The 140,024-nt window shown below is 47.6% G+C and overlaps 9 protein-coding genes, 4 long non-coding RNA genes and 1 pseudogene across 20 annotated transcripts; 10 read left to right on the top strand and 4 right to left on the bottom strand.

Annotated features, from left to right (window-relative positions):
• Positions 1–41,024: 41,024 nt before the first annotated feature.
• Positions 41,025–43,358, top strand: LOC117851468 (probable peroxygenase 4). Its single transcript, XM_034733292.2, has 6 exons — positions 41,025–41,286; positions 41,419–41,532; positions 42,337–42,422; positions 42,526–42,620; positions 42,736–42,861; positions 43,094–43,358. Exons 1-6 carry the CDS (start codon positions 41,040–41,042, stop codon positions 43,242–43,244), a joined length of 819 nt encoding a protein of 272 aa, XP_034589183.1. The 5' UTR covers positions 41,025–41,039; the 3' UTR covers positions 43,245–43,358.
• Positions 43,359–44,684: 1,326 nt separating this feature from the next.
• Positions 44,685–46,609, top strand: LOC140222409 (uncharacterized). Its single transcript, XR_011897935.1, has 2 exons — positions 44,685–45,154; positions 45,366–46,609. It is a non-coding gene; the product is annotated as an uncharacterized lncRNA (long non-coding RNA).
• A 1,442-nt stretch (positions 46,610–48,051) lies between these two features.
• LOC117851375 (plasmodesmata-located protein 6) lies at positions 48,052–51,772 on the top strand. The gene is made up of 3 exons (XM_034733181.2): positions 48,052–49,030; positions 51,038–51,139; positions 51,264–51,772. The coding sequence occupies exons 1-3, from the start codon at positions 48,169–48,171 to the stop codon at positions 51,272–51,274; spliced, it is 975 nt and encodes a 324-aa protein (XP_034589072.1). The 5' UTR covers positions 48,052–48,168; the 3' UTR covers positions 51,275–51,772.
• Positions 51,773–58,577: 6,805 nt separating this feature from the next.
• Positions 58,578–73,367, top strand: LOC117853409 (uncharacterized; annotated as a pseudogene).
• Positions 73,368–73,886: 519 nt separating this feature from the next.
• Positions 73,887–74,901, top strand: LOC117853193 (16.0 kDa heat shock protein, peroxisomal). Its single transcript, XM_034735571.2, has one exon. The coding sequence runs from the start codon at positions 74,221–74,223 to the stop codon at positions 74,662–74,664; it is 444 nt and encodes a 147-aa protein (XP_034591462.1). The 5' UTR covers positions 73,887–74,220; the 3' UTR covers positions 74,665–74,901.
• A 1,308-nt stretch (positions 74,902–76,209) lies between these two features.
• On the bottom strand, positions 76,210–77,855 carry LOC117853888 (cytosolic sulfotransferase 5). The gene has a single exon (XM_034736167.2). It carries the CDS (start codon positions 77,800–77,802, stop codon positions 76,753–76,755), a length of 1,050 nt encoding a protein of 349 aa, XP_034592058.1. The 5' UTR covers positions 77,803–77,855; the 3' UTR covers positions 76,210–76,752.
• An 8,005-nt stretch (positions 77,856–85,860) lies between these two features.
• LOC117852041 (E3 ubiquitin-protein ligase APD2) lies at positions 85,861–89,547 on the top strand. Of its 2 annotated transcripts, none has more exons than XM_034733960.2 (5): positions 85,861–86,942; positions 88,065–88,097; positions 88,186–88,255; positions 88,357–88,648; positions 88,992–89,547. In XM_034733960.2, the coding sequence occupies exons 3-5, from the start codon at positions 88,192–88,194 to the stop codon at positions 89,068–89,070; spliced, it is 435 nt and encodes a 144-aa protein (XP_034589851.1). In that variant the 5' UTR covers positions 85,861–86,942; positions 88,065–88,097; positions 88,186–88,191; the 3' UTR covers positions 89,071–89,547. The 2 variants fall into 2 exon arrangements, with proteins under 2 accessions (XP_034589851.1, XP_034589850.1); XM_034733959.2 differs by having other exon boundaries at positions 85,861–86,965.
• Positions 89,548–91,773: 2,226 nt separating this feature from the next.
• On the top strand, positions 91,774–95,535 carry LOC117852426 (NF-X1-type zinc finger protein NFXL1). The gene has a single exon (XM_034734524.2). The coding sequence runs from the start codon at positions 91,823–91,825 to the stop codon at positions 95,228–95,230; it is 3,408 nt and encodes a 1,135-aa protein (XP_034590415.1). The 5' UTR covers positions 91,774–91,822; the 3' UTR covers positions 95,231–95,535.
• A 6,757-nt stretch (positions 95,536–102,292) lies between these two features.
• LOC117852745 (uncharacterized) lies at positions 102,293–103,288 on the bottom strand. Its single transcript, XR_004639911.2, has 2 exons — positions 103,148–103,288; positions 102,293–103,060 (listed from the first exon to the last, which is right to left on the bottom strand). It is a non-coding gene; the product is annotated as an uncharacterized lncRNA (long non-coding RNA).
• Positions 102,918–104,429, top strand: LOC117852744 (uncharacterized). The gene is made up of 2 exons (XR_004639910.2): positions 102,918–103,054; positions 103,139–104,429. It is a non-coding gene; the product is annotated as an uncharacterized lncRNA (long non-coding RNA).
• Positions 104,430–108,442: 4,013 nt separating this feature from the next.
• Positions 108,443–114,370, top strand: LOC117852743 (microtubule-associated protein 70-3). Its single transcript, XM_034734978.2, has 11 exons — positions 108,443–108,811; positions 108,928–109,013; positions 110,784–110,849; positions 110,931–111,101; positions 111,293–111,463; positions 111,573–111,728; positions 111,844–111,990; positions 112,160–112,231; positions 112,412–112,978; positions 113,333–113,514; positions 113,970–114,370. The coding sequence occupies exons 1-11, from the start codon at positions 108,649–108,651 to the stop codon at positions 114,007–114,009; spliced, it is 1,821 nt and encodes a 606-aa protein (XP_034590869.1). The 5' UTR covers positions 108,443–108,648; the 3' UTR covers positions 114,010–114,370.
• Positions 114,371–117,698: 3,328 nt separating this feature from the next.
• On the top strand, positions 117,699–123,079 carry LOC117852833 (uncharacterized). Its single transcript, XR_011898014.1, has 7 exons — positions 117,699–118,039; positions 118,152–118,399; positions 119,684–120,439; positions 120,545–121,520; positions 121,662–121,847; positions 122,149–122,380; positions 122,492–123,079. It is a non-coding gene; the product is annotated as an uncharacterized lncRNA (long non-coding RNA).
• LOC117852831 (MACPF domain-containing protein At1g14780) lies at positions 119,590–123,992 on the bottom strand. Its single transcript, XM_034735113.2, has 8 exons — positions 123,359–123,992; positions 122,583–122,824; positions 121,627–121,828; positions 121,423–121,506; positions 121,084–121,267; positions 120,679–120,848; positions 120,522–120,586; positions 119,590–120,408 (listed from the first exon to the last, which is right to left on the bottom strand). The coding sequence occupies exons 1-8, from the start codon at positions 123,668–123,670 to the stop codon at positions 119,784–119,786; spliced, it is 1,884 nt and encodes a 627-aa protein (XP_034591004.1). The 5' UTR covers positions 123,671–123,992; the 3' UTR covers positions 119,590–119,783.
• A 3,923-nt stretch (positions 123,993–127,915) lies between these two features.
• LOC117854253 (tRNA threonylcarbamoyladenosine dehydratase) lies at positions 127,916–132,318 on the bottom strand. 7 transcript variants are annotated; one of them, XM_072293115.1, is made up of 11 exons: positions 132,153–132,318; positions 132,017–132,081; positions 131,788–131,872; positions 131,175–131,346; positions 130,260–130,472; positions 129,768–129,902; positions 129,514–129,645; positions 129,105–129,320; positions 128,790–128,914; positions 128,415–128,472; positions 127,916–128,330 (listed from the first exon to the last, which is right to left on the bottom strand). In XM_072293115.1, the coding sequence occupies exons 1-11, from the start codon at positions 132,245–132,247 to the stop codon at positions 128,220–128,222; spliced, it is 1,407 nt and encodes a 468-aa protein (XP_072149216.1). In that variant the 5' UTR covers positions 132,248–132,318; the 3' UTR covers positions 127,916–128,219. The 7 variants fall into 7 exon arrangements, with proteins under 7 accessions (XP_072149216.1, XP_072149217.1, XP_034592445.1 ...); XM_072293116.1 differs by having other exon boundaries at positions 132,023–132,081; XM_034736554.2 differs by having other exon boundaries at positions 131,199–131,346; positions 132,153–132,317.
• Between the last annotated feature and the right edge of the window lie 7,706 nt (positions 132,319–140,024).

Raw genomic sequence — 140,024 nt, 5'->3', positions numbered from 1 at the left:
GGCTTACCCCTTACAGCACAACGACATGATTCCATCTGGGTTATAGTGGACCGTCTGACTAAGACAACACATTTCCTTCCTATTCGTACCACCTACACAGTCAAGCAGTATGCAGAGTTGTACCTCGACCGTATAGTTTCCCTACATGGTGTACCCAAGACTATCGTCTCTGATCGAGGAGTTCAGTTTGTGGCACGTTTTTGGGAGCAGCTACAAGCATCTATGGGCACCAAGCTCATCCGAAGCTCGACCTATCATCCTCAAACCGATGGCCAAACCGAGAGAGTCAACCAGATTCTTGAAGACATGTTAAGAGCCTGTGTTATCCACTATGATAAAAACTGGGACAAGTGTCTGCCCTTAGCAGAATTCTCCTACAATAACAGCTACCAGGCCAGTTTGAAGATGGCACCGTTTGAAGTCCTGTATGGCCGAAGATGCAGGACACCCTTGAAATGGTCCCAACCAGGGGAAAGACAGGTCTATGGCCCTGACTTAGTGGCAGAAGCCGAAGAGCAAGTGAAGATAATTCAGGCGAATCTCAAGGCGGCCCAATCTCGACAGAAGAGTTACTCCGACCAGCAGAGAAGACCCCTGCAGTTTGACCTTGGTGATCATGTGTACCTTCGAGTCTCCCCGACCAAAGGAGTGCAACGGTTTGGAATAAAAGGCAAGTTAGCTCCCCGCTATGTTGGCCCTTATGAGATTGTGGAGATATGTGGACCCGTTGCTTACCGGATCCAACTCCCAGAACAGCTATCGGCCATACATGATGTTTTTCATGTGTCTCAACTGAAGAAATGTGTCCGAGTTCCAGCAGAGATCTTAGAGCAAGGACAGCTTCAGGTAGAGCCCGACCTGACCTACGCCGAGTACCCAGATCGAGTTCTTGACCAAAAGGAAAGGCACACCCGACGCCAAGTGGTAAGGATGTACAAGATCCTCTGGAGAAACCACACCGAGGATGAAGCAACATGGGAAACGGACGAATATCTGAACAAGCGTTTCCCCGGTTTTCTATCCCCTCAAGGAGGTAAGGACAGCACACCCCCTTGATCTCTGAATCTCGGGACGAGATTCTTTTTAAGAGGGGTAGGCTGTAACGACCGACCCCTAAACCTTCCCGAGTTAGTCTTGATCAAAGCCCGTGATCCTAGCCATCTGTCTTGCTTGACCGCACCTAAGTGCTCAGCTATCCGCCTGGTCCCGACCCCTGAGATCCGACCCCTTCCCGCTTCGCTTCTCTCCCGACCCCGGCGAGCGCAGCCCACCGTCGGATTCTGCTAATCTTCCTCACCCGTCCGATCTATCCACCGGTGGACCCGCGAGATCTTTTGCAGATCCCCGCGACAGCCGCACTCGAGTTGCATGGATGCCTCAGAGTCTTCCTACCGCGTGGCTCGTCTTCTCCGACGCCTGCCGCTCAGTTTTGTCTCTGGCAAGCAACCAAGTGGGTTCCCGCGCCCCCTTTCCCCAATGGCAGCGGAAGCCCTCTGCACCCCTTTCTGCAGAGCCTCGCCTCCCGCGCTCATCATCACGCCAACCGATCCCGGTCGCCCGTCTTTTCCGTCCTTTCAGCCACAGTCGCGCCGCCCGGTCGCCGCTACACGACGATTCCTCCACCGCCAACCCCGACCGCGGCCGCGACAGTCCCTTTCCCCCGCTCTGTCAGAAGCCGCCCGACAATCTGTTGTTCCGCGCTCTCCCCCGCGCCCGCGTCCGCCTGTCTTCTCACCTGTGCGCCCTCGATTCTAGCGCCGTTAAGCCGGTCGTTTCTATCAAATCTCCCGCACGGCGACGCCCGCTTTCCGCCAAATCTCAACCACCAGTCTACCCGCTCCTACGCCGCCCTGACGGCAGAACGCAATGATCGCTGGCGTCACCCCTGGAGTTCTGCACCACCGCCCTTTTTGCTCAATCGCCGTCCCGGCAGAGCACTCCATTGCCTCTCCCCGGCCTTCGCGCCGCTCCCCTTCTCTCTCTCCGCGCTGTTTCCTTTCCTCCGCTCCAGCAGCTATAAAAGGAATGCCCCCGTCGCCGGAGTTCCCTCCGTCCTTGTTGCCTTCAGCCTTCTCTAGCTCCCTGCTCAAGCTCCTAGCGCCACCCACCCAGTTCTTGAGGAGCTCTTCCCTCAGTTCTCTCTCAGTTTTCTCCAAGTCACCCAGCAGCTTGCTCCTCCGTGCTGCGTGAAAGCTCTCTTGTGATCCGCAAGAAGCAGCGCCGCCGCCGGAGCATCTCCGGTCTTAGCTTCTGTTCAAACCGTAGTCCCTCCGCCCAAAGTCTGCCTCTTTCCGACCCCAAGCTTTCCTTTCAGGAAGAAGGTGAGTTGCCGACCCCAGTCCGCCTCGCCCGATCCCTCCTATCCGCCCGACCCCGGTTCCGTCTCGCCCGACCCTATCTGTTCCGCCGACCCTTGTCCGTCTCGCCCGAGGGCTTGGCTGTGATCTTTTTCTTCAACTCGAGGGTGTATGTGTAAAACTTGGGAACCCTTCAGCGCTTGCATCTAAGGACCCCCAGTTTATCACATCCTCTAGTTCAAGGATCAGACCACTAGTTCCTTTCCTACCCTTACCTCTTGATCATCATCAGCTCTTGAACCACCATAACCTCCTGCTCTTTGTCGCAAGTTTCTGGGCTCAGGCGAGCCAGTGTTGCTGTTGACTTAACCGTCTATGCTAACCCTTGCATTGCATTCGTGTAGAGCTGCACCTCGCTGACGGCTTCTACGAGCTTCACCCGGCGCCAGAAGAAGAAGCTGTAGCCGAGCTCCTGTCCTCCGAAGCCGAAGTCGCCCCCGAAGTCGAGCAGTTCCCGTCCTCCTTGCTTGAAGGCAAGCCCCGGTTGCATGACAATCCTACGTGTTTTGCCAGACTTGCGCATGCCTTCTGTAACATGCTTGTGCATTTACATATAGGAGTTGTGTGAAACCCTAGATGCATGACTTAGTTATCCCAGTGATCTGAGCACTAGCTGTTGGACCGAGTAGCTGCATTGCTTAACTAGGAGACGGTAAAAGTCGAGTGATTTCCGGTCACTCGCGAGTTGTAGGAGTTGCATGTTTACTCTCCTGTTATAACTATAAGGACGATGGACGGGGCAGGGTTTTGGTAACTTTTTGGTGGTCGGATGGTTGCCCCGTCTGTCTATGAAATCTTGCTAAGGCCCGACAGTGGTGGTGTTCGTGATCAAGTGTTTGAAAGTACTAGCCTCATACTTAGTATGGGATGAGGAAGCCTAGTACCGGATTGAACCTAGACGTGAGCGGTCGCCCCATTGTTCTTGGAACGGAGTTTCCCCTACTGATTGTCGCACGTGGTGGCAAGCGTGGTCACAGAACGGCATAGGCCGGGTCTGTGGAACCATGCACCAAAGGAAATGGGCCCGACACGGGTTAGGGGATCGATGGGGAAGGCCGACACAGGAAGCGACCTCCGGGTGCGCGGATGTCGTGAGGCTAGGTTCACCATGCATGGTTAAAGAACTCGAATCGATTCGTCTGCCTCTCACAGTTTGAGATTGCTTGATCGCTATGTCACCCTGAGTAAATGAGGAATCTGATGATGGCAATGTTTGTTGTTATATCTACACATCTTGCTTGGTTCTATGTTTGCTTAGAATAGGATGCACAACCTAGACTGGTAAATGAACCTAGAACCGGAGCTAAAACTTGAAAATAGGGTTACTTAGTGCTTTTGGCAAGCAAACCCCTCAGCCAAACAGCTTGCATGTCTAGAAGGAGGAGTAGCCCTTACTCCTATCGGTTAAGTCTTGTTGAGCTTAGTAGCTCAGCCTTGTTGTGGCTCCTGTTTTTCAGGTGAAGTTGCTACGTCCGACCCCTCTCTGGTTGGTGCTTGGCCGCCCCAGCTCCCGCCAGGCTGGACGGTCGAGTGGGACCCCTCCTCGGACGGCGAGGAGAGGAGCCAGTGATGTCCTGGTTGGCCTCACCAGGGATGTCCGACCCCGACGAAGTCTTCCGCTAGTGTTTTCTCTGTTGTTCCTTGAAAACTTGTAAAAACTCCGATGTTGGATTTTATGGCCGAACTAAATGGGTAAAAACTTGTTCAACTCAGTGGACTTGTTGTATTCTCTGTAACCGCTCACCTTTGTGTGGGTTTGCTGAACTCGATCCTGTTTAAGTGGTTAAATCGGATGAAATCCGACGGCACTTCGTATTAACTCGGTTTAGGCAGGAGTGTCGCATGTTAGGTGGCTTAACCCTGTTTAATCAAGCTAATCCAAGGTGGTTCCACCATAAAAGATGTACAAGATCCTCTGGAGAAACCACACCGAAGATGAAGCAACATGGGAAACGGACGAGTATCTGAACAAGCGCTTCCCAGGTTTTCTATCTCATCAAGGAGGTAAGAACAGCACACCCCCTTGATCCCTGAATCTCGGGACGAGATTCTTTTTAAGAGGGGTAGGCTGTGACGACCGACCCCTAATTTTCCGAGTTAATCTTAATAGGAGCCCTGGATCATAGTCATCTGTCTTGTTTTACCGCGCCTGAGTGCTCAGCCTTCAGCCAGATCCCGACCCCTGAGACCCGACCCCTCCCCACTTCGCTCCGATCCTGACCCCGGCGAGCTCAGCCCACCGTCGGATCCTTCTAAGTCTTCCTCAAACGTCCGTTCTATCCGCCCGGTGGACCCGCGAGATCTTTTCCCCCAGATCCTTCGCGACAGGCGCACTCGAGTTGCATGCCCGCTTCAGAGTCTCCCTGCCGCGTGGCTCATCTTCTCCGACGCCGCCGCTCAGTTTTTTCTCTGGCTAGCGACCGAGTGGATTCTCGCGCCCCCTTCCCCAATGGCAGCGGAAGCCCCTCTGCAACCTTTCTGCAGAGCCTCGCCTCCTGCGCCCATTATCACGCCGCCAGATCCCGGCCCCAGAGCCCGATGTTGCCCGTCTTTTCCGTCACTTTGACCATAGTCGCGCCGCCTGGTCTCTGCTACACGACGATTCCTCCATCGCCAACCCTGACCACGGCAGCGACAGCTCCTTTCCCCGCCCTGTCAGAAGCCGTCCGACAATCTGTTGCTCCGCGCTCGCCCGCGCGCCCGCGGCTGCCTGTCTTCTCACCTGTGCGCCCTCGATTCTAGCGCCGTTAAACCGGTCGCTTCTATCAAATCTTCCGCACGGCGACGTCCGCCTCCGCCAAATCTCAACCACCGGCATAACCGCTCCTGCGCCGCCCTGACGGCAGAGCCCAATGACCGCTGGCGTCACCCCCGGAGTCCTGCACCACCGCCCTCTTCGCTCAATCGCCGCCACGGCAGAGCACTCCATTGTTTCTCCCCGACCTTCGCGCCACTCCCGTTCTCTCTCTCCCGCGCCGCTTCCTTTCTCCGTTCCAGCAGCTATAAAAGGAATGCACCAGCCGCCGGAGTTCCCTCCGCCATTGTTGCCTTCAGCCACTCTCTCGCTCCCTGCTCAAGCTCCTAGCGCCACACACCAAGTTCTTGAGGAACTCTTCTCTCAGCTTCCCCCTCAGTTTTCTCCAAGTCACCCAGCCGCTTGCTCCTCCGTGCTGCGTAAAAGCTTACTTGTGATCCGCAAGAAGCATCGCCGCCGTCGGAGCACTGCCAGTCTTAGCCGTTGTTCAAAGCTTTAGTCCCTCCACCCAAGTCTGCCTCTCCCCGACCCCAAGCTTTCCTTTCAGGAAGAAGGTGAGTTGCCGACCCCAGTCCGCTTCGCCCGACCCCTCCTATCCGCCCGACCCCGGTTCCGTCTCGCCCGACCCTATCTGTTCCGCCGACCCTTATCCACCCCGCCCGAGGGTTAGACTATGATCTTTTTCTTCAACTCAAGGGTGTATGTGTAAAATTTAGGAACCTTTCAGGGCTGCGTCTGAGGATTTCCTAGTATATCACATCCTCTAGTTCAAGGATCAGATCATAAGTTCCTTTCTGACCCTTGCCTCTTGATCATCACCAGCTCTCTTGAACCTCCCTACCCTCCTGCTCCTTGTCGCGAGTTTCTGGGCTCAGGCGAGCCAGTGTTGCTGTTGAAATAACCGTCTATGCTAACTTTTGCATTGCATTCGTGTAGAGCTGCACCTCGCCGACGGCTTCTACGAGCTACACCCGATGCCAGAAGACGAAGCTGTAGCTGAGCTCCTGCCCGCTGAAGCCGAAGTCGCCCCCGAAGTCGAGCAGTTTCCTTCCTCTTTGCTCGAAGGCAAGCCTCGGTTGCAAGAAAACCCTGCGTGTTTTACCAAACTTGCGCATGCCTTCTGTAACATGCTTGTGCATTTACGTATAGGAGTTGTTTGAAACCATAGATGCATGACTTAGTTATCCCCATGATCTGAGCACTAGCTGTTGGACCGAGTAGATGCATTGCTTAACTAGGAGATGGTAAAAGCCGAGTGATTCCCTGTCACTCGCGAGTTGTAGGAGTTGGATGTCTACCCTTTCTGTTACAACTATAAGGACGATGGACGGGGCAGAGTTTTGGTAACTCTTTGGTGGACGGATGGTTGCCCCATCTGTCTATGAAAACCGCTAAGGCCCGACAGTGGTGGTGTTCATGATCAAGTGTTTGAAGGTACTAGCCTCATACTTAGTATGGGATGAGGAAGCCTAGTACCGGATTGAACCTAGACGTGAGCGGTCGCCCCATTGTTCTTGGAACGGAGTTTCCCCTGCTGGTTGTCGCACGTGGTGGCAAGCGTGGTCACAGGACGGCAGAGGCCGGGTCTGTGGAACCTTGCACCAAAGGAAATGGGCCCGACACGGGTTAGGGGATTGATGGGGAAGGCCAACACAGGAAGCGACCTCCGGGTGCGCGGATGTCGTGAGGCTAGGTTCACCATGCATGGTTAAAGAACTCGAATCGATTCGTCTGCCTCTCACAGTTTGAGATTGCTTGATCGCTATGTCACCCTGAGTAAATGAGGAATCTGATGATGACATGTTTGTTGATTTATCTACACATCTTGTTTGGTTCTATGATTGCTTAGAATAGGTTGAAAAACCTAGACCGGCTAATGAACTTAGAACCGGAGCTAAAACTTGAAAATAAGGTGTTACTTAGTGCTTTTGGCAAACAAACCCCTCAGCCAAAAAGCCCTGCATGTCTAGAAGGAGGAGTAGTTTACTCCTATCGGTTAAGTCTTGTTGAGCTTAGTAGCTCAGCCTTGTTGTGGCTCCTGTTTTTCAGGTGAAGTTGCTGCTCCCGACCCCTCTCTTGCTGGCGCTTGGCCGCCCCAGCTCCCGCCGGGCTGGACGGTCGAGTGGGATCCCTCCTCGGACGGCGAGGAGAGGAATCAGTGATGTTCCAACTGGCCTCACCAGAACATCTGACCCCGACGATTGCTTCCGCTAGTGTTTACCTCTGTTGTTTCTTTTGAACCCTGTAAAACTCTGATGTTGGTTTTTATGGCCGAACTAAATGGGTAAATTTGCCTAACTCAGTGGACTCGTTGTATTCTCTGGAACCACTCACCTTCGTGTGAGGTTGCTAACTCGATCCTGTTCAAGTGGTTAATCGGATGAAATCCGACGGCACTTCGTGTTAACTTGGTTTAGGCAGGAGTGTCGCATGTTAGGCGGCTTAACCCTGTTTAATCAAGCTAATCAGAAGTGGATCCGCCACACTCCCGGCCGACCCCAGCAGTCGGGAAGGTGGATTGCCCGACCCCCACCAGCAGCAGCGCCCCGTTTTCCCGGCTTCCAACCACAGGCGCCCCGGCCGACCCCACCCGCACCACCGCGTCCTGCAGCTGGTAACCGCTGTTTCACCTGCGGCAATGAAGGACATTTCGCCAAGGAATGCCCCAGAAATCAGGGCCCGTGCCCCGGGCAGAGCAATGCAGCGCCCCACCAAGGGAAGAGGCCCAAGGTGCAAGTTCGCCAAGGGCGACTGAATTTTACCCACGCAGCAGAGCTTCCCGAAGGTGCGCCGATATTGACGGGTACCTTTCTGATTCACAATTTTTCAGCTTGGGTTTTGTTTGATTCGGGAGCTTCACATATCTTTATCGGGATAAAGACCCATGACAAGTGTGGGTTACAAGAATGCCAAACCAAAGGGTCCTATAGAATATCCACCCCGGGTGGAGTGATCACCTCTAATAGGATAAGTGTCAATGTGCCTATTTAGCTAGGCCAAAACCTTTTTAAGGAGAATCTTATCATCCTTGACCTGGAAGGAATAGATATCATCCTCGGGATGGATTGGATGACCAGACACCAAGTGGTCCTAGATGCAGCTGCCCGAACTCTCCACATCAACTCACCCTTCCATGGCAGCTCTATCCTATCCTTGAAGTCTCCTATGTCCGCGCTCCCTTGTGCGTACCCTCTATCAGAAGCCCGGCTAGAAAGCCTCCCTGTCGTCTGTAAGTACCCTGACGTGTTCCCAGAAGACTTACTTGGCATGCCACCTGATAAAGACGTGGAGTTTTCCATAGAGTTGATCCCCGGCACCGCACCGATATCCAAGAGACCCTATCGGATGCCACCTGCTGAGTTGGACGAGTTGAAGACCCAGTTGCATGATCTGTTGGAAAAAGGCTTCATCCGACCCAGCACGTCACCTTGGGGTTGCCCCGCCCTGTTTGTGAAGAAGAAGGATGGGAGTCTCCGCATGTGTGTGGACTACCGACCTCTCAATGCGGTGACCGTAAAGAACAAGTACCCACTTCCACGCATTGATGTCTTGTTTGATCAGTTAGCTGGAGCAAAGGTGTTCTCCAAGATCAATCTTCGTTCGGGTTATCACCAAATCAAGATCCGACCCTGCGACATACCCAAGACAGCCTTCTCTACAAGATATGGACTATACGAGTATCTGGTCATGTCCTTTGGACTCACCAATGCACCCGCCTATTTCATGTACCTCATGAACTCGGTGTTCATGCCCGAACTGGACAAGTTTGTGGTGGTGTTCATTGATGATATCCTCGTGTACTCGAAGAGCGAAGAAGAACATGCTGATCATCTCCATGTAGTTCTCCAACGACTGAGAGATCACCAACTCTATGCCAAGTTCTCCAAGTGTGAGTTCTGGTTAGATAATGTCATGTTTTTGGGACACACTATATCCAAGGATGGTATAGCCGTCGACCCCAGTAAGGTACAGGAAGTTATGGAATGGAAGCCTCCTGCCTCCGTGCACCAGATCAGAAGTTTCCTTGGACTGGCAGGCTACTATCGGCGCTTCATACCGGAATTCTCTAAGATAGCTAAGCCGATGATGGAGCTGTTGAAGAAAGAGGTCAGGTTCGCGTGGAGCGACAAGTGTGAAGAAGCTTTCAAGGCCCTGAAGCACTTGTTGACCACCGCCCCAGTTTTGGCTCAGCCCGACCCTTCTAGGCCGTTCGACGTGTACTGTGACGCCTCTGGCACTGGACTTGGGTGTGTTCTTATGTAAGACAACCGAGTCATTGCCTATGCCTCAGGGGCATTACGACCTCACGAGCTGAATTACCCGACCCATGATCTTGAGTTGGCAGCAGTGATTCACGCCTTAAAGATATGGAGACAGTATCTGATGGGCACCCACTGCAATATCTACACCGACCACAAGAGCCTCAAGTACATATTCACTCAAGCCGACCTCAACATGCGCCAGAGAAGATGGTTAGAATTGATAAAAGACTATGACTTGGAAGTTCACTATCATCCCGGCAAGGCCAATGTGGTGGCCGACGCTCTTAGTCACAAGAACTGTTGCAATTGCTTGTCGGCAACAACTTTCACCGAGACTCTGTGTCATGAGATGGGGAAACTTAGTTTGGAAATTGTTCCCCATGGAACCCTCGGTCACATCACCCTTGACTCAGTTTTGGAAGACCAAATACGGTCAGCACAAGTGGAGGATGAGGAAATAAAGCGGATCATCAGGAAGATCTCATTGAAGGATGAAGGGTATAAGCATTTTCAACAGGATAAGGTTGGGAAGGTGTATTATGGAAACCGATTGGTTGTACCAGCCAACCCCGACATTAAGAAGCAGATCTTAGATGAAGCTCATCTCTCCAAGTTCTCAATCCATCCTGGCAGCAATAAGATGTACCATGATCTCCGCCAAACCTTTTGGTGGAGTGGAATGAAGTCGGAAATTGCCCGTTATGTTTCAGAATGTGATACCTGTCGACGTGTCAAAGCCAGCCATCTAAAGGTAGTAGGTACCCTGCAGCCCCTACCTATTCCCTCTTGGAAATGGGAGGACATCAGCATGGACTTCATAGTTGGACTGCCCCTTACATTGCAGCGGCATGACTCCATCTGGGTTATAGTGGACCGCCTGACTAAGACCGCCCACTTCCTTCCTGTCCGCACCATCCACACAGTCAAGCAGTATGCAGAGTTGTACCTCGACCGCATAGTTTCCCTACACGGTGTACCCAAGACCATCATCTCTGATCGAGGAGTTCAGTTTGTGGCACGCTTTTGGGAACAGCTACAAGCATCCATGGGCACTAAGCTCATCCGTAGCTCGACCTATCATCCTCAAATCGATGGTCAAACCGAAAGAGTCAACCAGATCCTTGAAGACATGTTGAGAGCTTGTGTCATCCATTATGACAAGAATTGGGACAAGTGCTTGCCCTTGGCAGAGTTCTCCTACAACAACAGCTACCAGACCAGTTTGAAGATGGCACCGTTTGAAGCCTTGTATGGCCGGAGATGTCGGACCCCCTTGAACTGGTCCCAAGCAGGAGAAAGACAGATCTATGGCCCTGACTTAGTGGTAGAAGCCGAAGCACAAGTAAAGGTGATTCAAGCAAATCTCAAGACCGCCCAATCTCGACAGAAGAGTTACTCTGACAGGCGAAGAAGGCCCCTACAGTTCGACATTGATGATCATGTGTATCTTTGAGTCTCCCCGACGAAAGGTGTGCAACAGTTTGGAGTGAAAGGAAAGTTGGCTCCCCGCTACATTGGCCCTTATGAGATTGTGGAGATCTGTGGACCCGTGGCTTACCAGATCCAACTCCCAGAACAGCTATCGGCCATACACGATGTTTTCCATGTGTCTCAACTGAAGAAGTGTGTCCAAGTTCCAACCGAGATCTTAGAGCCAGAGCAGCTTCAGGTAGAGCCCGACCTAACCTACGCCGAGTACCCAGACCGAGTTCTTGACCAGAAAGAGAGGCATACCCGGCGCCAAATGGTCAAAATGTACAAGATCCTCTGGAGAAACCACACGGAGGATGAAGCAACATGGGAAAAAGACGAGTATCTGAACAAGCACTTTCCAGGTTTTCTGTCTTGTCAAGGAGGTAAGAACAGCACACCCTACTTTGATACCTGAATCTCGGGACGAGATTCTTTTTAAGAGGGGTAGGCTGTGACGACCGGCCCAAATCTTCCAAGTTAATCTTAATCCGAGCCCCTGATCAACTGTCTTAGCTTTCCAAGCCTAAGTGTTCAACCTCCCGACCGATCCCGACCCCTGAGACCCGACCCCTCCCCGCTTGTCTCCAGTTCCGACCCCGCCAACCCCATCTTACCGTCGGATCCTTCTAAGTCTTTCCCAAAAACGTCCGTTCTATCTGACCGGTGGACCCATGAGATCTTTTTTCCCCAGTTTTTCCGCGACAGGCGCACTCGAGTTGCATGCCCGCTTCAGAGTTTCCCAGCCGCGTGGCTCAACTTCTCCGACGCCCGCCGCTCCACCTCGTCTCTGGCCCGCGACCGAATGGATTCTCGCGCCCCCTTCCCCAATTGCAGCGGAAGCCTCTCTGCAACCTTTCTGCAACGCCTTGCCTCCCGCACCCATCATCACATCGCCAGATCCCGGCCGCAGAGCCCGATGTCGCCCGTCTTTTCCGTCACTTCGACACAGTCGCGCCGCCTGGTCTTCGCTACCCGACGATTCCTCCTCCGCCAACCCTGACCATAGCAGCGACACCTCCTTTCCCCGCCCTGTCAGAAGCCGCCCGACAATCTGTTGCTCCGCGCTCGCCCGCGCGCCCGCGGCTGCCTGTCTTCTCACCTGTGCGCCCTCGATTCTAGCGCCGTTAACCCAGTCACTTCCATCAACTCTACCGCATGACGACGCCCGCCTCCACCAAATCTCAACCACCGGCATACCGCTCCTGCGCCGCCCTGACGCCAGAGCCCAATGACCGCTGGCGTCATCCCCGAAGTCCTGCTCCACCGCCCTCGTCGCTCAATCGCCGCCCAGGCAGAGCACTCCATTGCTTCTTCCCCGGCCTTCGCGCCGCTCCCCTTCTCACTCCCGCGCCGTTTCCCTTCTCTCTCCCCGCCGCTATAAAAGGGAATGCGCGAGCCCCGCCGGAGTTCCCTTCGCCATTGCTGCCTTTCCGCCATTTCTCTTGCTCCCTGCTCGAGCTCCCAGCGCCACACACTAAGTTCCTGAGGAACTCTCCTCTCCGCTCCACACCGTTTCCCCAAGCCAGCCAGCCGCTTGCTCCTCCGTGCTGCGTAAGAGCTTACTTGTGATCCACAAGAAGCACCGCCGCCGCCGGAGCATTGCCGGACCTAGCCGCTGTTCAAAGCCTTAGCACCTCTGCCCAAGTCTGCTTCTTCCAAACCCCAAGCGTTCCTTGTAAGAAGAAGGTACGCTGCCGACCCCTGGTCCACCTCGTCTGACCCCTATCAGCTTCGCCCGACCCCTCTTATCCGCCCAACCCCGGTTTCGTCTCGCCCGACCCTGTCTGTTCCGCCGACCCTTCTCCGCCTCGCCCGGGGGCTCGGCTGAATCTTTTTCTTCTAACCAAGGGTGTATGTGTAAAACTTGGGGACCCTTCAGCGTTGAGTCTGAGGATCCCTAGCACACCAAACCCGCTAGTTTAAGGGTCAGATCATAAGTTCTTTCCCTCCAACCCTTACATCCTGATCTCCATCAGCTCCCTTGAACCTTCCCACCCTCCTGCTTTTTGTCGCGAGTTTCTGGGCTCAGACGTGCAAGTGTTGCTGTTGAAATAACCGTCTATGTTAACTAATGCATTGCATTCGTGTAGAGCTGCGCCTCGCCGACAGCTTCTACGAGCTGCACCCGGCGCCAGAAGACGACGGTGTAGCTGAGCTCCTGCCATCTGAAGCCGAAGCCACCCCAGAAGTCGAGCAGTTCTCTTCCTCCTTGCTTGAAGGCAAGCCCCGGTTGCATGAAACCCCTGTGTTCTCCAAACTTGCGCATGCCTTCCTTAAACATGCTTGTGCATTTACGTATAGGAGTTGGATGGAACCCTAGATGCACGAGTTAGCTTCCATGATCTGAACACTAGTTGTTGGACCGAGTAGATGCCTTGCTTAAATAGGAAAAATGGTAAAAGCCGAGTGGTTTCCTATCACTCGCGAGTTGTAGGAGTTGGATGTCTACCCTTCTGTTACAACTGTAAGGATGATGGACGGGGCAGGGTTGAGGTAACTCTTTGGTGGACGGATGGTCGCCCCGTCTGTCTATGAAACTTGCTAAGGCCCGACAGTGGTGGTGTTCATGATCAAGTGTTTGAAGGTACTAATCTCATACCTAGTATGGGATGGGGAAGCCTAGTACCGGATTGAACTAGGGCGTGGCTTATACCCCTGCTGTCCCTGGAACAAGATTCCCATGGTGCATCTAGTGGGTGCAAGTGCGGTCACAGTACGGTAGAGACCGGGACTGTGGAGCATTGCATGCCAAGGGAAGTTTGGACCTGACACGTGCCTGGGAATTGATGGGGACGGCCGACACAGGAAGCGGCCCTTGTGGTGCACGGATGTCGTGAGATTAGGTTCGCCATGCATGGTTAAGAAACTCGAATCGATTCGTCTGCCTCTCACAGTTTGAGACTGCTTGATCGCTATGTCACCCTGAGTAAATGAGGAATCTGATAATGACATGGTCTTGTTGATGTTATATACCTTTTGGTTGGTTCTATGATTGCTAGAATAGGTTGCAAAAACTTAGACTGGATAATGAACTTAGAACCGGAGCTAAAACTTGAAAATAGGGTTTTACTTAGTGCCTTTGGCAAACAAACCCCTCCGCCAAAAAGCCTTGCATGTCTAGAAGTGTGGAGTAGCTTTACTCCTGTCGGTTAAGTCTTGTTGAGCTTAGTAGCTCAGCCTTGTTGTGGCTCCTGTTTTTCAGGTGAAGTTGCTGCTCCCGACCCTTCTCCCGCTGGCACTTGGCCGCCCCAGCTCCCTCCAGGTTGGACGGTCGAGTGGGATCCCTCCTCAGACGGCGAGGAGAGGGATCAGTGATGTCCCGGCTAGCCTCACCAGGGACGTCCAACCCCGACGTTTTGCTTCCGCTAGTGGTTTTACCTTCTGTGTCTTTCTTGAAAACCTTGTAAAACTCTAATGTTTATTTCATAATCAAACTAAGTGGTTAAGTTGTTAACTCGGTGGACTTGTTGTATTCTCTGGAACCGCTCACCTTCGTGTGGGTCTGCTAAAATGGTCCTGTTCAAGTGGTTAAATCGGAGGAAATCCGACAGCACTTCGTGTTTACTCGGCTTAGGCATGGGCGTCGCGTATTAGGCGGCTAAATCATGTTTAACCAAGTAGATCCGAAGTGGATCCGCCACACTCCCCCTCCTGTGCGGCCCGATTGGCCCCCGTTTGGAATCTCAGCATACGGCCTTACACTGGAAGACACCTAGGAGTCAGCTGCCCTTCAGCTCCTCACTCAATTCTGTCAGCTGCACCCGCTGGAGGTCACCCTAGACCCCATCGGCCTATTCCCTGCCAGGAACCGGTTGGACCCGGCGTGGCTCGACCGCGTCAGCAATATCGAGGTGTTGGCCACCTCCTACTCAATGGTCACCATCTCCACCAATATCCGGTGCATGTCAGCCCTATATCGGCTGGTTGAGCTCCAAGGACGAGCCATGACTATTCTTGCTCGGATCGCCGCGGATACCCTAGGACATCTCCAGGCCGCCAGAAGAGACATGGTGGGCCGAACATATCAGCTCATCCAACGAGGCATTCAAGTCCACGACATGCAGGACCGAATCTCTGAGCTTGAGGGAGAAGTAGCTGACTTGGTGGATGGCATGATCGAGCTATCAGAGGAAAAGATGGAAGTAGAAATGGAGCTGGCAGTTGCTAATGCTCATCTGGACGAGCATCACGCCGAGCTCGATGACATGCATGCCCTCCAGATGCAGCTGGAAGCTTAGGAAGACCCTGAGGAGGTTGAGGAAGCGTCCAGCATGGACATTGAAGAGGACGACACCCCTCTCCCACTCACAGTGTTCCCTTGTAGATGGAGAGTTGCAGGAAACCCATTCTTTTGTTGTACTCCTCGGCAGCTTAAATTTTGGATAGTCCTGTAATAGGTTAGCCTTGAGTCGAGTACTCCTTGTGTTTTAGAACACCTTTGTAAAAAGATCCTAGTGAAACCAGATCCTGAGTCTGACTTTTGACTCTTTACAAAATGTTGGAATGCTAAACCATGTGAGTTTGTGCTGTGACCACACACGCCGTTTTCTGTGGGTCTGTTCAAGTTTGGCCGACCTCGGGTCGCGAGATCGGATGCACCCGACCCCTCGAGGCAGTTCTCCGCCTCGCCCGACCCCTTTTGTGTGGATCATTTTGCCGACCCTTTTCTCGGGATGCTCGCCTAGCCCGACCCCTTCGCTTAAGTTCAGATGTAAGGGAATTCCTGGAGTCTGGGTATGGTTCGCTCGAAGTCGTGTACAGGGCTAAGATAAATGCTAACTAAGATTTCAATGGGAAAAGTGTATCTTCCTTATGAGGCCGAGTGTTGCATTATCAGCAAGAGTTGCATTGGAGAATTTAACTTGTGCGTTCCCATCTGTTGGAGTACTTCTAAGATTGTGAATCTAATGGAATGTTAACTCTTGCAGATGGCGCATCGCACCAGATCTGGCTCCGTGCCCGGCAGTAGCGAGCAAAGACAGGATCTTCCCCCACCCCCACCCCCGTCTCCACTAGAGGCAATCTTAGCGGCTCAGACCGAGCTGCTGAGACATCTGGTACAAAGGCAACAACAACAGCAGCCCCATGGTGGAAGGGCTCAGCAACAACCTCATGTTGCTCGTTATGAAGACTTCTTGGGGACGCAGCCCCCATTGTTCCAGAAGACCCAAGACCCACTCGATGCAGACGCCTGGGTTCGCACCATCGAATCCAAGTTCGAGCTTCTCACCGCCCAGTGCCCCGACTACAATAAGGCCCGGTTTGCAGCCCAGCAGTTACATGGTTCCGCCCGGCTATGGTGGGATCACTACCACGCCATGTTGCCAGCAGACCATGTCATCAACTGGAACGAGTTCAAGACCGCGTTCAGAGCGCACCACATTCCGGAGGGTCTCCTGGAGCGCAAGCTCAATGAATTCCTAGCTCTTACCCAGGGAAACCGAGATGTGTTACACTACGCTCAGGCCTTCAACGATCTGTGTCGCTATGCCGGATATCACGCGGACACCGACGAGAAGAAGCAGGACAGATTCCGCAGAGGGCTAAGCTTGGAGCTCAGAGAAAGGTTAACCCGATAAGGGTGGATACGTACAATGAGTTGGTTAACCTAGCCATCTCACAAGAGGACTGCATGAAGGCTCTGGCAGCCGAGAGGAAAAGGAAAGCCCCACTGCCAACGCCCAGCCCACCTGCGCAGCGTTTCAGAATGGTTCCACCCCAGGCGCCCAGCCGACCCCAGCAGTCGGGAAGGTGGATTGCCCGACCCCCGCCAGCAGCAGCGCCCCGTTTTCTTGGTTTCCAACCACAGGCGCCCCGGCCAACCCTGCCGCCACCCCCACGCCCTGCAACGGGTAACCGCTGTTTTGCCTGCGGCGATGTGGGTCATTTCGCCAAGGACTGCCCTAGAAATCAGAGCCCGCGCCCAAGGCAGGGCAGTGCAACGCTCAACAAGGGGAAGAGGCCCAAGGTGCAAGTTCGCCAGGGTCGACTGAACTTCACCCACGCAGCAGAGCTTCCTGAAGGTGCGCCGATAATGACGGGTACCTTTCTGATTCACAGTTTTTCAGCTTTAGTTTTGTTTGACTCAGGAGCTTCACATAGTTTTATCGGGAGAAAGACCCGTGACAAGTGTGGGTTACAAGAATGCCAAACCAGAGGGTCTTTTAGAATATCCACCCCGGGTGGAATAATCACATCTGATAGGATGAGTGTCAATGTGCCTATTCAGCTAGGCCAAAACTTTTTTAAGGAAAATCTTATCATCCTTGAAGTGGAAGGAATAGATATCATCCTTGGAATGGATTGGATGACCAGACACCAAGCGGTTCTAGACCCAGCCGCCCGAACCCTCCACATCAACTCGCCCTTTCATGGCAGTTCTACCCTGTCCTTGAAACCTCCTAAGTCTGCACTTCCCTGTGCGTACCCTCTATCGCAAGCCCGGCTAGAAAGCCTCCCTGTTGTCTCTGAGTACCCTGATGTGTTCCTAGAGGACTTGCCCGGCATGCCGCCTGATAGAGACGTGGAGGTTGCCATAGAGTTGATCCCCAGCACCGCCCCCATCTCCAAAAGACCCTATCGGATGCCACCAGCTGAGCTGGCCGAGTTGAAGACCCAGTTGAATGATCTGTTGGAAAAAGGTTTCATCCAACCCAGTGCATCACCCTGGGGTTGCCCGGCCCTGTTTGTGAAGAAGAAGGATGGTAGTCTACGCATGTGTGTAGACTACCGACCTCTCAATGCGGTCACTATCAAGAACAAGTACCTACTCCCCCGCATTGATGTCTTGTTTGATCAGTTAGCTGGAGCTAGAGTGTTCTCCAAAATCGATCTTCATTCTGGTTATCACCAAATCAAGATCCGACCATGTGACATCCCTAAGACTGCCTTTTCCACAAGATATGGACTCTATGAGTACCTGGTCATGTCTTTTGGACTCACCAATGCACCCGCATACTTCATGTACCTCATGAACTCGGTGTTCATGCCCGAGTTGGACAAGCTTGTAGTGGTGTTCATTGATGACATCCTGGTGTACTTGAAGAGAAAAGAAGAACATGCCAATCATCTTCGCGTAGTTCTCCAACAGCTGAGAGACCATTAACTCTATGCCAAGTTCTCCAAATATGAATTCTGGTTAGATACTGTCAAGTTTTTGGGACACACTATCTCTAAGAATGGCGTAGCCATCGACCCCAGCAAGGTACAGGAAGTCATGGACTGGAAGCCTCCTGCCTCAGTGCACCAGATCCGAAGTTTCCTTGGACTGGCAGGCTACTATCGGCGTTTCATACCGGACTTCTCCAAGATAGCTAAGCCGATGACAGAGTTGCTGAAGAAAGAGGTCAGATTTGTGTGGAGCGACAAATGTGAAGAAGCCTTCAAAACCTTAAAGCGCTTGCTGACCACAACCCCAGTTTTGGCCCAACCCGACCCCTCTAGGTTGTTTGACGTGTACTGTGACGCCTCTGGCACTGGACTTGGGTGTGTTCTTATGCAAGACAACCGAGTCATTGCCTATGCCTCACGGGCGTTACAACCTCACGAGCTGAACTACCCAACCCATGATCTTGAGTTGGCAGCAGTGATTCATGCCTTAAAGATATGGAGGCATTATCTGATGGGCACCTGCTGTAACATCTACACCGACCACAAGAGCCTCAAGTATATCTTCACCCAAGCCGACCTAAACATGCGCCAAAGAAGAAGGTTAGAGTTGATAAAAGACTATGATTTGGAAGTACACTATCACCCCGGCAAGGCCAATGTGGTGGCCAATGCTCTTAGCCGCAAGCCCTGTTGCAACTGCTTGTTGGCAACAACCTCCACTGAGACTTTGTGTCATGAGATGGGAAAACTCAGTTTGGAAATTGTTTCCCATGGAACCCTCGGCCACATCGCCCTTGACTCTGTTTTGGAAGACCAAATAAGGTCAGCACAAGTGGAGGATGAGAAAGTAAAGCGGATCACCAAGAAGATTTCCTTGAAAGATGAAGGATATAAGCAGTTTCGACAGGATGAAACTGGAAGCGTATATTACGGAAACCGACTGGTTGTACCAGCCGACCCCAACTTGAGGAAGCAGATCCTAGATGAAGCTCACCTCTCCAAGTTCTCAATCCACCCAGGCAGCAATAAGATGTACCATGATCTACGCCAAACTTTCTGGTGGAGCGGAATGAAACAGGAAATTGCCCGGTATGTTTCAGAGTGTGACACCTGCCAACGCGTTAAGGCCAGTCATCTAAAGGTAGCAGGTACTTTACAGCCCCTACCTATTCCCTCTTGGAAATGGGAAGACGTCAGCATGGATTTTATTGTTGGACTGCCCCTTTCATCGCAGCGACATGATTCCATTTGGGTTATAGTGGACCGTCTGACCAAGACCGCCCACTTCCTTCCTGTCCACACCACCCACACGGTCAAGCAGTATGCAGAGTTGTACCTCGACCGCATAGTTTCCCTACACGGTGTGCCTAAGACCATCATCTCTGATCGAGGAATTCAGTTTGTAGCACGCTTTTGGGAACAGCTACAAGCATTCATGGACACCAAACTCATCCATCGCTGAACCTATCATCCTCAAACCGACGGTCAAACCGAAAGAGTCAATCAGATTCTTGAAGACATGTTAAGAGCTTGTGTCATCCACTATGACAGAAACTGGGACAAGTGCCTGCTATTGGCGGAGTTCTCCTACAACAATAGCTACCAAGCCAGTTTGAAGATGGCGCCGTTTGATGCATTGTACGGACGGAGATGCCGGACACCATTGAACTGGTCCCAAGAGGGCGAGAGACAAGTTTATGGCCCTGACTTAGTGATAGAGGCCGAAGAGCAAGTCAAGGTAATCCAAGCAAATCTCAAGGCTGCCCAATCTCGACAGAAGAGTTACTCCGACAGGCGAAGAAGGCCCCAACAGTTTGACATTGGTGATCATGTGTATCTTCGAGTTTCCCCAACCAAAGGAGTGCAACGGTTTGGAGTGAAAGGGAAATTGGCTCCCCATTACATTGGCCCATATGAGGTGGTGGAAATTTGTGGACCCGTTGCCTATCGGATCCAACTCCCAGAACAGCTATCGGCCATACATGATGTTTTCCATGTGTCTCAACTGAAGAAATGTGTCCAAGTCCCAACCGAGATCTTAGAACAGGAGCAGCTTCAAATCGAGCCTGACCTAACCTATGCAGAGTACCCGGCCAAGGTCCTTGACCAGAAGGAGAGGCGCACCCGACGCCAAGTGGTCAAAATGTATAAGATCCTCTGGAGAAACCACACGGAGGATGAAGCAACGTGGGAAACAGAAGAGTACTTGAACAAGCACTTCCCCGGTTTTCTTTCCAGCCAAGGAGGTAAGGGTTACACACCCCCACCGGTTACTTCTACATCCGAATCTCGGGACGAGATTCTTCTTAAGGGGGGTAGGCTGTAACGGCCTCGGATAAAAATCCTTCGCGTTAATCTTAATCCGAGTCCCTGATCACCTGTCTCAGTTTACCAAGCCTGTTTGCTCAACCTCCAGATCTCCCGACCCCTTCGATCCGACCTCTCGCCGTGTTTTCCCCAATTCCGACCCCGCCAACCCCCAACCCACCGTCGGATCTTTCTAAGTCATCCCACAACGTCGCCCTTCAATTTGAGCCATGGACCACCGAGACTGACTGGTGGGCCCACGAGATCTTTCCCCCAGATCTCCCGCGACAGGCGCACTTGAGTTGCATGCCCGCTTCAGAGTTCGCCAGCCGCGTGGCTCAACTCCTTCGACGCCCGCTGCTCCGCCTCGTCGCCGGCCACGACCGGATGGATTCTCGCGCCCCCTTCCCCAATCGCGGCAGAAGCTCCTCTGCTACCCTTTCTGCAGCACCTCGCCGCCGGCGCCCATCATCACATCGCCAGATCCCGGCTGCATAGCCCGATGCTGCCCATCTTTTCTGTCACCTCTCCACAGTCGCGCCGCCCTGGTCCTCGCTACGCGACGATTCCTCCTCCGCCAACCCAGACCGCAGCAGCGACAGCTCCTTTTCCGCCTTGTCAGAAGCTCCGCCCCGACAATCTGTTGCTCCGCGCTCGCCCGTGCGACCGCAGCCGCCTGTCTTCTCACCTGTGCGCCCTCGTTTCTAGCGCCGTTTTCCCTATCACTTCCATCAGATCCACCGCACGACGACGCCCGCCTCCGCCAAATCTCAACCACCGGCAAACCCGCGCCTGTGCCGCCCTGACATCGGTGCCCAATGACCGCCGGTGTCATCCCTGAAGTCCTGCTCCACCGCCCTCGTCGCTCAATCGCCGCCCCGGCAGAGCACTCCATCGCTTCTTCCCCGGCCTTCGCGCCGCTCCCCCTTCTCGCTTCCGCGCCGCTATAAAATGGGATGCCGGAGCCCCGCAGGAGTTCCCCTTTTGCCATCGCTGCCCTCTCTCTTACTCAATGTTCGTGCTCACAGCGCCACCACCTAAGTCTGAGGAGCTCTCCTGTCTGCGCAAACACCACCTTTCCCAATCCACCAGCCACTGGTTTCAGTGCTACACAAGAGCTTGCTTGTGATCCATAAGAAGCACCGCCGCCGCCGGCATACCACCGGACATCCTCGCCGCTGTCCCAAGCCGTAGTCTTTCCACCCAAGCCTGTTCTTTCTCGACCCCAAGCCTCATCTGTAAGACGAAGGTAAGCTACCGACCCTTGTTCGCCTCGTTCGACCCCTCCTATCCGCCCGACCCCGGTTCCATCTCGCCCGACCCTATCTGTTCTGCCGACCCTTCTCCGCCTCGCCTGAGGGCTCGGCTGTATCTTTTTCCTTGAACTGAGGGTGTAGGTATAAAACTTGGGGACTTTTCCGCGTTACGTCTGAGGACCCCTAGCACATCTATCCCTCTAGATTAAGGGTCAGATCTTAAGTTCCTCCCTGTCCGACCCTTATATCTTGATCTCCATCAACTCCATCGAACCTTCCCACCCTCCTGTAACTTGCTGCAAGTTTCTGGGCTCAAACTTGCAAGTGTTGCTGTTGAAATAACTGTCTAAATGCTAACCAATGCATTGCATTCGTGTAGAGCTACGTCTCACCGACGGCTTCTACGAGCTGCACCCGGCGCCAGAAGACGAAGGTGTAGCTGAGCTCCTACCTCCAGAAGCCGAAGCCGCCCAAGCAGAAGAGCAGTTTCCCTCCTCCTGGCTTGAAGGCAAGCCCCGGATGCATGAATTTTTCCCTATGTTTTACCAAACTTGCGCATGCCTTCTTTAATGTGCTGGTGCATTTACATATAGGAGTTGTTTGGAACCATAGATGCATAACTTAGATTCCTTGATCTGATCACTAGCTGTTGGACCGAGTAGATGCCTTGCTTAATTAGGAAACGGTAAAAGCCGAGTGATTTCCTGTCACTCGCGAGTTGTAGGAGATGGTTATTTTCCCTTCTGTTACAACTATAAAGACGATGGATGAGGCAGGGTTTTGGGTAACTTGTTGGTGGTTGGTTGATCGCCCCGTCTATCTATGAAACTTGCTAAGGCCCGACAGTGGTGGTGTTTGTGATCAAGTGTTTGAAAGTACTAATCTCATACCTAGTATGGGATGGGGAAGCTTAGTACCTGATTAACTAGGGCGTGGCTTATACCCCTGCTGTCCCTGGAACGAGGTTCCCATGGTGCATCATGTGGGTGCAAGTGCGGTCATAGTACGGTAGAGGCCGGGACTGTGGCGCATTGCATGCCAAGGGAAGTTTGGACCTGACACGCGCCTGGGAATTGATGGGGACGGCCGACACAGGATGCGACCCTTGTGGTGCGCGGATGTCGTGAGATTAGGTTCGCCATGCATGGTTAAGAAACTCGAATCGATTCATCTGCCTCTCACAGTTTGAGACTGCTTGGTCGCTATGTCACCCTGAGTAATAAAGGAATCTGATGATGACATGGTTTGTGATGATATGTATATACCCTTGGTTGGTTCTATATTTGCTTAGAATAAGTTGCTAACTTAGACTGGATAATGAACTTAGAATCGGAGCTAAAACTTGAAAGTAGGGATACGCCTAGCGCTTTTGGCAAACAAACCCCTCAGCCAAAAAGCCTTGCATGTCTAGAAGTGGTGGAGTAGCATACCCCCTGTCGGTTAAGTCTTGTTGAGCTTAGTAGCTCAGCCTTGTTGTGGCTCTTCTTTTTCAGGTGAAGATGCTGCCTCTGAGCCTCCCTCTACTGGCACTTGGCCGCCCCAACTCCCTCCGGGTTGGACAGTTGAGTGGGATCCCTCCTCGGACGGCGAGGAGAGGGATCACTGATGTCCCGGTTGGCCTCACCAGGGATGTCCGACCCCGACGAGTTAGCTTCCGCTAGTTGTTTTACCTTCTGTTGTTTTTCTTCTGAACTTGTAAACTCTGATGTTGTTTTATGGTCAAACTAAATGGTTAATTTGTTAACTCGGTGGACTTATTGTATTCTCTGGAACCGCTCACCTTCGTGTGGGTTTGCTATTCGGTCCTGTTCAAGTGGTTAAATCGGATGAAATCCGACGGCACTTCGTGTTTACTTGGTTTAGGCATGAGTGCCGCGTATTAGGCGGCTTAGTCATGTTTAACCAAGCAAATCCGAAGTGGATCCGCCACACCCACCCCGGCCTCCTCTGTCCCTGCGCCCCGGCCGCCCGCCCGGTGTCACATCTCCAGTAGTTAAGAGCCAAATTAAGAGAAATTAAGAAATAAATAAAAAAATTGAAATGGTTAAGCATTAATGTAAAGTCTCTTAAAAGCCTAATTAGAGTGTTTAAGGGTTTGAACTTAGCACATAGATTTCAAATCTTGTCCTTGATTAAGTGCAAACTCACTCAAGCACAGCGAACATCACAATTAGAGGCCAAATTGAACCAAACCAAGTCAATACAAAGGCTAAATATGAAAAATACCCAAACCAGATTTGAATGGTAGCAAACATCTCAAAAACCCCAAAAGACCAAATTGAATCGGAAGTTCAAACACTTAATTTGGTCAAAATGCATTAAAAAGGCTTAAATTGGGGGCAGTTAATAAATTCAAATTTTGTATAACAACTTCACTTTTTCACAATACAAAAGTTGTAGAAATTTTCAAAATAAACAACTTTTCTTATTTAAACTTTTGCTAGTTTTTAGTGGAACACCTTCAAAATTCGAGTCAAAGATCAGCCAAATTCAAATTCATTTAGTGCAAAAACTAGGGGCCTTTGCGTGTTTAAACTGTAGACCTAGGGGCTAGACTGTAAGTTTGCCGCAGTTTATCTTTCTATATCGGCAGAATATATGTTTAACTTTGAAAATTCACCAAAACTCGTAGAAAATTCAGAAAATTGTCAAACCAATTTTGCTAGACTTAGTATAAAGAGTAGTCTTTAATAAAAATACCTTCGGCACATGTCACTGTTAGAGTTAATGTTATGAGTTTTAATTCTTGTTTAAGCTATTAAATCATAACAAATCATAGAAAAATGCTAAAAAGTTAAATCCAACTCTCAAGTGTTTTTTCAGAGAGTAGAAGCTTGGAAAAATGATTTGGAGCCCAGCTCAGATGTTTTATTTCTCTGTTTAGTTTTGCCATGGAAATCTAAGCTTGTTTTTGCCTTTTTGCATAATAATTAAACTAGAAATGATAAAAATATGAAACCTTTTTGGATAAGTCAGTGGTATAATGTCATTTGTGGGAAAAATATGGAATCGACCATAAATAGAAGAAAGGACCACTTTCCTGTTTAAGGGAAGTATAAATAGGGTAAATGTATAGAAAAAGATACCCTTCGCTAAAAATTGTGAAAAATTCATCAAAGGCTTTGTACCACCCCTATAACTCACTCTTAAAAGTTAATAACCAGTTTCATGAAGGTTGATGTTTTAAAAATGTTTAAGTATATGCTATCTTAAGGTATTAAAGGTAATATTGGAAGAGGTACAAAAGAACATTCAGAAATAGGATAACTTTCCGATCTGAAGTTGAATAAAGTAAGTGCTTATATGTATACAATCGCCATCAAAATTGTAACAACTCTGCCTTAATTAGGTGTACTTAAACCTAAACCAGTTGTTAGTCGGTAAGCAAAAGAGGTAAAATGTCCTTTTGACCCTAAAAAGCTCGTTTTGGAGTTAAAATTAAAACTTGAGTTTTTATATACAAACTTAAATCTTTTGCCCAAATAAGAGTTGTAAAACTTTTATTTTCAAACAAATTTTGTTAAAAGCACTTTGGCTTTCGGAGTGCCCCCCCCCCAAAGTCAATAGTGTGCGCTGCCTGACCTTGCCTCAACGCCAGCACGCCCAGGCATGTTCGCAACCGCTGTTAAGTGGTTAAATCGGATGAAATCCGACGGCTCGTCGAGTTAACTTGATTAAGGCATGAGGATCGCGTGTTAAGCGACTTAACCGTGCTTTAGTTGAGTTAATCCGAGGTGTTCTGCCATAGCTGGTACCAGAGCTGGTTTAACAGGATCGAGAAAACAATGGGTCCTAAAACACGTTCTTTTGAATAAAATTTGCAAGAAAAATGTTAAAAAATCCCGTACGATCGTTAAGGATGACTTTAGTACAAGAGTCTCTAGGGGATTTTAGGTGGCTATTACTTATTGGTTATTTTGTGAACCTCCAGCACTTTTCCACGTGTATCATACGTGTGCCGAGTTCCGCATCACGAGTATGCGAGGGTTGATAGGGAGTTTCATTCAAAGGACCCTATCATCGCGGTTGTTTCGCCCACGTTTATCATACGTGCGCAGGTTTCGTATGTTAATTCATGCGAAGGGTTGTATGGTTCGATTCCAACGAGCCTATCATCACGGTCGTTCGCCCACGTCTATTATACGTGCGCAGATTCCGCATCTTGAGTATGCGAAGGGTTATATGGTTCCATTCAAAGGGGACCTATTTCCACGGTTGTTATGCTATCCATGCAGCGTTAAACGCATGGGTGCCATTTCTATAGTGAACGGTAATGCTTGGGGACGCTTTTGTGGGTGCTTGCACGAAAGGTTTAGGTGGCTGTGTTTTCTACAGGTACACTAATTGCGTTCGCTTAAGGAAACTGTGTTTTGGTTCTATCTCATGTGTTTTGGTTCTTGGTTCCAGATGACCGCCCCCGGACATGTTCTGTACGGCGCCAATGGCACCTCCCACTCGACGTGCTTACACTTCGAAGGTTTTCCCGCTATTCTGTGGGACACCTTGAGGTGGTTCGGGTATCAGTCTCCACCTTTGTATGCGGGACGGATGTACCTGGAGCACGGCGTCCAGAGGTGCAACGTGCAGGCAGTGGTACCTCCACCCCCTGTGCGGCCCGAGTGGCCCCCGCTTGGAATCTCAACTTACGGTCATGCACTGGAAGATACATGGGAGTCAGCTGCTCTACAACTCCTCACTCAGTTCTATCAGCTGCACCCACTGGAGGTCACCCTGGACCCAATCGGCCTGTTCCCTGCCAGTGATCGACTAGACCCGGCGTGGCTTGATCATGTCAACAAGCTAGCATGCGTGCACATGGGCACAGAGTCAAAATCGGCTTCATTGGATTGATCGGCAAGAAGAGGCAAGGATGATATAAAAGAAAGGCCAGCACGTATGGATAAAAATGATTAGAATATACAACATGGATTCTGGTGCACTTTGCATGCCATACGTGGGAGGCTTCTAGAATAATTATGCATGCGGCCGATCTGTGCATGTACGGGAGGTTGTTTCATAGAATAAAATATTTTAGATATAGAGTTGGGTTAGTTAGAGATAGAGTTTTTTATTAGAAAAGATTGTGTACATGACTTGCCTTGTGCGTGGTTAGATGCCAATTATGTAACGTCCGCCCTATAAATATAAAGGGACGTGGCCATTGTAAAGAATAATCACACGATCAATAATACAACATATTTACCTTACCTTTCGGCTTCACGCCATTGCCCTAGGAGTAGGAGTAATGTAGATTCTCGACGAGTTCCTTCTAGCAAGCTGGGCTGCATCGACCTCGATCTCCGGCGAGCTGCAAGTTCCATCACTAGTTGTTCTAGGCTTTAACCACCGGGCGCATCGCTGTGGTTTCGTCTAGTTTCATCTACCAGTTATCGAGTATCTTGGATCTTTGACTTACGGCGCATCGCTTCTGTCTCGATCTACGGTATTCACCAGTTATCCCGCCTTGATTAAGCTTGCATCGGCTGATATTTATCTGTTCTTTCGTCTTGCCGTTCAGTTTGCTTTAATGAGCTTTAGATCGGTTCATCATAGACGATAGATCATTTAATAGCCTGTTGCATCTTAATCTTGGTTACCCCTTCGAGTGTTGTTGGGAGTAAGTTCCATTGTGATTGGATTCATCAGCTGGCGGGGTTCAGATTAACGTCCTGCTAAATATTTATAGACTGCAACTACCGGGCGCATCGCTGTGGTTTCACCTAAAAATATTGGTGGTGATGTTAGTTTAGATCTCATCGGCTTGTGGCTCTAGCTATGGTGGAGCAACAACTCAACAGCATCGTGTTTCCTATCGGCCGTATGGCTGATGGTTATTGTAAATTATATTAAATCGGCCCGATCGGCCGACTCCATCGAACTTCGAGAGAATTATCTCCACCTTGTCAGTTGAATGGTCAAACTGACTGGCACGCCCGCGCACACCATGCGCGCTAATTTGGATTCTGCACTGGAGTTAAGCAGATCTCCCAGGTCCTCATGTGGTGATGCAGGGTCCACCACCTTCAGGATTTTGCGTCAACACATTTTGGCACGCTCGGTGGGGGAGATGGAAGATTTTTTAGCCAATGCAATATTTTTCAGCCCATGGAATTGCTAACGTTGGCTGGCCATATAAATAGCTAATGTAGTTTTTTTGTTATCGGCCAGTTCAAAGGAAAGCATGCATCAGCTGGCCGATGGAAAGAGCCGATGGAAAAAAAAATTCCAAAGAAAACAAGTATCGACAGGTATGATGATGAGGAGGAGGAAGATGAGGAGGATGATGAAGAGGAGGAAGAGCTGGTTTCATCCCTTCGGTCGGGTGCGCTCGTAATCCGGGAGGTGTGCCCGCAAACGGCCGCGAGGGATGAGGCGGAGGGATCGTCTGCCCGGGGCTCGGTTCCGCAAGGCTCCGGGGCCACGCCCCAGGGGTCGGCGCGGGGCGCCTCCCAGGAGCCGGCAGGGGACGCCTCCCTGGAGCCGGCGCGGAGCGCTCCCCGGAGGTCATCGGAGCCCACCTCTGACACTGCCCAGGAGCCGGCGTGGGGCGCTCCCCCGGAGTCAGTGCGGAGCGCTCCCCGGAGGTCCGCGGAGCCCGCCCCCGCCGTCGCGCCTGAGACTCAAGGGCAGCGGAGCGGAGACAAGCGGCCGCTGCCGGATGCCTCGGGGTCGGCGTCCGGCTCCGAGGCAAAGCGTGCGCGTCGTCCTTGCTCCGGAGGAACGTAAGATGGACTTCCTCGTGAACCTCGCTTTTTCCCTCCGTTTTGCGTTCGTCTCCGCTAACACTTGTTCGTTGTTTCGCAAAGCCACCCCCCGTGGTCTCGTCCTGCAGCTGGCGCCCAAGAAGGCGCTGCGGGTGTCGTCCTCCTTTGCGGGGCGGACCACGGTCCCGCCCGCGGCGAGCGGCGGGGTCCCTGGTGAGGTCGCGGATCCCGCCGCGGAGGCGGCCCTGTGACGACGACCGGCGGAGCAGTGGTGGCGGCGGTCACGGGAGGGGGTGGGGACCCCGTTCCGCCTTCCGCTTCCCCGGTCGACCCTACGGTGCAGAGCATCGTTCCCCAGGGTCCTCAGGCCGGGGAGGTGATTGACCTCGACACCGATGAGGCGGAGGAGATGGCGGCGACGGGAGGCGGGGCGGATGTCCCCGCAGCCGCGACGGGGTCGGCGGCGGCAGCAACAGAGGAGGGAGTGTCCGCCTCCGCGGCCGCGGTGGAGGAGGAGGCGGTGACGGACACGGGGACCTCCACCCCGGGGGTCCCGGCGGAGGTGGCACCGGCGGCGGAGGCGGGGGAGCCCGCTTGAGGGGCTCCGGCGGGGGTGGAGGAGTCTGCCTCGGCGATTGCCGCGGAGGGCGAGGTGAATGTAGGGCTACTTGTCCCGTAGCCCGCATCGGAGGCGACGGGGCCGTCGAGCGAGTCTGCGGCGACCCCGACAGCAACGGGTGTGCAGGCGCCGAGGCCATCGGCGGACCCAGCGGCTGCCGGGTCAACTCCCGCTTTGGCGTTAGCCACTTCCGTTCCCAGGGCGTGGAGGGGGTCTGTCTTGCGCTGGTCGTCCCGTGAGGACCCGCCAAGGCACCTCTTCACCCTGGATGACGCCGCGGAGTAGCGCAAGTGGCAAGCGGTGTAGGGTGGCCTTGCCAATGCCCGCGCGGCTCTGTCCTTGGTGATGGGACCATTGGACAACGTCGTCCTCCCTGGTAGCCAGGTACGTCGCCCTTCCTGTCGGTGATCGTCCCTTTCCTGTTGTCTTGCCTCTGATGGTGTATTGTTTTGCAGGCTCTCCAAGAGTGCAGTCGGGGGAAATCTGATTTCCTCCGGCTGGAGCGGGGGCTCTGGGAGCGCTTCAACTTGGAGAGGGAGCGAACCAGGGAGCTATCCATGCAGGTTGCTGCCGCCCAGGGGGTCATCAGCGACCTGCAAAGGCGCGAGCAAGCGGTGCAGGAGTAGGCGCGGCGGTCGGAAGCCAAGCTTCAAGCCGTCGTCGACAAGGCCCGCCTTGACCGCGAGGAGTTCCAGGCTGCCGCCGAAAAGGCCCGCCATGACGCCGAGGAGCTCGCACAGCTGAAGGGGGATCATGAAGCCCTTCAGAAGACCGTTGAGCGCATCCGGCGCGAGCGGCAAAAGGCTTGGCAGGACCGGGACACCGAGAAGGTCCGGAAGGAGGAGGCCGAGAAGGCGGCAGCTGACCTTGGGGCGGAGGTCGGCCAGCTTCAAGCGCACGCGCGGGAGCTTCAGGCCTCTGTGGCCCGGGAGCGCCAGTTGAAGGCCCAGTCCGAGGGTAAGACTCTGCTCATTTCTTTTGTCTTTGTGATGTTGCGGTGATTTTTGATTTAGCGGGTCTTCCGGGTGGTTCTTGCAGACGAAATCGCCAGGCTAAGAGACCTGCTCGACACGGAGCGTGGCGAGCACGGCACCCTGCAGGATGCGGTCCGCGTCGTCTACGACGGCCTTGGCGTGGTTCCGGAGGAGGGGTCGAGCTCTCTGCCGGCTCGTGTCCTCGGGATGCGACGCCGGAGCCGCGAGATTGCCGTGGATGTGCTTCACACCGGCGTGCGGCGAGCCTTCGGGGTCTTCGGCTCCCATTATTCCGGCATCAACTTCGCCGGGATGAGCGGAGGATACACCGCCGGTTACTCTGAGGCCAAGCTGGACGAGATTGATGCGGCGGTGTTCACCCCGGCGAAGGCCTTGGCGAAGCTCCTGGAGGATGAGGCCATCCCTCCCGAAGATTCCACGTTGAGCTAACTGTACCGGGCTAGCGCCCAAATTGTAAATACATCAGTTTCAAACTTATTTTGTCATGGCCATAGAGGCCTTTTCTATAACTTTGCCGTGCAAAAGTTTCCGATCCCATTTCTTGTCCTTTTGGACTTGAAAGTTTAGAGTGCGTTGTCGGGCATGTCAGTAAGCTTTGATGAGCGAAGGCACCGTAGCCGCTGGGGCGTAGGTTTTTTCGCAGTCCGATCAATCTTGCCTGAACACCGTTCGCGCACTCTCTCCTTTTTGTGCCCAAAAGTTTAGAAAGAGGGGCTCGGTTCGAAAGAAAAAATGTTTTTTCAGATGGTGCCAAGTGGCTTGGGCCGGAGCCCCTGATAGCCCCCGAGGGGTATGCGGCCCTAGAGCGAAGCCAGGGTCGGATATCCCTGAGCTCGACGGGAAAAGCCTGAACAGAGACGGCTTGGAATTTCTTTTTTCCGAAAAAAGAAAACTTCGAATTTGCAGACAAGTCTGTATAGAACTTGGAAATGAAAACTAGGGGTAAAAACGCCTTAGCTGTTCTATGTTCCAGGCGTTGCTAAAGATCTGCCCGTCGGGAGTCGCTAGCTTGTAAGTGCCTGGCCGTAATACTTGCGCGACGATGAAAGGACCTTCCCACGGGGGGTTAGCTTGTGCCGACCCCTGTTGTCCTGGACGAGTCGGAGCACCAGGTCGCCGACGTTGAGGGCTCGGCCTTGTACCTTGCGGCTGTGGTAACGCCGTAGGGCCTGCTGATACTTAGCCGAGTGTAGCAAGGCTACATCTCGTGCTTCGTCGAGTTGATCCTGTGCGTCTTCGAGCGATGCCTGGTTCCCTTGTTCGTCGTACGCCTTGACCCTCGGCGATCCGTATTCCAGATCGGTGGGCAGGATGGCCTCGAACCCGTAAATCATGAAGAACGGGGTGAAGCCAGTCGTCCGGCTAGGAGTCGTCCTCAGACTCCAAAGGACTGCGGGAAGCTCGGTGACCCATCGTCCGCCAAACTTTTTGAGGCGGTCGAAGATTCGTGGCTTGAGACCCTGGAGTATCATGCCATTGGCTCGCTCGACCTGCCCATTCGTGCGGGGGTGTGCCACGGCCGATCAGTCTACTCGGATGTGGTGGTCGTCGCAGAACTGGAGGAATTTCTTCCCGGTGAACTGCGTGCCATTGTCGGTGATGATGGAATTGGGGATTCCGAAGCGGTGGATGATGTCAGTGAAGAACTGTACCGCCTGCTCGGACTTGATCTGCGCCACCAGTCTTGCTTCGATCCACTTAGAGAACTTGTCGACGGCGACAAGTAGGTGGGTGAAGCCCCCGGGCGCTCTCTTGAAGGGCCCAACGAGATCCAGCCCCCAGACCGCGAACGGCCACGTGATGGGGATGGTCTGGAGGGCTTGCGTGGGTAGGTGAGTTTGGCGTGCAAAGAACTGGCACCCCTCACAGGTACGGACTACTTGGGTAGCGTCGACAACTGCCGTCGGCCAGTAGAAGCCTTGCCGGAAGGCGTTGCCGACGAGGGTCCTTGGCGCAGCGTGGTGGCCGCAGGCTCCAGCGTGGATGTCCTGGATCAGTGCCTTTCCCTGCTCGACCGGGATGCAGCGCTGGAGGATGCCGGTATGGCTTCTCTTGTAGAGCTCCTGATCGATGATGGTGAAGGATTTGGCACGGCGTGCGATTCTACAGGCTTCCGTCTTGTTCGCTGGGAGCGCGTCACGGACGAGGTAATCGAGGTACGGGGCTCTCCAGTCGGCTGGGGGGTCGGGTCCCGCCGCGGGGTCTGCCGCGATTTCCATGACCATGGGGCCGGAGGGGTCGGCTTCCGGGGCTGAATCGGGGGAAGCGGTGCCGACCCCGTCGGTGCTGGCGTCAAGGCCTGGGACGGGTGGCGCGCTGCCGACCTCCCCCAGGTCGGGGTCCGACCCTGAGGGCGGGGGTGCTTCGCCGACCCTCGCCGGCTCTGGATGACGGATTGAAGGCTTGAACTGGTCGCTGACGAAAACGCTGTCGGGGGCGGGCATTCGGCCGGACGCTGCCTTCGCCAGCTCGTCGGTGGCTTCATTGAAGCGCCTTGCGACGTGGTTGAGCTCCAGCTCGTCGAACTTGTCTTCAAGCTTGCGAACCTCGTTGCAGTAGGCTGCCATCTTGGGGTCGTGGCAGCTCCACTCCTTCATTACTTGCTCGATGACTAGCTGGGAGTCCCCCCGGATGTCTAGCCGACGGATGCCCAGCTCGATGGTGATGCGCAGCCCGTTGAGGAGGGCCTCGTACTCAGCGACATTGTTGGATGCAGGAAAGTGGAGGCGGATCATGTACCTGATGCACACGCCTAGAGGTGAGACGAAGACGAGACCCGCTCCGGCACGGGCCCTCATCAACGATCCATCGAAGTACATCGTCCAGTACTCCTGCTTCTCCGGCGCTGATGGCGTCTGGATCTCTGTCCACTCTGCTACGAAATCGGCGAGTACCTGGGACTTGATGGCGGTGTGGGGAGCATAGGTGATGCCCTGGTCCATGAGCTCGAGCGCCCACTTCGCGATCCGTCCCGTGGCGTCCTGGTTTCGGATTACCTCGCCTAGCGGGAACGACGAAACAACCGTCACCGGGTGGGAGGTGAAGTAGTGGCGCAGCTTCCTCTTCGTGATGAGGACGGCGTAGATGAGCTTCTGGATCTGTGGGTAACGCGTCTTGGACTCGGACAAGACCTCGCTGATAAAATACACCGGGCGTTGCACCTTGAGAGCATGTACCTCCTCTTCTCGTTCCACCACCAGGGCTGCGCTAACCACCTGGGTGGTCACCGCGATGTAGAGCAGGAGGGGCTCGTTGTCGGCCGGCGGGACCAGGATCGGGGCCTTCGTCAGGAGGTCCTTGAGCCGGTCAAGTGCCTCTTGGGCCTCGCCGGTCCATTCGAAGTGGTCAGTCTTCTTCAGGAGTCGATAGAGAGGAAGCCCCCACTCGCCAAGGCGCGAGATGAAGCGGCTCAGGGCCGCTAAGCATCCCGTGATGCGCTGGACTCCCTTTATGTTCCGGATTGGCCCCATGTCGCTGATGGCCGCTATCTTCTCTGGATTGGCTTCGATGCCGCGCACGGAGACGATGAAGCCTAACAGGATGCCCCTTGGAACTCCGAACACACATTTTTCGGGATTGAGCTTAATACGCTTATCCCTCAGCCTTTCGAAGGCTAGCTCGAGATCGGGGACGAGCTGGTCGCCCCTCTTGGATTTGACTACGATATTGTCAACGTAAGCCTCAACGGTCCGCCCGATGAGGTCCCCGAAACACTTCAGCATGCATCGCTAAAACGTAGCCCCCACGTTTTTGAGGCCGAATGGCATCTTAACGTAGCAGTAGGGGCCGAAGGGGTGATGAAAGAGGTAGCGAGCTGGTCGGACTCTTTTCATCGCGATCTGATGGTAGCCGGAATACGCGTCAAGGAAGCTAAGGGTTTCGCACCCGGCGGTTGAGTCGACTATTTGATCTATGCGTGGCAAAGGAAACGGATCCTTCGGACACGCCTTGTTTAGACCGGTATAATCAACACACATCCTCCATTTCCCATTCTTTTTTCGTACAAGAACAGGGTTAGCTAGCCACTCGGGGTGGTACACTTCCTTGATGAATCTGGCTGTCAAAAGCTTCTGGAGCTCCTCGCCGATGGCCTTGCGCCTCTCCTCGTCGAAGCGGCGCAGTCCTTGCTTCACTGGCTTGGAGCCAGCCTTGATGTTCAAGGAGTGCTCGGCGACTTCTCTCGGAATGCTGGGCATGTCCAAGGGCTTCCACGCGAGGACGTCGCTGTTTGCGCGGAGGAAGTCGACGAGCGCGCTTTCCTATTTGGGGGATAGGGTAGCGCTGATCCGCACGGCCCTGCCGTCGGAGCTGCTGGGATTGAGGAGGACCTCCTTGATGCCTTCGGCGGGCTCAAAGGAGGTGGCCGACTGCTTGGAGTCGGGCTGGTCCTCGACGCCGTCCGTGAGCTGGACCGCCGGATTGCCCGTGATGGCGATGGTTGCGGCGTACTCACAGCATTCCACGTCGCACTCATACGCCTTCTGGAAAGACGTGCCAACGGTTATGACCCCGTTGGGCCCCGGCAGCTTGAGCTTGAGGTAGGTGTAGTTGGGGATGGCCATGAACTTCGCGTAGCATGGCCGCGCCAACATGGCATGGTAGGTTCCACGAAACCCTACCACCTTGAAGGTAAGGACCTCCATCCTGTAGTTGGAGGGGGTCCCAAAGGTGATGGGCAAGTCGATTTGCCCGAGAGGCATCGCCTGTTTTCCCGGTACGACACCGTGGAACGGTGCCTTGCTGGGACGGAGGCGGGAGCGGTCAATCCCCATGGCGTCGAGGGTCTTGGGGTAGAGGATGTTGAGGCTGCTGCCTCCATCCATGAGGACCTTGGTGAGGCGCGTCGTGCCGACGATGGGGTCGACGACGAGGGGGTAGCGTCCTGGATGCCGGACGCGTCCAGGGTGGTCAGACCGATCGAAGGTGATGGCCGGTCCCGACCAGTCGAGGAAGGTCGGTGTTGCCGGCTCGGCCGCGTAGACCTCTCGGCGCTCCAGCTTCTGCTGGCGCTTGGAGTCGTACGCCGCCGAGCCGCCGAAGATCATGAAGCAGCCGTCCACCTTGGGAAAGCCATCTTCCTTCTCTTTGTCACCCTTCTTCTCCTCATCGGGCTTCCGCTTCCGGTCGCCCTTTACTGGATGGCCTACAAAGTACCTCTTCATGAGGTTGCAGTCTTTGTAGGCGTGCTTCGCGGGGAACTCGTGGTTCCGGCACGGTCCCTCAAGCAGCTTGTCAAAGAAGCTAGGAGTGCCCTCGGGGGGCGGCTGCCCTCGCTTGCGCTCGACAGCAGCCACGAGGGGAGCCTCGCGCCGCTGTTTGCCCTTTTTCTTCTGCTGGCAGTTGGAGGTGCCTTCGTCAACATCCTCCTCCCGCTTCGCCTTGCCTTTGGAGCGGTCGAAGATTGCTCCAACAGCCTCTTCGCCCGAGGTGCAGCTAGTGGCAATGTTGAGGAGCTCCTCCGTGGTTCGCGGGCCTCGGTGCCCTAGCTAGTGGACGAGGGGCCGGCAGGAGGTTCCTGCTAGGAAAGCCACTATGACATCGGCGTCCGCGACGTTGGAGAGCTCAGTGCGCTTCCTGGAGAAGCGCTGGATGTAATCCCGGACGGACTCGTCCGCTCCCTGGCGACAGCTCCGGAGATCCCCGGAGTTGCCGGGGCGCGTGTACGTGCCCTGGAAGTTTCCTATGAAAAACTCCTTCAGGTCGTTCCAGCAGCAGATCCGTCCCGAAGGGATATGTTCCAGCCAAGCTCCTGTTGAGTCGGCCAGGAAGAGTGGTAGGTTGCGGATGATGAATAGGTCATCGTCCGTCCCGCCGGCTTGACATGCAAGCCGGTAGTCACTGAGCCAAACCCCAGGGTTCGTCTCCCCTGAGTATTTGGCTACATTTGTTGGTTGCCTCAAGCGCGGCGGAAAAGGCGCATTCAGGATGCGCGCAGAGAAGGCCCGGGGCCCAGCTGGGCCGGCGCTCGCGCTGCGGTCTTCCCCGCTGTCGTAGTGCCCGCCGCGGTGAACGTGGTAGCCACGATCTACCCCGTCCTCCCTGTCCGCGCGGGAGCGCCTCCGCGCGTTCAGGGTGTCGCGGGCGTCGCGGACGGGGCCGACGCGCTGATGAACGGATCGAGCCCCGCCTCCCACGGGTGGTGGTGTCCGCCGGGCGGACGCGGCCTGGTTTGCCCTAGGAGGGGGCTGGTGGACAGACTCCCCCCGTCTCTTCGGGGGCGCATCGGGCGTCGCCCTGCTGGCATTCTGCCCGCGTCGCCGGGACGCGGAACTTTCCGCCTGCTGGACGGCGGCGCATTCAAGCAAGTCGCGCATCTCTTGGCGTGCCCGTCGCTCCTCGGACGTCGCCGGCTCGGGGAGTTGCCGCAGCAAGGCCGCCGCAGCCGCGACATTTTGGCTAGCGCGGGCGAAGAACTGTGGACGCTCTTCGTCCGCGCAAATGCGCTACTGGACATCGCGCACCCGCTGTCGTGCTCCGCCTTCATGACGGGGACGCTCGACCTCTTGGCGGGACGTTGCGCGCGCCTCCGGCTGCTGAGAGCGCTCCGGGGCCCTTGGTAGGGCTCCGATCGTAGCCGCGGCGCGCGGGAGGGAGTCCTCTGTCTCCCCTCGGCGCCGCTGTCGTTGGACGCCTCGGAGTGCACATCGGCCATGAAGCACTCACGCGAGGGGCGGGGGCTCCCGTTGCTGGAGCCGACGTCGGAGATCGTCCTCGCCACGCCTGCGAGCTCGTTGCTCGCGGGCGACACGGACATGGACCGCATCAGGAGGCGACCGTAAGTCTCCGTGGCGTTGCGTAGCCCGAAGAGCCGACCACCTAGGAAGGATCCTCCGGTGCTCGCCCGGCCGCTCGCCGCTGTCCCGGCGGCGGGGCCAAGGATGGCGGGACGAGCGGACAAGACGAGGATAGGGATCAGCTCGATCCCTTCCCCGGTGGCGAGGAAGTCCAGGCTCCCGAAGCGGATCAGGGAGCCCGGAGTGAAGCTCATATCGTGATTGGCCATCTAAAGCCGGAGATGTACGCGCAAAGGTCCCCTACCTGGTGCGCCAACTGTCGTTGTCAAGATTTGCGGATCAAGACTTAGACTAGTAAATTTCTTTTATGCGCGTAAGGCTTCAGATGGTGGCGTGGGAGATACGGGGTTAGACTAGTTCGAGCAAAAGAGGCCCTACGTCCAGTATCGAGGATGCTCGTGTTGCCCACGCGGGGTTCTGTAGTAGGGGTTACAGGTGGGCGAGAGAGGGAACTGATCCCAGGTCTCTTGTGTGCTTGTGCTCTAAGGGAATGTAAGAATGTGCTGTTGGCTTGAGGAAAAAAGTCTAAGCCCCCCCTCTCTAGCCCCCGACGCTCCTTTTATATCGTAAGGAGACCGCCGGGGTTACAGGTGAGACGGGTGTGGAAGACAGTAAAGAGTTAAACATAGCTGGGTAAAAAATACAACACGAAGGGAGGAACCAAGTTCCTAGGTTCCCGGCGTCCTCGCCGGCCTTCGACGTCTGCCGACGCGTATGCTGGAGGAGGGTGGCGGTGCGCCAACTGTCGTTGCGCCCTGTCGATGACCTCCTCGGTGGCTGTAGCCGCCGGGTCATGATGAGGGCGTTTCATCGCGACTCGGGTGTCCGTTGGGGGAGGCGGCGGATCCCGCCGTCCTGCTGATGGCTCGCGGAGAGCGGACGTCACATCTCTGCTGCCGGGCACGCAGGGCACGAGAACGGGCGAGACTTCCCTCTGCTCCAGGTGGCGCAGGCCATGAGTGCCTTGCGGCGAATGGAGGGGGGCCGCAGATACTGTAGCTTGTACAGTGCGGCCATGCATGGGTACTTGCAGCAGGTTGCATGAGGAGCGCGGTCATCCTTCTTCCTGACAGACCTGCGGTGCATTTATGGCGAGATCGACAAGGGGACCCACGAGATCGTTATCCTGATCCTCCAGTCCGCGCCCAAGGGGAATATCCGTCTCGTGGACCCGAGTGAGTCCGACGCCCGCGTCCAGGGTCGGGCAAGGTGGAACCTTGCGGCGAGGGGTCGGGCGCTCCCGACCCCGGGACCGCGGTCGGGCGAGGCGGAACCTTGCGGCGAGAGGTCGGGCACTCCCGACCCTGGGACCGCGGTCGGGCGAGGCGGAGTCCCTCCATCGAGAGGTCGGGGTTGTCCGACCCCGGGGCCCTGGGTCGGGCGAGACGGAGTGGAGTGTTCTCTGCCTTCAATGGGTCGGACGTAATCGTAATTACCGCAGGTGGGCCTAGGCCTTTATGACTGTCGCTTTGAGCGGCATTGGGAGGTCGTTAATATTTCCCCCCAACAGTACGGCATCGTCCAGAACCATGGGGCATTGTATCCAAAGGAAGTGGGCCCTGGCCATGTGCCTGGGGATTGATGGGGACGGCTGACATGTGTGGACTTAGTGTGGTACGCATGTGTCGTGAGTTTAGGTTCACCTTGCTTAATAAACTTGATTTGAATCGTCTGCCTCTCACAGTTTGGGACTGCTTGATCACTCTGCACATAGTAAGAAGTGGAACAAAGGATGATGATTAATACGATGCTTGATTAATTTTTCTTGTTCACATGCTTGCTTAGAATAAGCGCTTACTTAGAATGGATGATAACCTAGAATTTGTTGCTGAAACTTGAATGTAAGGATCCACTTTAGACGCTTTTGGTAAAAACAAGCCCCTCAACCAAAAAGCCTTGCATGTCTAGAAGTCAGTGGATTAGATACTACCTGATGAGTAAGTCTTGTTGAGTATTAGTATACTCAGCCTTGCTTGTGGCTATGTTTTCAGGTAATGTCGATTTTGAAGAAATGGTAGCCAATTTGATTTGGCCGACCCAACTTCCTCCAGGTTGGACGGTCGAGTGGAACCCATCCCCAGTCGGCGAGGATCATTGATGTCATGGCAGGCTTCACCATGGCATTATTGTATCGATGCTAGACTTCTGGTTTAATTTCCGCTACTTGAACTCTGAAAACTCTACCTTTATGCATTTTGAACTATTGTGTTGTAATAATTGAAGTTGGGACCTGTATTAATCTATCTGGATTGTTTAATCTCTGTACTCACCTTCGTGTGAGTATGGTTTATTTCGATTTGAGATAATTTTTAACTTGATTAAAGTGCTGCTCGCATATGAGGTGAAGTTGAATACACTTTAGCCGGGTTAATTTGGGTGGTTCTGCCACAATATGTGTACACAATCACCATCAAAATAAAATCTATGTTTTCTTTCCAACCAAGCGTGTTTTGTGAAAAAAAATATTTATAAATTTGTCTAGTAATTAAAAGGCTAAATCAAATAAACATCAAGAGATTAACAAACAAATCAAAGTGTTGAGATGCAAAAACATCACAAATTTAGCTAAGTGTGAAAACACCCCTAAAGGGTGCTCATTTGGGGCAGAAAATAAAAGTAGATTTTACATAAGAACTCAAGTTTTGGCCAATATAAAAATGGTAGATCTCTTCAAATTGAACAAGTTCTATAATTAGCACTTTTCCTGATTTTGAGTGGAAGGTGCTCAAAAACTGGGTTAAAGTTTGGTCAAATTCAAATCAAATTCAGAAACAGCTTTGATCCGCGTTCTACATAAGTTCACACAATTTTATCTCCAAATCCAGCAAGTATTTCAACTATTGGCCTTTGTAGAATTTGGAGCTCATAGTTTGGTCTCAAACTTTTGTATATGAAGTTTTCCTCGTGCAGTTCAAATTTTGAGAGGAAAACCGGTGCAACGGATCCACCCTCGCACGACACCTGGAATGCCATGTGCGCCAGAGCGCGATCACCACCGCGCGGCGAACTCACCGGAGCCACGTGGCGCCATGGCCCTGGCTCCGCTGTTTTGCCCAATCGCTGGCCACGCTGTGACAGCACAAGGTGCAGCTCTGGCTAACCCGCACGCGCCCGATCCTTCCCCCTGGCACGCCATATCCAGGCCGGCAAACCGCCGCCCGCGTGCCACGCCGTGCGCCGGTGCACGCCGGCCAACCCCGCGCATCTGCTGCCTGCCCACCACTGCCAGTCCACCGCCGGTCGCGCCAATGAGCAGAAGGACGCGCCTGGACGTCGCCTCCTTATCTCTCCCCTTTGCCGGCTATAAAAGCCCCTGCCCCTGCCCGCTGGCCACCCACACCTGAAGCTCCACCACTCGCCTTTGACACCGCCTAGTCGAGCCCCTACCTCCGAGCACCACCGTCGCCACCCAAGCCCTTCAGCACCTCGCCCAACCCTCGCTGCACCTTCCCCGCCCCACAGCCGGCCTCCGCCGCTGCCGCCCTCACCGGAGTCCGAGCTGGAGCGCCGCGCCCGAGCTGCACCTTGTTGTTGCATGCAGGGGCGCGTAGGTCGAGCGCCATCGGAACGATTTGGCATTTGGCGTGACCTACATGCAGCAAGGACTTTTGGTTTCAGCATCAAAGGCATGCAGGAGCAACCTATATGGCTATGTCACTATGTGTTGTAACTTGACATTTGAATCTTTATTCTGTTTTGTCGTGTGCGATGGCTGATGGCTTTATTCCATGATCCATGCATTTTGCGCGTGGGCATTTGTATAATATGACCAGCGACTATAGTGATTGGCGCCTGACCTTCGCAGTACTACGTTTGTACACTCTCCAACTGACGGGATTAGCCGTACGTACTTTTCCCATATCTCTGATGGCACGCGCGGTTGTTGTCATCGTGAATTCGTGACTCCAGTCAGCACTCAGCAGAGAACGATTTCTCAATGCAAAGTCGTAACATATAACTTTGAGTTTGGTAGCAAGTACAATATTAATTGTAGCATCATTCATACCTAAGGTGCTCAATTTTAGTGGCTAATAATAGCAAAAATCGGTCCATTACTTCTATCACCTCTCATCTTACACTAATACTTATGTTACTTATTATATGTTGTACGTCAATAAGCAGACATGACGATGCAAGATCATTTTACCCCCTAGTTTGTGTTTTTTTATATCCAGTCACCAGTTTTCCTGCTCCAAGGTTGTTAACCGGCTAGTAGAATTACACGTCGACTAAAAGAAAAATAAGATGCAGATACATTCTCCCGTCTTCCTCCAATCCTGACTTGGTTCTAGTTTCTGCCAAGCGCCCACAAGGACCACCACAAAACCGATAGGCACACATGTGGCTTCAACTTGTTCCGTCTTAGTTTTGTATATCCTCTTTCACAACAATTATTCCGAATTCGAAATGTCTGCATCAATCATAAACGAGCCAAGGACTAGTACCTACTACGAGGATGGCCTCTGCTCCATTGCTAGTTCTTCTGGGAGCTACTTAAGCAGAGCCATGGAATGCTATACCTTCTGTGAGGTGCACTCCCACAGTCACACATCTGGAGAAGAAGGAATAAGTGGTGGTAAACTGGTGATGGCGGGTCGGCAACGATTGCCGGCAGCAGCAGTGTCTGCTCTCCTGCTTCTGTGGATATTCAGCTGTAAGTTCTACAATAACTATGTGATTCTATATATATTTAATTTTCTTGTTTGTTCTAGAAGAACTAGGGGGCAAAATACTGCATAACGGTTTTCAGTTTTTCTCATTTGCAATTTTTATTGTGTTATGTAAGGTGATCATGTGGAGGCAAGCATTGATTTTGCAAACATGACTGCACTGGAAAAGCATGTTGAATTTTTTGACCGGGATAAGGATGGCATTATTACAGCTTCGGAGATCTTTGAAGGTGACTGGTTAAAGTACTAGCCATTTATGGATATACAAAAAAATTTAAAAAGCTTGTGCTAGTTAAATTTGAAAGATGAAGAGGACTCAATTTAGTGCTTAAATCATACGTACATGATATCGATTATGACCTTCGTGTTTTTCTATCATATATTTTTCTAGCGGCTCCTAGTTTCCTATAGCTTCTGTGTTGATTTTCTTTTGCTGTCAGGTTTTTCTTGTCGTAATTAAAAGTGACAAGGTATTTTGCATTATCACTTGGCACAAAATTAGCATATATTAACTAACTATACTTTCCACTACCCCCCAAAAAAAACCAATTCGTTTTTCACATACATTCCTACGCCATTCTTCTTATCCACGTTTGGTCCTTGTCATGGAAAGTTTTCTATCAAAATTGTTGATGAGCAAGTGTATTTATTGACACAAATGTTCCAATTAAACACAAAATCAGATAAAGCATACCCTCTTCATGCCATATGTAGCTACTTGTAGGTCTATTCCAAGTCAAATATTTTTAATCTTTGACTATAAATAGAAAAAAAGATTATAAAGATTGATAACATAAAATTGATGTTAGCATATTCATCATGAAACAAACAACTATCATAACGAATAACTTTTTCTATCTGAAATAAATTGTTTTTAGAGATATTGTTGGTCAAGATAAAATTATTTAACTTAATTAGTACAAACCTAAATAAATTAGTTATGTTCTGAGATAGAGGGAATATGTTGTTAACAGTGTAATTACTGTGTAAATTTTTTTTTGTCATACTTTGAGAACTCGCAACTTGGGCTGCAGGATATGTTGCAATTGGATGTGATGCTGCATTTGCCAGAGCTTCAGCTGCATCCATTAGTGCCGGTGTTGGTCCTATTACAAGCCCTGTAAAGCCCCCTTCTCTCTCTCATGTGAACGAATGAGTTTGATATGTTGATTCACACATAAGAAACTAACTTTTTTTCCTCTGACGTTTTCAATTCAATGCAGGTTGAAGCACCACTGCCTCACTTATCAATATACATAGAGTATATCCATAGAGCAATGCATGGAAGTGATACAGGAGCATATGATGCTAAAGGAAGGTAACTCAGATATACCTGTAAATGGCACCTATACATATATTTGTTAAATTTTATGTTTTCTTCAATTTTGTTGAAATCCACCTGCATGCTAAACATACGAAACGTCTGTACGTAGGTTTGTTCCAGAAAAATTTGAAGAAATTTTCACGAAGCATGCAAAGGTCAGACCAGATGCGTTAACATCCATGGAGATTGAGGAGATGATTCTAGCAAATCGTGATCCATTAGACCCTCAGTCATGGTAATTTTTTAATATACATTGATTATTAATTACTGTTGTGTTGCAGTAAATTCCTGAGTATTTTTTACTAGAAAGAAACAGTAGGGTCTTCATCTAACACCACTCTCATACAAAGGGGTGATATAGCTAGATTTGATAGATGGCTGGCTCCTTTATTTATATGTCACTTAGCAAAAGTGAAAACGTCAAGATTTTCTCAATTTATCTAAAATTTCTTTCCCTATAAAAACAGGGGTGCACCTGAAGGGGAATGGGGACTAATATACAAGCTTGCAAGTGATAAGCAAGGATTTCTTCACAAGGATAGTGCAAGAGGTATATACGATGGCAGTGTTTTCTACATGTTGGAGGAACAGAGGACATCTTCACGAAGTGATATGTGATGAAGTTCAGCATTCAGACACAACACATTATATATGAAAAGTATGCAAAATCCAATAATGTGTACTAGAACGTTATACACAATTTTTAATAGTATTTGAAACAAAATTCGTTCACTGTGCAACGTTAGTTATGTGATGAAGTTCAGCTAGTTATGTGAAGTCTTCCAACTCATAGTTCATAATACACAATGGCTGCGAGGCTCTGCAAGACGATTGTTTAACTTGAGGCTGCACTATGTCCGTGTGAAAGGGCGGGATCGCCGATGGAGGAGCCGCGCGGCCACACCATGATGCTTCTCAGAAGATGTATGATACAGAGCAGTGACCAAAAAAATCTTTCTTTGTTCAGACTTGAGACACACGTTGTGAGCGTCACTAATCACTACATATACACTCACTACCTTGCTTGTTTCCTATTTGTAGCCTGGAACATGAGTTAGTTTGACTTAGGTCCTGTTTGGGAGGAGGGGGGCTAAAATTTAGTCTGGGGCTAAAATTTAGCCCCCTCAAATGGAGTGCTAAACTTTAACACTATGAGGTGTTTGGGTGGGAGACTAAACTTTAACACTTTGGTTGCCAAAAGACTCTTTTGCTCTCGTTTACCTCCTCTCCTTTACCCCTCCCTTCCTCTTCCACCGGCTAGGCGCTACATCTGCTCCTTCCCGAAGCGCGGCCGGACACCGGAGTGGAGGCCGCGGAGCCGGTGGAGGCGGGGTCGGGCGGGGCTGGCCGGAGGCGCCCGCCAAGCTGAGCCGCGGCAGCCGCCGCCATCTGCTCCTGCCAGGCTACCCTCCCTCGATGATGCAAATCAAGCTTGAGCGGGGACGATGCGAGCGGCCACCTCCTCCCTCGGTGAGAACCCACATCACTGCCCTCTCCTCCCTCAGTTGCTCGTTGTCGAAAGCATGTTGTGGCGCCACAGCCGGAGGAGGCGACGGCTTCGCGGCCGTCTCGCTCCTGCACCCGCCGCTCCCCACCGCCACGCCCACCGCCGCGGGGCCGGGCATGCAGGAGCCGCTCAGCTCGCGGGTCGATGGTAGCAGCAACAACAACTCGAGGAGCTTCTGCGTCGAGATCGGCAGCGTGAGCAACCGCCGCTCCTCCGCCGCGGGTGACGACCTCCGCACCTACTTGCTGGGCTCCTTCGACTACCGCGTTGACGAGGAGGTCCAGGCCGTGGTGTCCCACATCACTTGCCCCGCGGTCTCGGCAGCGGCGGCCAAGTCGGCGACCCCCGTCGAGGCGCTGGCGGAAGCGGCGGGGTCCAGCGGGTGGCGGGCGGATGCGGCGTGGCGGCGGCGGGGCCCAGCCGATGCGGCGGGGGGGCGGCGTCGCGGCGGATGCGGCGGGGACCGGCGGAGGCACTGGCGGTGGGAGCTCGGGCGGAGGCACTGGCGGTGGGAGCTCGGGCGGAGGCGGCGCGGAGGAGAGAGAGGGGAGGGGGCCAGGGGGAATTGGTCTATGGGGATCACTTTTAGCCCATTTTAGCATCCTTGGAGGGGCTAATAGATTATGGGGGCTAAAGTTTAGGCTCCCTGTTTTAGCCCTCCTGTTTAGGAGGAAGGGGCTAAAATCTAGCTAAAATAGGGGGCTAAAGAAACACCCCCTTAGTTTGAAGGCTTACTGCACTGCCACACTTCTTGATTGCTTCACTGCAAATGATTATTGATGTTCTCAGAATGAAATCTGTGTGTTCTGCGTCGTCTAACCTTATACACTCAGCATTTGTGTACACTGTAGAAACAATGGATCGATTTACGACTTTCGTGCTCCAACATTTTCAGTTTCGTCCCCAAGAAGTTCGAGAAGATATTTCAGATGTTCTCTCGCAGTGAGGAGGACGCCTTGTCGTGGTTGGAGGTAGAGAAGATGCTCATTGTAAATAGGGACCTTCTTAAACCTTGGACATGGTAAGGCATTTCTCCTGCGCCAGCAATGTATAGTATCTTATCTCTAGTTGTTTTCGCTTTTCACACTTGATTTCTCGAGATTGATAAGTGAAATTGTTTGACCAATTTTATTTGGTGAAGATAACCCCATTAGATCATAGTTTGTGATTTTGGTGATCAAGTGACAACATAGTTATTGGAATTAATGCCTTGTCGAGAATTTGCCTTGTAGGTTTTATAGGTCCCAAGTATATAAATCAAATCATGGCAAGGTCCAAATCATGATATTCAAGCATCCAAGTCATGGTATTCTTAATAATCAAGTCATGGTATTCAAGCATCCAAGCTATGGTATTTTTGTGATCAAGTCATGGTATCTAAGATTATTCTATGGTATTCAAGCATCCAAATGACAAAGAAAATCCAGTGACAGTATTTTTGGTGTGCAAGTTGTGGCGCTTAAAAGAAAAATGGCACTATCGGATGTTCCGATGGCCTATCTGAGAAGCGCCAGAGCATCCATCGGATTAATTGGTAAAATGGAAAGATAGGAAAAAGAGTCAAGACCACCGGATGCTCCAATGGTAAGTTTTCTAGTAGCGTCGGACGAATTATGGGGTGAAGGAAATAAAAAGAAATAAAACCCTATAGCACCGGATGATCCGATGGTGAGCCAAGGGGAGCCGTCAGACGAAGCCTATTTATTTTGTGAAGTTCCAAGGAGATTTTGGCCAGAAGCTCTTGAGCAGGATGAGCACCATCGGATGAAGCGTCGGATGAATTTTGGATGAGCCAGTGAAAAACTTGGGCAAGGGGAGGCCAACGGCTTAGTTGCACTAGATGTTCCGATGCATGCCAAAACAGACCATCGGAACATCCGATGGTATACTTTAACTAGTCGTTGGAGCAACGACTCTGTGATGCCTTGGCTATTTATACTCCCTCCACTCACCCATTTGAAGTTGATGGAGTGTGCAGGAATTCATTGGAGATCAAGACTCATCAAGAACACATTCAAGCCACCAAAAGTGTCTAAGTGATTTATCAAAGGTTTACCACAAGCTTAGAAGAGTGATTAGTGCAAGGTGTGGCTACCTTATGATCGGTTCAAGGAGTGAATCACAGTTGTACAAGGTGTGCTGGCACCTTGGAGTCTTGGTGGCTCGCCGGCAAGTCTTCGACCCTCCGGCTTGGTGTGGAGCGGCGTCGATGACCGTGTGCGGAGGACGTGGAGATCCCCTTCCTTCGTGGAGAAGCTCGTTAATGGAGACGATATCAAGGTGATCGGGAAACTTGGTGTGAGCCTTAGTGATCGATCCTTTGTGGCAAGTCAAGGGGTGCCTTGGAAGAGACTTGGTGACCGGGAAGCAATAGTCTTGTGTGAGTGCTTAAATAACGTAGACTAGTGGTGGTTTAGTGCTTACCGATACCACAAGATAAATTATCGTATCAAGAGTTTGCTTCCCCTCATCCTAATCTCTCATTTCCACATTTCATACTTGCAACTTGTGTGCCTTTACTTTTTTAGTGTAGTACCTTGTTAGGATTGGCTCTAGGTTGCAAAACTTGTTTTGGGATGAGAATTTCACACTAAATCAATCTTAATTGCACATCTTGATAGCATGATCTAGTTTATGTTTTATGCAAAATTAGTGGAAGTAATAGGTTAAGGTTTTAGGTTTGTCTAATTTACCCCCTCCCTTTTTATGCTCTAGTTTATATTTTATGCAAAATTAGTAGAAGTCATAGGTTAAGGTTTTAGGTTTGTCTAATTTACCCCCTTCTTTTTAGATTACGGGTACCGATTCCTTATAGCATCGCGGTGAACCGCCGCCGCCTGCGGTCTAGTAACTAGCGATGTGATGAATATATCGCTGGTTGTAACCATTTTGGTTTTCCAGTTCGGTATCGCCTTGGGCGAAACATTGTTGCACTCGCTCTACTTGAAATAAAACAAGTTACCATCAGCACGTACGCAAGTCCACCGAGAACCTTCTTTTTTTCCCTTCCTTTTGGTTACAGCACTTCGGCGGCCAACGTGCCACACGCCACCTTTTTTTCACCTCTGATCCGTATATGTTATCAGTATACATACGCGCAGGGCCGAATCTAACGTGGGAGCTGGAGGAGCTCCCCTGCAAATTTTTGCTATAGATGAAGAGAAGAAAGAAGAAAAAGGAGGAAGAAGAAGAAGGGAAAGAGATAAGGGAGGATGAGGAAGATGAGCCCTCCCTCCTTTCACAACCTAGATCCGCCACACGTACGAGCCTCGTTCCCTCAACCTCTAGCCGTCAACAATGATGTCAATTTAAAAAATATATATAATCAAATTATTACCTTTTTGTTTCCCTTCGGAACTGGAACCGGAGCATCCAATTCGTTAGCGGTGAAGGCACTTTCTGTCACGGAGAGTATTACAGTCTTATTTTGCTATACTTCTACCTACCGTATGTAAGAAAAAAAAATTCGCTACTCTTGTGCGTACGTGTTCCAACATTTCAATTAGGTTTGTCCCTGAAAATTTCGACAAGACATTCAAAAAGCACTCTCACATCAAGCCGGATGCCTTGGCGTGGTGGGAGATAGAGGAGATGCTCATCGCAAACAAGGACCTTTTTCTGTGAATTTAAGAAAAACCAAATTAAAGCACAATTCCTTTTTTTCGGCCGAACTTGGAAACGGTAGATATCAAACACGCAGCAAGGCTGCTAACTATGGGCCGCAACTTGTTGGGCCAAACTGGTCTGGGCTTGCGTAATTCGGCCCACATTCGACGGCAGCCGAAACGCTTCTTTTGGCCCGCTACAAACTAGGACAACGATTAATCAAAAACAAAGGTCCAACCAGTCTTTCCCTTTAGCGGTGGATGAAAAAAATGACACCATTGACACTGAGCTCCATTTATAAACCCTTCAGCCCATCCCTCCACGCTCACAGGTCGTCATTTGCTGCCTCTTCCTCTCGTCCCTCTGAGCCTCGTCTTCCGAAGCTCTGCAGAAGTTACCAAGCACAAGGCCAAGAACAAGCAAGCAAGCATGTCGAAGCTTCTTGCGCCAGCACCGCTCCCCGTGCTCTTGCTTCTCGTGCTGTCCGCGTGCACGACGCCCGCGCGCGGCGGCGACGACTACACGGCGTTCGTGTACGCCGGGTGCTCGCAGGCGCGCTACGACCCCGGGTCGCAGTACGCGGCGGACGTGGACACCACCCTGTCCTCCCTCGTCAACAGCGCCGGCTACACCGTCTACGCCAACTACACCTCACCGTCGGCCGCCACGGGCCTGGCCGGCGTGTACCAGTGCCGCTCCGACCTCCCCGCCGCCGTCTGCGGCGGCTGCGTCAAGTCCGCCGTCTCCAAGGTCTCCTCGCTCTGCAACTCGGCGGCGGGCGCCGCGGTGCAGCTGCGCGCCTGCTTCGTGCGGTACGGGAACGACTCGTTCCTGGGGAAGCAGGACACGACGGTGCTGTTCAAGAAGTGCGGCGGCGAGAGCGCCGGGGACACGGGCGTCGTGGCCATGAGGGACGCCGCGCTCGGCGCGCTCGTGGCCGCCGCGGCGCCCGCCGCCGGCGACGGCTCCTACCGCGCCGGCGCGGCGGGGTACGTGCAGGCCATGTCGCAGTGCGTCGGGGACCTCGGCGCCAAGGCGTGCACCGACTGCGTCTCGGCCGCGTCCTCGCAGCTCAAGGCCGGATGCGGGTACGCCTCCGCCGGGGAGGTGTACCTAGGCAAGTGCTACGCGCGCTTCTGGTCCAATGCCGGCGGCGGCAGCGGCAACGGCGGTGTACCAGCAGTCGGAGGTGGCGCCGGCACCGGCAGTAGCAATGGCGTCGGCGGCGTGGGAGGAGCAAACAATGGATACGCGTACGGCGGGTTCGTGCCAAATACCTATGGCCAGCACGGTAAGCATCAGCATCTCCCTACAATCAATTACATACCGTCTTCTCAGCCTACCATCACGCACCTTTTGATCCGTGAATTCTTGTTTCTATTTCACGTGTTTGCTATGGGATTCTATCGTTTCATAGTAAGAGTAAACTTGCTATAGAATAGCCAGTATTATGATAATCTCATGACTCCATGACCTTACCTAGTGACTTGAGAACATTCTTAGGCACTTGCAACATGCATGATCTGGAAAACCGAGTATGTAAAGCTTGGGTACATCAGCCCTGAAGTCTGAAATCTTGTGATCGTGATCAGTGCCTAGCAAGGTTGCTTTGGCCAGTCAGCCGATCGATCCAGTCTTTCTGGCCTTTGATGATTATTGATGAACAGCGTAGATCCTTTCGCTTTCACCGTTATCTCGATCCATGCACCTTCACATCGATTATCGGCACGTAGAATTTCTGAAGAAATAAACCATGTTGCATTGGTCCGTGCGCCACAGCTGGTCCTGAAAATTTGTTGGATCTTGCACACCACAACTGGACCAGCATCAAGTGCTACCCACTAGCACCGCAATACGCGTACGATTCACTTTGTTTACACTAGACAATTACTGGAAATAGTCCTTCTACGTCATCATGTCATGATGGGTGCACGAATTGCATGACTCAGCTCACATCTACTACATTTTCTTTTAGGCGTTCTAGATTTGTAGTTGGAGTATTGTTTAGTACAGTGCCACAGTTTGGCACTTTTCTTCGGATTGTTTAGTTCATGAAATTATATAGTGAGAGATATCTCGAGAAAGGGGAATGCTAGGTATTTTCTTAATTATCATAGCACAATGCAAACCGTGTTCAGGTTTTACATACATGACAAGGCACAGAAACAGGGTGAAGCATGATTTAAACATGACAAGCAACTGAAATCAATTTATTGACATAGATTGCTTTTTCATAATAGGAACAAATTTGAGCAGTACTCCTCCATTTCAAATTATAAGTTGTTTTAGCTTTTTTAGGTAGTGTATGTCTAGATGAATAATAATATCTATGAATCTGGAAAAGCCAAAACGACCGACAATTTGGAACGGAGGGAGTAGACTACACGGTTAGGAAGTGACGTTACAGCTGCATGATCCAAAAAACTTGACTAATATGGCTTACTGCCACCCTCTCTCCCAGCAAATTTTGCTGAGATTAGGGGTTCCAATGTAGCATGTGCAGTAGGAATTTGGCATGCATGGCTGCAGTAATGTGATTGTAGTAGCCGTAGCTCCCACATTTCCTTCAACAACCAGGGTGTCAATTATTAGGGCACCAAACGTTCCGATCTACTTGTCCCTCCACAATTTTTTTTATCACCTAGCATCATATAAACAAACACTTGAGGATTCGGCATTCCGGCTTAACAGAGAATTGTTCTTAGCAACATTACTTCATTGTACATTTGTATCGAGAACTGGTAATCAGCACAGAAAAGTTCAAAACTAACTTTTTTTTGCAAAAGAAAGTTCAACACTAACTTGTGGTCCGCATGTTCTGTCGTATCACTATAGTATATGCGGTGGTAGATGTATCTAGTTACAATCAGTACGTCCAAACTGTGCAAAGGTATCTAACAGCCAAAGGAGCCCAAAAGGACTTTATTTTTTTCGCCTTTCACTTTCCTTCTGCACTTTTAGCAAGGCTCTGAAGTGGATTCACTTTCCTTGTGTTCTTAACCTTGCTCTGAGCCCCAGCAGTGTATCACAAAGTGCATTCAAAATGATCCAACTTTGTATCATTGGAATCTGAAGCACATAGAGGATATCTCTGGTATCCCACGGTGTCCCAGTAATAGTGTACTGCATCTCAGCCTTTTCTGCTTTTGGGTGTAGCTTTAACCCCCTTTCTACCCTACTTTGCACAAAGCTACAGCTAGATAGGAGTACAATCAAATACATTTCTAGCAAATTAGTTTGAGTTCTTGCTATTAACAGTTTGCTGCTCTTATATCTGTGCCAATATAATGTTCATCAGATGAATCCGGGAAAACCCTCGCCATCATCATCGGCCTTGTGGCGGCGGTCGCCATTGTTATCGTCCTCCTCTCCTTCGTCCGTAGGGCCGGCGGTGTTGGTGGTAAGATCTACACAAGCTCCAGACTGTCAATTCTTGATTGCTGGTGTCCATGGCATTCATTGATCATGTGTGCCTCTTTTACCTCTCAACTTATCGCATTCTTTTTACCTGAAACCATATGCAGGCAAAAGCTAAGAGCATGCAGCGGGATGGTCACGACTTGGCTCCAGATTGGATCGGTCGGTGGCTTTTGCTTGAAAACCGCTTTAGTCCATCTGCCTCTTTATATCTTTTAGGGTCTCTTTTGTCCTGTCATTATCGGCCGAAACAAAGGGAAGCCATGCTGAAACGACGCAAGCTGAAAGGCGCTCGCTGTGCAGGAATGCGAAAGGGAAGATTCCAGCCGCTATCAACTAGTAGTACTAGCTAGCCACCAAGCAAGATAAAATTCACCATAAAAAATAACATGTGGCCTATACATACTTATATATATACTACAGCGTATTTATTTGTGGGACCCAGCATATGATTCATGTCCAAGTTGATGGGGTGTGGTCATCGATCTCTTACCATTGGTGATGTGTCGAGTTATGATGTATATTATTGTTAATCTCTTTGAAGGTAATTGGCTACTGGAATTTTGTATCCTTGCATTGGGAATAATGAGCATATGATATAGTGATTGGTATTGAAGTTGAGGAGCTTAATCATTTTCAGCTTTTTGTGAGAACGACAACGGTTGCCATCATGAGGATGTTGTACGAAAATGGATGAACTTGTCTTAGTGGGCTGCTTAGTGCTGTTCACATCATTGCTAATGAGTATGGGTAAGTAGGGCATGAAAGTTCATTAGCGGCTGGACGTTAGGAGTTAGTATTTCCTCAAAGGCGTGTTTACGAGTGCATCGGTCGCATTCATTTGTAAGCACTTTAACTAGAAAGTCCTTTTTAAAATCCTGCGATGTTTCAAACAACAACTCCAAGTGCGTTTCGCGATGGAAATTATAATTCTCTTGGCATGGAGTATCTGGACAGTCAGAAATGACTATATCTACAATAATGTATCACCCCAACTTTGGAGGGTGCAAAGACCAAGTTTGAGGATGAATTCACTTTGCTTATACATCGTGCTTGGCTAGAATGTTTCGGGGAACCCTGATCTTCTTTTTCTCTCTTTTTTCTCGTACTATTTGTATTGTTGTTTTCTCTTTTAATATATGTAATCAGTAGGGGCTTGCCCCTCATGTTCCTTCAAAAAGAAACTTGAATGACCAATGCAGTTAAACAAGAGTGCATGTACTGGTCGTAAAATAGTGTTCTGGGAGAAGGCGGCAAGGGCAGTTCAAGCTGCCAGAGTCACTAGAATTGGAAGTACGCATGGGTAGGAGACTGGGAGGAAGAGGAAGGCAGTGACGGAACAAGGAAGAAAACTTAGAGGGGGGCGGGAAGAAGGTCAATATTTTCATGGTATATATGGATATAAAAACATGTACAATGTTTTACATCATTTATTTCAATATTTCTGTTCCCATTGTATGATCATAAACATAAAGACCCACAATATCGAGATAACAAAAGCAAGGTATGTATGAATACATGATCCGCTGTCCACGATCATGGTACTCGATCAGACATAATCAACACTCATGTTGTTGACGGTCAAAATTTGCAGAACAGGATGATCAGGTCTCTAAACCGCTCTCCCAACTGGTCAGAATGGTTTGATCAAAGTCCTCAAAATGCAAATTGGACTAAACCATTGTGTATCTCTCGTCGAGTAGATTAGAATGCATATGTAGAATGTCCGATTTAGAGTTCAGATAAGAGAGCTATGATATCAGGAAGATCTGCACCTAAGAAAACTGGTCAAACCAATGTAACACCCCGAGTGGTTAAATTGTAATTAGACTTAATCATCTGCATAAACATGAGCATCATGTCGCGGCATTAGTTTAAACTCCTTCAATTGTTATTTATTGATCAAATGAAACTTTGTCAAGCAACTCAAAATTTTGTTTGTAACTATGCCTCCTTTTATTTTATTTAAATACTTGATGCAAAATGATGAATTTACAGAATTTTGTCTTAATTTTTGGGTGATATGTGCTAGTGACAAAAATTAAGTGAAGTTTCAAATTCAACGGTTTTCCTTTTCAAATTCTGTGCAATCCTTTTTAGCTCTGTAGTTGGTTCAAGTTTCATTGTGTTCTTTGTGACTTTATCTTTCAAATGGATATTTTTGGGGGATGTTTGGTCAGTAGTAGCTTGCTCTTTTGAAGGAGGAAAAATCTTTTTAGAAATATGGCGCGAGCCCACTTGCCACCATCTCTTTCTTCTCCCTCCTCCCATCCCTCTGCTCTGTCATAGATGGCAGGGGCGGGCACTGCCACGACTGCCACGCCGCTGGACCCTCCACCGCCCGACCTCGCGGTCAATGCACGTGCGCCCGTCAGCACCCGTGCGCACCCATACCGCAGCCGTCCCGTCGCCACCGGCTCCGCCGCACCATACCGCTCACGCCATCCCCGCCACTACAACGCCTGTCCTCGCCACTGCTGCACCTGTGCTATGTCACTGGTTACCAGGCGACCAATGACCACACCCTCGGCTTTATCTCCTCCCCAAGCTGCCAACCTCACCCTCCCTCTCCCTTTCACTCCACCCCACGGCTAGGACTCCGAGCAAACCGAACCGAGCAAGCTCCTCACACCCGCCGGCCAAATCCACCGCCTCTGCCTCGCCATTTTCAAATCACCGCCGCCCACCACTTCTCAACCCCTCCAGCTACCTCCTCCACCTCTCCTTGCCCTATGCCATGGCCCAAATCGCCAAAAATTAGAGCTCCAGTAGCCGCCATTGCCGCCACCCACCCAAGCTCCACCCCACCATCGAACCTCCCCTCCCGGCTTCCTCTTGCCCCACTAACCCCACAAATGGAGCTATGGTGAGCTCCTGGTGCCTTAGCGCTCGCCGCTTCACCTTCTTAGGCTAGTTTTCGCGCTTGTTCGCGAGTTTGCCACCAGCCGTGCGCCGCCGCTGGTCAAGGTAGGGTCTAGGGTTAGAGAGTTGAGGAGAGAGGTAGGAGAGGTGATGCACTTGAACAAGGGGAAGCCCTCAGAGTAGTCATTTGGGTGGGAGATGCCACCACCGCACGTGCATGCGTGCCGGAGGTAGAAGAAGGAGGCGAGGTGTCGTGTGTGAAGAAAATAGAAGTCTAGGGGGTTATGCGTAAAAGGTCTAGGTTTAAGTGTTGAGGTGGAAAACTTCAAGGGGCCTAAGTGCTAGATCTAGGGTCTTTAGTGCAAAAGAAAGGGCAGATCCGATAGGGTAGTTTTGTTCCGAGGACCTATCTGTGAAAGTAACTTTTTCTTCTTCTGATTTAGTTTCATTTGAAAAGGCTGCAACTTTGGAAATCCGTATAAAATTATAGGAAAATGATAAAAATTAGAAATAAATTTTAATGTATTCCCGATGCTAATATATATCTAGTAAAAATACTTGTTCTTGTGAAATATGTGTTTTTGTTGCTTATTAAAATGCATGTTTTTCAATCTCCTTAGTTTGGAATAAATAGTTCTCGTGCTCATAAAATTCTAATAAATTCACAGTAGTATATACCAGTGTTGAAAACCATTCTGGAAAGTTTGTAGCACCAAACTAATGATAGAACTCTAGTTATAAATCATTCTTCGTATCTATAGTGTAACCATATTTGATTTTTAATAAATTCTATAGCATCCCAATCAAGCTAAAATTTTTGCAGCAGATTGCTTGTATAAGGGGAAAGCTCCTGTAAATCAGTCATGTTCATATACCAACAGAGGCTTCCTGGATATTTATTCATGTTGAAAGTTAGTTTATTTATTAAAGATACTTGCTGCTAGGATTTGTAGGCCCACAAATTATTCTTTATAGTCTCTATTAGTAGTATATTCATCTCTGAAAAGTTCACTAGCAAAATCTTTATGGTCACGTGCATATGCCTTTTTGTTTAGCCTCTTATGTGGGTTGCTATGGTTTTAGCCATGAGCATGTTTCTTGTGTGGATAGAAATATGTTTTGATGCTCTCCTTTGAATTTTAATCCATATATGATTGAGTTGCTGGACTCTTTACACTTGGGGTTATGCATGCATCATCGCCTTTCAATCAACTCATACATTTGCATTGCCATGTAGATAACCCGCTAGTCGACGGTCTTTATGAATTGATTGCCATGTCCAAGAGTGAGCAGCTCGAAGCCTCTCAAGTTGAAGCATCCCAAGACCTGAACCAAAGTTCAGAAGAGCCCAAGGCTAGTCTTGAAGGCAAGCCTCAGAGCATAATCCCTAATTTCAAAACTATGCAATTACCTTAAATAAATGTTTACTTTATGCATTAAGTTCCTAGGAGTTGAATGAAACCTTAGTTGCATGATCCCTAGGACTCCCAAGTCAATACTACATGTGTAGGTCGATAAAAGTGCAATGCTTAATTAAGAACGGTAGAAGTCAAGTGATTGCCTGTCGCTTGCGAGACATAAGACCTTTCGATATCTATGGCAAGTTACTTGAGAATGAATCACTAATGAAAGAAAAGTTGGAGATTGGGTGGAGATAGAAATGAACTTGAAGTTATTATTGTGGCTATGCTCCACCTGTGTCGATTAAGGTCCGTTCGTTGTGGCCTTGATGATTGAGTTTGAACTGCACTATACACATGCTGGAAGTAAGAGGTAGTTGAAACTGGTAAAACCTAGTACCTTAGAGCGCGATTGCAGATTGAGTTGGTCCTGTTTCCTATTCGTATGCTAGTCAATAATTCACAGCTAGCTCAGGGAGGTACTGGTGGGGATTAGCACTCGAGGGTCACAGGAGTTCGCAACTGCCATCGTTCTCTAAGGGAACAATTTGCCACATGCGGCTCGACGGAACATGCATATGCCGTGTGTATAGGTCCACCTTGCAAGGTTAATAAATTGAATCAATTCGCCGCCGCTCTCGGTTAGGAGAACCTTGATCACTACGTCACATCATAGTAAGAAGTGGAATGAAAGGAAATGAGAAATGGTGTTGATGTTGTTATCTAATCAATTGTTTTTTCCACACTGAAAAGTTTTGAAAATGTTGCTCACTTAGAATGGTTAGCTCAACTTTAATTTGGATGCTAAAACTTGAAAGTAAGGATCCACTCTTAGTTGCTTTTTGGCAAAACAAACCCCTCAGCCCAAAACCTTTCATACTAGGAGTCGGTTAAGTATATACCATAGTGAGGTAAGTCTTGCTGAGTATTAATATACTTAGCCTTGCTTTGTTGATTACTTTCAGGTCTTAGTGAAGAAATGATAGAGTTGGTTGCCGATCAACCATGGGATGGCCGTCTTTTACCTGAAGGGTGGTCGGTTGAGTGGTCTTCGGTCTCGCCTTGAGGTGGTCACGTGTTGGATGACATGTTGGCGGGCTACTCCTATTGTCATGTATCTTTATTCGCGCTTTATCGTTAGACTTCCGCTGTGTTTTATTCAAGAACTCTGGTTTGTAATCTTTTATGAATTCGAACTCAGTTTGTAAATTAATTAAGAACTCTATGTTTGTAAACTAAAATACCATGTTGTATTATCATGCGTCACCTTTGTGTGAGACTTGTTGCATATAGTTTCGATTGAGGTATTCAGTGGTTGAATTGGGCTTGACCCGACGGACTATCAGATTACACCGTTTCAAGTGCGTGTGACCGGATTAACTATTAAGATGATGGTTAGCGTACTTGAGCTGGTTTAATTTGGGCGGTTCCGCCACAATCGGTTTGGCAGGGTGGTCAGACCGATTTGGTCTGTGTAGTCCAAAGTTAGGAATTGTATTTTGACATCGGATTTGTTAGGGTTTCAATTCCTAACGGGGCAAGACCTCCCCATCCTATAAATATAAAGGGCCACAGCCGATTGAGGGTATCCAATCAATCACAAATCAATCTATTACTTTTTATCCTTTACTTTTCCTCTTTCCCATCCTTTTCCAACCCCATGTGTTATTCTTCTCTCATCTACATTGCATGACGAGGCGACCTAGATGGCCTGCCGAGCCTAGGGCAACCAAGGTGCACCTGCCCCGATGGGGTCCCTCCCGGGCGGGTGCTCGTTGTATCTTCACTGAGCTCCCCAGCGAAACTGGTCTGACTGGCCTGTGCAGAGGAGCAGCAAGGAGCCCCTCCTCACGCCGCACGTTCGAGTGCTTTTCTTGTGTTGGCTCTAAAGTTTTGTCAACACATTTTGGTGATTTCACTGGGGATGAAGAATCTGGCCATCATGGCTGATCCATCAAGCCCTAGCAATATGTGGCACACTCGGTTTTAAAACAAACCAAGTGCTACCTATATATATGCTAGGATCTAGTTTCATACATATAGTGATATCATCAGTGAATAACAGTAACAATATCACGTAAAGGAAAATAAATAAAGACTTACAAGTCTATCAGAGATATACAGCTTAATCCTGGAAACGAAGACTTCAAACTTCACAGGCAATTGACTGGGGGCTGCGAACGCCTAGAACTCAGTATCATCTTCAAAACTTCACACACCCTCCTCTTCTGAGCAGCAGTAAGCAAGGGTGAGTACACTTATGGTTGGTACTCAGCAAGACCACAAGAAATAACCAGAATAACAATTTAAGTCCATCTTCAAGTTTATTAATCATGTGAGGGTCCAAGCCGCTCTTGACCATGAGCACGGCTCATATATCAGTTTTACACTCTGCAGAGGTTGTACACTTTCACCACAAGTCGTGTAAAAGTTCAAAAGAACTTTGGACCCAACCATGTTGTAATGATCAGGTACTCATCACACTACCGAAGTGTGGAGCGCGGGACCAGCAGGAGAATGCGGAGGCTCCGGGCTCGACTTTATAGGTGGGTGGGGCTGCGCCTGCCTTTGCGCGCACGCCGAGAGCATGGAGGCGGCGGCACGCCGTGCACGGCCTGGCTAGGTCGGTAGATGGGCCCCGGCAGCTAACGGGCTAGAGCGGGTCGAGCCCACGGGTTCGGCCCAAAAGTATAGGTTAGGTTTTTTTTTAGAAATAATTCCGCATGTAAAGATAAATCCAGAAAGTTCTAGATAAATCATTTAAACCACAAAAAATATTCTGAAAATTTCTAAAGATAGTTTGGGACACGAGGAGTCCAAATATTTGGAGCTTGTGATAGTGTTATAAATCCTTCTAATAAAAAGATTTAGCTCTAGAAAAATGAGAATAAATTCCAGAAAAAGCTAGAAAATTCTCAGAAGAACCTGGTCGTCGTCTAAACGCATTTTAAAACAATTGCACTCAATAAAGACCAAGATGCATCGGCATGAATACAACACACACAAAATAACACTATTTAATTTAGAAAAACAATTCCTATACTACATTTCCTGTCAAGAAAATAAATGTTGGAAAAAATTTAAAATTATAAGAAAATCATTGTTTAATTATTCTTTTTAATAATATTCTGAAATCCAAAAATTTCAGGGTGTGATAATATGGTGCTACATGAAGATGTTTATGAGAAAGCTCGTCAAGAGTATGAGAAGGCTCGTCAAGAGTATGAGCCAGAAGCAAAACGGATCTGCAAGGAGTCATTTCTATCTTGTTATATGCAAACCAAGCAAGGTGTCACCAAGATAAAAGAGTGGCAGCCACCATCGACCATCGCCATATTGAAGAAGATACAATCTTCAGATACTATATTTGCTCGCTTATCCATTTATGTGAAATTATTGATTGATGAAGAGGATAGAGTAGTTCAGTTTCTGATATTCAAAAGTCAGCTAATAAAGCGGCTACTAGGATGGAGTAGATTCAGGTGCGCCTGCCATTTTGCTATAAAGCGGCTGTATGCCCGCCCTTCACGGGTGCTCATCATCTACCACGAGAGGCGCCATGTCAACAAGTCTGGCTTCATATGCCATGGGCCCCTCGATAGGGATGCCATCGGGCCTGGTGCTAGGAGAGTGCCATACATTGGGAGTGAAATACAGGAGCAGACCATGTCATTGATCTATCTTGGCGTTCCAGAAGAGAACATTCTGCAGACGCATATAGAAGGGATACAACGTTACTGTAACTCAGATGCCAAGGTTGATAGCATTGCTTCACAGTATGTCCGGAAGCTTGGAATGATCATCAAGAGGTCTACACATGAGTTGGATTTATGTGATCAAGCTAGCATCAGAATGTGGGTTGACAGAAATAAGAAATCTGTATTTTTCTATCAGGACTCGACTGAGACGGATGCATTCATTCTGGGAATTCAGACAGAATGGCAATGTCAGCAAATGATGCGCTTTGGTCATCAAAGCCTTTTGGCTTCTCATTCCTCATTTGGTGTAAGCAAGCTAAAGGTACTACATCAAGGCATACTGTTATCATATAGTAATATGACTTAAGAGCAATATTTTATATGATTTGATGTCTTGATATATTTGTTAGGAGTAAGGACATTTCTTTTGATACTCTACTCTTTGCTGCAGTATCCGCTGCACACACTACTTGTATTTGACTCGATGCAACAAGCGCTTCCTGTTGCATGGATTATAACCCGCTCAGTTACTAAGAAGGATACCTTGAAATGGATGACGGCACTTACTGATCGAATACACTCTATAGATTCCAGCTGGAAAATTAGTGTCTTCATCGTTGATGACCCAGCTTCAGAGTTAGAGCCAATCAGGTATGACATTGACCTTTCCTTCACTAGTGAAACTGATTATTTCTTAGTATTTGAGCTGTAGCCAGTTCTGCATTCCTATTTTTTTTTATCGAACAGACATGAGATTGTGCCTATTTCATTAATAGAGAGGGGTTTGTACATCAGGCAAACCGGTGAGGAGACACACCTAACAGACGCAATTACTCGCGAGAAATAAAAAGCGCTAAATCCTTTGCCCCTGCTACTATCCACGCTTCGACTTTTTCCTTGATTTTTGAAAAAGAGCAGGAGCTGAAATTTCCTCTCGATTCAAGACATGTCTGTTCCTTTCCTTCCAGACTTCCCACATGATGAGCGGGGCAATAATGCACATTCCTTTTCTAGGAGTTTGTGTTTTAGTAGTCATGTTTATCCACCAGTCTAGCACGTTGTCGCTTGGTCGCCATGCTAAAGGTTGTAGGGTTGGTTGTGCTGTCCAATCCGCCACCAAGCCCCAAATCCTTGTGGTGAATCCGCATTCCCCAATGAGATGGTTGGCCATCTCCATTTCGTGTCTGCATAGGGTGCATGTAGAGGAGTGTGGCCATCTCCTGCACGCTAGGTGGTCAGCCGTCCACACTCGATTTTGTAGTATTAGCCATGCAAAGAATTTGCATTTCGGTGGCGGCCAGGATCGCCAGAGTGTTTTTCTATGTAGGGCTTTTGTGGAACCAAGAAATTGTGCTTTGTACGCTGAAGCTGTAGTGTACCTGCCGCTCGCAGTAAGCTTCCATCATATAGTGTCTTCCTGTTGTGGTTGTAGCCGCACCGTTGAAATTAGCCGCCATAATGTCGTCAATTCTTGTGCCATGATGCCATCACGTATGTTAAGATCCGTGACCCAAGTATTTCCCTGCAAGGCCTCCGCGACGCTTCTGTTTTTCCTCCTAGAAATCGTGAAGATGTTTGGCGCCATATCTCTCGGTCTACAGCCTTGCAGCCAGCTTGATTGCTAGAAGTGAGTCTTCTAACCGTTCCCCACAGTGATGGTCATGCAGGCCGTGAATAAAAGTCTGTCGGTGTCATCACACGGCGTTTCCATACCAACCCATGTTTTCTGCGGCGATTCCCATTCATGCCACAACCACCGTAGTCTTAGCGCCCTTGCGAACTTGTGAAGATTTAGTACCCCTAATCCTTCGTTTTTCTTTGGCAGGCAGGTTCTGATCTAGTTTACCTTGCATTTTCCTCAAGTCAATTCTTTGTCGCCGGCCCACAAGAATCTTTTCCTTATTTTGTCTAGGTACTCGAGTATTTCGTGTGGGACCTTAAGAAACGTCATCAAGTACAGTGGTTGTGCCATCAGCACTCTTTTGGTAAGGCAGGTGGTTGAGGTTGCATCCGTTCCATGCCGAGAGTTTACCTGTTGCTTTGTCGATTAAAGATTGGAAATCAATCTTCTTTAGCCTTCTTATCGTAAGTGGTAAGCCCAGGTATCTTATTGGGAATCCTGTTCGAGTTATTGGGAATCCTGTTCGAGTTATTGATGCAGTCACAGGTGATAGGCGTGACGCTTGTTTTTTGCAGATTTATCCTCAAACCAGTTGCCTCGCCGAATAGACTTAATAGCTGCATCATGTTTTCCATGTCTGTAGTTGTTGGTTTTATGAAGATCATTGCGTCGTCAGCGTACATTGAGATTCGTGCGCGTGCTGCTCACCCCCCCCCCCACCACCACCACCCCCAATTTACTGAGTAGGCCCATATCGGTCACTTTGTGTATTAGTTGGTAGAGTGGGTCTATCGCTAGGATAAAGAGGAGGGGGGATAGTGGGTCTCCTTGTCTTAGCCCACGGCCGTGTATAATTGTATCGGATGGGTTGCCATTGAGGAGTATTTTTGAAGTGGAAGTCGTGAGCATTGCCGCAATCCAATCCCGCCACCTAGGTGGAAAAACTCTGTGTTGTAGCAGCGATAGCAGGTAATCGCAACGCAATGAGTCAAAAGCCTTAGAGATATCCAGTTTCATTAGCAAGGCAAGTGTTCTATTTCTGTGGAATCGGTGAGCCATATTCCTAACGTAGAGGAAGTTGTCGTGAATACTTCTTCCTTTGATGAAGGCGCTTTGGCACGGCGATATTAGTGCACTCATAAATGGGGCTCAACGTAGCACAAGTATTTTGCTTATAATCTTTGCAATGGCATGTATCAGACTGATTGGCATGTAGTCTTGGATTGTTTCGGTGCCCTCCTTCTTTGGGATTAATACTACATTAGCTGTGTTGACGAGGTTCAAGTCCCTGCAACGGATGTTGTGGAAGGAGTTAACTGCTACCATGAGATCCCCTTTGATTATGTGCCAGCACGATTTGAAGAAGAGACCGGTGAAGCCGTTTGGCCCTGACGCTTTGCTCTTCAGGAGTTCAGCGATTGCGTGAAGTATTTCATCTTCAGAGAAGGGGTTGTCCAACGCTTGTAAATCAACTGTTGGGAAGTCCATGATCTCCCAGTTTAAATCTTTGGAGCATTGCCGAGGCGGTTGCATCATGCTGTCGAAGTGTGCTTGGATCACCCTCTTTTTGTCTTCGTGTGTTAGTGCCCAACCATGTTCCTTTTTAGACTCTGGATCAAATTTTTTCTTCTTCTGGCGTTTTCTTTTAGATGGAAGAACTTTGTGTTTGCATCACCCTCACACAGGTAAGTGATTCTGGAGCATTGCTTTTTCCTCGCCTTTTCTATGGCCGCTCATCCTAATAGTCTCATCTTTAGCTTATGGTGCATGGAGTATTCTACATAGGATAGTTCTCTCATCTCTTCAACCATGTCAAGGTGCATGATAACTTCTTGGGCCATATGCAGTTTAAGTTTGGTGTTTGAGATGATTGATCTGCTCCATGTTCGAAGTGTGTGAGCAGTGGCATGCAGCTTGTGCCCTAGTCTGTGGAAAGGTTCTATGTGGCTCGTCCTCTTTGACCACTCATGTGTGACTACATCGTGGAAGCCTGGAAGGCGTGTCCAAAAATTTTCGAATTTGAAAGGCGTTGGGTGTCGGGGTCCAGATTGCTGCGCCAATAGAAGTGGACAGTGGTTGGAGTGTGAAGAGGAGAGTGCGTGCAGTACATGGTCGTTGAAGTATAAATCCCAAATCTCATTGCAGAACACTCGGTCAAGACTTATTAATGTCGGCCGACGTCTAGCGTTACTCCAGGTGAACTTTCTGTTCTGCAGATTTATTTCTTTTAGGCCGTAGTAGTGTAGTGCTGATCCAAACCTCCTCATCAATTGCTGATTGAGGTTTATGTTATTTTTATCTCTTGCCCTGTAGATGAGATTGAAATCCCCCAAAACAAGCCATCGCGTGTCGTCAGCCGGTTTCATAGCGCGTAGGTGTCGTAGGAAGGCTGGTTTGGTATTGTGTAATGACAGGCCATATACTGTCATTAAGCGGAAGGATGAAGCATTGTGCTTGACCACCGCTGTGGCCGAGATGGAAAAGCTACCAATGTGGATGTCCTCTATGTCAATTACATTGTCATCCAAGAGAATGAGGATCCCTCCCTTTATGCCTATTGCCGGTTTGTAGACAAAATTGTTCAGGTGATGTCCCTAAGGAAGGTAGCTAGAGTTGCATCTATATTTTGTAGTTTCGTTTCCTGTAGGCATGCTATGTGACACGTTGTTGCTGCTAGCGTTTCACGCACCGTCAGGCATCTAGCAGGGGCATTTAGACCTCGCACGTTCTAGCACATTATTTCGAAGTTACCTATCATCCGAGTTTTGTTTTAGTCGCTAGGAGGATTACCACAGGCTGGTGACGTATTAAGGTAGGCTATCGTAGTCAGTGGCGTATGTGTAGCATGCAGTTTGTGGCATAGGGGTTTGTAACAGCTAGACACGCTGATCGCCCGAAGGTCATGGCTAGCAGGGCACAGTTTACAGTTCATAGGTTTTGCTCGAAGGTCGATGCCAACAGGGCTAGTGTGTCATCCTCCCTGAAGGTCGCAGCCAGCAGGGTGAGGAAATGGCGAAACAGTGCAGTTTTGTTGCTAAACAGGAGATACATAGCGTGCAGGTGATGCGCAGAGGTGGCTTGCCTTGTGGGTATCATCATGGCACGGTGTTGAGCTCCTGTTGCAGGTTGTCCACGGCATGTGTAGTACTGCATCATTCATCTGCTCTACCGCAGCATCTTCAAGATCGAAGAGAGCGGTCATGGTGCCTATAATGAACTCCGGAAGAGCTCCCTGGAACATGCTGATGAAGTCTTGCAGGACTTGCTTGATTGGGGCAAACTCATCAACGTCGACACCAAGCTTTCTCCATAAGTTTCTCCGCGCACATTCGATGGCCGGCATCACCAGTTTCCTTGCCAGGTGCGTGCTTCGGTGAACCTCATTCATGTCGAAAGTACAGCGCTGCTGCGCGTGTCGAGTTGGTTGCAGTTGTAGCATCGGTGGTTCTAGGTTGGCGAAGAGATCATGGACGGATGGAGCTGGTGCGGAATCTCCTTCTGGCGGTGCCGGCTTGCTATCTGGAGGCGGCGCGTGGCCTTCCTCTAGCGCAGCAGCGTCTTCGTCGCCTGGCCCAGGCCAAGCGGTTGGAGCTGGAGCACTGTCCGCTAGTGAACTGGGCTAGCTAAAAGGCCCAATTGCCACGGTGTGCTTTTGCCCCTTTTGGCTGTTCTGGCCCAGCGACTGGCGGCCCACTGCAACTAGCTCTGTTTGCGCCTGGGCCTCCTACCCCTGCTCACCCAAGCAGCCGCCCAATCGCCCACCGCCATAGGCCCATTTGGCACGGGCAGTTTGCCTGATGGGCCCATGGACCTCCACGCCTTGTGAGCCTTGTGGCCCACTAGCGCAGGATCGGCGCTTGCCGAGGCCTCTTGCCCCAGCTCTTCCTGTTGCTCTGGTGAGCCCATGAAGCCTAGGGCATTGTGAGCCTGGTAGCCCACTAGCGCTGCTTCGTCACATGCTAGGGCCTCCTACCCCAGCACTTCCGCTGCCGTGTCGTCTAGTGTTGGGGCCTCCATTGCCAACGTCATGCCCCAGCCGCGGCAGCGACACTAGCGGGTGTCGTGGTAGCAGCCAGTGGAAGCAGTGGTAGGTCCTCCACATCTAGACCTGTAGCTGTGGCCTCCGTCATGGAGAAACTCAGATGGTCTAGCGCACGTTCAACCTCCGTTGTCGTAGGTGCTGTCGCCGTGGTAATCCTGTCGAACACTCGGTTAACAGGGATTAGGGGCTCAAAGGGTGCGCTTGGCACGGACCAGGCTCCATTCCCGAAGACGAGCTCCCGGTACACCAGAATAGGAGAGTTGTCGATGCCAAGCCAATCCGCAAGGCGGTGCGCTTTTTCGATCTAGTCTGTGGCCTCCTGAATCAGCATCTCCGAGTTTTCGCTAGGAAAGACCTACAATCCTCTCCTTACCTAGCTATCGACCATCGCTTGGAGGCTGTTCTTGAGTGCCATAGCTTGGCCGTTGAAGAGGGCTTCTACTTTTGCACTCACCATGCTCTTGAGCTCATCCAGGCACACGGCAGGGCAAGAGGAAGGCAGCCAGGCTCGCTTTGAGAGGCGCTGGTGTGGCGGAACCGCCCCAAATTAACCTGACTAAAATGCACTGAAGTCGCCTAACACGCGATTATGCACTTTAAGCAAGTCAACCTGGTCGACCGTCGGATTTCATCCGATTAACCACATAAACAGGATCGAGAAGCATCGCTCACGCGAAGGTGAGTAGCACAGAGGTTACAACATTCCATCACATATCTGAGTCTCACGAATTATGACATCAGAGTTCTAAAATTCAAACAAGTTGCAAGGTTTGAAAGGTCAAATAAAACACGCGGAAGCTAAACGTCGATACATGACATCACGACGGGGCCGATCATGACATCAAAAATCCCTTCCCTCGCCGTCCGAGGAGGGATCCCACTCAACTGTCCAGCCCGAAGGGAGCTGGGTAGGCCAAGTGGTACCATCAACTAAACTATTAGCATCACCTGAAAAGATTAAGCCACAACAAGGCTGAGCAACTAATACTCAGCAAGACTGACCCGTCGGGTGATAACTATTTTCACCAAGCTTAGACATGAAAGGCTTTCTGGCTTTGGGTTTGCTTTGCCAAAAGCGTCTATAGTCGGTCCTTACTTTCAATATTTTAACTCATGTTCTACGTTCTTTATCCAGTCTAGATTAGCAACTATTCTAAGCAAGCATAGTTTCCAAGCAATTTATGACAAGCATCAACTTAATCTCGTAATCATGTTTCATCGTTACTCAGTGCAGAATAGCGATCAAGTAGTCACAAACTGTGAGAGGCAGACGAATCGATTCGAATTTATTAACCATGCATGGCGTACCTAATCTCACAACATCCGCGCACCACGAAGGGTCGCTTCATTTGTCAGTCGTCCCCATCGATCCCTTAGGCACGTTTCAGGGCCAACTATCTTTGGCATGCAATGCTCCATAATCCCGGCCTCTGTCGTACTATGACCGCACTTGCACCTACATGATGCACCATGGGAACGACGTTCCAAGGACAGCCGGAGGGTATGCCACGTCCCAGTTCAATCAGGTACTAGGCTTCCCCATCCCATACTAGGTATGAGATTAGTACTTTCAAATACTTGATCAAGAACGCCGACACATTTTGACCTTAGATCAGTTTCATCTAGACAGACGGGGAAAACCACCAAGTATCGAACATAAGCCCGACCCCGTCCGCCGTCCTTGTAGTTGCAACATTTCTAAAACATTCAACTCCTATAACTCGCGAGCGACAGGAAATCACTTGACTTTTACCGGAACCTATTAAGCATTGCAACTACTCGACCTTAACAACTAGTATTCAAACAAGGTACTAAGTTTATGCATCTAAGGTTTCATTACAACTCCTCGAAACGTAAATGCGCAATCAAGTAATCAATAATATTGCAAGTAATCAAGATAGGAATTTATGCTCTGGGGCTTGCCTTTAGGAAAAGTTAGCGGGTCCTCGGGGTCTTGCTCCGGTTCAGGCTCGCCTTCCAAGGGGTGAAGCTCCGCAGTGGGGTCTTCTTCTAGTGCCGGGTGGAGCTCGTAGGTTCCGTCGGCGAGATTTGCTTCTATACGACATGCACATGCAAACATTTAATTGGACTCGCGTGTTTATTCAACGACATAAGGCATGGCTGAAAACAAGAGTCACAACAGCCATAACAAGGCGAGGTTTACTTTCTTTTAACTTCAACGGGAGTGGTCGCTTTGAACTTGAGTTCGCGTTGAATGGCAATTGTGTACATATATAGTTTCTCGCATTTTAGAGTTACATAAAGAGAGTGAAGGGTCGTGTTTGGGTGGTTTGGGTGCATTAGCATAAATACTTACTTCTGAATGTTTTTATGTACCTCTTCCAATTTTCACTCATTTATCGTATTAGAGTGTGTGCTTTCCTTCTTATTCTTTTAGGTTGATTAATTAACCAAAATGACTTCCTATTCAAACAGTAGTTAAAGGCATCGATAAAATTACAGCACCTCTCTTAAGCCATCACTAGGTCACTGTAAAAGTTTGGGGGCCAACGGATGACTTAAAAATAAAGTTATATGCATTTCATTATTTAAGGTAAAATGAACTTAACTTTTTCTATCTTTAAAGTTACTGTGCAACAGGGGGTGAAACTTAACCAGTGTATTAAGGGTAGGTTACAAGAGCTTTGGTGAATTTTTCACAATTTTTGGAGAAGATTAACTATTTATTCTATTTCCTTTGTAATTACACATGCTTAATAAAGAAGGTGCTTTTCTTTCTGAATTGCACAACAATTTACATTTTTCCTGCAACTTCTCAGCAAAACCAAATTAACCCAACTAGTTTTAAATTTTTCTGAGCTCTGGAACAATTCTTATGCAAAAAGGAAGATTTATATTCAGATTACCAGATTAAAGTCAAAACAGTGACTTAAAGTGTTAGACCAGAGCCCTAACCATTTTTCTGAGCTTCTACACATATAAACAAGCCTCACAGAGTTGGTTGTATATTTTTCCCACTTTTCTTCTATTTATTAGGATTTAAAAGGCCTAAACCATGATTAAACGCATAGGATATTATTTACCACAGTAACATGAGCGAACTTATTTTTCTTAGGAACTAGACAGAGCAAGGATTCCAAAAAAAGTGGTTTGGCATTTTTGTGATTTTTCTACGATTTACTGGGCATTTCCAAAGTTCAAACATTTTTCTGGCTATTATTAAAAGAAAACTCGTGGCAGACTTGCAAGCTAGCCCGTGAGTTTAAGGTTAAACTACGCAGGGGTCCCTAAGTTTTGCGCCCAGGCCCCTGGAAAGAATGGGGACGATGCAATGCAGTCCCTCAAGGGGCGCGCGGCGGCGGCGGGAAAATTTCCGGCGTTTCGCCGGCGAGGATAGGGCAACAAGTGGCCGGGAGGGTGCGGGGGCTCACCTGAGCTCGGTTTGGCGGGGTTGGGGCGATGGAGATGGCCGGCGGGGATCGGAACGTGGCGGCGGCGGTGGTGGAGCTTGGCTGGCGGTGGTGCAGGCAGCGTTCCGACGCACCGGCGGCGTCGGGGAGGCCACGGACTGCTCGGAGACATGCGCGGAGAGGTGGTGAAGCGGGTGGCGAAGTCGTCGGAGTGCGGGGTGGCAGGGAGGGGTGAGCTCCACGGGAGCTTAGCGGCGGCGCAGAGGAGGAAGCGATGGCGCGTGTGCGGGCGGTGGCAAAGGGGTGGCGTTGCCGGTGAGGGGGACCCTTTTATAGGGTCGTGATGGAGCGGAGGGTCGAGGTGGGCCTCCGGTAGGGGAGGGATAAGGCCGGGAGCGGCGGGTGCGCAGGCAAGGCGGTGATTGGCCAGCGGCGCCATTGGGCAGAGGAGGAGGAGCTCCGGGTGGACTCCGGCGGCGATTGGCCTTGGGCGACGGGCGTCTGGGGCTTCCGATCTGTCGGGCGGGCGAGGCGGAGGGCTACAGTGGGGGTTGGGTGAGCGGGCGGAGGCGTGGGATGGCGTTAGCGTGGCGGCTTCTCCGGCGGATGGGCGGAGCGTGGTTGGCGGAGCAGAGCTGCGGCAGGAGGAAGAGGACACGCGCGCGGCCGACAGGTTGCTAGCCCGGTGTTCGCCCTGTCCTGTCGCAGGCGCGGGTTGGGCGCCGTGGCCCTCGCCCTGTCGCTGTCGTGCCGGTGATAGGGTGCCAGCGAGCTGCCAGTGGTCGGCGGCCACGCGGCGCACGGCGCGCGGGCGAACGTGCCCTGGCGCGCGGGCGTCGAGGCCTCCTTCAGGCAGCAAGCCCGACCAACTTTGGGGAGATCCTACTCTAGATTTCGCAACACAACTTACAAAACTCTTTTAAACAAACTTGCTCAACTCTGGACGCACTTCAAACTTAGTTTAAGATGTCTGTTTAAAAAGTGAAAGGATTTGGAGAAAACTCGTGCCAAAGTTTGATAAAAATCTGGAAATCCAGACTTAGCCAAATTTGGCCGGAGAGGTAGAATTTCAGGAACTTAGCTATGTTTGAGTCGATTTTTGGGCAGCTTCCAAGTTGAATTAGACCAAGGTGTTATTGAAGAAGTTGCTCTCCAAACTGAGGAATTCAACTTTTATTTAGGGTATTTCTAGAGCTTAGTTCAGAAAATTGGAGGAACGCCCTCGCCAAGAGGTGTACTCTGCGCAGTTTTCCAGACTTGGGATTTTAAGGCATCAGGGGTGAGTTGACTGTTTTACCTCACTTTGACCGAGGTTTTGAACAGGTTTTGGCCCGATTTGGACCTAGTTCAATGTAACAAAGTTGGAACACACTCGAGGGATTACAACTTTCATTAAGGGCCTAACTTGAGTTTAGATAGGAATTCGTGAGATAAAGGCTTGCAAAGTTGGAGGAAAACTCGAATTCCACGACTTAAGAGGTTTTTAGGGTTCTTTAGTACTCCGGTTTTGATTGCTGTTTCTGACTTCCTTCCACTCCGAATTAGTCAAAGTGCCTTTAACAAAAGTTGTTTGAATTTAAACGTTTTACAACTCTTATTTGGGCAGAAATTTAAGTTTGCATATGAAATTCCAAGTTTTATTTCAAACTCCAAAAAGAGCTTCTTAGGGTTATAATGGTCATTTCACCTCTTTAATTAGGGATTAACCACTGGTTTATACTTAAAAGCACTTAATTTAGGTAGAGTTATTACAGCTAGTGTTGGCCTTGTGGAGGCAGGGAGGGTGGCAGGCGATGGTACAGCAATCCTCCACTGGCCCCCTTGAACTCAGCCTCCCAACGCCTTGGCGAGCGCGTGCGCTCGCGGTGCACCACATCCTAGCCCCGGTTGCCATGAAGCTTGACGTTTCTTTTGCACCCTCTTCTCGGATGTTTGTATCCATCGTCGTCCTCATTGCAGCGCGGCCAACGGAAGGGTCTGTCATCACATGAGCCCTTGCCCCCCTCCTGCCTGGCATCACGGCGTCGCCCGTCGTCGTCCTCGCGCTTGCCGCTCCTGTCATGTTCGTCGTGGCCACGCTCTCGTGGCTCGTATTCCCGCGATGGCCTGGGAGCCTTGCGGGCAACTTTGCACGTGCGTCAGAGGGAGCGCCGTCCGACACCCCATAGCGCCAGGCATAGCCCCAACGCACAGGGTTGAAGCTGGAGGGGTTGTTGATGACGTCGTCAAGGTCGCAAGCTATCGCAGTGTAGTCCTCTAACACGCCCAGGTGCAGGAAGATCTCATAGCGCACCCCATGTTGCCAGCGGTCCAGCTGCGACGTGGAGATGGTGACCGATGAAGACTTGTTGGAAGGCTGGTGAGTGAAAATCAGCCACACTCGCTTGGGGATTTCGCTTGGGTTCACCGTCCAGGCCCATAGGTCAATGTGCCTGGTGTCGGTGGGCTAGACAAGGTCGGAGTTGATGTATTGGAGGGTGCAGCGTGTGCCGATGATGCGCTCAACAATGTCCGGTGTGCACGCGTGTATCAGAATGCCGTCGAGGTAGAGGCACACCTGGAAGAAGATGCGCAAGCCGAGCGTGTGGCTCAGGCTGCGCCATGGCTGCAAGCATATGTCGATGTCGTGGCCTTGGAAGCGTTCGTGGTTGCGAGCTGTAGCATAGTGGGCACTGTCGATGAAGCGGATGAGGAATGGCTCCGGTTGATGCATGGTGATGATGACTTCACCCCTTTGGAGGTGTAGCTTGTCCAAAAGGAGGTCCTTAATGTCTTTGGCGCCAGCGCCGCGCGGGAGGTGCAAAGCCCATGGAACCAGAGTAGTTCCCTCCCAATCCCTGGCGTCTCGCTAAAGGTCGAAGGAGTTGGGCATGATGAAGGTCTCCTCATCATGGTGGGTGTTTGGGTCTTCAACCGCCATCCGTTGTTGAACCCGCGGTGGCAACGGTGGTGGTGGCGGTGGTGGATGGGGACGGGCAGTGGCTGGTGGTGGTGATGGATGAGGATGAGAAGTGACTGGAGGTGGATGGCGTGGGCAGCACGGCAACGGCGGTGGTGGTGGAGTGTGTTGTGGTGGTGCCGGCGTTGCTGGCGGATGGGGATGAGCTGTGACAAGTGGTGGGTGGGGGTGGTATTGCTGGCGATGGGGGTGAGCAGCTTGGAGTGGCCACGGGTTCCTATAGAAGCGTGCCCGGTGCCCCGAGCGGCAGTAGAGGAAGCAACGTACTGGGTCTCTGCAGTTGGCCACGCGGTGGTCTTTGGCCAAACAAATGAAGCACCGTCCAGCAGTGGCGCGATTGAAGGCGTTGAGTGCCACGGTTGTTGCGCGCTTTGACTCCTCACCACGCGGCCAATCGTGTCCGCCGTCGTGTTAGGCCAGGCAGGGCAGCGTGCTCTGCGTTGAATGCTTCCTGCGCCTCATAGCTGTCATCCACTCCTGAGTGGAGGCGGGGTGGCTTGGCTGGGGGGACTGGCAGGGAGCACTGCCGCGGCGAGGCCATGACGCCTTCTCTCCAAAGTCAGTGCGTCGCGACCTTGTCAACTCGCCAGCTTGAATGCAGCGTCCTTGGGGGCGAAGGGGCCTCACGTCGCGAGGAGGGTGCTGCCTACCCGGCCATTGGGGAGCATTGACTCCCCCCAACTTGACTGCCTCCGCATAGGATTTCCTCCTATCCGCCGTGACAGGGGGCGAATCCTGCTTCGCTGCTACCAGATCCTCCGCGTGTACCTTTGTATCCATTGCCAGTGCCTGCGGTCCCGGTGTTTCCAGCACGGAATCATCCTCCTCAAGGCCCGGTCGCCCATGGCCCAGCGGTGGTGGGGCGTCTCGCAAAAAAAAACTGTTCCCAGGATGATATTGGGCTTGGTGTGGCTGGTTCAGCGATGGGGAAGTGGCGCTGGTGCGGGGTAAGGCAACGGCGTAGGGTGCGCGGCGATGAGGTTCGATGGTGGCTTGGTGGCGCGGCGGGGGACGGGGTTCGGGGTTAGGAGGCATGGCTCTCCAGGACGCACCTGAAGTTGTTAATTGCGGGAAAATACCGTTTCTTCATTCCTATTGATGTCATTGCTATAGTTGTTTGTCGCCTTTGTAACAGGGATGTATTTGCGAGCCCTGTTTTGTTCTCTTTGTGGCACATCAGGAGAACCTGGCTTAAAAATATAATCAAGAAATGCAGTAACATTGAGATACAGCGTGAAATTTTTATTCAACTAGGTAAAATTGTGTACAGTATCTGGAGTGAGAAAAATCCCATGGATGCCCTAGAGCAGTTGTTTCAAGACTTTGTTGATAAAACTGCCTTCATGAATTATTTCAAGTCATTTTGGGTTCCCAAATTGGGTAAGTATTTCAGCCAGATGTAGTAATATACCTATCATGTAAATTATCTTGTAAATGATAACAAAACTCCTCCTGTGGTAGAGATGTGGATTGACTCCATCAGAAATCTACCATTAGCAAGTCAGGAATCATGTGGTGCCATTTAAGGTTACCATCTAAAGCTGAAGGTTAAAGCATATGATGATGTTCAGCTGGATGCTCTTCAACGAGTAGACTGGTTGGTGCATAAGCTCACAACAGAGCTACATTCCAGCTACTGGATCAATCTATTTGCAGATGAGAGCGGTTCATTTCCTGAGGTGAAAGCAGAGTATATTGCGTCCACTTCTTGGCAAAAGGCATTGCAGATACCTGATGAAGCTGTACTCTTTGACAACAAAGAACCTCATTCAGCCAAAGTAGCCAGCCAGAAGGATTCCAGTCAGATGTGGACAGTATGGAATCCTGGTTCTGAATTCTCCCTCTGTGATTGTTCATGGTCAATGCAGGGAAACCTATGCAAGCATATTCTGAAGGTTAACATGGTGTGCAGGGCATGGAAGGACTTCCAGCCCTCGCTGTCATTGCAGTCGTTCCAGCGTGTCTTGCTTGGTCTGTGGCAAAAACCATTGGATGATTCTTTCTCGCTTGACCTGTCGGTAGCATGGGTCATGCAAATGCAGGAGAGGATCCAACATGTAACTGAGCTTGCCACCTCCGATGGCATTGCCCAAGTTGCAGGGAAATTGCCGATCCAGTGGACAAAAAGGACAGGGAGAAGAACAGCCACCAAGCGCACCAGCCCTGTCGTTCTTCCTCACTCTAACAGTGGTTTGCAAAGAGGTTTGACAGCAAAGAAGACCACGAAGAGGAAGAGGTTGTCTACCTTCTCGGTTTAACAATGTGTTGCCTGCCAGATAGTCATTTGTTTGTCTCTCTCTGTAATTAGACGACTGTCTTCTTCTTTTTGTTTATTTGTTCGTGTGTTCCTTTTGGGCTGAGTGAACTTCCTCTGCTATTTGTAACCAAATCCGATATAGGTCTTGGATGATATCAGCCTCCCTGCTCTGGCCCTTGCTAATAGTAGTAGTAACATACTATTCAGGCAGTAAAAGGAAGCCACTGGAGCAGTTTCTCTTGTTCCAGTATGGTGCTGCTATTCAGAGCTACTCACTTCCGTCTCAGGTTTCCTGATGCAAGTCCTTTTGTAGAATTCTTGATCTGCACATTTATCTGACTTCGCTGTTGCAATGTCTGAAGTTTAGCTAGAGCAATGTGTCAGTCCTGTATGTAAAATTTTAGTTAAATGGTCCTGTGATTTGATCTGATTTAATCTGTGGGAACTTGTGATGATCCATCTAATAATACTTTGCAGTGGTTCATCTTTATCTATTTGGACAGGTTAGGTTTTGTTTAATCTAGCTTACAAAAAGAATCTTCCAGCAACAACCTGTGAGCTGCTGTGAGAATGGGGGATATCCACTGGTGATATTCAGAACATAGTAGTCATATTACTCCAGAAGCTTCTCCAGTGTGGCAGTGTCCTCTCTACATCGTTCGCCACTCCTCTATCCCCGACCCCGACCCTATCTGGTTCTGGAACCATCTTCTGACGTGGACGCGTTCATAATTTAATCCCTCACTCACCCTGCTCCCAACAATTCTTGTGCTATTCCTGTATTCCATTCGTCCCATCGATCCAGTTCCTCTCCGATCTCGAGCTTTCTTGCTCCCTCCAAGCCGCGAGTTCCAATGGCTGACTTCTTCTTCGGGAGCCCGTTCCGGCGCCGCTTCTTCCACGCGCGGCCCTTCCCGGCCGTGGAGTGGTCCTCCTCCGGCGCGGCGGCCATGGACTGGGTGGAGACCCCGGCCGCCCACGTGCTCCGCATCAACGTGCCGGGGCTCGGCAAGGACGACGTCAAGGTCCAGGTCGAGGAAGGGAACGTGCTCACCGTCCGGGGCGACCCGCCCGCGGGGAAGGAGAAGGGCGACGGGGAGCACGGGGACGGGGCGGTGTGGCACGTGGCGGAGCGCGGGAAGCCGGAGTTCGCGCGCGCGGTGGCGCTGCCGGAGGACGTGCGGGTGGACCGGATCAGGGCCGGCGTGGAGAACGGGGTGCTCACCGTCGTGGTGCCCAAGGAGCCCGCCACGGCCCGGCCCAAGCCCAGGCCCATCGCTGTCCACAGCAAGCTCTGAGCTCGGCTGCCATGGAGTAGCGACGGCGGTGTTGCTGCCGATCGACGGCGTGCAGAATGCTTCATATGCAGCAGCTGCGATGTGACATATATGATGGGAGTTTGTAAAGGAGTTGTCAAATAGCCGCGAGCCGACGAGGCTTCGGTTGAATAATAATACGACTTGACGCTGAACCTTAATATGCTATTCTAGATTTATATACTAGTATAAATAAATAAAATGATATGTTTATATTTCTCCTGTGTGTCTATTGCTAAAAGTAGTTTGGTTGCAACAGAGTCACATATAGGGTTGCAACCTTTTGTAAATAGAAAAAAAAATAAAAGTTGCAATTATATGCTATGGACATTTTGTTCCATTTATAATACAACAATCACTTCTACAATCACAGTACAATATAAAACATAATTTATTTCCAGTATAAAGTTAGTGACAAATGTGTATATATGTTGGTTATAATCATACTTTCTCGAATTGCGACTATTTATTTTTTAATATAAGATTGTAACCGGTGTAACTACCTGAGCAATATGGTTTCGAGGAAGAAGACGACGTCAAAGCACTTTGCTGAACCTTGTGTGATGTTCAGTGCTAGGAATGGTCTTTTTTGACATCTTTGATTTGTTTGGCAAGATTAGTACTTATGACCATTTTCTTGGTAGTGGTAGAAATTATTCTTGCATTGTTTGGGGTGGGTCCCTAACCGATACACTTGTAATGATTTCAAGATCTTGTTGCCAGCAGCAAGTGGGTATTATGGCCATCAATTGAAGGAGAAATCTATATTATACACTTGTAATTATTATTGTGTGTTTTCCGTTCTCCTTCTATGACCTCAAAGGACTTTGATGAACATGTGTTCTCGTATAGCCAGCTATATGCTGTGTTATCAAGATGTGTATCTCGAAACACTATACGGGCCTTTGCTAAGCTTAACAGAGATGTTGACCCCCAGTGCAAAAGGAGCTAAGCACATTGTTTGCCGAGTGGTCTTGAAAGAATGAATAAATGTTTGTTTACTGCGCAGTAGCAAAACAAATATTATTTTGTCCATCTTATTTCTCTTCACTTGACCATACTAATCATATTTTCTTATTGTGTATATTGTTAGAAGCCCAAACTTTCGTTATTAACATAACATGTTTGATCGTTATTTCCTTCGTGTTGTCGTGTTGGAAGAAGATGCATTGGTGAATGACCACGTCTTACTCATTTCGTTTTGTTAGTGCTTGTTCCTATTTTTTTTTTCAAACAATGGCATTCATAAGTCAATAATTTTAATTGTGTTATACTAATTTGATAGAGACTTATCTTTGCTGTAAAAATAAAATTGTTGGCTACTAGATTTTCTATATTTATATGACCTTTAAAGCTAGCTAGCCTTACACTAAATGACTTTATTTCAAAGAACTTTCTTCGCCGCTCCCGCCCTTTTTTAGCATATCTCAATAAATTCCCTATCTTAGGCACCAGCCAAATCCAACGCAATACACTTTGGGAGCCACGGGAGAGAAGTAGGGCACCGCTGGACTGACGACAGGAATAACGTCAGAAGAAAAGATGTTGAACGGACAATGATCAATGCAGATTTTTCTATCCCTTTTATATTATTTTGATGATCAATGCAGAGTAGGTACAGCATTTTTGACAAGGCAGAAAAAAAAATTGAAGGGTCAAGGGGGGAAGTGCCCCACCTGAATTCATTATGGGGCCTTTTTGTCAGGCCAAAATGCATTGTACATTGGATCTTAAGCAAGAAAAAACAGGGAGGAGGGGGTACTCTCCAAGATGGAGCTACATTAGTTTATATTGAACAAAAGAGGGAACACCAGGCATCCGTTATCTGATGATCTTCGAGCTTTAGTCGGTGGCTCCACAACCAAGCTTCGTCACGGCATGTGAGCCAGAATCGCCCCCACGGGGTGCTGTTCTGGAAGTAGCAGCCAGCAGACAAGGAGGATGAAACTAGAGTAGTGGCGTCGTGGCACCGTTGTCAGAGGCATTATAATAATAGTACCAACCACTTCCACGATCGGTTGGTCTTGGTCATGGATGCCCATTGCCCACCAAGGTAGGCCACGCTCGAATTCACTGAAACGTGATTCCTGAGGCGTGTAGCTTGTCGGCGATGATCTCGTCCATGCGGCGCACCATCTCCGGCGTCATATGGTTCTTCCAGTCGCCGGACACACCCTTCCTGAAGAGAGCTTCGCGTGGGATCTTGATACGCGAGTCCACGTAGCCGGTCCTATTCGCCTCCATGCCCCTCAGGCTGTCGAGGCTGCACAGCTCGACGATGCCCCGGACAACGCCGGCGTCCTCCTCCGCCGCGGAGAACGGCAGCCCGACGAACCGCGCCAGCCTCCGGACGTTCTCCGAGGGGTCGCGCAGAAGGTCCTCGTACCGCAGGAAGAGCAAGTTCTCCGGCCTCGCCGCACTGGCGCGCCAGTAGCCGAGGATGTGGTCCCAGAACGGCCCGCCCGGCGTGGTGCCGTCGCAGGCACCGTCGACGATGTCGCCCAGTGTCAGCCCCGGATGAACTCGCCGGAAGTAGTGCCACAGGGAGACGGCCATGTCCTTGGGCTCCCTGCAGATGTAGACGACCCTGCAGCCGCTGCCGTCGCCGGCGGCCGGCGGTGCGGCACGCGGGATCATGGCGAGCGGCATGTGCGTGTTCATGAGCCGCGGGGATGGGAACCCGTCGAGCTCGCTCTCCCGGCCGCCGGCGAATAGGCCCTCCAGGAACGGGAGGCACTGGTGCGGGTTCAGGTGGCGGAGTGGGTGGTCGACGGCGTTGGGCGGTTGCGCGCGCCGCGCCATCGTGGCGAACGTCAGCGCGATGAGCCACGTGGTCCCGCACTTCATCGGGCTGGCGACGATGACGTCGTCGGGGCGGGGCTCGAAGCGGCGCTTGAGCGCGACGGCCGCCGGGACCCAGCTCTCCCGTATCCAGAAGCCCTGGTAGCAGTGGAGCTTCATGTTGGACATGCCGGCGACCGTGCAGCATGGTAGGCCGGAGACCAGGCCGGCGTGCTCTTCTGGAGGACTCTCCGTCACGACGGTGACCATGTCGGTGTCGTTCTCGACGTCCATGAACGGGACGGGGCCTACTTGAGAACTAGATCCGCTGGTCGCCATGGGTGGCTGGGCTGGCAATGGAAGGTGGAGTGGCCACGGTGGTAGACTGGTGTCGAACAAGAAATTGGTGCTCCAACTCCAAGTTTATTATATACTGAAAACTCAGGAGGCAGATAATTGCACCCACCAGTCTACCCGAATACTACAGAGTTGGCCCTGGCCCCGGTTCCCCACCCCCATCTTCAGTTTCTCTCCGTTCCAGCTTTGAGCAAATAGACATAATACTGAATTTTGATCCTTTGTAGTATTTCATTGCATGACAATTAACTTTAAGCTACAAGGACTGAAGCTGATTTCTAAAGCCAGTCTCAATGGGAGATACATAGAGAATTTCATCAGCATTAATTTCTATGTCACAACCTAAGCATCACTGTAGTAACAGAGTTACAATTATTTTACCTAAAAAGGAATCAATAATAGATATTGTGTGGACAACAAAAAAAACATGTCTAAATTTACCAGAATCCGTCTAATCATCTGAATGTATGGCTGTTTCTTTTTGACAAATCAGCAAACAAATGCATGTACTACATAACATCATTGGTGTAAGAACCAAATTACATTCATTAATCTAAAATATAGTGCCAATTTTATGACAATGAACAAAGCTTTGTCTCCAATAACAACAGCTGCCAAAGCCACTGGACAGGCAATGCATTTCTCACCGCAGGATCAACACACCCAAAAGGCAGTTCACTCGACCTCTCTCCATACAGCTCAATGAATGTCTTCTACATTACCATCAGCTACACATTTCCAGCCAAGGGGTAAAAGAATTTTTTGCGAAGGCTACGAGGATCACGAGCACCTCTTTAAGGATTACGTCATGCGAGGGACATTTGGTCAGCAACTGGGTACGTGCAGGTTCAACAGCTCGGACAGCTCGGCGACATCTGGGATGTCAGTTTCTTCGATGCTAATCTACATGCTCCTCAGCTCAGAACCCTGATCGTCGCCTTCTTAAGTTCTTATAGAACATTTGGAAGGACATAAATGACATGGTCTTTAATGCCGCCCACAGGTCACCAGCGCAGGTGTTACACTCCATCGACATATGGGCAGATCACATCCGCAAGCCAGTAGCTAGAACTTTTTCTCATTCTTGGAGTGCAGGACTACGGGATGTAGCATATAGCTAGCTGTGTGTACTCTCCTCTCCACCCTAACCTCACAATGCACTGAACGCTTTACCTGCGTTCTACATCCGTTCAATGAAAGTTCAGGCGAGCAATTGCTTGTCGTATAAAAACAGAATGTTCAGCTGCAGCTCACTTGAACCAACAGCCATTTAAGTGAATGAGTTCAAAGCCTCAGAAAGCCGACACACAGCAAATGATCTATTCGGTGTTCCGTTTTCTGTATCAACGAAAGCAATACCATCAGTGAACAATGAAGCATAGCACACATAAAAACAAAGTTTCAGAAACTCTGCAGTGTACGCGTGCCTAATCATAGAAGTCCAGGGCACGTCATCTCGCCTCAGCATTGCATCAAACAGCATACACATGGTGCCCATGTCGCCAACCTCGGCATCCATAACAGGGTGCCTTTTGTTCTTTACAACCAACTGACAGTAAAATTTCTGCATATATAGCTGAGACTCAGGGTTCTTTGAACAATCACATTCAATTTCCCTTCCAACAATCACATGCATTAGTGTTGCAAAAGGGATGGGAGTCTTGCATCAGAATGTGCAAATAGACTCTTAAAAACTCCTGGAATACCAGTAAAATTTTTAAACGGATAAATTCTCCAGTTCACACGGATCAAACATGGTGGAGCAAACATAAATATATAGTTGTAATGCAGGGTATCCCCAAAAAATGATTGGAGAAATATAATTGCTCCGGTAGTATTGACAACTAACTTACCACCTGGCCTCCATCATTTATAGACATAGCCTTGACACGATAGTGACAACAAAAAGAAGCTAACAATATCAAATCAACACAGTTCAAGTTTCATAGGTGCTTGCTTTAGCATGGACATTAAGTGTAAATATATTTCTATATGCTGCATATCATAAACTAAAAGACATGTTGTTACCTCCCTGACAGAGAAAGCCAGGCATCATAAGGTATACCTATACGGTATGCCATTGTATTTCACAGTGTAGCTGAAAATTGGTATTCCCATGTGAGTTGTTTCTTTAGTAGTCACTAAAATGAGGCCTGCGAAAATGGAAGATTGTTACTCGCCAGGGGAAGATCATATTGGTTAGGACCTACGAAGAATGTGTTCACAAAGAACAAAAGATACTCCACATATATGAATTATGGGCCTCCGTGACATGTATTGAGATGTCACTTAATTTGACATTAAAGCTGCATGCACTTCCAAATTTTAGTGTGAATTAGTTCTTGTGTACCTAAAGTCAGTTGATGGGTCTCATCCTTGTGAACCCATGCATCTTCCACTGTGCGAAGTTCTTGGTCAGGGTATGTCACATGCCGAAGAGCTTTTGGGCCTTCCTGTCATCATTATTATTCTTGGTACTCATCAGATTCAGTAGACTGAGATGGTAGAACAAAGGTAGGCATAATAACCTAGGTGTAGGAACTACTGCTAAATTGTGAGCTTGGGCGTAAACATTTTGCTAAAATGCGAGTTAGACATTGGACGATTGCATGACATAATCATAATGGTATACTGAGTATTTAACATTAAATATTTTGCAAATGTTTAGTAGTTGCTAGTTGCCACCATACATGCATGATTGCATGGTTCACTACCACATAATTATGGTAGCAAGTACATACACTGATTTCTATCTAATGATCTCAGTTCTTAGAAGTATCATTCCTCAATATTTTCAAACTAAAAATTGATCCAGAGACTTCAAATAGTGATGCTAGCAGTTGTCCAGAAAAGCACATTATATGAGCACCAAGGAACTATAAGTTACCTGGGTAAGTGAGAGAACTCATTGTGCCATGTCTAATTAAAATTCCCGATGGCGACGAAAAGGTAAATAATTGTACTTATACTAAACCAAGAAAATAATATAATTCTTGTGGGAGCAATAATTGTTCTATGTAGTTCGGTACTTCCCACTTATTATATTGAAAAGGGCGAGTACAAAGCTAACCGATTGAACAAAACATTTACCATACTTTAAGTATGGTTGAAATTTCACCTGGGGATCTTGGTTGGATGGATCAATCTCTGAAGATTTTCTTCCTGCACATTTACCAGCAATGGAGTCTTAACACCCCCCACTCCCCCAACATTAGCATTGACAGAATCTGTTTATTATATCAACCTAGCATGCTCTGTTTTTTGTTATATATCAAAGTAGCACAGAGAACAAGGCGACTGAGCAGATCAAACAGGATAACCAACATTTTCCTGGAGTGCTCAACAATAGAACCAGACCGTCCAAATCTAATCACTTAAACATGGAAATGCATTTTCTGATTAATTCTTCATGTTTGGATGATAAATCCAGCTGATCCACAATTAGAATCATGCAATTCGTAATGGTATCTATATCAAAGAACAGAACTGCATTTCAATTTTCAACTGCAAACAAGTTCTCGAACACGATTCGTCAGTTTCATCGGATTTATCCTTTGACGCGATACAAGGACGGAAACCAGGAGCATTTCATCCACGCAAACAAAGGGGTCTCAGGATTCTGACAGAAATCGAAGCAGACACACATGACACGGATCGATCAGAGTTTTGGGCGGGCGCACGTACGTGCTCACGCGTACGTCAGCCTGGGGGGATGGAATCGCGCGTTGATCATCGGAGAAGAGCCCGTCGGAGAGGCGTCGCGCGCGGTCAGCGACGCAGGACGAGGCGGCCGCGTAGCCAGGTGCAGCGTGGAGGCGGAGGGCAGTGGAGGACGCGTGGGCGGCGGTGGCCGCGGCGGCGAGGGCGACCCCAGAAGCGGACACGGGCACGGGCGCCGGGGAGGGCGAGGAACACGCCCTGGATGCCGGTGAAGAGCTTCCTCCAGCGGCGGGAGAGGGCGGTGGTCCGGGCCGCGGCGGCGGCGGGGAGGCGGAGGAGGATGAGCAGGAGCACGTCGTCGGGGAGCGAGCCGAAGTAGTCCCCGCCGCCGCTTCCGCCGCCGCCAGCGGATACGGAGGCGCGCTTCTCGCGGTCGGAGTCCATCACGCCGTCGCAGTGCATCCCGCGTCCATCGGCGATCACGATGGCGGCGGCGCGGTCGTGCGAGACTCTTGGTTTCGGGGAATGCTGAGGAGGGCGAGAGGGAAAACCGTTAGAAAAAGGAGAGCGCCGTGGCCCGTGGCAACTGGCAATGCGATCTGGCAGTCCAGCTAATATGGCGTTTTTTTTGGAAACATCCTCGATAATTTCTCGGGCATTCATTTCCGTCCAGGAACTAGAAACCTAGGCGTGGCTTTGCCGCGCCCTACAAGGAGCAGGCCAGTCCGTATAGAGCTGATAGCCTGTCAGAGCCAGAGAGCGACACCAGTTTTTTTTTTCTTTTTTCTTTTTGAAATAAACCACCAGTTTTCTTCATTGTTGTCACAAAGATTAAACTGGTCAAGATATTCTTCTGAGGTACACGGCTAGCCCGAGTCCGCATGGCGACTGGCGACTGGCGACGGCGAACTGGCGATCGTGAGTGCACCCTGATCTCATCTCCACTCTGAGATCCTTGCGTCATCAACCAGGTGTGCATCCTTGATCTCCCGCTCCTCTCATCCTTCTCGTGATGGATCTACAGGAGGAACTAGTGGGCAAATTGGATCTCGCTCCTAGAATTCGCTTCAGAGAGGAAGTCTGCTAGCTCTTTGGCTCCCCGGTCCATCATCCTTCTTCAAATGTGGATGGATCTTTCTTTCTTCTTGCAACTTTCGGTCGCTACACTTTTCGGTTGACACCAACATTAGTCAGTTTTGCTTTGGCCTCTTGTTTGGGGGCTCGCCAAATGGTTTTCACGTGGAACTTCTCAGTGAGCATCACTTCAGGTTCTCTATCTCATGCAAGAAAGTGGGTTTTCTTGTCTATGCCCTTCGGAGGTTCATTGATTCTTCCTTCGATGTGTATTTTCATCTTTGGAATAATAGTGTTGCTTATTGGGAAAAAGAAAAACGACTTTGGGAGGAAGAACAAGGAAAAGGAGTGGAACAAAGTTCTTTCTAAGAAATAAAAGAGAGCCATGAAAGCATCTTCGTTTGGGAAGAAAGTTCGTTTTGCAAAAAAGTTAGTCCAAGACTCCCCGGTGGCTAAGCATCGTCCTCAATCATTCGCAGTTGGTGATTTGAATGTTCCCATTCATCACAATTCAGCCTTTGTCGCTTGTTCTGGATTTTCAAGGAGGGATGTGCAGGTGAATCATGTTTTTGGAAGATTGCATACAGATCTTGGTTGTTCTTCGGGTTCTTTGCATGTTCACCAATCTGAGGCGAAATCAACGGAGGAAAGTTATGTGAACACAATACTTCGTAATTCAAAATTCAAAGGTCAGCAACAGTTAGAGTCAGCCAATGAGGTTTTCTGCTCTAAATGTCTTGGTCTGGGCCATGTGTCTAGGCTCTGTCGATCTCTAATTTGTTGTAAAGCTTGCCTCAAATTCGGTCATTGGGCCAAGCGTTGCCTCACGAAAAGCAATCTCCCTTCCACGCTTACATTTAAATTGCTTTCCTAGTTCAGAAGCACTGATGAATTACCTGTTGATAAGATCATTGAGATCCATTTCAACCATTTATCAGGAATCCCATATGCTTCATCACTTGGAGAATTGCATCATGTTCTACTGTATCAAAGGCTTTTGAAAAAATCCAACTTGAGGATAATGATTTCTCTCCTACTCTGATGGTATTGGTGAATGTATTCAAAAGACCAAGCTAGACATTACTGGATTGTTCTGCTTTTTATGAAGCCATACTTGTTGGCATGGAGGATTTGCAAGATGAGGGTCTGCTGAGCTGTTTACAGTTTGTGGTCAATTTTGCCTGCAACAGAGGTATGCTCAGCATCCCAATTCCTCAACCAAGCAATGACTTCCCTATCATACAGTATGCGGATGACACCCTCCTTCTCATGCAAGCTGACGCAACATAGCTGTTGTTTCTTAAAGACTTGCTGAATATGTTTGCTGCATCAACCGGTTTGAAGGTCAATTATCATGAATCTCTGATGACATCAATAAATGTCTCAAACAGCAAGATGGCAGACCTAGTTGCAGTCTTTGGTTGCCAAATTGGGGCTATGCCCTTCACGTACCTAGGCCTGCCCATGGGAACGACCAAACCAAGGTTTGAAGATCTAACACCATCATGGATAGGGTAGAAAGAAGATTGTCGGCGTGCTCTTCTTTCCTGTCATATTCAGGGAGACTCCGGATGGTAAATTCAATGATAACCCCAACGGTAACATATGCCATGTGCACAATCAAATTGCCAGCTAGTTTCATTGAGGCTATTGATAGAGTGAGGAAGCAATGCTTGTGGCGCGGGAATGATCAGACAAGAAAAGGAGGTAATTTGGCGTCTTGGCCACTAGTTCAAAAACCGAAACCAAAGAGTGGCTTGGGAGTCTTAAACCTCAAATTGCATAATGAAACTGTGCTATTGAAACAGTTAAACAAATTTTATTCAAGAGCTGAAGTGCCTTGGGTACAATTGATTTGGTTCAAATATTACAATCATAGAGTGCCACATGGGACAAGGAAAGTAGGATCATTCTGGTGGAAGGATGTCCTGCGGTTGAATGTAATTTTTAGCGTCCTGTAAGGTTGGTGAGGTGGTGTTTTATCAACCCAATATCCTAGACTATAGTCCTTTGCAATCAACCCAATATCCTAGACTATAGTCCTTTGCAATCAACCCAAATATTTCGGTCAAGGATATAATGGAGTAGAATGATCTAGAATCAATATTCTACCTACCATTGTCACCACAAGCGATGGAGGAATCACACAATGCAAAATCAAATTAAGGCAGATGAGTATTCGGTTTCATCAAAAGACATGTGGAGCTTTATATGGGGAGATCAACCTTACACCTCAAGGTGCATCTACAGCCTAGCCTTCAAGCACTTGCAAATCCCTCAAACGTTTGCATGGCTCTAGAAGTCCAAATGCACACCAAGGCTCAAATTCTTTGCTTGGTTAATTCTAGTGGACAGACGGAACATGAAGACGATGCTGCAACGAAGAAATTGTAATGTCCAACTAGATGTTTTTTGCGTCCTATGCAATGACAATGTTGAAGAAGACATAGGCCACCTCTTCTTTGATTGCCCCTTTGCAATGTCCTGTTGGCACAAAATAGGTTTCAGTTGGCCTAATTCGCATTGCGTTCACGAGCGCCTGATTATAGCCAGATCAATATTACATATACCCTTCTTCATGAAGATTTTTATCACAGATCTACACCAAACTATAATATCCATAGAGGATCCAAAACATTATCGAACCCTCTTTCAATATGCGAAAAATAACAACAAATCACCAAATCCGCCTTCCTAACTGGATAAATTAAGTTTACATGAGCATATCTCCTTTGTTGGAGCCGGCGAGCAACCGAAATTCCCTATGATTTCCTTCAAAAGGAGTCTCCAAACCCGTCGAATCCAAACATAATGTGCACTATACATACATGAGAGGAGCGGATCTGGACCATACCTTTGTGCAGATGAAGACGATGATGGGGCTCAAGCCGGTGGTGAGGATGGTCAACTCGGTGAAGAAGATGAATCCGCACGAACTCAGGGGAAGAATATCTCATAAGTGACGAAGATGAAGCAAATCTGCACACCACCTTTACCTAGGGGGTGTTTGGATACCCCTTGCTAAACTTTAGCACCTGTCACATCAGATGTTTGGATACTAATTAGGAGTATTAAATATAGTCTAATTACAAAACTAATTACACAAACGGAGTCTAATTCGCGAGATGAATCTATTAAGCCTAATTAGTCCATGATTTGACAATGTGGTGCTACAGTAACCATTTGCTAATGATGGATTAATTATCTTTAATAGATTCGTCTCGCGATTTAGACTCCATCTGTGCAATTAGTTTTGTAATTAGCTCATATTTAGTCCTAATTAGCATCCGAACATCCGATGTGACACTGCTAAAGTTTAGCACCTCATATACAAACACTTCTGGTATCCGCGTTGTCACCTCCACCAACGCGGTGAAGGAGGCGAGTGGGAAGAGAAGAGTGAAAAGAGGACTGAAATGGGGAGCGGAATTGAGACAGAAACCGATTGCCTAGGTGGAGGGCAGGGTAACCCTAGCCGGCCCAATTGTCGGCGAGGCCCATGTGAGCTCCGGTACCCCTTCTCTCTTTTTCACAGCCCCCTGGCCTTCTTCCTCTCCAGCTTATGAAATAGGGCCCACTTGCAGGCTGCGGGCCTCGCTAAAGGCCTACCAAAGCACCAATCGTGTGCCAATGCTTCCATCCGTCGGCCGTCGTCACTCTTCTTCTCATCTTCGAACCCCACCTCCATGTTGTACACAGTACACGTGGCCGACCTCCAGGCTCCACGCCGCCGCCGTGGCCCCGTGGCGCATTGGCGCTCACCACCGTCAGGCACATGATCTTCGAGGGCTCCCTTCCCCTGCAGTATTGCGCTAAATCTGCTCCTCTGCGACGGCGCAAGCCACTGCGCGCAAAGTGTTCGACGAAATGCCAAACATACCGAACACGTCATGCAGTCACGTACGGTACAGAGGACAGAGGTGCTCACATGACACATGTTCGCGTATATGGGGAGCACTGGTGGACGCACGAGGCACACTGCGCTCGGATTTTTCTGCATCCGCCGTGGCATATGCTCAGTGATGTGATCAGTTTTCCTGCTGATATCTGCTGTTCAGCTCAGTGGTGTGATCATCACACTGGTGCTCTTCAAGAGTGCGCACAGCATAATATGGATTATGTCATGTGCATCCACGACCACGAGTTACATGCTCGCAGAGATACGTAACCAATTGTCATCGTCTCACTACGAGCCACAGCTTCCTTCTCCTTCCATACTAAGCCCCCCTGCATTTTCAGGACAGGCCCTGGCCCTGAATGCCTTGTAGTGCTGCAGGCTCTTGAAGATCAGTGGCATGATGATCAATGTCCAGCAACTAGTTGGTTCTAACAAATCTTAAATGTTCGTGGGCATTACCTGTAGTGACGCGATGATGGGATTTCAAATGGTATTGCACTGTGAGATAGACTAGTAAGCATTTTCAGTTAATCTTGAGCTCGTCTTTGATTCGAATTTCATATGCTGTAGATTCAAGGTGAACTGATAAGTACTTTTGTTGTTTCTGAACTTTCAAGTTTGTTTGCCTTTTCAGTACAAGGAAAAAGGTTTGGTCGGTTACTCTTTGCACAACAGCTTCTGCATTTTATTTAAGTTCAATTGATTTATGGATCAATTGTCTCAGGCCTTTCAGTCATATTTGTTGGTTCTGAATTACTGAGTTTTAGTGCTAATTTTCATGCCATTAATGCCATACTGCTTTGAATTTATTTATTTGTCATGTTCCAGTCTCTTCCAAACTTCGTATTCTTGAACAAAATTTTGACAAGTCAAGCACACGATCATCGCAACATTTAATATATGGTTAACTTCCTGAGATTTAGGTAGCTATACCTATAGCTGAGTTAAGTGCTTGCAAATTCTAAGGTTGTTATACCTGTACTTTCTGTAGTCGTGATTTTGTTCCACTCATATTTGGTTTCAGTACGAATCAAGTTTTAACCTATTGGTTTTGACGTTTTGTTAGGCGCCAATTCTCCTATTTGTAGCTTTCTGTATTTGAGGCAACTTTCATTAACTAGTTAAACACATTGATCTGGGACGATGCTTCATCTGTGGTGTTTGCTCTAGTAGTTCAAAATCCTTTGTACCAACACAAGACCATCTTACCCATAGCCAGAAAGAATGGCAGATAGTTTTTTCAACCACTGGTTACCACAACTACTGGTCAACCTAGTTCTAGGCTTTCTGTTCCAAATAAAACAGCTGCAGGTGTAAAGTTCACTATTGCCTCAGTTGATTAGTAGGTCTTCTCCTATCAGCTACTCACATAGAGCTTTTTCTCTTAATACAAAGATACGCAGTTCTCCTGTGTGTTCGATAAAAACATAGAGCTTCAAACAAAGGAAGACCTCTTGTACTCCTTATGACCACGAACACTCCTGCCTCTGCCTCCACCACCTTATGATCTTTTTTTTTTTGAAACATTGACCACCTTATGATCTCACTCATGATATTATTACCTGGAGCACTTCACTGTCAGTTTCTGAGTTTTTTCGCTTGATTCTTCCAGGCTCCATTGTCGATCATCTGGTAGCAGTCAAAGGTATTTACCTCTCCCTATTTCTCTCTCTTTTAAAAAAGTTAAAGAAAAAAATTCTGGTTCCAAGCTAATCACAGATTCATCTTTTCAGGTCCCCATGAATATCTTGAATGCTCTGGTCTCCTTTGCTTCCCGATGGTTCCTGTACTTCGTTGTAGCAGGTGTGGGATTACTTCATAACTGTTTGCTCAGCCATTGGCCATATCCTTCCATTTTTCACATAGAGTTCTGCTTCCATTCGGTTTCAAACTTTCAATTGCAGTGGTTATACTAGCGGTGTTCTACTGCTTCCTGAAGCAACTAGCAGATGATGCTGGCACAGAGCATGAACCAATTCGGCGTCAAGATGCAACAGGCCGCGAAACTGAACCGATCCTTCCAAGAAAAGAGGTGTTTTTCAGCTACGGAGCAACTGGAGAGCAGCCTGAGTCCAGCGTGTGCCCCGCTGAAGATTCAGATAGTGACAAGATGTGCAAAATCTGCTACGATGCTCCCCGGAGTTGCTTCTTCATACCCTGCGGCCATTGCTTTACCTGCTTTACATGCGCAAGGAGGTATGTTTCTCACATCTTTTCAAGGCGGTATGTTCTGAGCAGCTTAGATTTTTTTTCCCCACTAATTTTGTTGACTTACTGTTGCTGATACAAGACACATGATCGTGCTTCTAGTGATGCTGATAGAGAATATCTCATATCCAATTTATATGTTTGATTTATCTCTCTTGGAAAATTTGTAGGATGTAGTATTCCATCAACCTATAGAAAGGCTGCTTGTGTGAATGGAGTGGCTAAAACGTAAAACTATAGACCCGGCTTTCGTATCTTAAAAGATTTACAAATTTGGAGGGAGTAGGTGAAATGCTGTTGAATAAATGCATGTTGCTGATTGCTGTTGCAGGATCGTGGAAGAGGAAAACAAGGCCTGCCCGATCTGTCGGAGGCTGATCCACAGAGTAAAAAGAGTCGAGAGCCCTTAGATCAACCAGAAGGATCTGCACTTTTTTTTTAAGGGATCTGCATCTAGGGGTGGTAAAGGACCATCTAATTTAGCCTAGCAAATTTAAGGATCGGGCTCAATAAAAGCCGGACCATAAATTAATATAATTTTAATCTAAAAATAGAGAGTTAAGTTGGATTGTTAAGGAGGCATAAGGGTCATGATCCATTACCAACCCTATCTGCACCTGCCTCTGCCCTCGCCCATTCCTTGATCTTCTTTCTTCCTTTGGATCAGTCTTTGTGTAGCTCGCTGGGCTTGTCGGATGTGTTGGGCCGATGGGCTGGATACTTGCCGCAGCCCTGTAAGGAAAATACAGCCCAAGTTTTTTTTGATCCAGAATTAATTGGTCTTTTTCTCGTTTTTGGAAATGAACTGTACCAGAGCTGTCAAGTGCTGATGGTATGAATTTAAAGAATTTAATTAACAATTTTTTAGGCGGATTATTCCATCTTAGGTACTAGTCGGACCCCTTTTCCTTTCCTAACTTCAGTATTTCTGATGTTTTTTTATTTTTCCTCATGTTTATCGTGAAAAAACATCACACGCTCAATAGCTTGGTGTTTGCCTCATGTTGCATTAAAAAAAATCGCACGGTATTTGCCGTCGCTACAACTCTCACACTGATGTCGTGCACCCAAGCTTCCTTACCACGCGTTGCGTCTGCAGTTGCGGCCAGAATAAAACTCAATAAAATCTGTAGCTGGTGCTGGTCGGCTGATTCCTCCGTGTCCGTGGCGCCCAAGTTTCCTCCCCACGCTTGGACTATCCGCAGAGCATCGTGCGCTGTCCACGTCACATGAGAGGAACAAAAGCAACTTTTCTAAAATCATCAAATAGTAGAGAAAAATTCCTGTATGCCATTGAAAATTTAACTCATCCCTTCTAAGCCATCCAAATTTAGACCATGCCTTTAGTGCCATTGGAAATTTAACTTCATCCCTTCCTTGCCATTGCTGTCACAACACAGTCACATGGATGTTAAGTGAAGGTGGAAAAGACAATGTTACCCTTAGAAGAGAAGAGATGAAGCATTTTTCTTGCTATCCCTTCTATGCTTTTGTCATCATTCATTGTAGAAATATTTTGTAACTGAATATTTTTAACTAAGTCCCCCAGTATATTGTAAACCCCCAGCATATTGTTGGATACTAGAGCTGGAAACTAGTTGCTGTGAAATTACTATGACTCAAATGCACCAATCAGTTCAAAGTATAGCATATTGATTATTTGCTGGGCGGCGTGCATTTTGTCAATTTGGGGGAGGAGATAGGACGTCGCTGGTGGTTGAGGTTGGTGGAGGGGTAAAAATGGAAAAAACAGCACCAGAAGAACGGGTTTTAACGGAGTCACGGTGATTTACAGAGAAAAATAACGGCAATGGTATAGAGGGGATAAAATTAATTTTTTAATGGTACGGTTTAAATTTGGATGGCATAAAAGGGATAGCTTAATTTCCGATAGCATATAAGGAATTTTCTCAAAATATTACTGCAACACAATTATTTGGACAATTCAATTCTAGCCGCATGAATAGTCCTTAAAATGTCCAAAACTGTACATCTCTACACAACTTTTCTTTCCCACCCTTAAAAATGCAAAGTTGTGGAAAGTTGAGAAAGATTGGAGAAAAAAGCAGGGGTGGGTCCGGCGGTATTCAATGGTATTCATTGAATACCCATTATTTTTGCTAATCCATACTCCCTCCGTTTCAAATTGTAGGTCATTTCAAATTTCTTGAAAAGTCAAAACACCTCAAGTTTGACCAATTTTATACAATAAAGTACTAACATTTATGATACCAAATAAGTAGTATTAGATTCTTCATACATCTATTCGGTGCTATAAATCTTTGTAATCCTCTCTATAATTTTGGTCAAACATAAAATGGTTTGACTCTCCAAGCAAGTTGAAATGACCTACAATTTGGAACGGAGGGAGTAATATTTAAGGGTATAATCAACTACACATTTCAAAAAATAGGGTTAAAATAGTCAAATTTACGTACATTTTGAACTTTTGAATATCCACTCTTGATTCTTGAAGTCCTGTGCCCGCCCCTGGAAAAAGGTTAGGCTTATAACTTCCGGAAGAGTTTCATAATTTGAATACGTTATATTCAAATTTATTGTGGGCGACCGATTAACTTTTGAACAAGCCGACTAAACTAGAAAAATCAGTTCAAGTGTTGAACTATTGTTATTTCATTTTCTTGTGGGGTCTTTCCCTTGTTTCTCTAGTAGAAGGCGATACACGTATCGGAAATCCTGATTGCGTTAATTACTTGACTTCGCTCCGATGTGCAGGGATTGGGGTATACGTACCAGCACGGCAGCACACACACGTGGTGACGTCACAGCCGCAAACCGACTCGCCCGGACCCGACCGCACCCGGGCTCCGACCCCTCATCTCGAACCATCCTCGAACTGACCGAGCCCGCAAGGCCCCGCAACCGCTTGCTTCCTCCTTCCTTCCCCATCGCCGGTTCGCCGTCGTCTCCAAGGCTCTTTTCCCCGTCAAATACCCCCCCTCCTCACCGTTCCCTCTTCCCACCTTCCCCTCCGCCGCAACCCCCCCCCCCCCCCCCCCCCCCCCCCCCCCATCCCACCCCACCCCACCCCACCCTACCCCCGCCCCCACTCACCCCCACCCCCCGCCCGCCGCCTCCGCCTCCCCTTACCCACCGACGGAGGGCGCCCAAACCCTAGGTTTATCCCTTCCGCCCCGCCGCATGCAGCCCTCCGCCGATCGCCGCCGCGGGGGTGAACCCGTGGCCACCGCCTCCCGCCCCGTGTGGCGCCCCCGCTCCTCCGCGCCGGCCGCGGGCCCCGACGCCGCCGCCCCAATCCTGCCCCTCCCTACCCCGGCCGCGGAGACCCGCCCGCCCCACCGCCGCCCGCGCCGTCCCAATCACGGGAACAACCACAATCGCCGCCCCGGCGGCCCGCCTCAGGAACAGCACGACGACGCGGGCCACAATCGCCGCCCCGCGCCGCATCAGGAGCAGAACGACAGCGCGGGCCACCATCGCCGCCCCGCCCCGCATCAGGAGCAGAACGGCAACGCGGGGCGACATCGCCGCGGCCCGCCGCCGGAGAGGTCGGCTCCCGCGGCGCCTGCCCCTGCCCGTGCGCGCGCGCCTCCGCCTCCGCCTCCGGCTGCGGCGGCCGCGAATGGGCGCGATGGGTCGGTGCCGCAGCTGGTGCAGGAGATCCAGGACAAGCTCGCCCGCGGCGCGGTGGAGTGCATGATCTGCTACGACATGGTGCGGCGGTCGGCGCCCATCTGGTCCTGCGACAGCTGCTTCTCCATCTTCCACCTCCCCTGCATCCGCAAGTGGGTGCGCTCCCCGGCCTCCGCCGCCGACGCCTCCCCTGCAGCGGACCCCGCCTCACCGTCCTGGCGCTGCCCGGGATGCCAGTCCGTGTATGACACCCCGGCCCGTGACCTGGCCTACACCTGCTTCTGCAGGCGCCGGCGAGAGCCCCCCAATGACCACTTCCTCACTCCCCACTCCTGCGGCGAGCCCTGCTCCAAGCCTCTCGAGAGGGCGGAGCCGCCGGGCGCCAAGGGGGAGGATGCTGATGCCACCAGGTGCCCGCACGTCTGTGTCCTGCAGTGCCACCCGGGACCGTGCCCGCCCTGCAAGGCATTTGCGCCGGACAGGCCCTGCCCCTGTGGGAAGCAGATCATCGTGCGGCGGTGCGCGGACCGCAGCACGCCCGTGACCTGTGGCCGCCCGTGCGAGCGGATGCTGCCCTGCAGAAGGCATCGTTGCGAGAAGGTCTGCCACACTGGGCCTTGTGGGGATTGCGCTGTTGTTATCTCTGCACGGTGCTTCTGCGGGAAGAAGAATGAGGCATTGCTGTGTGGAGACATGGTGGTGAAGGGGAAGCTGTCTGAGGAGGATGGGGTGTTTTCTTGCAGTGAACCATGTGGCCGCATGCTCACTTGTGGGAATCATGTCTGCAAGGATATGTGCCATCCAGGGCCTTGTGGTGAGTGCGAGCTCATGCCAGGGAAGATCACTACATGCCATTGCGGCAAGACAAGGCTGCAGGAGAGTAGGGCAAGTTGCTTGGACCCAATCCCAATCTGTGACAAGATCTGCGATAAGAATTTGCCATGTGGAGTGCATAGGTGCAAGGTCAATTGCCACGAGGGAGAGTGCCCACCTTGCTTGGTTCGTGTTGAGCAGAAGTGCCGTTGTGGCTCATCAGGTCGGATGGTGGAGTGTTACCAGGTCAAGAAGGAAGAGTTCCGCTGCAACAAGCCTTGTGGCCACAAGAAGAACTGCGGGAGGCATCGGTGCAGTGAGTGCTGTTGCCCACTATCAAGGAAGTTTGCTCAGCTTGAAGGTGGTGACTGGGATCCCCATCTCTGCCAGATATCATGTGGCAAGAAGCTCCGTTGTGGGCAGCATGCATGCCAGCTACTCTGCCACAGCGGTCATTGTCCCCCCTGTTTGGAGACTATATTTACTGATCTCACTTGTGCCTGTGGCAGAACTTCTATCCCGCCACCTCTGCCTTGTGGCACGCCTACTCCATCATGCCCACATCAGTGTTCAGTCCCCCAGCCTTGTGGCCATCCAGCCTCACATTCATGCCATTTTGGGGACTGTCCGCCTTGCGTCGTGCCAGTAATGAGAGAATGCATTGGGGGACATGTCATGTTGAGGAACATCCCTTGCGGATCGAAGGACATCAGGTGCAACCAACCATGTGGGAAGAATCGCCAATGTGGAATCCATGCTTGCAACAGGGCTTGCCATCCTGCCCCTTGTGATCAGCCACCTGCAAATGGGGATGCTAGCTCCAGCTCTGGTGGCAAAGCTTCTTGTGGACAGGTATGTGGTGCCGCAAGGAGAGAATGTAAGCATACATGCACTGCCCCATGCCACCCCTCATCACAATGCCCAGATTTGAGATGTGAATTTCCTGTGACTATTACCTGTTCTTGCGGCCGTATCACTGCAACTGTTCCCTGCGGTGCTGGGGGAGCCTCCAGTAGTGATAATATGTTTGAAGTATCCATCATACAGAAGTTGCCAATGCCTCTCCAGCCTGTGGAATCAAATGGGAGGAGGGTGCCGCTTGGGCAGAGGAAGCTTTCTTGTGACGATGAGTGTGCAAAGATGGAGAAGAAGAGGGTCCTTGCTGAAGCATTTGACATCACCCCGCCCAATTTGGATGCACTGCATTTCGGTGAGAACTCAAGTGCATCTGATTTGGTTTCTGACCTGTTCCGACGGGATCCAAAGTGGGTGGTGGCAATAGAAGAGAGGTGCAAGTTCCTTGTACTTGGAAAGGTGAGGGGCAGTTCTTCAGGCAATCTCAAACTGCATGTCTTTTGCCCCATGTTGAAGGACAAGAGAGATGCTATCAGGCTCATTGCAGACCGGTGGAAGCTCTCTGTTCAGTCAGCTGGTTGGGAGCCTAAGCGTTTTATTACCATCCATGTCACACCCAAGTCGAAACCGCCTGCTCGCATCCTGGGCTCCAAGGCAGGTGCCCCCGTCACAGCTGCTCATCCTTACTTTGATCCTCTGGTTGACATGGATCCAAGGCTGGTCGTTGCAATGCTGGACCTGCCACGGGATGCTGATGTCAACGCTCTAGTCCTAAGGTTTGGTGGGGAATGTGAATTAGTCTGGCTGAATGACAAGAATGCCATAGCTGTCTTCAATGATCCAGCTAGAGCAGCGACAGCTCTGAGGCGGTTGGATTATGGGTCTGCTTACCAGGGTGCTGCAATGTTTATGCCAAGCAGCGCGCAGGCATCTTCTTCAGGCAACGTGTGGGTTGGAGGACAGAAGGATGGAGGGCTCGCTGCTAGGAGCAATCCGTGGAAGAAGCCTGGTGCTGCTGAGCCTGACCTGTCCTCAGGAGACTGGACTGGTGTGGCTGGCCATGCTCCAGCGCCAGGATGGAGAGGCGCCAACACCGCCGCTCAAGTCATGGGAACCCAGAACCGATGGAATGTTCTGGAATCTGATGCTGCCACAAGCTCTGGTCCAGGTGAGGATCGGAAGACTGCTCCTCGCACCGACGTACAGAATTCTGGGAATGCTGGGCCGTCAGTGAGCAAGCTGCAGCCAGATGTTGAGGTGGACGACTGGGAAGAAGCTTGCGAATGAAGAGGCATTGGGGAGAAGCTTGCAAATGGAAGGATTGCGGAAATGAGGAGGCATTTGGAAGTTTGGCCCAGATGTTTTTTGTTCTTCTGGGATCTGGTTTCTGTTAAATCTGCTTCGCTAGTACTAGTAGTACTCTATGTTCTATCACATTTTAAGTAGTTGTCGACTGCCTGGTGACAGTTTCAGTTGAAAGTGCTGATTTTGCTAGGCAGGTGCGTCTCTGTAAGGCTGCTGCTTTATTTTGCAGTCCTTCTGTCGAATTGGAAGAAATGCTGCGTCATAATAAGTTTCTTATTGTTCCTCCATTTCTAGGCCTAAATGGTACCTTGTGTTACCCGCCCTGTCAATGGGTTAGGTTCATGTGCGCTCTGGAGCTGTGAGAAAATCAGAGAAATGATGTGATCGCTCTGCGTCTGTTAAGAGTGTTTTTGTCGTGCTGAGCTCTGAATCTGGATGTTGCCTGGGAGACGAGCTACAGTACATCTCTTTTTTAGTAGGATCGCGATATTACTGGTTCAGGTTGATTGATCCCGGGTCCGTTGTTCGCCAATGAAATATCTTGAGAATCGACGGCTCTCCTTTGTTTATCATATATGAATGTGTACATTATATACACAATGTATTCATGCACCTCTCCTTGGGCAGTGTTCTGTGACCCTGTTTGTGATGCATAACGCAGCCCTGTTGAGCAGCCATCAGCCCATAAACTTGATGTCGGCAAACAGGCCGTACCCTGTACGTGCACGCTATGATCGCCACAAATTGGTCGGTCCGTCAACTAGTGCTGATCATGGAACTGGGCAGCAGCTTAGCCGAACCATGCTTCTTGGAACGGCACATGCCGGCCATTTGGAGTTTCCCGCTTGCAGCTCGTGGCGAGACACGGGGCCTGTTCGCTTCAGCTTATAAGCCGGCTGAAAAGTCAAAACGGCTGATTTGTTGTGAGAGGAAAACACTGTTTGGTGGCTGATAAGCCGGCTGAATAAGCTGAAGCGAACAGGCCCACGCTGACGCGCATGTACGGTCACATGTGCCAACTCCGTAAGCAGTGTTGACTTATACCCCGTGAAACAGGGTGTTGGGGTCGTTGTCAAGTGAAGTATTTGTTCATCAATTGCCATGCACCTGGATTGGTTTCGCTCGGGGCTCGGCTGAAGTTGATACCAATCGAGGGCGGCAGCGTTCCGTGGCTCTGACCTTCGTGACGACGAGCAGATAATGGCGATGGCGCCACGGGCACCTTTTGTTGCTTTGGAGCATCTGGGCCGGAGGGAGCCCAGCCCATCGATAAAATGGCAAAAACGACCTCACGATTTTCTTCCCCAAGCACCGTACGTACATTTCAGTTTCCAACTCGCGCGGGTGTTCATCCGAGAGCGCGATCTCATTTTCCTTTCCGCAACACTTGTACGCCAAACATATCTTAAGGTTGGTCAGTAGAGACTGTATCTCGCTGTTCAATTGTCTACCCCTAAAAAAAATAAATTATCTGATTACGAATTATGGCCTTGTTTGACAGAGATATAGGGAGCTGATCGATGTTTGTAGCTTGTGAAATGAATTTAAATTATTTATAATTTAGAATAAAATATAAATATTGAGATGACTTTAAGTTAGCCTATAAATTATAATATAGGTTCAATCTGAATCTCAAAGTGGGAGGTGGATCTTTGTGGGACTGTGGGAGTACCAAGAGAAACCGGATCAAACAGAGTTCAATTCAAATGAAGGAAAAATACAATAGAGTTGGAAAAGCTGCACAAAGTTTACGCAAAAGTGTATGCCCATCGATCAATCATCATGCCAGTGAAACAGTTCCATCTCGGAAGAATTTACTTACACTAGTAGTGTCCACTGTCACGAATGAAGACACAATTATGCAACTGGACAACTCGGAAACATAATCAGAGACAAAAAGCTCCTAGATTCACACGCCGAATCTTTAAACCGCTCCTGTCACCCGATTCCACTAACCACGCGCGACCACGGCGAAAATCGAAAATCCCTACTACTAGATTGATTAGGTCACCGTCAAGCCGGAGACCGGAGTAGCAGTGGGCTAGCTAGTGCCAACCTACACCTTCTCCACCTCCCTGAAGCCCCCGTGCGGCCGCCTCCTGCCGCCGACGCCGACGGTAGCGCAGGCCACGGGCGCGGTGGTGCCGCTGCACATCGTGACGGCGCGCCGCCCTCTGCCGCCGGCCACGGGCGCGGTGCCGCTGCACATCGCGACGGCGTGCCGTCCCAGAAGACGCACCCCGCGGCGGCGGCCCTTCTTGGGCTCCGGCGGTGCCGCCGGCGGCGGGCTGACTCGCTTGGCGCTCGTCGCCTTCTTTGTGCTGCTGCTTACGCGCTGGTGGTGCAGCTGCAGGTGGCTGTCGTGGTGGCGGCGGTGAGCGCGCGCGTTCGGCGGCGCCGCGGCGGTGTCGTCGCCCCCCGCGGCAGCGCTCTGGTGGTTGTGGTTGTGCTTGAGGACGAGCCGCTCCAGCTCCCGCCGGATGCACTCCACCTCGTACGCGTCGAGCAGCGTCGTCGGCTTCTTCTTCGCCGCGGCCTCCGCCGCAGCAGGTGGCCGGGGTGGTGCAGCTGAGGCCGGCTGCTTCTTCATCTTGGCGGCGTGGTCCATGACGGAGAGGGCGAGGTGGGAACCGGAGAGTGGACACGCGAGAAGGTGCCTCTGGGTTGCGGGTGCGTATTGCCTCCACGTATAAAAAGGAGGACGAGCTAGGGAGCATCCTGACAGGGTGGGCCCGCGTAATCTTTGGATTGCCTTCTGCTGGACTGCTACTCCGTAGAGCCTAGTGGCTGGCAGTGGAGTAGTTCGTAAATCTGGCAGAACAGCTCGATCAGTCCGGCGAATAAAGCTGCGCAGCAGGCCAATATTAACGAACTACCGCGATGAATTTGGTGTATGACGTGTTACAGGATTAGAGGATCATATTGGCCGTCTGATCACGCCGTCCCCGGTTGTTTGGCCGTTGCTCGTCGATAATAAGTGGTTTTTACTTGATCCTTAAAATTTTTTCTTTTTTCTTCCTTATTTGACACTGATTTGAACTTTGGTTTCTCATTTGATACTCCCATTCCGTTGGTTAACTCGGGTGAACAATAACCTGCGGATACTTTCACCCTATTTTACTAAACAAAACGACATCCAAATCACCTCTAAAATTCATGAAACTTTTTTTTAGTGATATAAAAGTACTGTTATGTAATTTTTGGAAAGTATTGTTATGCTCTAAAAATTCACATAATCTTTAAAAGTAACTTATTTTGGTGAATTCTAGTTTTAAGATTTTAAATGATATATATGTGTGTGTTTTTGTGTAAAATGAGTTCATCTCTATCTTTTATATCACTACAAAAGGTTTCATGAATTTTAGAGGTGATTTGGATGTTGTTTTGTTTAGTAAAATAGGGTGGAAGTATCCACGTATTACTATTCACCCGAGTTAACTGAGGGAACGAACGAGAGTGTCAAATGAGGAACTAAAATTCAAGTCAGTGTCAAATAAGGAAGGAAAAAATTTTGAAGGTCAAGAAAGAAACCACTCATTATATGAGTGTGAAATAGGGTATTCTCTCTACATTTTTAACTGAAGGAGGAAGCATAATAGTCTCTCTTGCACCAACCTTTTTTTTCTCAAAATAATGTAAATGTAGAGCTCATTTATACACGCATAATTACCTCTGTGGATATACCTACACTATTTCTCTATAAGCACCTTGAGAGGTTGGATAGGTAAATATCACTCTTCACATAAAATAAATAAACAAATATCATGATTGAAAAAGTTGCATCGCTATTGACGGATGCGTCATCTACCATCGAAAGGATAATACGAGCACCTATATTATTTAATATTCCCTCCGTTCCAAATTGTAGGTCGTTTTGACTTTTATAAATTCATACATATTATTATGTATATAAACATATACTATATCTAGATGCATAGCAAAAGCTATGTACATAGAAAAGTTAAAATGACCTGCAATTTGAAACGAAGGAAGTATATAGATTAGCTAGTCAAAACCATGCCAATTTAACCAGGCGCGCATGCATTGATGCATAGCTGCCTGTACCCACGGTACATATTGTGTCACGCAAATCTGTCCATTCCAAGAGTTTGGGTATTATTCTCTTGATAAAATGTCAATGAACACCTCTTTTACGGAGTATCAGAAATAGCTAAAGTATCCACAAATTAATTCATATACACGGCATAAACTAATTTGAAAATAATCATGTGACGACGGCAATGACGTTAGATGAAAGTAATTAGGAGATAACTCTCATTTTCTTGTCTTTTTGGAGAAGAGAATGTCGTCTTACGACCATATATATATTTTGATAAAGATCATTGAGAAAGAATTATATATATATTTTTGTCAATTATATCAAAAAAAAGGAGATTCAAGATGGGGAAAGCTGTGAAGAGAATTATATATAAGCACAGACTCAACCCATTGGTGTAGAATTTGTCACATTAAAGAACAAATAAAAGAGGTCATCAATTTCATAATTTGCACTAAGCTAGTGGCATTAGTTACAGCGAAAATAACGCGCAGAGAGCCAGAGGGAGCATCACGGCGGCACGACACCGAGAAGAACAGAGCAAAGCACGGCAGGCGCCCATAGAAAGAAACGGCGTAGTGCGAGCCCGTTGTTTCTGCAGCTGAGAAACCACGGGTGGATTGTCAGGGCATCTGCAGGGTTGGCTGCATATAACGTGCACGACGAAGGTGCATATGGTCGGACCGTCAGAGTGTCGCATGCCAAGTCGCAAAAGGTGGTCAAATTGAGAGATCCCGATGTGAAAATTATGGCATCAAAATATGCCGAAAATCTTAAATAAGGAGATACATACCTTTTTCGCCCGTCCTAAACTATAAGTATTTCTAGTCTTGTTAAATCACTTTCAATTTTTTTTCGAATTACAAAGTACAGATGCATATGCTCATATACATGGACACATACTCGCTCCTGCGAACACACGTACACAACACTACCCCTACAAGCACCTTCGAAACACTAAGAGCCTGTTCGGCTGGACTTATAAGCCGGCTGAAAAGTTAAAACGGCTGATTTGTTGTGAGAGAAAAACACTGTTTGGTGGCTGATAAGCCAACTGAATAAGCTGAAGCGAACAGGTCCTAAATCGGTAAATCCTCGAGGTTGACGAAATCACCACTGTCACTTCGCTGTCAACGAGCACGTCGCCTACCACTGAAAGAACAACTCAAGTAAATCTTGGAATAAATTCAGAAAAATATGGACACCCGGGCTGAGTCGAGGACTCGAACCCGGATAGGCAGGTTCCACCACAAGAAATCTTATCAGCAATCGACTAAACATGTGTAACCCTCCGGTGATACAGTGTAAATAGCCTGTTAATGGTTATTGTTTTCTTTGGTGATTGTTTTCTTTATTGAAGGTTTCCACATGAAAATTGGAAATCATGTTCTTGTTTTGTAGAATCTACTTCATGTCAATCCACTTTTCAATAATAAAAAGTTCTCTCAACATTCTTAAGGGAGTCTCCCGACAGATTTTAAATATGTTGCATATGTTATTCTATGATGTTGTAGATGTTATTCTCCCATTTACAGATGTTTAAAACATAAAGTACTATGCAACACGTGAGAACAATACGTTGAAATATAGTAAATAACATATGTAACATTCAGAGAATCTGCCACATTTCCTCCCCTAAAATCACGAAATATTTTGAAATATCGAAGAATAGTATTTGCAAAATCAAATGATGACATTTGAAACATCAAAAAATTCGACAGATTTTCGAATACCTGTCGACAAATAAATAGCAAAACTCCATTTCATGTTCCTTCTATCATTCGCGTTAGAGTTTGAGTCATGTAGGCAGGTCAGCAAAGTGATTTTTTTAGGGCAACACACAGACGTTTTATTAAGGCCCTGTTTGGCACAGCTCCACTCCTAAACTCCAGCAACTCCATAAAAAATTCAGCCAAACACCCCAACTCCAAAACTCCATGGAGTTGCCAACTCCATGGAGCTGTAGTGCAAATGGAGGTGGAGTTTTGGAGCACCTCTTTTGCTACTCCAGAAACCTCTCTTTCGAACCTTCTCGTGGAGTTGGTGGGTAATTACCCACCAATGACACTGGTTACACAAAAAAACGTTTCATTCTATTCTCCCTTCTATTCTCCCGAGCCCCACTCGCCGCCAGAGCCCTGCCCGTCGCCCGTCGCCGCCTGCCGCCGCCCGTCGCCCGCCGCCGCCCGTCGCCCGTCGCCGCCCGCCGCCGCCCGCCGCGCCTGTCGCCCGCCGCCGCCCGCCGCCGCCCGCCGCCGCGCCCGTCGCCCGTCGCCCGCCGCCGCGCCCGTCGCCCGTCGCCCGCCGCCGCCCGCCGCCGCGCCCGCCGCCCGAGGTCGCCCGCCGCCCGTCGTCGCCCGTGGTCGCCCGCCGCCCGTCGTCGCCCGTGGTCGCCCGCCGCCCGTCGTCGCCCGTCGCCACCCACCCCGCCGCCTGTCGTCGCCCGTCGCCGCTCGCCGCCCGTCATCGCCCATCGCCGCTCGCCGCCCGTCGTCGCCCGTCGCCACCCGCCGCCCCGTCGCTACCCACCCCGCCGCCTGTCGTCGCCCGTCGCCGCCCGTCATCGCCCGTCGCCACCCGCCGCCCCGTCGCTACCCACCCCGCCACCCGTGGAGGGTCTCCTGTGTGCGGCACAGTGCAGTGGAAAAGGGGGAAGAAGAAGATGGGATAGAGAGGATGACAAGTGGGGCCTTAATTGGGGGCAACAATGGCAATCCACACTGAAATCGATCTTTTTTGGAGCTGAGAGCACCCATCTAGCCAAACACCTCATTTTTGTTCTGGAGTTTTGGAGCGGAGCTGGCTCCATGTGGAGTTCTGGAGTGGAGCAGCTCCACCCGGAGTTGGAGCCATGCCAAACAGGACCTAAGTAACGGCAACAGAAAAGTCTTTAGCTAATACAATAGTGAGGAAAAGCAGCACAGAACGATGAAAAACAATCTGTTTCCTGTGCCGAGGCCCTCTTTGCACAATAGTAAGCTGCACAATTTGCTTCTCGGCTCACAAAGACAAAAGACTGAAATACAAGCCCTGCACAACAGAATGTTCAGCATAGTGATTTAGTGACAGCATTAAACAACATACAAAGGATTCTACCTCTGTTGGCCCATAAGGACATAGGGCCCATATTAGCCTGAATAGCGAGATGAAAGCCCAAACTTAACTATGTGAATTATGCAAAATAACGGTTGCCACAAAACTACATGCAAACTTTCATGAGATTCATGTAATCTAAACCGGTGCTAAACTTTTCTTTTTGCGAAAGGGAAATGTATTAAACATAAAGCACAGTACATCCCTGGGTCCACCTCTGAACTCCCGGCCGCCAGCAAAGATCGTCGGAACCAGGCAAGGTCCATCTTCTTCCTCCATGAGCAACTTCAAAGCTTTGAACTGCCGCAGTAGCCAGCGCCTGGATCCATCTCGTGGACGATGAACGAGAATCGGCCATCGCAACATGAAGAGAAGAAGAAGATAAGGAGTCCGCCGCCGCCAGCACCAACACCGGCGACCGGACAACAGGTCCATCGCTGCTAGCAAAGCCAACAACGCAGACGAAGAGCGCACCTCTAGGGGGACCGAAAGATTCCACCTTTTCACAAAAAAAGATGGAAACATAACCTCACTCCGCTGCCGCCAGCGAAGACAGGGAAGCCGCCGGAGATGTCGAAGAAGCCCACGCCGAAGCTCAGCCCGAAGCCGTCCTCGTCACCTCCGCGTCATCGCTCGCTGAAGACCAAGCATCGCAGGTAGAACTGTAGAAGAACCCACACAGCATCAACCACCTGGGTAAACCTGACCCTAACCTATCTAATACAAGCCTAGAAAAGCAGGGTATGTACACCGGCCGCCCAATCCGCAGGTCCCCACATCCTCCGACACCGACGAGGCCGCCGAAGGCGGGGAGGACCCGGCGGATTCAGCGCCGGAACAAAGATCGCCCTCGGTTCACCCTTTTTTACTGTAGAGAGGGGAAAGCAGAGGAGACCAGATCGAAGGTAAACCGGTGCTAAATTTCTTTCATCATAACATAAGTTTGTATACATCACTTGAGATTCTACACACTACAAATTCTTAAGTTCCAAATGGGTCCATTTAGGTTTGTCCCAAGTCAAATGTTTTTAACTGTGACCATCAGTACCTTAAATTTATATAGATAAACAACCCAATATGTATGTATTATGAAAATATTATTCATAATGAATCTAGTCATATCAATCTCATGTTGTCAATCTATATAAATTTTAGATAATGGTGACTTAGGGCAAACCTAGATGAACTTATATTTTTGCTAGGATAAAGTATACAAAATTTTGCAAATTAAGTTTAATAATATTTGTATTTTTAAATATGCATGTTCTGTTGGAGAAAAAATTATATGCATGTTCAACATAACAAGGCGGTCTTTTGTCCAGAAAAATACAATAGATCAGAATAACTAAAGCTTTTAAAGAAATTTCTTATTTTTATTTTGATCAAGTAAATTGGCCTCTAGTTAAGATTCACATGGAATGACTCGTTCCACAGTATTCCATTGATTTCTAACATGAAGTTCTACCTCTCGGGATATTCCTTTAAATTAGTGCATAATTTTTCATCTAAATGTACATTCCCTTAACTTGTGCTACTATATGGGCTAGCAATTTTAAGAGACATAATTATTAGAAGTTTGTGGATAAATTTAGGGCCCATGATTAATCAGAATTACTTATATTTGATCTCTCCCTTTGTTTATTTTCTAACACAATAATGTACATATAAATACTATGTGACCTTTTTCTAGTTGTGATAGACTTCAATTACCAATTATTATATATATGCTTTTCCATTCCCTTTCATAGTTTTCCCTTTCATCATACTCAGTTTTTTCTGCTTTTTGGCATGTATTTAGTTGTAAATGTGTTATTGAAAAATATTGAAGTTCTTATTATATGTTGACTTTGTTTTTCATATATTAATAATGGTGTAAGTGAATCTATAAGCACATATAAAGAGCACATTAGGTTATTTTCTATAATGACAAAGGTAGGTAATTTACAGGTATGTTTAGGGGGTTCCTTGATAGTTACTTTTGATTATTTTCAAAATGACAAAAATGATAATCAATATGCAATTTTTGGGTTCCTTTCTGTCTTTTTACATTTTTTTTACCGCAGGGGAAGCCCCTACCTACTTTTTATAATTTTTTATTCCAAACCTGTTTAATTCGCTCCCACGGGGAGTCAAACCCGAGCCTGCTAGGTGCTCTAACCTTTAGATTAGAGTCCCTTCGCCTTTTGTCTTCTACATTATGGTAGAGATTAGCAATGATAAAGTAAATTAGATCCAGTAACTATTGTATAACTATATATTGTTGCCAACAATGACTGAGTCTACAAAATCGATATAACTATATATTGTTGCCAACAATGATTGACTCTACAAAATTGATGGTCGGATGCTTTGTTTTTGTAAGGGAATTTCTAGTGTGTCTCTTTTTTTTAGCGTGTTTTATCTCTTTTAAGGTGCAGGCTCCAAAGAGCCTCACATAAGTAAGATGGTCACCTTTGAACTTTTAGTGTTTTCACTTCTCTTCTTTTCTTCACTTGAATATTCAAACATTATGTTCTGTCCACGCTGATATTTTTTCCTTACTTTTGTGAGCCAAATAGGCCACAGGAGTCAACACAACAACAGCTATAATAATCTCCTACAACAGAAACTAACGAATTTTGTGCCCTTTTTTTTTTCAAAACGGATTATGTGCCCTTTGCATGCGGTATCTCTGCACTGCTGACAGCAAATGCTTGTAGCATGTGTTGGAAATAATAAATGCATTCCTTTCAATCTATACCATTCCCCAACACCGAGCCACAAGTTCCCCAGCACCAATCCTCCTTATATATGCTCCATTGATGATATGAGAACCTGCTATCTATTCTTACAAAAGAAAGGGCATGTACTGATGTGCATCCTCTGCACCATGAGATCTCTATATCTTACAAAGAAAAATAAATCAGTCGCTTCAGAATCCTGTCATATATATTATAAGTGCCTCGTTATGTGGCGATTCGTGGACGCAGATGGCTTTCAACACCATTCAGTAACTATGCAGGTTGCTTTCGTACTACATATAACCAACTGAAATCCTTCTCATCATGATGTTTAGAAAATTTAAAACATTGTTAGTGATATAATTAATGCGCAATATGGAGAAAGTTCGCAAGTACTAATATGCATGGCATTTTGCAATCTAGATTTTCACTGTGTGTATTTCCTGGTGAGTGTCATTTGCCGATTTACTTTGCTCCCCAACCCTGCCGAAATCTCATAAAATTTCTTGGTGGCTAAATTTACTAGAATAGTGATTCTAGGAAGTGGGAACTAAGACGACATGCGGTTCTATTTGCCCCTATGAAAAGTCATTCATTTCTACATGCCTTCAATCAAAGCATGCATGATGGCTCAATGTGTGTGAAAACAGCTTTAGCATCGCCTGTTCAAGCCATTTTTGTATCAGCGATAGCTCGGCATGGGAGTGCCGGAGATGCCCCATAGCTTAATGGGTGGGAGATGTGGATGTATTATCACCACTAGCTAGTTGAGTTCTCTTTGAGTCAAACTGAAATGCTTTCCATTATAATTATGCTCACAAGTCAACTAAGTTCCTCCTAAGGGATTTAACTTTTCTTTATTATGTATACAATTATCAAACTTAGCTATATGCCAATCTCGCCATCACATTTGCCTTTACAAATGCTTTGTTTTTATTTACTAGTATATCTTGATATAAAGTCATAATAAGAGACAGTGAACTATGTTGCTTTTGAAAGCAAGCAACTATGTGAAGTTTTTTTAAAAAAACTAAGGGAATAGAAGAAGCCTTCTAGCGGCTTCAAAAGTCTACAAGAGCAAAATACTAGCATCGAGTAAATAGGTGTTGGTATCAACCCCCGTCACTACCCTTTATCTAAAAAAGCTCCAATAATATTGTTGGTCTAAAATAAATTCAAGACCAAACAGCAAGGATCACAAGATAGGACAACACTGTCCATCCAAAGTGTCTTTGTATTGTTTCACTTGACCAGTCCTGTATCGAGGACCTGCATGTGCGGACAACTTGAACGAGTTAATACAACTTCACTTCATCCTTTGACCAATGGGATCGATTCCTAAATAGTGTGCATGCCACACCAATCTTGGACAGAGCTTCATGCCCCTCTCTTATGTTTGCAAAGCTTCCTCTCTCTTGTTGCTCTCCACGCCTAGGCCTAGCAGCAGCAAGTAGCTACTGAAGGCTAGAGACAGCAGGTTTGTCACCAGGGGCGGACCCAACAAATGGCTGGGAGGGGGCTGATCCTAGCTTATTAGGAGCTCAAGTGTTTTGCACCTTTAAGTTTATGCATAATTTGGATTGGACCTCTATTGATTTTTCTGACCATGGATCAGGACTGCAGCCTGGACAGCTCGAGTCCTCATCCACCATTGTTTGTCACGGAGCTCCTATCTGGCTTCCGTGTGCCAGATAGGGAAGATGGATTAGGTCCGTCAAGGCCCATGAACACCTTCTTCTACTTCGTGTCCGGCGTCCTCCACCCCCACCCCCTCCGTTGCTACCCGACCTGCGGCTGCCGCGCCAGCCCCCACCAACTGCCGCCGCCCGGCTATCCCGCCCTTCCTAACCTAGTGGCCTTCCTCACCCCCGCCGCCTGTCACCAGCCCACCAGCCGTCTAGCCCCGGCCGGCCGGCGGCGCTCCTGCGCCGCCTCGCTTCCACTGCCGGCCAACCCGCAACCACCGTTGGGCCTCCGCGCCACCCCGACCCCCTCCTCTTCTATGGCCATCGGCCATTGGAGCCCCCACCCAGCAACCTCGAACCCTAACCCCGCCGCCGCCTCCACCGCTACCACGGCCGGTGGCGACCGCTTCACCGGGCTTAGATTCCTCGGTGGCGGCGGCGTGGGGGACTTAGTGGTAGTGCGAGAGAGGAGGAGAGGAGAGGAGAGGAAGAGAAAGGCGATCGGACAGCCAGCAAGTCGCGCACGAAGCTTAAAGCAACTAAGAAACTATCTGTCGGTTTGTCACCCCTCACGGGAGGCAACAACCAACCGATTCAAAGGTTAATGTATCATGTCGATAGTTCAATTAGAAGTCCAGAAGTTCAGCAGCGATTTGATATTTTGACCATTTGTTTTCCTCTCTAAAGCAAAATTGTAGCTTTATGGAAAAGGACCGGACAGCTCTATGGATCCTTTATTTCGCGGTAACATGCATCAGGTGAAAGAATGTCTTGTTCCACAAATAACAAAAAATTAGATAGAGAAAATGACGCATCACTAGACTAGAACGTATATGACCATGGTACAGAAAACTGAGTAAGGTCAGTTTTACTTAGGTTGCTCATTAATCTGTCATCTGTCCCATTGATTACTCGCAAAATAAAAAATATGTCCCATTGTTTCTTGAACAAGTAGTCTAGACCCTCCACGAAGAAATCCAAATAGGCAGAATGCAAAATCAATATTTTAATTTGCATCCTTTTTGGTGTTGGTTGTCATAATCTTCTCAAGGCTCAACGGTTACTGATCACAAGACCAAATTATGAAAGACGAATGACAAACATCACCTAGCATGTCAATTGGTAAACTCAAATGTCTATTGTTAGTTAAGTTAGCTCTCAAATGCTCATACAAATCCCGTAGAACTTTTACTTAAAAAAAAAAAGCAAATTGGAGAACTCACTGTACAAAATGCCAGATTTAATTCTTGATGTGTTCCTGTTAACAAGCTCGATTGCGTTACGCAATACAGCCCCATATCTCATTTAAGTAAAATTTGAAAAAGCAATGATGACAAACAACTGTAAAAAAACGTGCTTCTAAACCCATGTTTATGTGCTAAATGACAAGTAAATCGGACTGGACATAGAGCCGGAGCAGCACCAAACAGTGGGAAGTCAAATGTGCCTACTACCCTAACCCTGTCCTGTCGTGACTAACCCTGATCTAATCACCGCCTAAAGCATGCTTAAGATAAATCCAAAAAGCTCCCTCCCCCCTTCCCCACATGACTGTTTTTTTTTTAAACCCGCCTCTTAACAGCCCGCAAGACGGACAACCGCAACCGCAGCTGCTACTGCTAGAGCAACACGCGCTCGCACACAGCAGCTGGTGGGCCGGGCGGGGGGCGGAGGAGCGGCGCCGGAGCTAGGGTTTCTCCCTCCGATCCGGCGGGGCCGGGGGTGCGGGCGGATTCCCGTGCGCGACCGCGGCGCGGGAGTCGGGCGCCTCGGTGTCCCCGAGGGCCGGCGGGCGCGAGGCGGGTTCGGGAAGCTGGGCCGCGGCGCGGGGGGCTCAGATCTGGGATGGCCGACGGCGGCGAGGACGGGAATGCGGCGGTGCCCAGGGCCTCCTCCCGGCGGCGGGGGCCCGTGCGGGCCAGCCTCGACGCCGACGAGTTCATCGCGCTGATGCACGGCTCGGATCCCGTCAGGGTCGAGCTCACCCGCCTCGAGAACGAGCTGAGGGGTCGGTTTGACGATGTCTCTCTCCATTTCGTGCTTTGGTTTTGTCCTTGTTGCAGCGGTTTTTAGGTTTGTCTTTGAGGGAGGCTTGATTTTTGTACGGATTTTTGCGGGTGTCAGACAAGGAGAGGGAGCTTGGGGAGGCGCAGGCGGAGATACGCGCACTACGGCTGTCCGAGAGGGCGCGGGAGAAGGCCGTTGAGGAGGTAATCCCCAATGGTTTCCACATTCTATATCCTGCTACCATGTCGATTATATGGTCTTCAATCATCTGTTTCTATTTTTGGGATGCCCATTGCCTTTGGATTGCATCTCCAAGTGATGCTGATTGTGGGAGATAGCCAACTGTTGTAGACGTATGAGCTAGGTTTGACTCTGCTCAGAAGCAAAAAAGAAAAAGAAAATAGAGATGAGAACAAATCTAGGTGTGGCCAACTGTAGTGTGAGTCCAAAGAACTGGACGTGTCTAGGCGTTTAGTGAATTGTTTCGCCCAGTGCGATAACTTTGACTCTTGACCTAGCTTTTGTGACTGACTGCGTGACAGAAGTGTCTTGCCAATCTCAAGGCATTTATGTGTTTATTTCTTTCCTCCATCTTTTTTATTTTGTTTTGTTATTCGGTAAACATACTACGAAAAATTCTTGAATTGAATTTGCTCCCGGACAATGTTGAGTCAAGGTTAAATATGTTTTATTCATTTTCACAGTCTCGAACTTATTTGTTGCGTGCAGCTTTGTCTTTTATTCATGTGGCCTTGGTGCCCCTTTTGTTCCTCATGGGGTGTTTTGTTTGAAGCAAAGTTTGGCCCAACAAACTGTACCGTAGTTTGTTGCCAATAAACCTATGGGTTGTCCAATTGTTTGCAAGAAAATAAACAAAGGTTTCACCTAGCTAGGAAATCTTTCTGAAATTTGATGTCAAACCAAATGCTTGCCAAATCTGGTTAAGGTTACCAATTCTGTTAAGGAGAACACTGGCATAGAATCCACCAGAGCCTGTTCTCATGGCCCCATGGTACAAAGATTCATTGCTTGTATGACTGTATCTTTGCCTAAGAGTGTTACAACTCATAACCATTTTCTTCTAAGAGGTTATTAAGATTCTAGTATGGGTTTCTTTAGCTGAGATTCCCACAGGCCTGTTATGAGCTCATATTTTTTTTTTACTATCCTGCTATAAGAGAACACCTGGGCATTGGAGCTTGGTTTCCCTTGGTTTATGATTCCAGTGAGTCTAATCAACACAATTTAGCATTTGTTCAGGTACCCCTTCACAGTATTACCAATCCAAGGTTTAAAACCCAGATGCTTGTAGGCTGTATTTGCATTTTTCATATTCTGTTGTCCCCTACTATTAATTAATTAATTAACCAAGGTAATGGCTCTTCATTAATTGGTCCTTGAGCTTCAACTGGAACAATAAAGTTATATTTAACACCGGAATTTCGTTTGGTTCAACACCGATAATTCATATCAAAAGTAATTTCTCCTTGGCATGCAATATGCTGTTTTCATGCCAAAGAAAGCTAATTGTATGTTTTTTCAGGTGTGCTATTCATAATCTTTTGTAGTTTGGTTTAGTGATCTTAAGTCTTAACTTGCAAGGTTGCTTTTGTGAGAGTCACTGAGCTATGGTTGTATTTTGTTTAATGGAGATGTTTCAACTTTCAAGTACATTTTGGTTGCCAAGAATGTACAATGATTCTCGAGAACAGTAGTCAAGTCCATTTGCTTATCATCATGAAATATTCTGATTCCGTGCCTCTGCACTTGTGTCATGGAAAGAATAGCACATTCAAGAAAAGAAATGATGGGTGAAGTGTTCCAGCTCATTTGTTCTCTAAATTCATTCACTGTTTCGTGAAAGAAATACATTGCTGAATTACTGGTTATATGTATTTTTTTATTAGTAGCAATGAAAAAATTGGTGAAAATAACTCCCTTTTGTTTCTAATGCGATTATATTTTGGTGGCAGCTTACTGATGAATTGGAGAAGATGGATGAGAAACTCAAGCTGACAGAATCTCTCCTAGAAAGCAAAGTATCTATTTAATGGCTTGTGCTTACTTTTTGCCTACTTCCTCTCTTGGTGTGCTTAACAAAGTAAAAAAAAAACTTGCAGAATCTTGAAGTTAAAAGGATAAATGATGAGAAAAAGGCCGCAATGGCTGCCCAGTTTGCAGCAGAAGCAACTTTGCGAAGAGTACATGCAGCCCAAAAAGATGACGACATGCCACCAATTGAAGCCATTCTTGCACCTCTTGAAGCCGAACTAAAGCTTTCTCGGCAGGAGGTAATACCGAGTCTTTTATACCCAGTTGTTCTGTATTTGTGTTTGCGCAGATGTCTTTGATAGGTTTCCATTACCGTTAGCAAATATTTCACCCCTCCAGTCCAGTCACCTCTGGACCATCGAACTACCCGTATCAATTTGTCATGTATTTGCTGTGGACAAAGTATATGACGAGTTAACCTTGTTTTCAGATTTCAAAGCTCCAGGATGACAACAGAGCTTTGGATCGTCTAACAAAACAAAAGGAAGCAGCACTGCTAGAAGCAGAGAGGACTGTGCAAATTGCTATGGCAAAAGCTGCTATGGTTGACGATTTACAAAACAAGAACCAAGAGTTGATCAAGCAAATCGAGATCTGCCATGTAATTTGGTGCATGCAGTTTATTCCTTGTCATGAAAAGAGAATAACTTGTTCATTCCAATTGAATTATTATTATTATTGCTTAATTGATTGATTTTTCTGCATTGCAGGAAGAAAACAAGATCTTGGACAAGCTGCATCGCCAAAAGATTGCAGAAGTTGAAAAGCTTAGCCAAACTGTGGGAGATTTGGAAGAGGCTTTACTTCAAGGTGGTCGAAACGCTAATGTTGTTCGAGATTACGAGCGCAGATTTCAAGAAATGAGTGTAACAAACTATCCTTAGACTGGTTACATCTTTTGCCATCAAATCCTTATCAATTTTTTCACCCCATTCACATGAACACTTGATTCATGCTTGTTTATGTTTGTGATTTTATTAGGAAGAAAAGAGAACACTTGACCGTGAACTTGCACGTGCAAAGGTTACAGCAAATAGAGTTGCTACTGTTGTTGCCAATGAGTGGAAAGATTCTAATGACAAAGTGATGCCAGTTAAACAGTGGCTTGAAGAGCGTAGGTTCTTGCAGGTGTGATGTTTACTATGCCTTTTCATTACCAATGTACTTTGTTGGCATGCAACTATGCAATTATAGGCTTGTTCTTTGGTGAAACTAAATGTACCACTTGTTGGACATATTTCTTATCTTGAGGGTCATGTGGTATGGACCATCCTTTGATAATTTCTTGTTTCTGCAGGGGGAAATGCAACAACTTCGTGATAAGCTTGCTGTTGCAGAACGTACAGCACGGTCTGAAGCTCAACTAAAGGTGCATAACTATTTTTTGTTACAATTGAGAAGACCAGTTGTGTCCTGCTTGTTGCTTGCTTACACTTTCTAGCTTGATGTATAGATGGACTCTGTTACAGCTTTTGTATCATAATGTATTTTAATCTTTATAAATGAAGTAGTTCAGATGAGCTAAACTACTGCATCTTTATTAACTCAGGAAAAATATCAGTTACGTCTGAAAGTATTAGAAGATGGACTAAGGGGGCTTCCAAGTGGCTCTAATCGGCCACCTACGGAAGGGAAGAGCTTTAGCAATGGCCCTTCCCGCCGGTTATCACTTGGCGGAGCTGATAATATGTCTAAATTGTCACCAAATGGCCTATTGTCAAGGAGGTCTCCATCTTTTCATTCAAGATCATCTCTTTTGTCAAGCAGCAGCTTGGTCCTAAAGCATGCTAAAGGCACTTCGAAGTCATTTGATGGAGGAACTAGGTCACTAGATAGGGGGAAGGTCCGTGTAAATGGAGCTCATTTACTGAACAGATCTACAGATGCTGTTAGAGATAAGGAGAGTACCGACAATTGGAAGGGAAATGTAGATGAGAGAACTAGTGAGAGCGCAGACAGCAACGCAGATGAGAAAAGTAATGAAACCACAAATAACAACTTAGCTGAGACAGTCTCTGGTTTCCTGTATGATATGCTGCAAAAAGAGGTAATTTCTTTGAGAAAGTCATGCTATGAAAAGGATCAGATTCTAAAAGATAAAGATGAAAATATTGAGGTATGCAGCTATTTCTTTTATTATTTGTGCACTTTTGTGTATAGTAAGTTACTCCCTCCGTTTTTGTTTGTAAGGCACACACACATATCAAGATTCAAATTTTACAATCTTTGACCAATAATTTATCTACCAATTTTTTATTTTCATAATGTAAATTTTATATGGTTGAATATACTCTACATTCTACAATGATCAGAAGTTTATAACCATAAACAATATAATATAAGATAAATGAATGGTCAAACTGTAATTTGGAAGACCGCGCCAAGTCATATCATGCCTTATAAATAAAAGCGGAGGGAGTATATATTAGTTATTATGTATGAAGTTTGCTTATTTATTGTTGTCTTGCAGATTTTAGAAAAGAAAATAGACACCTTAAACAAAGCAATGGAAGTGGAGGCTAAAAAGATGAGACGACAGGTTGCAGCCATGGAGAAAGATGTTGCAGCTATGCGTGCCAGTAAAGAACAAGAAACCAGAGCCAAGCGGCTTGGTACGAAAAGCCCTGGAAGTTCACAGCTGCTTCCTGGAAGGTACATTTTTTTTTTGGAATGCCAAAGATTTTATGGAACTTCGATCTTCACATTATTGAAATGCTGGGACGTTGGTTGTTAGCCCTAATATCTTGGAAGAAGTTATGTTATATTATCATTTTTCTCCACTACCCATTATATCATTTCCTCCACAACCTATGGATGTTATTTGTTTTATTTCGGGGAACTTTCACTTTTATGTTCAGATATTCTGTTCTCTTAGTTTTTAGTTCTCCATGCATATCATGCCATGTATCCTCAGGTAATGTCCTATTTAATGTGATAAAATAGAAGTGCCATATTACGATTGTATCTTAAGTTCGCAGAATTCTTACTTCTTTTAATACAGTGCATTCTTTAGAAGCATAGGTGTTGTCTTATAGACTGCTGATAAGTGATCTCATTATACCATATTTCTTTTTGTAATCACGTTTCATTCTGTTCCATGCCTGCAGAAACGCACCACGAAGTGGGTTGATGCGCAACTTCCAGTGATGGCAGCACTAACACCAGGCAGCATTCTTGGATAGATCCTTTCTGTTCCACCCTGTATTTCTTCCATTCCTATCCTATTAATTTTGTGGCTAAAATACCTAGATCAGGGGTAAGAGTAGGCTCGGACCAGGTGCAGCCATTGCGTGAGTGGACCTGAGGTGTCTAACCTTGTGGCGCCCCCTCTTGTTTCGTTTAGTCCAGGAAGTGCACCTGGTGCTTGTATAGGCTGGGCGATCTTGGCATGTCTCGTCTTCAGTGCTCGGTTCCGCAGGAACCCGTTGCCCAGGTTGTGAATATTCAATATTGTATCCTCACATGTTTGTTTCCGCTGCTCTAATTGCCCTGTGTTTAGGTTGGGAAATTTTCCATGGCTTCAGGCTTTGTCTGAGTTCGCTTGGTAACGTGAATGACTCGATCTGCATCTGTTGCACATCAAGTGGTAACTGGTGTGTAACAAACTAACAAACGTCTTGCACGGATCGTGTGGTCACTGAGGTGGCTCTTCAAGGCTATGTTCTTTACCCGTAGTGCTGTCGGGAGTGCTGCTTTAGGCCTTGTTCAGATATGTAGAGCAACATTTGGATTGGATGACACAAACTCTTAACACGTGCATGATACGACATTGTCCGTTGCAACAAGCACCATGTGACCACTGACCAGTAGGACATTCCATGTGGTGACCATTGAATACTTAAACTACGTTAGCAGATAAGCAGGGTGTATTTGGTCCTTATCAAACAATGCAAAATCTTAGGTGCACCACAATTTCTTAGGCAGCCCCGTTTGGTTCTCTACCATAGTCATGGCTAGACGTAGTTTCCTGGCCCAGTGTCCTATCCGTCGTTCACTCCTTATTTTGAAAAAAAAAAACCTTTATCCAAGGTGTGTCAGGCATGATTTTGCAAAAAAGGTGATAAAATGTATGGACACGAAGCAATCAGGCCCTTAGCTTTCAACTCAAATCTACCCTGTCTTCAATTCAATTCTAATGTCCTACTATGGAAATGTCCACTGCAATTTTGTGAGACTGTAACATTTCATAGATAACTCATTGATTTGTAAGAGTGGTAGCATTTGTTAAGCAAAAAGGGTAAAAGATACAGAAAGTTCTAGGATGAATTACATTTAAAGAGAAGTTGAAAGGGCTAAACCGACTTATATTTGAAATCAGAGGGAGCACTGCTCAAGTGAAATGAAGCATTAGATGCCGTAAAGCGGAATTTATTATACAGAATTTTAACTTTTATATTCTTGTGCCGTGTGATTGGATAAAACGTTTCTGGATCTCAGGAGGGGGGAAAAGAGAAACAAAAATAAATAAAAGAAACAAAAAGAATAAGAAGAGCAATATAGATATGTTCTTCTGGGCCGTGCCTTTTCCCCGCTTGCGGGCCCTCGGCCCTCTAGCCTCCATCAGCCGCCAGCGGCCGACTCCCCTCTTTCCGGCTTCCAGTCTTCCAGACTCTAGAGGGCGGCGCCGTGGCGGAGGCCGTCGGGGTCAGCTGTGGGCTGGGGCAGAGGCGCAGAGCGAGCATCCTCCGCCGCGCCGATAGTGTGCCGGTGATCGTTCGCAGCCGAAGGTACACCCATCTCCCGTCTCCTCTCTCTCTGATGTCGATCCTTAAAGGATTCTGTTCAGAAGCCGGTAGGAGCGGAGCATTTGGCCAAGTTAATATTTCGCCATTAATTTCTCTTGGGCCACCAGTCGGCCACAAAGCCTGCTGATGGATAATTGTATGGTTAGTTGGGATAAACATAATGGGGACGTTTAACCGTTGATTACCGATCCAGCGAATGTCGTGTTAGGATCAAGTGAAGAGATCTCCAGGCCTGCATTTTGATTCAGCGAATGCCATCATATGAATCATGATTCATTTTTAAGAAGCAAAAACACCGACACACGACTTCAAGTAGTGTTTTTTTATATAATGGATAATATTCTGGCTTCAACCTCCTCAAAGAAGAGGATCAGTTCACTATTATTACAAGTAGTAACACTTGCTACACGCCCACGAGTAGTGTTGGCAGTTTGGAAGGATAGAGATTGTACTGACCAGTTCAATGCCCAGTTCTCGGAGATGTCAGTACAATTGTGAAGGTAAAAATAGTTTAATTTCATGTTTTTGAGGTGGAATTCTAAAATTACCAATAAAAATTGTTTTCTGATCATTTCTATATTCCGTAAATGTGAACAACAATGTCTTTGCTTTTTGAAAAACAACATCTGGAGTCTTCAAGGCCGTGCTCCATTTCATCTACACCGACACATGCCCTGAGCTCGCTCCACAGCATATCGGTGATATAGGGCGTGAAGAGTCGATGGCCATGGCACAGCATCTTCTTTCAGCTGCCGATAGGTTTGGACTGACCAGGCTTAAGTTGATGTGCCAAGAAAAGCTTTGCAGTGGCATCGATGTGGGTATGGTCGCGGGTTGCCACAAATTTGGCTCTAGCGGAGCAGCACAGCTGCTCCCTGCTGAAGACCAGATGCATCAAATTCATTTTTGATTCTCCTGTAAATCTTGAGGCTGTGATAGCAACCGAGGGTCACAAGCACCTCGTGGCAAGCTGCCCATTTCCCATGAGTGAACTTCTCTGTGATAGCAACCGAGGGTCACAAGCACCTTGTGGCAAGCTGCCCATTTCCCATGAGTGAACTTCTCAGGGCTGCCGTTGGGAGGAGGTAGCTATAGCTGAAGAATTGCAGGATTTCCTTACACCTCTAACTACGCAACCTTCGGGCACCTGTAAAGCAAATGGTATTTATGATGTTGGCACTGAAGAATATTTGCAATAAATCCTATGCTCCAAACGAGCCTACCTCTAGGAAAATTCAAGTAACTGATATGCAACTGTTACACTTTGCTGAATTTTTATTTGTATTGGCATATTATTTGCTAAACCATTAGTATTTCCATTGACAAATAATTTTACAATATACCGATCAATTTTTCAGTATTTGTTCTGCCAAATTATAAAACAACTGTATCTCATGCTGTTGAATATTGATACAATGGTTGTCACATTGCTGCGGTTCTAGTATGCTTTGCCAAAATAGTTTCTGCATTTAGCCATACATCTTTTTGTGTGAAGAACAAGTGATACATTTCATGATGTCTGTTAAATGCATATCTGTCCTCTAAAGTAATAAGGTCTTATATGGAAAAGTATTACATTTGTCTGTTTTACAGTAGCAAGTTAGATCCCTGCAGTGAATGCACCACAAAGAAAATTGAATGTTAACTAATTAACCCCTATCGATTATCTAGACCTGGTTGGTACCTTTGATTACAAATAATCGAAAGTTAGCCAGAGCTAACGAACAGGTCACCTCAACTGTAAATGCTGCAATAACTTAGCGCCAACATAACAACTTGCTCTTTGGTCTCTAGTTATTACCCCTGTACCTCAATAGAATTGAGAGAGAGTCATCTACTTGTAGACCAATGTAAATGACATTTATCCAGGGAGCAAACAACACATTATTCAGAGATTCATAAACACAAGGCTCATATAATCATCATCTTAGTTTGTGATTGCATCTAGGCATATCACCGATGGTGTGTGGCGTGCATCAGTGCATGAGGTTGACTGGTTGAGGTGTCCATGGCTCTCCATTGCCAACATGGGGTGTTATTATTTCTATGGGCAGGGTCGCTCGGGGGGGGGGGGGGGGGGTGTGGGGGAGGGTGTGCGGCCCCCAAATCCTAGGGGCATAGTAACGGTAACACAATTCTTAGGACAAAGGCAATGCTTATGTTCCAAATAGCATTAAGGTGGGGGTCCAGAAAAAGGTAGCCATTGTTACTGCCCCGCCCACAATGGTTCACAGGTGACATTAAGGTGGGCCCACTTCGTGGTTAAAAAAAGGGTCCAATTCATCTACCGCACCCCCTCATCCCTAATTCCCTATCGCCTCATCCTGCCGCTGGTCCTCTCTCCCGCTCGCATCGCGCGCCCACCACCCCTCGGCGGAACGGCGGACGGGCAGAGATTAGCTAGGAGATCGTCAATTCGCTTCTGTGATCAGGTGATTCGATTACCAATTCCCCAATTCTCCATACCATTAATTATTAATTCACTATCACAAGTTATTTAATCTTAACTGATTTATAACTATTGTGTATTTATAATAATTTCAGCACTGTGGAATATCATGTCGTCTAGAAAATATGAATTAGGTAACGAGAAAAGGAAAAGAAAAAGACATGTGGATGAGTTGATAGAATCACAGAGAGGAGCTATGGATAAATTTTGCAAGAGTAATCAGGGCCCTGAGAGTAATACGAGCGCTTCGACGAACCCAGATGAGTTGGCAATAGTTGTTGTGGATGAACCAACTAATGAGAATCAGAAAGAAAATGTTAACATCAACGTCGATGATAACAATGTAAGTGACTGAGAATATAGTATATGCATCAGGTGCACATGCATATTCTGTTAGTATTGATGAGCAACCAGTTTACACTTCAGATATTTATGATCCAAGAAATTGGGATAATCTTGATAATAAAGCAAGAGACATATTAGTCGAGAAAGGGCCTATAAGAGAAGAAAATATCGAATTTCCTCTAGATGCTGCCTCAAGACATTTTTCATATGCTCATTATTCTAGAAAATTAAGCAATGGAGAGGTACATGATAGAAAATGGTTAGTTTATTTGAAGGATGTTGACAAAGTTTTTTGTTTCTGCTGTAAGATCTTCAAGTCTAGCATTTCATGAATATTGCTTTTAGATACATTTAAGTATTTATTGGTAACATTTCATATATATTTTTTATAATGTTTATATTAAAGGGCCCCGAGTTTTACTTTCACCCTGGGCCTCCCAAATCTCAGGACCGGCCCTGTCTATGGGTGCGGACAGTTTTTTAAATAGATAAATGGCTAGAAGACCTAAAAGGCCGCAGCTCCAGATGAAGTCTCGATCCTAGAAGCACCATAGCTGAAATCAAAGTTGCCACAATTTGTACTGCTCCACCTCAATAGCCCGCTGAAACCAAGCCGCCCCTCCTCCAGGTTGAAGAGCATCAGGTTATCCTGCATCAGCTGCGTCCCAACCACAATCGCCAGCTTTGGGCCATCAGCCACCTCCTGCTTCATCTCAACAAATCCTAGGCATGCAGCCTTGCCATTGCCAGTTTCTACGAGTGAGTTGGAGCCAAGAACCATCCAACTCCCACCGTTCTCAAGCTTTAGGTATATGGCTGGCAGGTAGTAGCCATACCTTGCACGGGGCAGCTTCTCCCCATGGTTTCAAATTTCAGCGAAATTTCGGTAATTTCGATGGTGACCAAAAGAAAAACCCGAATTTACTATTACAACTATGGATGTGCTTTATTGTGAATACACCAGGGTTTTGAATTTCAGTTTCGTTTTTTTTCTTTCACCACCAAAATTATCGAAAATCGTGAAATGTCGCCGAAATTTCGTCAAATTTTTTTTAGAGTCTCAACTGAAATATATGTTTTTCGAAAGTTTTTAGATCTAAACAAATGATTAGCATGGATGATGGCTATACATCTATTAAGTTGGAGAATATGCAACACAAATAATAAAAAATATGAGCCTAGAGTAGGTAACAGGCCATAAAGCTGGACTATTTAGGTAATTCTATCACTTTGCATATTACCATTACTGCACAAAGAATCTCCTAATTTTGGCATTTTGCAGATATGCACAAAATTGGGAATGTGGATGGCGAGTTAGGAAGTTGGATTTTACAGAGGCTTTCTCCTAGCAGCAGAGTACTGTACAGTTCTTCTAATCCTTGTCAGGGAACTGGAGCAAGCAGGGAGAACTTGACGTGCAGGGAGATCTTCCCTTTCTCAACATCCAGCTTCGCGCCGGTGACCAGCCAGTACCCAGGACTGTCCTGTGGCCCCATGGTCACCTGAGACGTCTCGACAAACTTGAGCAGCCTCTGGGTCCCAACGGGCACGGGTGGCCCGCCGGCGAACACGCCGGAGTCGATGTGAACCCTCGCCGGCTGCCGCTCCTCCTCAACGGCACCCGAAGATGCCACCAATGACATGGACAGGAAGCTCCCTTTCCCCGACAGCCTCACCGTGTTGTGCGCCCATTTGGACTGCACCACCTTGTACCCCAGCAGCTCGGTGTACAAAAGCCTGAGGTGGAGTATGTTGGTCGAGTCATGAGCCTTGACGTGGAGCTGAGCGCCGGAGACGATGTACGCCGATGGTGAGCCGGCTGTGCTGCCCCAGCGAGGATCGTACTTCACCGGCACCGTGCAGACATGGGCAAACATTCTCCACTGGACCGGCTCGTAGTACCGCTCGTCGGAGATCATCTCCGATCCGCGCCATATCGGCTGCTTGGCTGATCTTTCCTTGATGAACGTTGGGGTGTTCGACAGATGTTGCAGGTGGATGCCTAACCTGATATTGGTATGAAAGGGTTGGAACCTAGGTTAGTTTTATCATTTATGCAGTATGTTCAACCAGAATTCAGAGAAAATATATGAACAGAGCTGCAAGTAAATTTTGCTAACCGGTTGTTTTTCTTGCCCTCCAGATGCAATCTCATCCCGGTGACCGGTAATCTTGGAACAATCACCTGCATTTCAATTTAGCCACATGGTTAATGTGAATGATTTTTTTTTTGAATTTCAGATGTACAAATAAAAGTAATGTGCGATAATATTTTACCTCGCTTGAGCTGACATATAGCTTTGAACCTACAAGGCGGAAGTGCAATGCCGGGCTAGCACCTTGTCGGTTCGAGCAGGGACCAAGTGGTAGGTCACTGTTTACTGGGGCCCACAATCTGTGGTGCTGGAAGTCCAGGAAGTACCTCAGTTCTTCCTTTGGAGGTTTGTCTGTTAAGAAACAGTGGCATGATCATAAACTTTTAGTATTTGCAACGTAGCAGGGACGGATAACATAACAGAATAAGCACAATTCATAACAGGAATATTGTTCTTACTGAATTGCTTTCACTTTTACTGAGATATAGCTTATGATTCATTTCACCAATTGTGCCAATTCTTAAAGTTTGAAGTTTCTATGCACTTAGCAGATGGATTAGCTAAATGGGTGGGAGGAAGATCTTACATCTGAGGTACAGGTTTATGGCATGAGACAGGAAGCCCACACCAGTTACTCCCTTGAGAAGGGATGTGATGGGCACAAGCTTGAAGTTGATTGCTTCCGGCATTGCCATCACAGTGAGCAGCCACTCTGAGTGGTCGCTCGCTGCTGCATTCCCTCCCCTCTTGGAGTGTATCACTGTCACACCCTGCATCAGTTCAGTTCACAATTAGAAGGTTCACTGCATGAAGCCTGAAGATTCTCTGGTCACTCTTTCTAGATAATGGAATAACTTATATCCTGGTCTCTACAGCTCCTAACTCACTCTTATTTGCAACTTGTCAAAGTACTGAGCTACAATACCTCTTTGCAGGATACTGGAGCAATCATTCCTTCAAGCCTTTGCCGTGTCACTTGGGCATCAAATACATTGAAGGCCTCGGGGACCTGTTGCCATCAGAGTAATGAAAGTTCCGGCACCTCTCAGTTCATCTTCCTGATTTTCTGGTGGACGTTGAGTCCATAATTTAACTTTGAATTTGACATTAATGAACATGATTTGTTAACCTTAAATTTGTGGTCCCTGGATTTGCGGTTTGAAGGGGGCAGAGTGCATGTCCCGGTGAAGAGCTGGTCGCCTAGCCTGTCCAAGTGCTCCTTGATCTCAGATGGAGACAGTGGAGACGAGTTGTCCTGCTTCACATACACCACATCCTGGCCACCCAAGCTCAGTCCAACAACGATATGGGTCCCATACTTCTCGATGAAACTGCACACCACATTTCAGAGTGAGTCATATTGATATTCATACGGGTTTGACTAACCCATCTGGTTTGTGTTGTTTTTGTTTAATCAGTCCCTCAAATGTGACATGTTTAGAGAACTCTGCTCAGTTTGTACCATCTAGTAAGTACTGGTGAAAGTTTGTTTACTTAACTCTGTATAGAAGAATGAAAACCTTCTTTTAACAAAACATTGATAGAAACATACTTTCATTTTTAGTTTTCATTTCTTTGAGCCATGCACATTGATGTGACACGTATGAATTGATTCATGCTGATGTCTAAATTGATTCATGCTGATGTTCAGATATATCAATCGAAGACCTGGAAGGTTAGAACAAGTCAGTCCTGCAAGTAGCTTTCTATGCAGTCTGCAACTTGCAGGCTGCTGCTTCTTGCCTGGTCTAGTCATTTTCCACCCATGCATACGGTTTTTCACACCACATGGCAAACGTGTGGTGGACGATGTGCGCTCTTGGAAGCGACAAAACCAATCACTTGGTCACCGGATGAGGTTAAGAGCTGAGCCATTCCCTCAAGTTAAGCACTGCGCTTCATCACCTAAGTTTGCTTGCTCATATCCTATTTTGTATTACTCCTATTTACAAATATCTTTTATGATTATAATTTTGTTACTACAAACAATATAGTTATACGAGAAATTAAGGTGTTCAAGCGGTGGTAAATAAAATGTGAGAAGACCAAATGGTCGCCGATGTGGTGCTTGTGCCCGGTCCGTACCTTGCAATGGCTGACGGGTCCCACGCCGCCGGCACGTCACGGACGACGTGGTCGGCGAGGGCGAGTGGCCGGCAGTCGAGCCGGAGGTCGAGGAGGGAGATGAAGTAGCCGTCGAACGCCAGGCACTTGGTGGCGGAGGCGTCCTCTGCCCATGAGCTGCACTCGAGGCCGAAGCACGAGTTGAAGAGCCCCGACGGGATCTTCCCCGTCAGCGAATTCCGGTGGTTGAACACCTCAGACATCTGCACAGGTCAAGGTCGCACGGACTACATTAGTTTGCTCAGAAGTTTCTTCGTTCTTGTTTTGATAAGAGAAGGGTAATTTCTTCATCCATCGGCTTGGTCAAGACAAGAAACTGTATGATTCGTCATGCCGCGCCTATTATTTTGATCAGAAATTACATTTTGACTTCTTCTTTTCAAATTGAGTTTTATACTTGAATGAAGGATGAAAGAAAATGTGAGGAATTCAGGATAAGAGGATAGATTATATGGTTCTCTTGTCGCTTTCGTGTGATAGGTGTTGTTTTCTAGCTGACAAAAATTTCTTCATTGTGAAAGAAACTTGCCAGAAAAAAGAAGAAATATTGACAAATCATTTTCCACAAATTTAAACATATTTTTTTACGAAAGAACTTACTTAGTACGCCACTTCAATTGAAATCTGACTCATTTTGGCACCAAATTTCTCACTTTCCAAAAATGTTTACTTGTTTCATGTATTCACAAAAGAAAAAAAGAAATCCAAATGAAGGTGCTAGTTAAACAACAACAAACCTTGTTAAACTCGAGCACGTCGGACTTGAACCTGATCCGGTCGCCCTTGCCGCACTTGACGTCGGCGGGCACATCGGCGACGACCCCGAATCCCGGCACGACGACCTTCGCCGCCGCTGCCGCTGCCGCCTTCTTCTCGCCGCTCCTCAGGACCAGGCAGCCCCCAGCATCCTTGCAGTGCTTCAGCCTCAGGTCGCCCGCCATGTCGATCCCCCTGCCGAGGCACCTCACCGCCTTCTCCACCGCTGCCGCCACCGCGCCATCGCCTCCAGACATCTCTCCCCCGCCCATCACCTCTCTGATCCTAGCCATGTCTTCTTCCGCTCGATGCAGTGATGCAATTCTACTCTACAAGCGCCATTGCTTGAGCAAGAACTTGTCAATAAACTTGCCAGGAGTAGTTGTTCAAGATGTCAAACAAAATTTCCTTATCTCTCTCTCTCTCCCTCCCTCCCTCCCCTTCTTCTTCTTCTTCTTTGCACTCTTGAACAATCCAACAAGGTTCGTGGTTGAAGTTTGAAACTTGTGGTAGTTGCGAATGCTTAATGAAATGTCACTTTTGGGGAGTTGGTTTATATAGAGAGGAGAGGGGCAGAGGCGGAGGAGAGGTGGTGACAGTGGGAACTGAAAAAGGGTTAGCCTAGGTTGACTGTCTGTATTTTATTTTGTCTGGCTCATTCTCGAAAGGAATACCTTTTGTTCATTATTTTTGGGGACCAAATTTTACCCCTTCTTGGTGGGCACCGCCAAAGGCACCGGAATGTCTTGTACACGGAGAGCTTTCACCACTAGTTTATTCGTGAGGACATGGATGTAGTAGAGCTTCAACCAGACAATCACTAGTTCTGAAATGTTCAATATTTCAAAGTCTTTTCGTGCAATCAGAAAATCAACAGTATTAGTGGCAACTATCGCAACATAAGGTGATGGTCAAAACCAAGATTTGTCGCTTGTTTAAGGGCACCGCCAAAGGCTGGAGCTCCCTATATATCCTTGTGATGCTGTGCACATCCGAAATGTCTTGACTATGAATAACCATCTCAAATAGTTTAGGACAAGGACACATGTGATTGAAGTCTCGATGCTCTACACCATGTGTACAGGTGTGATTGAATCCTTGTAGGTGATGCACAGAAAGAAAATAATTCCATTGCAATATTTCATGTCATATAAGCATTTCCTATTGATTTGACCGGCGGGCCTAGACGTTTACTCTACCTTTCCTTCTCGAGAGCCCTTCTGAATTCGCTATTCTGTGACTTATGAGCTATCCATCCCAATGAGAAATTTTAGAATGATTGGAAAAAAATGAGAGCCATCCATCCCGAGAAATCGAACGGTGGAAATAAAGGAAGTAAGTATCTTGAAGTACTTAAAGAGAAAAATAGTCCTTCAATTTATTTTTTAATTGTTTTCTCGATTAGACGGTGGAAATAAAGAAAGTACCTTGAAGTACCAACAAGTACCAATTTTTAATTTTTAAGAACCGTAAAAGAGCTCCCGATGAGATATATCTGATATAGTTTGATTTTTTTGTCCAATTCACATATTTTTCAAATTTCATCCAAAAATCGGATTTCTTAGCCAATAAATTTATGACTATCAGTGCTAATTGGACTTTCCAGCTATATCGACTAGTGGTGATAATTGTTGGCATCCGATATAGCTAACCCTAGGACTCAGGTTAATCCATTCTCTAGAGTCCAGAAAATTATAGAAAATATTGCACCTGTAGATTGCATTTCTCCACTGCCCATCCTTTCTTTCTAGTAGGTTATTAGCAGAGCAATTTTGTCTGCTCCAGCTATATCTATCACGCTGAGACACAACTCCTATTTTTTCCACGAATCTTCATTTTGGCCAGCCGCCAGCGATGATTCATCTTCATAGTCCTTTAAGCTTCCGGATTCACGTTACCTAACCAAAATTCAAACAGCTTAGGTGTCAAGGCACACAACCATACATGTGTGCACGTAGTCGCTGTTCATGAAAGCTTGGCTGAAAATGGTTAGGACAATAGGACCTAGAAGGCTAGCACAGGCGCGAGAACATGGGCCAAATTCAAGCCAACTCTCTTGTGAAGATAGAGTAGAAAAACCAATAAGTCTTATACATGATCTCATTTTTTACAGGAATTTTACATCATAAGTCTTCTGAATTATTCTGTTTTTCTTTTCATAATTTTACATATTGTTGGCCTGTAGCAGGGAAGATAAAACCCTTTTTGGGAATATCGAAACATTGACATTTTTTGGAGCAATGGCCAGACATATATAGTCCTACCATTCTAAGTTGGTTGACATTAGTTTTCCTTGCCTGGATTTTTCAGAGGTATTTGTTTGACTTGAATCTGAAGTCAATTCTTCCTTTATATAGTTTATCATGTATTTTTTTTTTACTCTTTGCATACTCATGGTCTAATAGTTATCTATAACAAATCTGCATTTGATGAGACTGTTGACACTGTGCAGCATAATGCTACTACTATTACCTGATTCTAATTTTGTGCAGACCTATACTATAACATTTCTCAATATATAGTATGGTCTCCTGCATTTCAATTTTGTAACAAACAAAAGATGGTCAGCCAGAAATTCATGTCAATTTTTCTTTGAACTACTAGTATACATCAACGCTAAGAAAACTTGGTAAACTCAAATGAAAATTCTATCGCGTACGTCTTAATTTCCGCATCCATCGTATGTAGCTGCTGTGTGCCCGTGTCCGTCACCAGCACGTGGAACAAGTTCCCTCAAAGTTTGCTCGAGATTAGTCAAGCTCGACCAAATAACCTCAATTTACTAGCATCACTGAGGTTAGCTTTTTCTTTTGATCTTTAAGTACACCTTGCCAATTAAATAATGAAGCTCAGAGTAGACATTTTGGCCTTTAATCCCATTGCTTCTGAATTCTCCCTTGCATCTTTGGGCATTAACTTCTATCCTTCACATCCCAATCCAGATCTTGTACTTCACATCCCTCATACAGTACACTAGAGTAGTATTTTAGTTTTCTTTTGTCTCTATTTGCTACGCAGAAAATTTTTCTTATATGAGTAACAATACATGATTCAAAACTTGTTGGTAACTGGCCGATTATTGGCGGTAACAAATTATCAGGTCACGCCAGCACTTACATGTAAGGGAGGGAAAAAAGGATTAAAAAAGTTTGAAATTCATAATTAAATATATAATTGTTAGCTCATTAATCTTTTGAACTTTTTAAGGATACACTATACGTGCACTCACCCTATAACGCATGTAGATAGATCCTGCCCATAATGTCCATGGGAGACAACTGATGAATCTTAAAGTTGATGAAATCACCACATGCATATTACTTTTGACAAGCACATCGCAAAAGAAATAGCCACATTAACAAGACATAATAGGCATCATACGAATGCTTATGGGAGACAACAGACAAATCTTAAAGTTAACGAAGTCACCGCATGCATATTTCTCTTGACAAGCATATCGTGAAAGAAATGACCACATTAACAAGACATACTAGGCGTCATTGTGTCAAATCTTGTTTGGTCCCTGTTTGATAAGCATACTGACAAGTAAAAACAAAAGGAAAGGAGCAAACGTTTCCTACCGTACTGCGTGTTTCTCACTGGGCACAGTTAATAAGCTAAGAGAAATTTTAGAATGATTGAAAAAAATGAGAGCTATCCATCTCGAGAAACCTAACATTGGAAACAAAGCAAGTACTTGAGCTAAATGTGAAAAGGATTTGGTAAATGTGAAAAGGATTTGGTAAACGGGAACGCTGACCTCACGCTGAGGCCACAACTTCTGTTTTTCACACCAAAGATCGGTTTCACATCACGCAACAACTAGACTCCCCCGAGCCTTGGAACCCGACCAGACCGGGTCAGCAGTCAGCTTGCCATGGTCCCAACATTCCACTCATAAACCAACCATACAGTGCGGCACACAACACAGGATTTAGGGGTGTTTGTTTCCTACGTTAAACTTTAGCTCCTGTCACATCAGATATTTGATACTAATTAGAATTATTAAATATAGACTAATTATAAAATTAATTGCATAGATGGAGGCTAATTCGCAAGATGAATCTATTAAGCCTAATTAATCCATGATTTGACAATGTGATGCTACAGTAACCATTTGCTAAAGATAGATTAATTAAGCTTAATAGATTCATCTCGCGAATTAACCTAGAGCTTCTACAATTAGTTTTATAATTAACTTATGTTTAGTCTCGTAATTATCATCCGAATATTCGACGTGACAAGAGCTAAATTTTAGTCAAGGATCCACGTCTTAAAGCTTCGAAACCATCGACCCATGACCTGGTCTTGGGAAAAGGCGTGGACGGCGCTGCAGAGTGAACGGGATGCCGGTAGGAACCACTAGCTTCCCACCAAATGATGCACGCCGCGCTTTCAGCCTCTTTGACGAACCCGGCAATGGATCAGGTCACTGTCTCCATTGCAAGACCAAGACCCCTGGTCTCTGCTGGACTCTGCAAGAATTTCCTCGCATATCATCGGTGATGTACACGGGGGTGCCCACGACACGATCCGAATCGCATCAAACTGGCTCTGCCCATCAGATCACAAGAAAAAAAAAATCTTTGGTTTGCCTGGTTACATGATAAGATTCACGCGGAAAATTGATACATAGCTGACAAGTGGCACGATTCCATGAGGACAGAAAGCTCATGGTTCGACTGCAGAAAACCAAACCTGCACATCGTTTTCATCGTAGCATGCTCATCAGGTATTCCCGAAATGGATCGCGCAGAACTGAATCTAGTGCTTGATCTACTTGTTGATCCAAGGGTATAACCGAACCGCAGCAACAAAACTTCAATCAGATAGATGACCCACTCATAAACCAAACTCCACTTCAGCCCGTTTCAGCACACGCGTGACCATAGAGTAGAATTCAGGTTCCTCTTCTTTTATATGATCAAGTGTAGTGGATTCATGCGCATCAGCCTTTCAGAGAAGAGAAGGTGAAGCATGAGAATAGGAGAGTAAAGATATGAGAAGTGTTGGTTAGAGTAAAGATGCCTTAAGTACCTCACTGAACTTGAGAAGTATTAAGTTTGACGCACCAGCAGGCTTTGATTTGTCCCATCTAACAAAATAAAGCAAAAAAATAATTACAGGAATAATCGTTAAAAACGTTAATCCATTGAAATTTACCACATTAAAGGTGACAAACTACATTATTGTCATAATTTAACATGGCCAGCCAGCCAGCTTAGCTAATGGTTCATATCATTAAAGATAACAAACATGTCAGTCACCCTTCACTACAGATATAATTAGCAGCTGGGGTTTCGCTGCTACCCTACACGAAATTGTTCTTTGCTCCAGAGAACTCAAGCTGCACCACAAAAGGTAAGATAACTGGCATCCAAGCCATACTATCAGATAGAGAAGTAAGCATACCTGACAAGCATTAGCTCATTGACAGATCTCCACATTTTCCGCCCAGTGTCCTTCTGATTTTGGTCTCTAGCGCTTCGACCACGCCACAATTCCTTGACGATGTACATTATCTCTTCAGCATCTACCTTTAAATTGTAAAAGACAATGTTACAAATTTATAAAAAAAAAAGGAATATGCCACAATATGTGTAGGTGAAGAATTCCTTTTTATAACTTTTTTTTGTCATAATTGACATAAATAACACCTCCATCTAATAATGCTAAAGAAAAGATCTTATTTTGAGGTTATGACATTAGATAGCAAGAAAAGAGTACCAGAACTTGCTCAGCTGTCCCATATGTCAGCTCCTCATGCTCAATAAGACGCTGATGAAGTATACAGTAATGATCCAAATCCAGGTTAACAACTGGCTCAGTTTGAAAATCTAATCCAGCAAGCTGAGTAACCACATAGGACGCCATAACTTGACCAAATATTGCAGGGATGGTTCCCAGCACTGGGATAATGCGAACCCTAAACCCTGGCACAATCTGTGGAATAATGCAAAGCATGTTGTCGGTACTCAGTAGTCATGAACACACACATAGATAAGCAACTAGGTGTTTTAGAGGAATTTAGTTACTTGTCATGTAAACTTTTATTCAGAAAATCAAAAAAGGGGGTTTAAAAAATGGATCAAACAGGCAGCAGGAGGGTGTGAATGCAAACCCAAGGGGAGCTGACCTGGTAATCTGATGGAGTTTCCTCTTCTTTTGAAGCTTGAAAGGGAAGTAGCTTTGCCTTTGGCTTTTCCAATGAAAAAACCACTGGTATTCCACCTTCAATTCCATGTTCCTTCTTAAGCCGGTACCTCACCTAAAAATAGCAATTGGAACACATCATTTGCAGCACATCTTAACATGCCAGTAACTGATTGAATGGCAGCTTACAAAGGGACTGAACTATTCAAAAAAATTTGGAAGGAGTATCAAACTAACTGATCGAGAGAGGGGATCATTGCTTGATTCTCTCAAATCTGCAACACGAATTCTGGTGGGGTCAGCTCGAGCTCCAGCCCCCATTGCAGAAAGCACCTTTAAACCTCTGCGGACGCAGGCTGCAAGGAGCGCCACCTAAGGGGCAAGGATATTCCAATGGTTACAAATAACAAAGAGAAACGTTGTCTGAACAAGCAACTTGGGCTGGAAAAAATGGGTTTAAACTATCTATGTAGGGTGGCTTTGTCTTGCTTTATCATCAGAAAACAGAGGTAAGGGAAATATAAGTTTACATAGGGACTAGTACTGCCCAGATATTCTTTCATCAAATTGAAACCATATGGTGTTGCATGGATTATTAAGAAAAGCTGACACAAAACAGAAAATTTAGAAAGGATTTGAAGCACAGCCTGAGTATACTATCTAAACATGTGAAACTGTTTGCACCTATGAAAGAATAAAAGGTGAAATTTCAATACTAGTAATTATTACCTTGGTATCAATGTTATCTATGCAATCGAGAACAAAGTCAGGCTGTCCAGAAAGAATCTCTGCCTCAGATGATGGATCATACAGTTGCACTCTTGCATCTATTTGGCACTCTGGGTATATCATCGAAAAATGCTTCTTGAGGCATAATGCTTTTGGAGTACCAACATCATCTCTGGTTGCCACAGCATGTCGATTTAGTGACGAGAGTGAGACCTTTCAACATATCATGAGTGCCTTGTTAATGCCCACCTATTATAAATGCAACATGTTACTTATAAAATGTAATGTGCACCCACCCATTTGATACTGCTGTAAAAGCTACTCACTACAAATGTTTCCCATGGTTATATCCTCCCTAGTTTGAATTGATAATGCGGGGCACCCACTAGATGAAAGATGATTCAATGATTCTAGACCTGATTTGGATAGAAAATTTGGAAGTCATACCAGCATGGCGACTATGCGTTCCACAAACTTGGTCAAATAAATTTTTGATACTTTGAAAAACCTTAGTGCAAGTGTGCAACTACTTAAGTGGCTATTCAGATGAATTAATCAGAAACAAACAAGTTTAGAGAAAGTTGGTTTTATTATTGTTGAGAAAACCAATTTGAAGTTGTAATTCTGTTCTGATAGTTTAGAATAGACCATTTTTAGTTTTGCCCTTTAACTGTTGATAACATGGAGATGATAATTTGTTTTGGGTAAGATAATTAAGATTAGTTTTACATAAAGCATATAATGTGAATCTTAGTCAAAACAAGATTTTTTCAGTCCTGGTTAAATCCTTCACAACCAAACAAGATTTTAGGTTGTTAAACAGTAAATCATGTTTAACTAAATCATTTTAGTTAACTAGAGAATCAAACAAAACAAAAGCGCATTCAAGTTTTCACAACTCTGTCAGGTATCCACCTCTGGAACACTCAAAATCCACACCTGATCAAAATCCACAAGGAGCAACCTGCCGACACCAGATCTCAGGAGCATAGAAGCTGCATGACTGCCAACCCCTCCAAGACCAATGACTACAACATAGGATTCAGTCACTTTCTTCTGAGAGTCCATGCCAAAAAATTGTGTATTCCTAGAATACAGAAAATTAACATATATTGGTAATCACAAAAACAAAACATTAAATCATAATAGCTTGAGCACATTACGGTACTGCTGACATCTGAAATATGTGGTAGGTGCGTAGTTTGAAGAGAAAATCATGAAGCTAACAAGTGAAATGTTAACAAGATAGTAGTAAGCTATGCACAGAAAGAGCGAGCACATGCTATATTGCTTTTCTACACAACATCAATATCAAAAGATGAAAATCACAATAGGTTGGTCCGATCTAAAAGTAGAATATAAAGCAATGTGGCTATCTGAATTGATACACCTATAGCAACAAAATGTGTAATTCACTGGTTGTGAAGTATCCAAAAACAATTAACTGTGTCAATCATGCAGACAGATGGTTTGTAGCTAAGGCCTCGCTCCACAACTTTACTGGGGAAAGAAAACAGCAAAAACAAACCTTGTAAGCTGTTCAGAGACCACTTCATCTGAGAGAAGATCGGAGCTACCAGTGGCACCCAGATGCCTGCTGGATCGAGCGTTGCCTGATTGAAAACGAACAATTTAAGAGGATTTTGGAATACAAATTCAACACCACCAAGTAACTAATTTCAACAGCAGATACACAAGCTAATCTTGAATTGTTATCATTTTCCCACTGCTAAACTAGCAACAGGAGGCAATCGCACCCGCACCAGCCGTGACGCCATTCGATTCCAGCAGTTGCCGCACGTAGCCCTCTCTCCGCTTGGATCTGCGCATCAAAACGAAGCGAGCGTCAGCAGAACGCTCCGTGTCACCCAGGTCCAGCTTGGCGCCGGATACCTCGATAGAAGATTCATGACCGCGGCGGCTGACAGCGCGCCGACGGCGGCGCCGGCGCCAGCGGCGAGGAGCCATTCCTTCGCCCGCTCCCCCATCTCCGGCCGCCGCTGCCAAAACCCTCGAGACAAGTCAAGAACTCGGCCGCCGCTTCGTGGGAGGCTGTCGGCGGCGCTACGATCTGTTGTAGGGACGACGGGCCTTGGGCGGGTGGTGGGCTTGGGCCTTATTTTCGATGAAATTTCAAGTTACTGGACCGCATCTTTTTGCGCTGTCGCGCCCGATTAATGGGCTTTGTTAAGCTGAATATTTCAATTTGTGACATAAGAAGGCCCATTTAAGTTTTCATGCCCCCCATGTCTGTTTTGCATATTTTTCTTTTCGTTTTCATGTGTTTAAAATCACATCTTCCAAAATGGTTGTACTGCCAACATGGGTAGCTAAGGAAAAAAATTGAGCACTAGCTTGATTGCACATCAAAATAGTGACATGCAAACATCGTATAGTTGTATCTTTCTGGTGGAAGCTTATAATTTTGCGTTAAGTAGTTTATTTAGGCGGTGTTCGGAGTATTAAACCTAGATTAATTATAAAACTAATTACACAACATCTAGGCTAAATTGCGGGATGAATCTATTAAATCTAATTAGTCCATGATTTGACAATGTGGTGCTACAGTAACCGTTCGTTAATGATGGATTAATTAGGCTCAATAGATTCGTCTCGCGATTTAGCCTAGGGGTTCTGCAATTAGTTTTGTAATTAGCTTATGTTTAGTCCTCCTAATTAGTATTCGAACGTCCGATGTGATAGGACTAAAGTTTAGTCCCTGCTATCCAAACGCCCCCAAAACGCTGAATCTACTGTATAAGTAAACGGACACTACTTGAAATGCACTTCCATTCGATTCCTTAGATACTGGAAAAATCACGAACGCTCCATTGGCTATGGAATGGCTACTTGGCCGGAGACGCATAAGCAAGTTTGTCTGCCACACTATTGTGGGCATTGTCATTCGTTTAATAAAATAATTAGCACGATGCAAATTCTGATGGATGCTTTAGACGTGTACAACCCCATACTTGGTTTCAGTGGGTGGACTGAATCAGCCCTGATGTAAAATTCTGTGGCCACCGTCAATTCAGAATAATTCTTTCTGGCATTTTCAAGAAGATTGGGGGAATTAAAATGTTTAATTTGAAGGGGAAATGTTTTTTCGTGGTAGTCCAGTAAAACCTTCTCCAGTTCTCACTTGAATATAGTGGATGACGTCAATCGCCAAAAGGTGCCATCCTGGCTCTATATTATGCACCAAAAGCCAAAGTTGAACCATGCATTGTAATAGTGTGAACAATTTGTAGGTAAATGTGCCCATACCATTTTAGTGCAACTTACCTACTATAACTAAAAGTAATCTGGTTTACATTTGTACTAACATGTTCCTGCTGCTAGAGATCAGGAAAGTTTACAGTATATTTCAGTTGGGGGCCTGGGGAAGCAATTAACCAGATTCTGCAGTCCTGGGCAACATGAACTCCTCCCTAAATAGGCCGGGCGAACAAGAATGATGATCCCTTTATGGGCACTCGATTGTAATGGCCACATCATGCACGCACAAAAGCAAGCCTTTACGTGAAGGTTTCTGCTGTGGTTGCTGTCACGTCATGCTCCATGCAGAGCAAAGCGCCTAGAGCCATGTATAAGCAGCTCTCGTGTTCAAGATGTGAAGGGGTCGGTCTGCCTCTGCTTTACCCAACTGCACGCGCCTACTGGATCATGGACTGCTGCCTACGTAGCTCAGGCTTTTCCGTGACCACTTTCTATCCACTGGTTTGCCTGGCCACTTCCGTAGCTCCATCCCTTGCCGTGCATGAACCATGATCGGCAAGTGTGCGTATGCAACTTTATATATGCGTCCATGATCCATCATCCACATACTTCCTTCGTGCGTGACAGCCTATCCCGTTCTGTATATAAATCCGAAATGACGACCTAACTACCTGTAAACTACGTGCTTTACGGTCACTTTATACATCCACTATTCCGCTGAATGTCAACGGTCTGTTTCAAATTGTACGATACGTAGTTTTCTCTACGTATTTAGATGTAATATCTAAATACATAATAAAAACTATGAATTTAGAAAAACTAAAACGACCTACAGTTTAAATAAAATGGAGGGAGTAGTCCTCTACCCTTTATATTTGACAAATTGAACTAATCAACGCTAAATAATTAGGAACGGAGCTAAATAATTAGGGACAGAGGTAGTACGTACTCCATAACGAAAAAGGTGATTAGGAGGATTCAAGCTGAGTGTCAGAAGTAAATGTTTTTTTAATTTGATGACGATGTATTTCAGATCCAGAGAAAAAGTTAAAGGGTTAATACGAAGTCCTTGATAGAAACAGTATGATGATGCACCGCCGTTGGTAATGCTCGGATGTCGTTATATGTACGCATGGATAATAAACGGACAGAGTATATATGTACAATAATCTCGTGAGCTGTGAAGTAACTTCGAGATTGTTAGTGTCAATCTCGATGTGGAAAGCTCGATTGTTCTTTCCTTTGGGATGACAGTATTTCATAATCTTTTAAGAAAAAGTTTGACTAAACCTAGTGGCAGAGAAGAAAATTGTTGAGGGCAGCATATAGGAACAACCGAATTGTAAAGGTGCTATTTTCAAAATTTTCTTTTACTTATATGGTGACATTTTGTATGCACATCCCCGGTCATTAGTTCACTGGCATGTTCCTGCTGATCTGTTCCAGGTCATTTAGGGTTTGTTTGATTATTTTTAAAGGGAAAAACCATGTGATTTCTACATCCAAAAGATGTAGTACTGAACTACAACAGCATATTTTGAAAGCAAGGAGTGTAGGAGAAAACTAGATATGGTTATCTTGTAATGAATTCTATAAAATCATATAAAATCATATACAAATCAACATATCCACCCTTTTTTTCAATTCTTTGCATAGGTGTGGAGATGAGCTCGTCTGAAATTTAGGAAAACTTCCAATGTATTACCTTACATTTACAAATTTTTAGTGCTCCTGTGTTTTTCATTTTCCTCATGTTTAAAATATTGTCTTCCAAAATCGTTGATGTTGTGGATGTAAAATACTTAACAGATACAACAGAGGAAGGTTTGAAAACTTGATGCACATCAAAATAATGACAAGTAAACATCGTAGTTGTCTCTTTCTAAAGGCATTAAGATTTTGTGTTAGCTGGTTTGTTTATTTATATAGATTGGATCCCACTGTAAAAGTGATACAAAATCTTGGAATGCTAGCCCCTTATATTCCCAATATATTGGAAAAACCATAACTAGCTACTCCATTGACTTTGGAGTGGCCAAAGATGCAATCATCTCTCACACGATGCGTTTACCAAATGCTATCAAACATACCTAAGCAATTTTGTCTATCCCACACATTATTTTTCAGTTGTGGGCAACGCTATTCGTTTATTAAAATAATTAGAGCAATGCAAATTCTGATGGTAAATTTTTTGGCCAACCAATACTTGGTTTCAGATGACTTCATCAACCCCTCCACCGTCAATTAAGAATGAACAAGGCATTTTCAGAAGTTGAAACTACGTAAGTGGATCATGGAGAAATATTTGCTTCTCTCACTCCAGTTAGAACCTTCTCCAGTTCTTTAGCTCGATCACATGACAGACACACCCCCAGATCTCCAAATGGCGACATTTTGGCATGACATACATGAAAAAAAACGACAAGAGGCTTGAGCATCGATACATATACTCTGCTAATAAGTGTATCCAGTTATGCACGCATCATCCACAAATTCCACATATATATACTCGCCTTTCAGAGCATGACAACCGCCTCTTGCTTAGTATATGTACCTTTACTATACTTGCTTCCTTCGCCTTTCGGATCATGATAGCCGCCTCTTGCTTAGTATATGTACCTTTACTATACTCTTTACTGACGATCTAATTACCTGAAAACTACCAGCTTTACGATCGCTTTTCACAAAAACTACTAGAGAGGTGGTGGAATCGTCCCCCGCGTCGCCCCTTTCGCGGGCGACATGGGCGCAACTCCCCCATCCACCTCCCAAGATCCCTTCCCCTCCATCCCCTACATCTCACTATCGCCGGAGAGCCTCGCCGGAAGCCTGTCGGGGCACGAGGAGGGTGGCGGCAGGGCGCCATTTCCCCCTCCCCCACCCATCTCTCCTGCTCGTGCTCCGGCGGCGGACGATGTCGTCTGCAGGCAACCCGATCTATCTCATCTTCGCCTGGATCCAGCATCTCCGATGATCGATCTGATGGATCCCGGCCTCATTGCTTGGCGGTGCTGTCCCCGAGGCTGATGGTGTCATGTTGTTTTGGCTCGAGCACGGTCGGATCTTGGGGCCTGCGGCTGCGCACGACACTTGTGGCGCGGACGGTATGCATTATGTCTGTCAGGTGCGTGCGCGTGCCTCGTCATTCGTGCTAGTGGCGGCTGGGATGATGTGCCCGACATCCCCAGGCAGGAGGCATCCAGACGCCCAAGTGCAAGCGGTGACTTGGTCACCGGTGAGATGGCGTGGGGCTACCTGCGACAAGCTGGGCAACCGACGTGCTCCTAATGTATTCGGTCTTTAGGTGTTCGCGGGCGGCCTTGGGTGGTCCTTGTAGCAGGCCTTCAATGGCCTTGGTGTGTCCGGCTCCTTTAGTGGATCGCAACTGTGCAGAAGTACCAGGCGAAAGCCTTACCCAGTATGTGCCGGTGTCGGTAATGGCGGCGCTCTTGGATGTCGTTTTCCTCCTTGAAGGCCTTGTTGTGGTATTGTTGGATCTCCCAGTGAAAACCCTATTCTAGTTGGTTGGCTTTCGATCGGCCGATTGTGTGGCGGCGGCGTCTACGACGTCGTGACCTCCTTGGAGGTATCGTTTGGCATCCTATGTACGGTGTTGTTTGCCTCGCTGTCAGTAGTTCTTGCTAGCGTGACTTCTCATGTGTTGGCGATTGTGTTCGATGGGGATGCTGTGAGGTGCTTTAGGTCGTGATCGAGATCGACTTAGTGCAATTTCTACACAACAAAGATCCTCAGGTACCACGTAACCTTTTTCTTGCAGGACATCAAAGTTTCTAAGTAGACAAGTGATGTGAAGGAATAAGGATGGTTGATGCACAGACAAAACATGTTTGAAGCAAGGATATAGAAAAAGTTTGAAGTATAGTCTTTCTAGCTTTTTTTCCCTAGTCTTTTAGCTTTCCATCTGGTGTTTTACTTTTCTCAACTTTGAGGATTGAAGTCTAAGAACTCCTGTAATTTTGGCTATATATATATCCACACGTGGATATAGAGGCTGGATTTCTATCCTTTATCTAAAAAACTTGAGAGGTGGTAATTCATATCAAGTTGCATCTTGTCGTTAGTGTCGATCGGCCTTAATATCAAGGAAAGCTAAGGGTGTCATTATTCTGTTCTTTTAATTTTAAGCAACACACATGAGTACCGCAAATTGCAATGCAGTGCAAGTATCACTTTTTTTTCGTGGTGATGAGTATATTTAAGAGTTCAGACAGTCTTTCGGGCCAACCGCGAATCGACACATCGAAAGTCTGACCATATCCCCTGCTGGTCTTGATTTCTTTCTTCCAATTCAGTTTATTACCTACCAACGTGTAATTTGTCGATCGGAGCCATCGATGTATAACTACGCACGTACGAACAGGGAAAGAGAAATAAAAAAAAGTTAATTACTTCTGTGACTCCTCGCACAGAAATCAAAAGCCGCGTCACATGATCTCTCTGAAGCGATTCGCCGGAGATTTCTCAGCGTGCGGGCATCGGATCACACTACTACGGATGGAGATAAAAAAGGAATTGAGAAAAGAAATGCTAATAACAAGTGGCGTGCGTGCGTGGCTTCTTTAGTTTTTGCCTAGTTGATGATCCACGGGTTTTGCTCTGCGTGTTTTCGTTGAATCTCATTCGTTCTAGCTAGTACCATCAATTTGCTTTCATTAGATCCTTCTAAGTATGTCTAAGCTGCCATTGACTGGAACATGAGCAGCTAGTATTATTAAGAGCCGTCTCTACTCTATAGGTGATTGGAGCATGCTGTTTTCTGCAAAGCTGATACTACCTTCAGTAAAAAGGAAAAAAAATCATCCAATCGGAAATACAAATTCATCAGGACATAGACATGGTTTCCAATATGATACCTTAACAAGCAATATCTACAAATATATAATATCTTAAATTGAAATATATATATATATATTAACATATTACAAAAGTATTTTTCATAATGAATCTAGCATATTTATCTTGTGCTATTGATATACACAAAATTTTATATATTTATAATCAAAGGTAAGACTTGTGACAAACATAGATGAACTACTTATTACATTTCTGATCTGAGAGGAAGTATTGTTTAGATTGCTTGCAGCCAACACATTTAGAATTTAATCATTGATATCTGTTGTAAGTATTTTGATCGAATTTTATAATAGTGTAGCTGCATTATCTTAAAAGTAACTTCAAAATATTACAACTTTTCTATGATTTAACGCATTATTCCATACTAGTAATAAGATAAAACTAAAATAGCGTTTTAGTAACCATGTCGGTGTCGAGAACGCCACTCTTTTGTTACTGGATGGAATATCAACATACTGCTACGTTTAACGCTTCAAAGTCCAGCTCCAGCATGACGCATATGTACCACTTCCATTATTATTAATCGACATCACCATGTGGTGCAGAGATGCGTCACATGAATAAGCAAACATATGCGTGTCGCTGACCATCAGCGTGTTGCACGTTAATGGGGACTATTAGCTATAGCCAGTACACTTTCGCCGACGTGGCGCCACTAGCGCTCGTAGTTGAAGTTGTTAGGCTGGCCTAATTACCCACCAGGCCACACCAATCTGTTTGTTTAGGTATGTCGACGATCGGGCGCGCGCACACACGCACCTCTCCAATAAACCGGCACCTAAAAGCTCAACCAAACATCCTGTCTCTGAACATATGCCCTCATCTCACACAAGACAATTGGACAATGCTGGTATACACGAGCCTGAATAGTGCCTTAATCGCCTTTTAAAAACTCCACCGCCTCCAACTCCAAGCATGCAAACAACACGATCCCTGCCCAGCTTGGTGCTAAAGCTATAGTGGCGTATCCTGCATTGGAGGTAAGAACATGAGGACGAGACAAGGTAGATGTATGCCGGTGTGCTGCACTGAGAAACGTACTAATGGAATTCCAGCTCTCAGGTTGTACTATTGCTTCCATTTTATTTGTAAGGCATGCTCCTATGCCGCTTCTTCATTTTTTTTCCTCTATCTTTGCTACTGCTAAGCATGCCTACAATGAAGAAGGGACATCAACACCCTACATCAAAAAGAAGAAAACCCTACATCAAGGAAGCTTTATTATTTCACAGTGAGAGGTGCATGTGGGCGGCGGCACACACCGTACCTTCCCAGTCCACGTCCGAGTTCTTTTCACTTCAAATCCGGGTGCCTATTTTTCAAAACAAAATTGGATAGCTCCTTCTAGTTATTCTGAAGGAAAGGCAAATCCTACGTGGTCTGGTCATCCACTTGTTTTCAGCATCCGTGAAGCTAGCTAGGCATGCACTTTTGTCAACTGGTGTCCGATGTTGCTTTAGTCAATCCAGTAATGATTCATTAACCAGTCTAAGTTCTTTGAACAAAGATCAGTTGCTTAGAGTGGTCAATTGCTTCATTGCTTGCAATGTAAGTGGCCAGCTGAAAGGGAAGGCCTAGTTTCTGAACCTTCTCAGAAAGCATGCAGCCATTGACCCATCATATATGCCCATCAACTTGGAACTTGCGCAATTTGATGGTCCTTCGGAGACG

The sequence above is a fragment of the Setaria viridis genome, chromosome 4, assembly GCF_005286985.2.
Source record: "Setaria viridis chromosome 4, Setaria_viridis_v4.0, whole genome shotgun sequence".
In the NCBI taxonomy this organism is placed as follows: domain Eukaryota; kingdom Viridiplantae; phylum Streptophyta; class Magnoliopsida; order Poales; family Poaceae; genus Setaria; species Setaria viridis.
The sequence above is the reverse complement of the archived record's forward strand: the minus strand, read 5'-3'. Positions and strand labels throughout refer to the sequence as shown.

What these genes read in the sequence shown, in the direction of transcription:
- LOC117852426 (XM_034734524.2), top strand. Translation starts at nt 91,823, where the DNA reads ATGCAGCCCTCCGCCGATCGCCGCCGCGGGGGTGAACCCGTGGCCACC.
- LOC117854253 (XM_072293115.1), bottom strand. Translation starts at nt 132,247, where the DNA reads ATGGGGGAGCGGGCGAAGGAATGGCTCCTCGCCGCTGGCGCCGGCGCC. An exon ending in GGATTTTGAGTGTTCCAGAG is followed by an intron (nt 130,473 to 131,174) that starts GTGGATACCTGA and finishes ATATGTTGAAAG; the next exon opens with GTCTCACTCTCGTCACTAAA. An exon ending in AAACTCCATCAGATTACCAG is followed by an intron (nt 129,321 to 129,513) that starts GTCAGCTCCCCT and finishes ATTATTCCACAG; the next exon opens with ATTGTGCCAGGGTTTAGGGT.
- LOC117851375 (XM_034733181.2), top strand. Translation starts at nt 48,169, where the DNA reads ATGTCGAAGCTTCTTGCGCCAGCACCGCTCCCCGTGCTCTTGCTTCTC. An exon ending in AAATACCTATGGCCAGCACG is followed by an intron (nt 49,031 to 51,037) that starts GTAAGCATCAGC and finishes AATGTTCATCAG; the next exon opens with ATGAATCCGGGAAAACCCTC.
- LOC117853193 (XM_034735571.2), top strand. Translation starts at nt 74,221, where the DNA reads ATGGCTGACTTCTTCTTCGGGAGCCCGTTCCGGCGCCGCTTCTTCCAC.
- LOC117852743 (XM_034734978.2), top strand. Translation starts at nt 108,649, where the DNA reads ATGGCCGACGGCGGCGAGGACGGGAATGCGGCGGTGCCCAGGGCCTCC. An exon ending in AGCAAATCGAGATCTGCCAT is followed by an intron (nt 111,464 to 111,572) that starts GTAATTTGGTGC and finishes TCTGCATTGCAG; the next exon opens with GAAGAAAACAAGATCTTGGA. An exon ending in GGTCTGAAGCTCAACTAAAG is followed by an intron (nt 112,232 to 112,411) that starts GTGCATAACTAT and finishes TTATTAACTCAG; the next exon opens with GAAAAATATCAGTTACGTCT.
- LOC117852041 (XM_034733960.2), top strand. Translation starts at nt 88,192, where the DNA reads ATGAATATCTTGAATGCTCTGGTCTCCTTTGCTTCCCGATGGTTCCTG. An exon ending in CCTGTACTTCGTTGTAGCAG is followed by an intron (nt 88,256 to 88,356) that starts GTGTGGGATTAC and finishes TTTCAATTGCAG; the next exon opens with TGGTTATACTAGCGGTGTTC. An exon ending in TGCTTTACATGCGCAAGGAG is followed by an intron (nt 88,649 to 88,991) that starts GTATGTTTCTCA and finishes TTGCTGTTGCAG; the next exon opens with GATCGTGGAAGAGGAAAACA.
- LOC117851468 (XM_034733292.2), top strand. Translation starts at nt 41,040, where the DNA reads ATGTCTGCATCAATCATAAACGAGCCAAGGACTAGTACCTACTACGAG. An exon ending in GCTTCTGTGGATATTCAGCT is followed by an intron (nt 41,287 to 41,418) that starts GTAAGTTCTACA and finishes GTGTTATGTAAG; the next exon opens with GTGATCATGTGGAGGCAAGC. An exon ending in GCATATGATGCTAAAGGAAG is followed by an intron (nt 42,621 to 42,735) that starts GTAACTCAGATA and finishes GTCTGTACGTAG; the next exon opens with GTTTGTTCCAGAAAAATTTG.
- LOC117853888 (XM_034736167.2), bottom strand. Translation starts at nt 77,802, where the DNA reads ATGGCGACCAGCGGATCTAGTTCTCAAGTAGGCCCCGTCCCGTTCATG.
- LOC117852831 (XM_034735113.2), bottom strand. Translation starts at nt 123,670, where the DNA reads ATGGCTAGGATCAGAGAGGTGATGGGCGGGGGAGAGATGTCTGGAGGC. An exon ending in GACCCGTCAGCCATTGCAAG is followed by an intron (nt 121,829 to 122,582) that starts GTACGGACCGGG and finishes TGTGGTGTGCAG; the next exon opens with TTTCATCGAGAAGTATGGGA. An exon ending in GAGGGCAAGAAAAACAACCG is followed by an intron (nt 120,409 to 120,521) that starts GTTAGCAAAATT and finishes TACCAATATCAG; the next exon opens with GTTAGGCATCCACCTGCAAC.